The 144179-nt window shown below is 47.3% G+C and overlaps 3 protein-coding genes and 1 non-coding gene across 4 annotated transcripts; all 4 read left to right on the top strand.

Moving 5' to 3' along the window:
• Positions 1-2686: 2686 nt before the first annotated feature.
• LOC142574295 (phosphate-regulating neutral endopeptidase PHEX-like) lies at positions 2687-12608 on the top strand. Its single transcript, XM_075683413.1, has 2 exons — positions 2687-3824; positions 12108-12608. Exons 1-2 carry the CDS (start codon positions 2689-2691, stop codon positions 12499-12501), a joined length of 1530 nt encoding a protein of 509 aa, XP_075539528.1. The 5' UTR covers positions 2687-2688; the 3' UTR covers positions 12502-12608.
• A 4510-nt stretch (positions 12609-17118) lies between these two features.
• Positions 17119-17310, top strand: LOC142576829 (U2 spliceosomal RNA). The gene has a single exon (XR_012826975.1). It is a non-coding gene; the product is annotated as a U2 spliceosomal RNA (small nuclear RNA).
• Positions 17311-22662: 5352 nt separating this feature from the next.
• On the top strand, positions 22663-83311 carry LOC142574877 (aminopeptidase NAALADL1-like). Its single transcript, XM_075683876.1, has 11 exons — positions 22663-22822; positions 23094-23169; positions 45878-46279; positions 49080-49239; positions 57409-57537; positions 70876-70970; positions 73167-73381; positions 74199-74289; positions 80587-80670; positions 80742-80827; positions 81508-83311. The coding sequence occupies exons 2-11, from the start codon at positions 23138-23140 to the stop codon at positions 81735-81737; spliced, it is 1524 nt and encodes a 507-aa protein (XP_075539991.1). The 5' UTR covers positions 22663-22822; positions 23094-23137; the 3' UTR covers positions 81738-83311.
• LOC142576481 (N-acetylated-alpha-linked acidic dipeptidase 2-like) lies at positions 82619-112092 on the top strand. Its single transcript, XM_075686625.1, has 8 exons — positions 82619-82642; positions 83326-83389; positions 85233-85297; positions 85392-85486; positions 96516-96606; positions 98170-98425; positions 100925-101006; positions 110538-112092. Exons 4-8 carry the CDS (start codon positions 85422-85424, stop codon positions 110827-110829), a joined length of 786 nt encoding a protein of 261 aa, XP_075542740.1. The 5' UTR covers positions 82619-82642; positions 83326-83389; positions 85233-85297; positions 85392-85421; the 3' UTR covers positions 110830-112092.
• Positions 112093-144179: the final 32087 nt, after the last annotated feature.

Raw genomic sequence — 144179 nt, forward strand, 5'->3', positions numbered from 1 at the left:
ACGCGTCCAGCTCGCTTCTGCCGCGGCTACGGACGTCTCGGTATGCACCGGCTACAAACACGCATGAGCGCAAACGACAGAGCCAACTGTGGGCATCTCGCTTGTCGGTACTTGACCATTACCCGTCTGACGCTGAGAAGGAAGCGTATTTGCCACTGTATATCAACACCAACGGAAGCATAACACTAGGCCCGCGGGGAGACAGCGCACGCGAAAGGACCACCCTTCTCGGATTGCAAATTCCAACGCGGCGCAGAAAATAAAGCGCGCCACCGGCGTATGTAGTACTCCCCAGCTGCACGGGCAGCCAAGCGCGGTCTCTAGACACAAGAAGAAGACGCCCGCTCTTACTTACTGATTGGGCATAACCGATTAATTTGTACAATCGTTCGCTCTCGTTTCAATGGAGCGATGCCGCTTCATGAATGTTGCGTCGCGATAAGCCTTGATAAAAGAAACAAGTCGGGAGCTATCGCATAGATCTGACGCGTTCTGTACCAGGGCTCCAGTTTTACAGAGTGCTTGTTCTACAGCAAGACATTCATCAGCTATTCAGTTGGCAAAAATTATCAGGCGCTAATACGGGGCAATGACCCAGTGAGGGGAGCTTCAGGGAATAGAGGCAAGCTTCAAGCAAACCATGTCGCGTATAAAAGAACGTAAAAAGTTATACACCGGAACATAAATGGGGTACATAACAGCGAAAGCAAGGTGAGCCCTTTTGGGCATGAAAAAACGCTTGGTTGCGCTATTTAAAACTAGATATTCTATGCTGTACATTTCCCTTATTAATTTTTATTCGTCATATATGCTTTATCAGCTGCTCAATAAAGTAGTCCGCGCTGTTCCTACTTGCTCTCGTGTCTTTCCGCCCTTTTCGAATCTCGCTGTGCCATTATTTGTTCATTGATGTGCGAATATGCTTGTTTATTCGTGTGCCTGATAATCTATTATCCAAGAATCCTTTATTCCTCCGCCGAGAAAGAAATTAGGCCAATTGCATAAGGCATGCTGTAATTAACCTTTGCGTTGCGGAGTCGCATTGATTTGTGCTAGTAATTGTAGTTATAAGTTGTGTTCAGAAATTCTTGTATATTGTGTAAGTTTTATAAATGAGGTAGTTTATCTGCTCATATGAACTTCCGACAGGAAAATGTTTCTTGATTACATCGATGTGTATTAACAATTTTAGAAGACGTTGCATGGCTTTTACCATTTATGTGTATTTGTGCAACCTAATACGCACAAAACACATATATATACCTCCTTACTTGAATTCACTTGTCGTTTGCCTGATCCGGGAAACTCAGGCTATGAAATTAAACTGTCTCCTTCAATGAGGTCTCGTAACTACTCAGTAAGGCTGGAACTTGAGTGACTAATTCTGCGAGGTCACCCGAACTTTCTTCAAGTGCGAACGTGATTAAAGGTTATATTATATATATATATATATATATATATATATATATATATATATATATATATATATATATATATATATATATATATACATATATATATATATATATATATATACATATATATATATATATATATATATATATATATATATCAACAAGGAGGAGCGGTGTGTCCGGAAAGCTGGTCGGGCTCCTGCTCCTACCCCCCCCCCTCCCCTGGAACAATAGAACCTTTCCGTCTATGGCTGTCACAACAGCATTAGTCAGAAATTCGTGAGCGCAGGGGAAATTCTTCCGAGTAATTGGCTCAACGTTCACAGCACACGTCACCTTGAAAAGAGACTCGACCAACGCTTAGGTTGCAAAGCACCACGCCACCCAAGGCCGTGTGGACGAATATCTAAGGCTGCAAGAACAGCGGCCGTAGCTTCGTTGATTGGTGGGGGCGCAGTGAAATTCCCTTGGCCCGATTCGCTGGACGATGAAGGTGAACAGTACATTATAGAGTTCTGAATAGCCACACCGCGACGATCACCGATCCCCACAACATAAAGCCGATTCGCAACTCCGTCACAGAGAAGATGGTGGACGCGGCCACTGTAGACAGATCACTACGCATTTTGAATAACCTTTTAAGCAAAAATCAGCTTAAATGCCTCTTTATTTTTATATTTTCTTGCAGGCTCCACGCAGCTCTCAGGTTGTCCTAACTGCAACAGGTGTGTCAATCAAGGTGCAGCACGTCACCCTTATGATCGTCCTCATGCTGATCGTGACGGCCGTGACAATCGTCATTGTGTTTCTGTTCGCACGAGGCGGCAAATCGCCACCATCGCCACCGTTCTGCAAGACTGAGGACTGCCTCGCCCACTCGTGGCGCCTCTCTAATGGACTAAACCGCCACCTCGATCCATGCCACAACTTTAGCGCCTACGTCTGCTCCGCTTGGTCGCCTCCGAAAGGCTACCTAGAGTACTCCAACTCGGCCATGGATGACGTAAGGAAATCGTGGTTTCCCCATTTCTACAGCGTACTCAGCGAAGGAACGAAAACCATTAGTGTGGGCCGCAAACCAATGGCCATGTACGAGTCCTGTATGGGCAACCGATCAGAATACGGCTCGAACTTGGACATCTTCTGGAAGTTCCTGAACGAATGTAGACTATCCTGGCCAGAGCAACCCGCACCAAGTGACACCAGCGCCCTCGACCTACTGATGACGCTAGCATTCAAGTGGCAGGTACCGTTATTCTTCCACGTGCGCGCAATGCGCTTGTCCCCACCGAATTGGCGTTTCATATTAGAGCCCAGTTCCCTCATACCAGTTTTGTACCGGCAGCATCTCACAGTCAAAAGCACTGGCGGATACGCGAAATACTGGGCCACGTTTTTCTACATCCTTAACCGAAACTACAGTAACTATCGGGTCGACACAAAGTTTATGAACAGGGCTATGGTTATGGAAGGTGACGTCTTCAGAAAACTGCTGAACGCTAGGCGTCTTCCGGTAACCGAACCAGCTCTGGTGCGAATCGCTCGAATCGGACCCCTCACTCCGCCGCTGGCCTCCAAGCTGTGGCTACGTGCCTTCAGGCAGACCGAGCTTCAGCCTGAAGTGAAACCCAATGACCAGGTTTTCATAGGCGACGTAGAGTTCTTCCGGACTATGGCTACCGTGATGTCATCGTACAGAAAAACGGAGCTGCTGTCCCTGATCGCCTGGTCTTGTGTGCAGCTGTTGGCTCCGGCAGCGGATATCCAGCTGCTTGAGAATCGGTACGACCAGGGCATCACCATATATCGGCCGTACTTCTGCGAGCGATTCGTCGAGGCCGCCTATCGTCTCCTGGTGGTTGCGCTCGGCTCCGTGTCGCGCTTCACGCCAGCACAGCGCGCTGACATCAAAGCAGGCTTCGACAGCTTGGTTTTGGCGGCTGCGGACGCGGCCAACGCAACGCAATGGCTGGACATTGAGAGCCGGAAGCTAGCGGTCGAGAAGCTGCGTTCGACTCGACTAAAGCTGTGGCCCCCCGAGCGTTACCTGGAAAACGACGTGCTCGAGCGCATGTACAGCGATTTTCCAAGCACTGAACTTTCATTTGCCGAGTACTGGGTGAAGACGAGCCGCTGCGCTGCAAAGACGCATGACCCGCACGCTGACATCGACGTCTTCAGCTTCGCGGTCAACTATGCATTGCCGTACGTGCTCTATGATGCCTCAAGCGGCGACGTCAAGGTGGCCGTGGGCGCGATTACTCCTCCCTTGTACTACCCTGACGGGACCGAGGCCATGTTCTACGGGGGTCTGGGCTTTTCCATGGCACTCAACCTGGTCGCGTCCGTAGACAGACAGGGACTGCGGTGGCACCCGAACGGTACATTCGGCCACTTCTTTTTGTCCAGGTAAGCTTTCCGTTATTGATGCGGAAATAGGTATTCTGTATTCCTTTTCTTTAATCGCGTTAGGCCTCAAGCACACCTTACAGATTTAAGTGTTGATGCGTTGAGTCATTAATTTCGTTAAAAACCCCACGGCCGCACTAGGAATATGAGAGACGCCGTTCAGAAGCGCTTCGGATCTATCTAGAGCTCCTGGGATTATTTAAATAGGAGCTGAACAGTCTGTCGAATTCAATAAGACGCTCATATACGGATGCGGGAACCTTATAAACTATGAAGTTAAAATTTTGGGGGGGGGGATTTTTCACTTAGGAGCGACGCAATCATCGGTTAAAATTGCGCTGTAGCTCCGCCCCCCGTCGAGCGCCGCGCGCTGCTGCTGACACTGACGAGTAGTAGTAGTAGTAGAAACATTTATTTCGAAGGGAAAGAAGTAGTTGTCGAAGAATTGAGCGGCGGATGGAGAACTCATTTCAGAGCCCCTGTGGCCTGTGCTGCTGCCCTTGCGTGCTGTACCAGGCTGCGCTGGGTTGTCAGGTCCGAGCTGGACAGAGAGGCCTCCCACTGCTCCTTCGTTTGAAGTGTTCGTAAGTGCATGGGTTTGTCCCCCGTGCACCCCCACGTAACATGGAAGGCGGTGGGGTGACCGTCGCACCATGGGCAGGTAGGTCTGTAGCGTTCTGGAAACAGAATGTGATATTTATACAGGTTGGGGAAAGTGTCCGTCTGGAGTTGTATCCAGTCGCGGGCTTCCTGAGCAGTAAGTTGTCTATGTGGTGGTGATAGGAACTGGCGCATGAGACGTTGGTGATGGAGCCTAATTTTATAAACTGACATTGGTTGACTATATTGGTTGAATATATTGGTTGAATATATTATTGATATTGGTTGAAGTAGTGAGTGGTCGGGGGAGATTGTGTTTTGATCCGCTCGGCTAGTGTAACCTCGAGCTAAACCGTACGCTATCTCGTTCCCTTCCAACCCAGAGTGTGCGGGGGTCAAAGTGATCTGGTGTTTAACGTGAGTGTTTGATCCTGGGCTGCTTTGAACAAGGTGGAGCAGTCTTTTATGGATTCTTCCTGCTAGGAGGAGCCGACAAGCCGCCTGCGAGTCGGTGATAATATGAAGGGATTGGATGATAGCATTCCCGTGTTGTATGGCGAGTTCTATCGCAGCCACTTCTGCTTCCAGGACGGAGCATTTTGATATGATTAGACTTGCGATTTCTTGATGATTGGATCCCACCGTAGTTGCTACCGCTGCATGTCCATTGGGAGGTCCGTACAAGGCTCCATCTACGTAGACAGCCCTGCCGCTTTTTCCCATTGTCCGTCTTATGCAGTTCACCCTTGCTGTTCTTCTGCCTTCGCAGGAGTGGGACGACATGTTCTTTGGGATGGGAGCTACGTGCAGGCGTGCTCTGTCTTCTGTTGGAATTTTAGTGGTAGATTGTGTGACGCGTAAGTCCGCTGGGTAGCCGACTCGCTGAAGTATTAGTCTACCCGTTTCCGTCTTGAGTAGGCGTTCCCGCTGAGATAGGAGAAGTGCTTCTTGGATTTCGTCGAAAGTGTTATGCGCTCCCAGAGCTTCAAGCTTGTGGTTGGCGGTATATGGTGGGAGGCCTAGTGCATTTTTAACAGCTGTCCGAACGATGCCATCAATTGTGGTTCGTTCTGCTTTAAGGAGTGGGAGATATGGAAGGCCGTAGGGCAGTCGGCTGATGATCAGCGCTTGAACCAATTTCATGGTGTCTTGTTCCTTCATGCCTTTACGGGTTCTTGCCACGCGCCGTATCATGCGCGATACTTGTGTGGCCGATATCTTGAGTGATTTGATGGCGTGTGTGGCCTTGCGGTCAGATTGTAGCCAAATGCCGAGTATGCGGATGAGTGATACTTCTTGGATGAGTTCTCCTTGAAGTTTAATGTGGATGGGGTCTTGGGTCTTGTAATTGTACCCCTTGATACGAATTACTTGGGCTTTATCCGGAGAACATTTCAAGCCACACTGTTTTGCTGTTGTTTCAACACAAGTTGCGGCTTGTTGGAGATAGTGCTCCTGCTCCGCGAAGGAGCCTGTCCTTGTCCACACCGTGATGTCGTCGGCATATAGGGTGAACCCTATGTTCGGTATGGCCTGTAATGCCCTAGCGACTCTGGTCATGGCGATGTTAAATAGGAGGGGTGATATAATGGACCCCTGCGGTGTGCCTTTGTTAGGCATAGCCTGTGGGTCAGATCGTGTTTCTCCCATGCCTATGGTGGCCGTTCAGTTTGTCAGGAACGTTCGGACGTATTCATATATGCACTCGCCGCAGTTGATGTTAGATAGCTCCTCGAGTACGGCTTGCTGCGGTACGTTATCAAAGGCACCTTTGAGGTCGAGTGCCATGATTAGATGTTCCCTGCCTCTTGGTATGTTGGTCAAGACCTCCTCTCAGATAAGTAGGAAGGCGTCTTGTGTGGATAACCCCGATCTGAAGCCGATAATGGATGGGTGAAAGAGGTTGTTGTCTTCAATGTAATTTTGGAGGCGTTTCTGTATTACTCTTTCATAGAGTTTGCCCATACATGATGTTAATGAGATGCGTCGCAGGGCATCGATTGTTGGTCGCTTCCCTGGTTTGGGTATGACTATGATCTCGGCATGTTTCCACTCTGGTGGTAAGATGTTCTTTTGCCACAGAGAGTCGTTGATATATTGGGTTAGTTTTTCGATTTGCTCCTGGCTGAGGTTGCGAATCATGGCGTTGGTAATTTTGTCAGCGCCGGCTGCGGTGTTCTTGGTGCAGGCTCGTGCGGCTGCGTATGCTTCGGATTCGGTTATGGGGGCGTCCAGCTCTTTGTTGGCGCATCCTGCGTATCGCTGTGTGCGTGGAGGAATAGTCGTCCCAGTCGCACCAATGTATTTGTCTTGTAATGCTTTTAATAAAGCTCCATCGTCGCCTGGCAAGGTGTGAGCGATGCGTTTGAGAGTTCTGTTTGCTTCGGATTTCGATTTTGCGTGATCAATTAGGTTCCTTAAGACGGTCCATGTTTTTGAGGTTCCTAATGTCCCTTTGAGAGATTCACAGAACTGGTGCCAATTTTGGTGTGCCAATTCAGTGGCGTAGTTTTGCGCCTCTTCAGTGATGTTTGCGATTCGTAGGCGTAGTTGCCTGTTTAGTTTTTGTCGTTTCCACCTTCGTATCAACCGGCGACGTTGCTGCCATAGCTGAATGAGGTGTGTGTCGACTTCTGGAGTTTCTGGAGTACGTTGTATAGTCTCCGTGGTCTCTTCATGTGCCTTACAGATACCGTCAGTCCATTCTGTGATAGATGTGATCTTTTGACACTTGTCTGTGGTGATTGCACGGAATTGGGTCCAATCAGTGATTCTTGCTATGCCAAAATTTCTTCTGATTTTTGTAGTTGAGATAGAGGTGCTTATGATCCAATGGTCGCTCCCAAGGGTCTCCCCCAGGTTGGACCACGTAGCTTCTTTGACATACTTGACTACGGTGAGGTCGGGGCATGTGTCGCGGGTGACGCTGTTTCCCTCCCTTGTTGGGTATAGCGGATTGGTGAGGAGTTGCATGTCCAGCACAGTGAGTGCAACGCTGACGATGCGAGCGGAGACCGGAAACCGCGGCTTTGTGACGTCAACACGGGCGTTCCGCTCCTTCGCAGTCTCCACGACCGTGCCTGACTGGGCTTATTTCTGCGTGCGTGCCGTCCTAATCTGCTTCGCTCGAGCCTACATTCCTTTATTTGTTTGTATATAGGAGTGGTAGTTGACGTGCGTAGCATCAATTGAACTTGTTGGCCGATCATGCCGGCGTTCTGTGCAGCCTACGCTTGCACGAACACCAGCGGCCGCGACGAGGTTTCGATGTTCCATTAGTTCCTGCAAGACAAGAAGCTTTCAGCTAAGTGGGAGGCTGCTGTGAAGGGAAACAACTTCAAGCGCTCAAGAACAACAGTGTTGTGCTCTAACCACTTCCGTGACGATTACTACCGGAGTTTATCAATAATGCGTGCTTTGGCTTCTCCTGAAAATAGAAATTGGCACGCTGAACGGAAGGTGCATGTTTATCTCCCAATCTTGACGCAGGTTTCATCGCCAAGCGCCGCGATTTCTTTATTCGCACGTGTGTTGTGAAACAGCCTGCATGCAGCTACCATAACGCAGTGCAAGCGTAAAGTTTGCATGTGTTGGTAAGCCTGCTCACGCCAGGACGTTGCGCTCCACCTTTTCTCGCACACATACAGAAACCGACCATCTGACGTAGCTGACGGAATTCGCCGGCTACAAGTAGCGTGCGGATGGCGCGCTGATGAAGGTTCTATACTACACATGCTACAACAGCCGGTAAATTTTCCCGCGTTTAAACCGTCTATGTAGGTGGCCGACAGCTTTGGGGCAGCGCACAAATGCCGAAGATCGCATCACCGCTAACGTTCAACGAGGAGGCATGCAGGAACATAACACTACAGTTGTTTGCCCGGAAGCGTACTCACTGGAACGCTGAATGCAGCTTAGAACATTTCCAACACAAGGGGATGCTAACACTTCGCCTTCGTTCACGTGGAAAGCAGTGCTTGCACCAGCATTTTTTGCTTCATGGAGAGGCCGGCTCTTCGCACTCGGCTCGTACATGTAGTATGTACAAGTATGTACGTACGTGTAGTATGTACAAGTATAAACCCCTTGCAAGTGGTCTTGCTCGCTACAGCGACAGCGCTACAAACGAGGCGATGGCTGTCGCGTTCACTCGTCGTCTGCAAGCCGAACTCCACGCGAGCGACGGCTTTTAACGAAGACTTCCCGGTATGAGGGCCGCAATATACGCTGCCGAAACTAGCGTGACGCATGCTTTATCAATTTAAGTTGATGTATTTTACTGAAGAAGGAGCATAAAACATTTCTGAAGGTCTTGCACTAGGTTCTTATTTTCGCACGTATAAAATTCAATAGTTTGCTCGTTCCGTGCGACAAACAGTAGTATTTGAGTTATGTACATCCAGTTCCGGCTTCGCACTATTGGCTAGTCGCTCATAGCATTTCCGGGCAACGAGCGACGAGTTCTAGATTTCTAGAAACGAGCGATCGAGCGACAACACCGAGCGATCTGTTCAAGCGACGGCCCGTTTTGTGGCTCGAAGCCGTCGCCCGTCACCGTCGCGCGCAAAATCGCTCTCGTGGAGTTTGGACTTAACGCCGAACTCCTCAGACAAACGCAAGCTCTCGAAATTTTCCATGACCGTCTCAGCAAAGCACCACCAAACTACTTTGAACCGTGCTTCGTGTGTAGGGGCAGCAGACGGTCCGGACGAACGCCATTGTTGACGTCACGAGGCGCGCGACCAATCATAGGCGAAAACGAGGCGCGCGAGCTGGGCGCGTCTGCTGCTGCACTTTTGGTCGAAATAAAATATGTTTGCGCTTTCTTTCGCTCAATTTCCATGCGATAATCGAATTCAAAGGGTTGAAAACCACGACGTACCGCTCTTCACTCATTTTTTCTGGGAAAGCTTTCAGCTTCCCATTAATGGGCGTGTAAATATAGAGGCTTTTATTTTAAAACGACTCCATTTTTTTAATATTTCAAACAGGCAAACAGAGCAATTGTAACCCTTAATCTGAACTACTCAATGAGGCGTTAATTACTTCTAAGAGAAATCAATACATTTGATTGAACAATTAACATAATTACGATAATTACATTTTATTTGTAATTGTCAAAACATATTGTAGCCGGCGATTTCGCAAGGCATGTGCACTTTAACGAATTCTCAGGACTAAGCCAGTTTCTACACATTCATTTTCAAGGTTTCCAACTAATGGCATTGGCGTTCCAGTTACTTCTGTGCTTCAGTGCATAAAACAGCAATGCCTTAAAAAAGTAGGGAGCAGCAACAGTGAATTCTTACCGCAAGTTTGACGGTGCATATGTCGGAACCTGTGCCACCCTCAGAATTTCTTTTATGTCAGCATGCCTTGCATATAGAGTGTGTCCCAAATAACTTGAGCCAATAATTCAAAACAGAAAGGCACGTCGGAAGCGTGTTGAAACGAACGCATGCTATTTGCAATAGCCTATAGTAACTCAGACAATTTTGTTTTTTGCCTAGAACTCGCTAGCTAATTAGTTTGATTAGCCAACTTTGTAATTATTAGCGGAGAATCCCAAGTGTGATACCTAGATTTGTAGAGCACCTTACGAAACTACCGATCGAGTTGCTTCCTCTACGATACGTCTCACGTAGTCCTTTCTTCCGGGTTGCAAAGAAAGCCCGCGAAATATGGAAAAAGCTACGTGACGGAGCGGTTGCGCAGTGGTATCGTGCTCCTCTCAAGCGTGCATTCCGTGCACAAGGTCAGCGCCCGTCGGATGAGGGCGAAAATGCATTCTGCTGGCCGAGCGCTGCCGACGATATAAAGGAACGCCCAGCCGCTTCCTCGTCGTCAGTCACGATGCACCTGACCTTGTTCACCGATCACAGGCTCGAGAGCAGCACAATACCACTGAGAAAACGCTCCGTCACGTGTTTTTATTACATTTCACGGGCTTTCTTTGCAACCCGGAAAAAAAAAAGGATTTCGTGAGACGTATCGGAAAGGACACAACTCCATCGGCGGTTTCTAAAGGTGCTCTACGAATCTGCCTATCTTACTTAGAGTACTCGGCCAATAATTAATAACTTGGCTAATTAAACTTGATCAATGAGTGATTTATGGGGAAAACAAAAAATTGTCTGAGTAACTATGGTCCATGGCGAATAGTATGCGTTCGGTGACATGCGCTTCCGACGCGCCTTTCATTTTAAATTCTTGGCTCAAGTTACGTGGGACACCCTTTATACACTCACTAGCCACAACTCGTAGATTTAAATATGTGCTGCCAAGAAATTAATCAATACGGTAATTAGCGTAATTACGCTAATTCTCCAATTAATCTTTTTAATTTCTCGTAGAAGTAATGGACCGCCTCATCTTGGGATTTAGGTCAAAGGTTATTATAAAGTCATGTTTTGGGAGGTTTTAAATACCGAAACCAGCATCTGAATATAAGGCACGCCATAGTGTGGGACTCTGCAATAATTTTGACCACCTACGGTTTACTTAAGTGCGTCCAACGCTGGGTACACGGGTATTTTGGCATTTCTGCCCCATCAATATGTGGCAGCCACGGCTGGGATTTCATCCTGATGCTTAGCAGCGTAACGCAAAAGCTGGTAAGCAACTACGGCAGGTGCTAATGATTAGAATTGTCCTGTCTGCCACAGGCAGCATTTCAAAATTGGCTGCAACTACAAGAAAAAGAACCGTGTATATGTGGCGTTCTTGCTTGTTTTTGTTTTTTGCACCATATCGTTTGTTTTTATTCACCCGTGAGAGATAGCGAAATTCTAGTCCTTGAGCTGGATTACTCCAAGCGGCACAATTTACTCGCACGAGAAATAGAAGTGCATAAAAGTTTAATTGACAGAAAATGAGTAAGTAACCTATAGAATACTTAATTTACTACAGATATTGCCAATTAGGAGGTAGTGAAAAGTAGCGAAATTCACAAATTGTAGTCGGTGGGTTTGCAAGTCATATCCACAGTGCTAGCAAATGCTCAAGATGGCGCCGTAATATGCGTCGTTAAATTTGCGACAAAATGTATTGTTGCGCTTCTATTTTTATTAAAACGACGTTTTATACATTGAAGCTTAAACGTAACTGCGACGCCAATGTATTTTATCGCCAACTTCGGGATTTAAGTACTCAGAACTCGTATCATCCTGAAAATTCAGACCAAGATAGTACGTACTGCCATTTAACCGGCTACATATTAAACGGCAAGACGTACCAACTTGGTCTGAATTTTCAGGGTGATACGAGTTTGAGTACCGGCTACAGTTCGTAAATTTCAGAAAGTGCTGTAAAACATAAGTATTTAGTGAGAAACCCGATTAGTCAAAGTTTGTTAATTAGTCGATTGTCCAATGCGATTTCTCGTGCACGCAATGCCCAGTTCTTTGAGAAATCCAACTCAATGACTGCAATTATGTTTTCTAGCCCAGGTGAATTTTAAAAAATAATTCTGCATTATCTAAAGAAAAACATATCGGGTATAAATTTGCGAGAGCATTTTTGCATTTAGTCTACATCAATATGCCGCAGCAGTGCCGATAATCATACACCTGACATCCTGCTCAGCAGCAGAACGCCATATAACCACTGCAACACATGCCATTAACGACAAAGTATTTTTTTGCTGCGCTGATGTATCGTTTCAATATCTTCAATCATTTGCAGCTTTTCCGCGAAGGCCTTCGAGGAGAGAGACGGCTGCCTAGAGGCGCTTGACAGGCACGCCGCCAGTGGCGGAGACAACACCCAGAGCATAACCGGCGCGAGGGCCAGCATCTTTCCCGAGATCCCCGCTCTCGAGGTTGCCTACGCGGCGTACCGCAGCGCAGTCAGCAACAGGGGAGACGAAGCCCTTCAGGGAATTGTGGGGGGCTTCTCGGGAGACCAAGTGTTCTTCATGACACTATGCTACATGACTTGCACGCGACCCGATGCCGTGGGTCCGCACACAGTGGACTGCAACAAGGCGGTGCGCAGTTCGGAGGCCTTCGCCCGGGCATTTCATTGCCCGCCCGAGTCCCAGATGAACCCCAAGATGAAGTGCAAATTCTTCGGGTGAGACTCGGGCACTTCCCAAGGACTGCGAGACGACGTTCACGTGGAGTCGAACGACACACCTTCATGTGGCGTGTACACATACAGTTTTGTGTGCAACATCGAAAGCGATGTCGTCGCCTGCCATGTACTACATACGCACTGTTTTATTTCGTGTCTGGACTCACGTTAAAAATCACGGGCTCTCTCTCTTTCTCTGAGGATTTAAATGTAAATACCTATGATATATTCGTTGTAAGGCTTCGTTGCGCTCTAGATTCAGTGTGAAGATTTTAATGAATTAACTTCAGACAAGACGGGTGCCACCTGACCGTAGCTTTCATTTTCTATATGCAAGTCGCGAGATGGAACGCTGACGCAGTTTTTGAATGCTTAAGATATGCATAACGCGATGTGGTTGTCATTTTTCGGAATTTACAACGTTGCCACCTCCTTTACCCTTCTTCGCCTTTGTTTTGCTTTGTAAAAGCTAGCTGTTCCTGTATCTTTTACTGTACAATATAAATCCTGATGCCACGGCTTCTCATATGGCGCAAATTAAGTAATGATGCACATGTTGCTGCTTCATAGCTAAAGCTTCCCGATGGCTGCATACCTGCCCATGCAGAAACGAACTTTCCGGTGAAAGCGTTCATAAAGGAAAGGAATAGGTGCGGAATGTGCTCTGTACTTATTATCCTCTTGGCTTAGTTATTCTATTGCTCCCACTACAGAAAATAGAACAAAGCGCTCCTTGCAAGTTACCGCAACTTGTGCATTTCGCAGAGCTTCCATTCGAGAGTTAACACATTCTGATTCACTCAATCACTGGCTACTATAACACATTTTTTTTTTACATTTACCCCATTGATTTGTGGTTGATGTGGTTTGACCAACCAAGTTAACACGGGCCCGCCGAATGGAAACGTCGAGCTATTCATGTTGCTTGACTATGGGTGTGACGCTGTTGACGCCACGTAATGGCTCCGAATTTCTCGGCGCTAAACATGAGCCCATGGTTTGTCGCTGCATTGCCACAGATATTCGAAAGTGTCTGTAAGTATCTCGTGCGGCTGCGCCACGACGTAAGCGTCCCCTACCGTAAACAATCGCGAGTGGGCAACACCCTCTACAGAACTTAAGGCCTTCTCACTGTACCCTCTCCCCATGAGTTACGTCAAGCAAAAAAAGGCCCACATTGAAGTTCCGTGCAGCGTGCTACGAAGCTACGAGCGGCGCAGCTGTGTTGAAAATGAGACGCGAAAGACCAAGTGGGCGACGACGGCCATAACAATTCGATTAGTTCCGGGAACCCTGCTGCTCCTTGGATAGCTTCGGGGTTAAAAAAGTCCTGGCATGCTGCGACATGCTTGCGAGCGCTTTTCTTTTTTTTGTGGACGTTAACCGTGCACGCATTCTCTGCGCTTGTGCTGCTATTGCGGTTGTGTGTCCTGCACGCCCTCATTGCCGCGGAATGTGGATAATGTTCATGCAAGGATATGCCTAATAAGTGTTGTGTGCCCAATTGCTGGAGCAATTAGAAATAGCGACCGAAAAATCAGGCGTTCATGTTTCTGCTAGATCATTGACAGACTATTGGGTGCCAATGCTAAGGCAATGAAGAGAAAAGCTGGAATTCAGTGGAATAAAGTAGCAGTTTCTTTGTAAATAGTTGCACGAACGCTTTATGTCTCCACTGCTAAACTCATTTGAGGTGTTAATTTGTGCACTCGAAAGCGAAATTATTCGTTTAGAGCGTAATGTAGACTAGAATAAGTACATGTGTCCCGAATGTGAAGAAGGGAACACCAGTGAAGTTGTCATGAGATATGTGTTATGGTGCAGTGCAAACATTTTGTTGAAGAACTTTTGTGGTCACATGAACGGCAAACTCTTTGACGCCGACGATAAATCAAGGCAGAGAAGCTCCCCTGAAGAAAAGGGCAGCACTGTGACTTTTCAGTATAAGCCATGCTCCCTGTCATCATTTACCCGAAATTCGTTCTCAGTCCTAAGGTTGAACCATTTCATTATTTATGGATGGGCTTTTTAATAATGCAGCGCATAAATAGTTTTGCATAAATAAAATAATATTGGAACACCCTCTGTTCTCTGCGGGCTATCTGCTCAACTATGCCTAAAGAAATAGTAACTGCGCTCTGGTTAAGGTTGCCAGTAAGAGCGCGATCCCTTCTTCAACCCGTATCCCCGTGAAAGCCGCCATGACGTCACTCTCCGAGCGCTCAGGCTTTCTCTTGTCTAGGCGTTGGAGTCAGGCGCTACCGCCGATAACCGTTGTGAATGGAAAGGGGGAGGCGCATAGGAACCAGTAGGAACGACAGAACATGTGAATGCACGCGAAATGGCGCCGGCGCTTACGTCCATCCCCAAACACTTGTCTGTTCACTGTTTTCATTGAATAACATGAAACCTGAGTTTCAACGCTAAATCTTAATTCTAAATTTTCACCTTCTTTTTCAGAGATATCAGCCAGACGGTTCATATCACTTTGCTTGTTAGCAAAGTTTCTACTATGGTGCCCGCCTGCTTGTGTGAGAGGCTAGACGGTTCATATCACTTTGCTTGTTAGCAAAGTTTCTACTATGGTGCCCGCCTGCTTGTGTGAGAGGCTAAACCCAATATCACTTCTTTCTAGCGCCCTTTCCATCAATATCATGTACACCATGAAGGGCGGCTGGGAAACTAGTCAACCCTGTCTGAGTCTCTTCGTGATATTAACTTTCTCTTCGCTTATCACCCGTACCCATTCAACGCAAACGGTACTTGACCCGCCAATGATCCGCGCCATATGCCGAGAGACACGTAACCCACGACAGAAAAAATCATGGGCACGGCAGCCTCGTTCAGACGCATTATCTGTTCTTCTACCATGGTACCGGCCGCACTTCGGCTCTTCCGCTGGCTCCATATGTCGGACATGTGGCATCGAGGAGGATTACTTGGAACACCTAGTCCTCCAGGGCGCCAGTTTTTCCCCGCGACAAACCGAGGGCACCACACTTCCGCCAGCATTTGGGTTTCGAAGCGAACACGGAGTGCGGGAACCGGGTGTGGTGGTGTCTAACGCAATGCGCGTATCGAATGCCAGGCTGGCACAGTGGTGGCGTATGACTTGGCAACGGCACACATCGGCCAACTCTGTGGGGAAGAGATGAAATTCAGTGTCTAAAAGTCAATGTCTGTGCACCAGGTCAGGCTGTGTGTACAATGGAGTGGGGGTTGGGACTCCTCCCCACTTATATTTTCCCCATTTTTTATCGCCATGTATATATTTATCCGGCAAGGGCGCTTTAAAGCAGCCCGCCCGTTATAAAGGGATCAGCCACAAATAATTTCCTTCATCATCACATCTAGCAGATAGCACTACTATCACTATGGAAACAAAAAACTCATTGCCCTTCCACTCTGTGAAAAAGAATGACGAGCGAAGCTTTGTATGTGGACCCCTTAATGGCGAACTGCATCTCCGCCACGCGTCGGGCCGGTACTGCACTATCTTCGGGATCGGCCCATGTATGGGGAGTGCGTAACGCATGCTTCACCTCTGCCGCGGGTCGGGCAGGTGCTGCACTATCTTCTGGATCGGTCCACGTATGGGGAGTGCTTAACGCCTGTATCGCCTCCGCCGCGGTAGGCCACTATTGCACTATCATCGAGATCGGCTCACGTATGGGCAGTGCTTAACGCCTGCTTCGTCTCCTCCGCGGCTCGGGCCGGTATTGCACTTTCTTCGGGATCGGTCCACCTATGGGGAGATCTTAACGCCAGCGTCAACTCCGCCTCGGGTCGGGCCAGTATTACCTTATCTTCGGGATAGGCCCATGTATGGGGAGTGCTTGACGCCTGCTTCACCTCCGCCGCGGGTCGGGCCGATATTTCACTATCTCCGTGATCGGCCCACATAAGAGGAGCTTTTTGCTTACGACACGAACATTTCCTTGGGCGGTAGAGGTAAACAGATTCGCGGTAATAAAACCATGGATATTTACAATGGGAAGAAAGAAATGAGCAGGAAAAATCTGTAAAACACAAAGGCAGTGCCTTGCTGTGTGAGCCTCGAGCTGGTTGCCTAAGGATAAAAACATACTGTAGCAAATATTCGCAAGATGAGACATGTGCCTGCTGTAGCGGCAGCATACATATGTAAAATTCCGGATACCACTGAGCATATCCCAATTGAATCCGAAGGAATTCACCGAGTGAGACCCGTAGGTAATGAACCTTTTCCAGGAGCGCTTGGACTCAAAGTGGACGGAAGTATCAAGCCGTCAGTAATCGAGATAAGTACGTTACCTGTACATTATTGGTGACAAAAAAGCAGGGATGAGATTGATACGAAGGGATCCGCTTGTGAGCCATTACACTCTGTGAAGGTGGATCACCAACGAAGCTGATTAGCACACGACACAGAGGTGACACGGAATATTGAACAAAGGTATGAATTCATTACTCTGATTTTTTGTGCACATTGGCAAGGACGACGGGACCGCCGTCCAGAGTAGCTGGAGGAAACTAGACACACGCGACGTTTCGACGGGACCGCCACTACGGGAGAGCGGAAGGAAAGTAGATACGCAAGCGCTTGGAACGCCGACAAAGAGAGGATGATGCGAACGTAGACATTGCCGACGCGTGTCACATTGTAGTATCTGTTCTTACCATATTAATATCTGATACGGGTTCTAGTGGGACCCAAGACATTTATTCGGACCCAAGAACTTATTTGTGCAACTTGGCGGAGTGCTTGAAGCTTGTTTCACATCCTCCGCTGTCGGCCAGTTATTTCACTACCTCAGGGATGGGCCCGCGTTTTTTGCCCACGCAGAACAAAACTGCACGGAAGCCTAACCATCAACAGCTTCGCTGCAAAATGCTACAATGAAAAACATGTCCAGCGTACCTCAATAATTTAAGTAGGCTAGGTGGATATTTGTCATTGGTTCGCTTCAAAGGCGAAGCCAATAAATCATTATCATCATCAGCATCACTGGGATTTCAAACAGTCACAGATGCATCAACTTATTACTGCAGCAGCCTTTTATGTTCAGAAGTGGCTCAAAAGGTCAAATTATCGATCGTTAACGAAAGTTACACTCACTCCTGTGAAACCCACCCATCGCTCTGCTTTGCAAGGGGGAGAAGCTGTTTTCACAACTCACTCGTCTAGGGAGGCGCTTGTGCGCCGCCAACTTCCGCAACATCACACTTCACATGCGTGGCAGCTTTTCTTTTCTTTTCGTCTATTCGGCTTCAGATCAGTGTTTCCCGGGCGCGTGTTCCCACGCTTGCTCGTTTGCTTTCCTCCATGCGCGTTCTGTTTGTTTATTAACTTAGTGCAAATGGCACTGGCTTGTCAAGAATGAGCTATACTTTTGATCTTCAGGCACCCATCCTAACAAAGCACTTGCACGACTAATAACATGACGATGACATTTGGTCTGACTGCTTAAAATCGGAAGACGAGCTGAAACAAGTAGAACGATCACTGGCTGTGGCCAACGTGCAATTCGCGCTTCGTTCGTCACCAAGGCAGGCGAGTGCACTAATCGGTGGAGGCGATTCATACCGCTGTCAACGGGGCACTTTAGTCCGCGGATTACATTGATCTAAATAGGAATAAGATCTGAACGAGTGCTACTAAACGGCAATTCTTGAATCGCAATTGATTTTGTCTGTCCTTAACCCAGATAGGCTATAAATGTTTGATTCGGATTAACCTCAATCGCTAATGAAAGTAGAGTAGATTGAAGGCCCTGAACACTGGTGTTTAAAGGTTGAACGTTCCAATACTTGCACATGGCTGGCTGTGCCGGTTTGTGTGGGCGGTGAAAATAATTTATGCATAGGTAGTGCTAATGATACCGCATCGAGCGGTTTAAATTTGTTCGCTTATCGCTCATAATTTTGGTGCTACAAAAGCGAAAAAATCAGATTCTTATCTAAATGAAATTAACGTGCGCTTCTCTCTTGACGGATAAGTCAACGACATAATCATTTATTTAACTTTTTGTAACGATGCAGCAGTGTGAAATTTGAAAAAATCAAATAACGGAACAGAGATAAGCCGACTCCGAAAGAACAAGAACCAGTCCTTGCATGGCTCATTGAGTACCCTTTACAACGCAAAGAATAATTATATTTGCACGCGTAATGCGAAGGTTGTAGGATCGTTCCCCACCTGTGGCAAATTGTTTTTTCATCTACTTTCATTTCCATGAATTTATCGTTTCGTTATTTCATTTATTAAGCACAAGTAATTTCCCCTATGTTGCCCTTGGTGTCAGTGTTTCTTGGCTTCTTATGATACGACTAATTTCGCAATTATAACTTACAGCTAGCATTACGCTAGCACAAACTGGATCGGTCAGTTGTCTTTTGATATACTTGCCTGCGTAAATGGCTTTAGCTTTCTTTAAATCTGCTCGCGTCAATGCGTGAGGGGTTGGGTCAGAGCAGAGTGTCACTGTTTGCCTTAGGCTGACCTAGGTTTGCATAAGCAACTGAGTACAGGTATTTAAGCCTCAAGGTCAACTGCAGAGCAGCTTTCAGCTTGTGTCAAAGAATCAGGGGCATACCTGGAAGGTTAGTGGGGGATACATTTTTCATGCAACCTGAAATGTTTGTTGTAAAGCGGGTTTGTCACGCCATCTCCTATAGCGTGTTGTCTTGCTGTATTTCTCACTTAGGATTCCTGCCTGCCTCCTTGCCCAGCCACACATCTGCAGTATGGCCAGCCATCCAAAGTCCTCCTACATCTGCTAGCCACAAGCTTCACCGTGGATCTGCACCTCAAGTTGACTGTAAGCTTTTCTTTTATGAATTCAAAGCAGATTGTCAAAACTCAACACAAGGTATTCCCACTGCTTAAAAATTACACGTTATGTTGCTGCTCATGTCTTACGATTCGTCTTTTATCATTGTTTCTACTAGGGAGTTCATCAAACGAGCTCCTTTCGACAACAAATGTGGCTGCTGTGCGCAAGAGAATCGTGGAACTAGAGAGTGAGCTGCAAAGCAGGAAACGAAGACTGTCTATTTGCCTGCGACAGAAGAATGCTGCAGTCCAACAAAAAAACCTCCTGAAGAGGTAGAGTCGCCACTTTTAGGAAATGACCTGCTGCAATGCATGGGAACTGCTACTATGCTTGGTACACCATGGTCAACTGCTACTATCGAAAAGCGGTTGAAGATCAGGCTTACGTATGGACCTAGCGGTTAAAACGTCGTTCGAGAGAATGGGACACCACTGCCATCTTAATGCTTCAGCGACACCTCGAAAACTTGAAGTTTTTGCCTGGTGTACTCCATGGAATCTTACCGTCTCTTTCTGTCAAAGTGAGTATGCTTCGTAGAGAAGGGCTTCTTTCTTTCCTTAGTAATTTAACCTGCTACAGTAGTAAGGCTCACAGCCAGTATGAAAAGTAACTTCAAGCACAGTTACTTGTTTCGAGGAATGAGGGAATATATGCAATGGTAGCTGTTTCCTCATAGGCTACTGTTTTTTTTTTTTACTGGGTACGTTTTTGTTTTAATGCTTGTATAGTATTCCTCACTTACTGACCTGGAGAGGCAAAGGAGAAGTGTTGGCCTACAAATTAATCTGCGGAAAACTAAAGTAATGTTTAACAGTCTCGGAAGAGAATCTCGTGCGCCTTGTCCAGTCGTTCATGATAAGTCTCATCGCCTACGTTGCGGCCTACCTCAACTGGCACGTCACTGACAGGACCAAGATCAACACGCTGATCAGACGGCGCTGGGCTTAATGGAGACCACGAGTACGGCTCGGCTCCTGCAACTCGGTGTCCATAGCACCCTAGAAAAAATAGCCGAGGCGCAGCTCACCGCGCAAATCGAGCGCCTCTCTACCACCAAGACGGGCCGCAGTATACTGACGTCCCTGGGTTACAACCCCCAAGCTCCCAGCCGGCAACCGTGCGAGATCACAGATGAGGCGCGGGCCCATCCCGAAGAACATGCACCCAGAGTACAACCAAGAACCGCGGCAGGTGCGGGCCAAGGCCCTCACCGAACAACACGCCCAATACCCGCACGCGCGGTACGTGGACGCAGCGGAATACAAGCGGGAAGACTTCGCGGAAGTGGTCGTTGGGGCGGCTACTGGCACCAAGACAACGGCAGCGAGCGTGCGGTGCATGAACGCCACAGACACTGAGGAGGTTGCCATCGCTCTGGCGATCACTGAGGCCGAGAGTCGCACCGTGCTCAGCGACTCGAGGAACGCCGTGCGCAACTTTGCCAAGGGGCAAATATGCGCGCCGGCGGCCTCCATCATCGGCAAGCTCCAACTTCAAGACCGCGGCAGCACCATCAGTGTCAAGTGGTTCCCGGCGCACGCCGGCGAGTGTGCATTCTCACCGAACCACAACGAGACGGCCCATTCGGTGGCGCGAGCGCTTACCTTCCGCGCCCCCGAGAGTGGCCGTTCCGTGTGGTGGTTCGAAACCAAGGACAAATTGACCAGTTATGCCGAAGTAACCAAGTGTTACTGCTTAGCTCGACGGACAATGCCGCCTCCCCACCCGGCACTCAGTCGGGAGGAGGCCGTAATCCTAAGGCGGAGACAGACCGCGTCACTCCTCGCGCCCGCAATGCTGCACGTGCTTCACCCAGAGCTCTATCCGAGTGGGCTGTGCGGTGTTTGTGCAGCGGGTCCGGCGGACCAATGGCACATCATGTGGGACTGTGCCATGTTCCCGACGGCAGCTACCTCAAAGACTTACCCGCCCGAACTTCGAGGTGCACTGCAGTCTGCAGACAAGGACACACAACTATGGGCCGTCCAGCAGGCCCGGGTTGCGCTCGAAAAGCACAAACCTGATGACCCATTACAAACGGGTTCAAGTGGGGTAGTGCAGAGTAGGCTATAACCCCGGGCCGACACTTGACCAGCGTCACGACGCGTTAAACCGTCGTTTGTCGGCACTTTATTAAAGTTATCCCTATCTTAAATGCCGCTTGAAATGAAAATAGCTCATACCTTTTCTCCAGCAATTGAAAGGTTGCATTTTGCATATATCTTACACCACTGAATGTTATTTCATTGCCTGTCACTGTTTCTCTTCTGCTTTAACTATTACGTATTTAATAATGTCCATATAATATCACCATAAATCTGACGCCATAGTGATGTTTTTACCATCGCATTAATTTAATTCGTTTGTCATGACACTCCTTGGCCAAATCTGACCCTTGTGCTTTAAAAACCCAGATATTATCTTCTTCATGCTATTGCTAAGTTTTAGCATCTCATAACGTGCACCGCTATCCAATTTCGCAGTGGCCACTTAGCTTATAAACTGGAAAGGTTTTACTTCGTTACACACAGAGTTCTGACAGCGAGGCCAAAATTCGTGCAGTATTTTCGCTATCTCGGATCCGTTGCAGACTGCAAGGCTGTAGAAGTCCGAACGTGTGACGCACCATATACGCCCTACTGTAATGTAGCTATGCGCTGTCGATTCGCCTGCATACACGCATTGAAAATACCGAAGCACATGCAACGTCGCAAGCAAGCTTATGGCAACCACGGAAGCCGTAGACGCCCGCATCAGAGTAATCGATTAAATATAGTACCCGTATTTGCTATTTCAACCAATCAGTGGTCACCATCTATTTTGGCACACCGAGCTGGATTCAAGCGAGGGACAAGAATGCTGCTCGGTCCTGGGTATGGCGCGGCAAGGTTTAAAGGCGCCGAATCGGGCCTCTAGAACCTATGCAGTGGCTACCTGCACGTCAAGATTCCGTGCCGATGAACTACTTTGTGCTCAATCCGGCTGACTGAACCACCGATTTGGTCGGCCGTGCGAAGGCGCCTTCAGAGCGTGAACAGTCGGAAAATTGATGACCTTTTCGCGACGAAGGCGTCGGTGTACCGGTTCTGCATGCAGTGCATGTTAATGTCATACGTGGATATTCGGAAGTTTTTTCTGATGTCATGCTGTTCGCTTCCTGCTTGATCTGCGTGCTATCATTGCGGCATCGCTTACGCCACCTCATTCCGGTCAAAGCTAGGGCGAAATAGCCGTCTTTTTTATCTGAACGACCCGCCGTTATCTCTCGCACGAACGTCTTTTTACAACGCCTCAATTACTGTTCGTCCAGCAGGCGACGAGAGCGCAGGTTGCCATCGGCAGGACAAACACTCCTCTCACTAAGCTCGTCGTTCCAACATCGTGATGAGAGAGAGCGCCCGGACGAACCGCTAACCGGCCTTACGTGCCGAGGAACGGCATCGAGACGGCTGTTTAAGGCGGAGCTTCGGAGTGAAATGGTCGACCCAGTGGCGGCATTTTTTCTTTCAAGTACAGGTTTCGTTACTTAGATGCTTGGCTGACGATTCGTATGTTCTCGTAATCGGTTATCGACACAATGGCCAGTTTGGCCGTCCCAAGGAGGGCCTCTAAAGAAACGGTGAAATGTACAGCTGATGTACAGTGTTTGAGCATCAGAACGTAAACGCAAGCTTGTTACCGTTATTGCTGGTCACATATGTGAGAAAATCCACGAACACGGTGTGGCCTGAAACCATTTTTCACGTCGCAATTTTTGTTGTTCGGCTCTGATTCTGTGCAGTTCCTCCCATGATCTGAACAAGTCGACAGCCGGAGCAACGAACCATGGCTGACGCTAAGAAGTCGACGACGGACAAGTAAGATCTGTGTTTCTGTTAAAAAAGAGATGCGCAGCTTTGATACACGTGTAGCAAGTAAGAAGTTTCTTACGGCACAAAGTGCAATGATCAACGTGAGCAGTTTCCAACGGCACGGCAGTGGCCTCCTCACACGCCTAATTTTATATGAATAAGCAAAGCAGTATAAAAAGCAGACAAAAAGACATAGCTCCTGTTATATAGCCGATATCGTGGTATCGTTACTACTTGTGGAATCTTCGTTGTGAGTTCTAACCATTTTAAACGCAATGGACGAACTCACATAATGTCGCATAGAAATTTGCAGACTTGTGTGGCTGATGATTGTATAAATTATGCCATTAAATCGTGCGCGGTAAGCAAAGGAATGTAGCACGGTAAATAAGAATAAGATCAGTGCTAACGACAGGGGAACATTAAAGTGCACTCTGGTAGTCTTAGGAGTTTGTAAATTCAGCTCTTCCCTCGCGCACGCAATAAAGCGCTTCGTGCTAAACTAACGAAAGAAAAAAAATTACCTGATAAAGAGCGGCCCTGTAGCATCAGCGCAAATTTTATCCCATATCCTTCATCATGTTATCGGATGATAGTTTTCAGTTTTCCGGAATTTTTTTAGGCCGCCTTGCCTATAGCAGGTGGCATTATTTGTGTCCTTCAGCTGAAGTGTTCGAACAGGCGGACATTACTAGGCCGAGAAATCAAAACACGCGTTCAACTAATTAACATAAATTCACTAATTACCTTCACAACTAATTACTTTACGGCACATCTTGCAATTTAAAAACTGTAGCCAGTGACATTCCAAGACGTATCCACTTGAAATGAATTTCCGGGATGACAGCAGTTTGGAGAGATTATTTGCGAAAATGTGGGATGGAATACATGGGCGTTCCAGTTACTTTTGTGCTTTAGTGCATTAAATACCTCGGTAAACGACTCACTAGAACAAAAGTGCATTTTCACGGCGAGTTCGATGGCGCATATCTCGAAACTGGTGTCATTCGGAAAATTAATTCACAGTGAATATCGCCTTGCAAGCTCGCCGGCTACACTTCGTAAATTGCAATGTGTGCCATAAAGTGATAAATTAAGGAGGTGATCAGTGGACGTTTGTTAATTAAGGGAACATATATCGCGATTTCTCGCACAAGTAAAGTCCGCTTGTCAGAATTAACCAGCTCAAAGACTTGAATTATGTCGTCTGCTACAGGCGATCTTTATAATTTCCGGAAAGGCTAAAAATGATCGCCACGCTTAGTTTCCACAAGACACCCACAATCACATACGAAACAAGGGAAATTCGGCAGTGGGCCAATTGGTTAAACATAACAGAGTTCTTGCGATAGAATAACGAATGGACACACTGAAGAGAGTACAAACACAGAAGACACCCAGCGCAAACTATCAAGTTTTTAGACTTCAGAAAAAAAAAAAACGATATTATGTACGTAGTCCACCTCGCATGCGTACAGATACCCTCCCAGGCCTACCGACGCCACCGATCGTCGCCAATTAGTCTAATCTTTCTTGTTTTTCTATTTTCTTTTTTGTGAGATCTGTACAAACAGGTGCACTAACACAGGAGCCATGAGGCGCCATCTTAATATTCTAATTTTCGATCATTTGTGTTTGTGTTTGGCTGCATGACGTGTATTATCGCCATCCTATCAAAAACAGATTCGCACTGCGCAAGCTGCAGTACGAACCAATTTTTCATAGGACGGTGATAATACAGGTGCTACAGAGGTGCGATATTAGGTGCAAACGCTGTCACATCTCGCCGTGCACTGCACCTAGCGCAGTGCGCGTGAATTTGCGCACGTGCATCTTGCGCGCATTTCTTTTGTCTTTCGCGGTACCGAAAAGACTACTCGGACGCCGTAGCTCACGGCAACCTTTCTAAGCCGGTGTGATGCGGTATTTACGTAAGACATGGCGACACAAGGCATGCCTTTTCTATCTTCGGCTTGTGTGTATGTACTTGCTTCAGCCCATTTGTTATTTTTGCGCAAGAACTCCAGTACATCCTAAGCTATAATAGACATCTGGGCACGCTCTGCTCTTTTGATTGTCTTGCCCTAACAAGAAAACAAACTGTACACGGAGCCCTGTACACGACTAGCCTCCAATAAGAGTTACATTGAACAATGCCTTCTTTCGCGAGTTACCACAAATTTTCGGTTTTCGTATGTCTGTTTCTATTTCTAGCTTCTTTCGTCGATCGATGCCGGACATAGTGCAAGAGAGATAGCAAACAGAGGAAAGGCCGGGAGGTCAACCATACGAGCGTCCGGTTTGCTACCCTACATTGGGGGAAGGCAAAGGGGAAACAGAAAGAGAAAAAAATTGGAGGACGCTTAAGCTTCGCCTTCAAGAGTGGAACGCGACAGCGTTCCCGTCGACCCGCCAAGGGGTGTAAGACAATGGGCTACGGCGCAGCGACTACGCGCCCCGCATCGGACGCGGTGAGCGTCGAGCAACGCAGCGTTCGGCGCGACAACGAAATGTGCGCCTGAGCAAGCGACGCACGCCTGAGCCTTAGAAACAGCTCGTATCTAAGGCAACACCGCGTTCACTAGAGGCGCTTTTGTACCGCTTTGAAGCATCGAACTCGTGGCTCAGTGGTAACGTCTCCGTCTCACCCTCCGGAGACGCTAGTTCGATTCCCACCCAGCCCATCTTGGAAGTTGCTTTTTATTTATGAAGTGCCTGCCGTGATTTATCGCTCACGGCCAACGCCGCGGACGCCGACACCGACGCCGACGACACCGGCTTTTCTGCGACACGAGCTCCTTAACGCTATCGCGTTAAAAGCAGGATAGACGGAACACTGTCTGTGCACGCAGCAAAGCGCCTGGAAATCAGTGAAGCCAAAGCAAGTGCTCCGTCGACACGTTAGGCTGCCGTCATTCTGCTGTCTGAAGCTAATCTAGGTGCTTCATAACTGGTGATGCACGTTGAAGTCACCAGTGAAGACCAAGGAGCCGGTGGGCGTCAGCAGTAGGTTGCAGTTCGTGGAAGCATACATTTAAGCTGAAGCCCAGCCGCTCTGACTTTATTCCGAATATAATGATGCGATGAGACATGATGCAGTTTAAAGAAAAGTTGGAAGGCGATCGAACGTCTATTTCAACTCCACGAAAAGCATTGTCTTCTTAGGCATGTTGGGGGCGAGAATAGATTGTAAGTTATTCTTATAGCCGTGCTGTAGCGTAAAGTTTGATCGGCATGAAATAGAAGTTGAAGCGCATTCAACATTTGAAGCCAATGTATTCAATTTCTTAGTGAATTACCTCCACTTTTCAGTGTGTTTCGAGTCCCAAACCTCCTTCGTGGGCCGACTCCGAACATAGTGTAGACTGAAAAATGTGACAGTACAGATGATGATGCCACTGACGAGCGATATAATTTATTCCCAGAGCCGTGGTGATTGTGGCTATGACGATAGTGTTGACCACGGCAGTCCATAACTCTGATGATGATGATTTTAAGATGATGACGATGATGATAACTGCCGATGAACGCCTCGAAAAGCAGTCATTTATCAACTTCCAACTAGAGCCGGAATCGACTTTCTACTTTCTTTCCCTTCTATATATTCAGAACACGCAGAGACACGAAATGCTTGCGAACAGTCGATCAGCAACAAACTATATCTTTACAGACAGCTTTGTTGTATTACGACTTCCTACCTTGCCGAACAGAATACACAGTGCATTCTTTAAGGGACAGACGCCGCTACGTTTCACTTGATAGTCACGTGTTTGCTTATGTGCTGTCCATGCCAATCAGTTGTCATTCACTTCTTTTACTCTCGTCATTGGCCACGGCAACTGAACAAACAACACGTTCAATTTTTCTGCGAGAAGGTTTTCAATGGTAGATTGTAAGGAGACACGGCGCGTTGCTCGGGGTTTGATGACCGTTGGAAATGCGTTTCGTGCCGTGCATGAGGGCAACGTTGTTGTACTGGTTGTTGTTGCCTCAAGACATCATTCGTTCCCACGAAGGGCTTTGGCCACACTGAATGGATTTAAACATACACCCAACAACATACCAATAAGGGCAAGGGTGAACATTCTAAACGGAGCATTTCGTAAATAAATAATTACGCAGATTTTGAGGGGACCTATACACAAACTTCGGAAAAAAATAAAGATAACAGTGTCCTACGGTCGGTGCCTTAGCAACGTAATCTTCCGGACGCTTCAATGAACTTGTACATATGCGTATGGAATAAGCAGACTGTACTCACATTGCTCACAATTTTTTTGTTACTTTTTCACCTAAGAACGTTCTTAAGTGAGCCGCATGCCTAAAAATCACCGTGCCCCCACACTCTCAGAAAAGTTTACACGCTTTGGGGCGTATCTTGTCCCACAACAATAATCGTCATCTGCCTTGGTTGCGTTTCCTTTCGTGAAAACTCTGCGCTCGCTACTTTCCTGTCGAGAATGCTATGCACGGAGGAAGAAAAAAGTTAGGAGAGAGCATTACGGGACGCAGCTAACATTGGCAAGCGAACGCTCCGTGAAGCCCATACATTTACTCAGCGATTGCCGAACACGCGACCTCTTACGTCAAGATCACGGAGCAAGAATCAAGATTCGCTGAGATGTTTGGTCCCCAGTAGCTATACCGGTAATTTTTATTGGGTGCACGATTGTTCTGCTGCCCTGCCGTGGCTCTGCATGCAGAGCGGGAACATTAAAACCATCCACGCCCCTTCACGTGCGATCACAAGTTGGCACAGCAAGTTTGGCTTCACTCACGTTACGCGGTGCTACGTCATAACGTTTTCCTTCCTCCATGATGCTATGCCACGGTAATAACGCGCATGCCGTTCGTGACCTGCGACTCTCACCGGGCGCGCAGCGTTGAAGGAACACTAAAGGCAAATACTGAGTGACGTGGACGGTTGAAATATCAGTCATGAAACCTGGAAACGCTTGTTTTGTGCGCCCGCTACATTACTGTCGAGAATACTCTGTCATGCTGATAACACAAATGCCGTTCGTACCTTGGAGGTACCGGGCTCGTAGCGTTAAAGGAAGGAAACACGGGCGAGACAGAAAACGATTATCATTGTGTGACAAGATACGACCCAAAGGGTGTGAGTTTGTTTAAGAGTGTACAAACTTTCTTAAGAGTGCAGTCCAGGTAATTACTGAAGTATTTTAGCGCAACAAAAAAGACACGGACGTAAGAGAAGAACACACATCAAGCCCAAACATTCAAGTAAATTTATTGTGCCACTGAATGGGTTTGTATATGTGAAGCAGTATAGATCGCGCATGCGCTTACATGAAGACAACGAACTGCGCATTCTTGTAACATAGTTATGAGTCATGTGATGCCACCTCCAAGAAACTTAATTTTTTTTTTTGTGAGAGCCAGTGAAGGGAAACTAACGCACTTATCACCCGATTTTGCTATCATCTGCGCTTCAGATATTTCACGGCTCAGCGGCGTCCTGCCACGGGACACGATCGTGCAATCGTCCTCGATAGGTTTCCAGCCATGATCGCGACAATGAATCGCCAAGAAACCACCGGTGCTATTTTTTACGTTGTTGCCGTGTTCGCGAAGCCGATCATTGAGGCAACGCCCAGTTGGCCCGATATACTGCTTCCCACGTGAAAGCGGGAGGTTGTAAACCACCCGGTGAACACACTCGACAAACTTTTTGCGGGGATTCTTAGTGCACTAATCGGACGGGACGGCATTTGGACACGTCAACTTGCAAAGCTTGCCGAACTTGTTGGGGGCAGCAAAAGACAACACTTAAATTTGTCCGAAGGACGAAGGACAAATGTAAGAGTTGCCCAATAACTGCACTAAGCATCACCGCAAAATGTTCGTCGAGTGTGTTCACCGCGAGGCTTACATACTCCCGCTTTCATGTGGGAAGCATTATATAGGGCACACTTGGCAGTGCCTCAATGATCGGCTTCGCGAACACAGAAACAACTTAAAAAGTGGCACCGGTTGGTTTTTGGCGATTCATTGTCGCGATCATGGCTGCAAACCTATCGAGGTCGAGTGCACGATTGTGTCCCGTGGCAGGACGCAGTTAGTTTCCCTTCACTGGCTCTGACAGAAAAAGAACTAAGTTTCCTGGAGGCGGCATCACATGACTCATAACTATGTTACACCAATGCGCAGTTTGTTTTCTTTATGTCACCGCATGCGCAGTCTATACTGCTTCAGATATATAGACGAGAGCACAGAAAAAAATTGAGTGGCGCCATTTTGAAGGCGCAGTGGCGCCACCTGCTGCTCCAACGGCTCCGAGCTGCCAAGCGACGCGACCGTAGGTAGACGCAGTGGTTGCGCTTTGACATTTCTTCGAAGTTCTGACGAAGGACGGGATGCTGAACTTTAGCCAAAGAATTTAGTTAGTGAACTTCAGCTTCTCGGCAAGATTGTGCTGAAAATCGGAATGGCTGTGGCAAGCCCAACGTCCGCAGACGGAGCGGATCGTTCGAATAAGTGCGCGTTACCTTTGCATGCGGAAACATTGGTTCTGCGGCTATTCCACTTTGATTTGCACGTCTGACAATACGTCATGAACTAGTAAAGGCCTTGCAGTACGCGATATGCTGCACCTCCTCGTTGTAGTGCCTATAAAAATCTCGCGACTCGCATCTTGAAAACAGGCGGCATGCCGTAGGTTCGAGTAGGCGTAGCGCATGTCCGCGGATGCCCAGATGTGTTAGTTTTTTGTCTCGGGGCGGCGGAAGAGTGAATTAACCGTGTCAACCGTGTCAACCGTGTCAGATCTACTGTGACCCCTCCCCCCCAGTGTATGCATACTTCTTTAAAAAACATCGCCGCTCTTGTCATCTGGCCAGCAGTTACGATAAGCAACACAAACCAGCTTTCACACGTAAAGGTTTCGAATAGTTGCTGAAAGCTATTGCGAAATTTCGCGGCCGCTAACGGCGATGCACGGAATTTAATCTGTTATTCATGAGTTCGACTGTCATGAGCGTGAGAGCTTTGTAACGATGCGAACACTTTCCCGGCATTTGTTTGTGAATCAAGTGGGGAGTTCCATGGAGAGAGCCGCTGAGCGAATCCCACCTCAGGGCTTTGTGTAATCGAGGCCCGTAGACAGACGAATACACGTAGAGAGACACGCACAGATACGCACATACAGAGACAAAAGGACATGCACGGCTGAATATGCCACAGCGGCAGAGCTCTCGACGTACATCGTGTTTGTCGCAAACGGTGCTCTGCCATCTGCGTTGTTTTGCACATCCATATGCGGCATATATGCCGCATCCATGCGGAATATATGCACATCCATATGTGACGCAGTGACGCCCCGATGATGTTCGGTACTTGGACGCTGCGGGCGCAGACACGTTTACACTTTGAACGACCCGCATCACAAACACGCTACATGCACGCGAACGCGTCTTGGCAGCTCACGGACCCTGGCGGCCGGTCGTTGGGTTCCGGAGTATGCGCTCAGCCCATCCGGTTCGAGACTATCGGGTTCTGTTCTATAAACCGATTCAGTGGCACAATAAATTTAGTTGAAAGTTGGCGCTTGGTGTGTGTTCTTCTCTTACGTCCGTGTCTTTTCTGTTGCGCAATAATATTTCAGTAATGGATTACCAACTTGCCCGGAATGCTGCTCTCATGCAGTCCAGCTCCCGTACTCTAAAATATATTTACACCCTTTCGGGCGTACATTGTCCACAGACGATCACCATCTGCCTTGCTTACGTTTCCTTTCGACAAAACTGTTCGCCAAGAATGGTATGTGACGATGATAACGCGCATGCCGTTCCTGGCCTGGATGTACGGGTGGGGGTGGGGGGACGCAGCCTTAAATTCACGGGCAGTAAATGTTTATGAGGAGCACGGGACCGTGCCGGTCATGCGCTGTGGCTTATGTCTATGCAGGTTCAAAACAACGTGCTCGGGAGCACGCGCCGTCATGGACAAGAAACAATCCACTAGATATAATTCGGCCGTCTACGCTCTACACTCTCAGAAAAATTTACACCCTTTGGGGCGTATCTTGTCCCACAACGATAATCGTCATCTGTCTTGCCCGCGTTTCCTTTCTTTAACGCTGCGAGCCCGGTACTTCCCAGTCACGAACGGCATGCGCGTTATCAGTGGCGCGTTATCAGTGTGACGCAGCATTCTCGACAGGAAAGTAGCGAGCGCCGAGTTTCAAGAAAGGAAACGCAAGCAAGGCAGATGACGATTATTGTTGTGGGACAAATATACACCCCAATGGGTGAAACCGTCTTAAGAGTGTAAAAAATATGCACCCTTTGGGGTGTATATCTGCCACACAACGATAATCGTTCATCTGCCTTGACGCGCTTCCGTTATTTAACGCTGCGAGCCCGGTACTTTCCAGTAACAAACGGCATGCGCGTTATCAGCATGACATAGCATTTTCGACAGGAAAGTAGTAGGCGCGGCGTTTTCAAGAAAGGAAATGCATCAAGGCAGATGACGAATATTCTTGTGTGGCAGAGATACACTCCAAAGAGTGCAAACTTTTCTTAGAGTGTACACTCTAAAAGAAATTTGCGCCCTTTGGGCTGTCAGGTGCTGCCAGGTGCACTGTCTTACACTCTTAGAAAAATTTACACCCTTTGGGGCTTATCTTGTCCCACAACAATAATCGTCATTTGTCTTACCCGCGTTTCTTTCCTTTAACGCCGCGAGCTTGGTACTTCCCAGTTACGAACTGCATGCGCGCTATCAGTGTGACGCAGCATTCTCGACAGGAAAGTAGCGAGCGCCGAATTTTCAGGAAAGGAAACGCAAGCAAGGCAGATGACGATTATTGTTGTGGGACAAATATACACCCCTAAGGGTGCAACCGTTCTAAGAGTGTAGGCAAAAAGCACACCCTTTGCGGTGTATATTTGCCACGCGACAACAACCGTCATCTGCCTTGCTTGCGTTTCCTTTCTTGAAAACGCTGCGCCCGCTGCTGTCCTGTCGGGAATGCTTGTCATGCTAATAACGCGCGTGCCGTTCGTTACTCGGAAGTACCGGGCTCGCAGCGTTAAAGAAAGGAAATACGGACAAGACAGATGACGTTAATTGTTGTGTGACAAGATACAAGCCGAAGGGTGTAATTTCGTTTTAGAGTGTAGTATAACACCATCTATTGCAATTGAAAAGCAATAACGTAATAGCGACGGGTGCATAAATGTGTGAAGAGAAAGCGGGTATATGCATTTTTTGAGGCGTTATTCTGGTTTTATTCCTTGCAACTACCTCATTTTGCACCAATATATCACGCAGAAACACTAGCAAATATTTTAGCCCTTCGGAAATTTGCTGTAAATTATTCCACAGTTGAAATAGTGGCCGATTCGTTGTCACTGTGCACAACACTCACCTCATCCTCTGACAGTACGATGTGAACGTACTATAATCATAATTCCTTCGATTTTACGACTTTTGCGCTTGATCTGAGTACCAGGTCCACAATCGCCGTTCCATCCTTTGGTGGACCAGTCTTGTCTGTTTTGCCTTTCTTCTTCTTATATCACCGCGGCTAGATTTACTAAATTTTCTCCTCTAAAGTACTCTGAAGAACAGACATGCCGAATAACAGATTTTAGCCATTTGCTTTTCCCTAGGACAATCAAAGATGTCCCACATGTAAATCAGAAATCACACTCACGAAATTGCCGATGCCGTACACCACCATTAAATATTTATTTACGCAGGCTTGATCTGGCGCTGTCCCCTTCATGTCATATCTGCAAACAACATGGATGGTCATCTATTTGCAATCCACAGAAAGAATAATTTGTAAATTCCATTTCGAAAATTAACCATTGGTGCCAACACTGAAAACATTCTGTCCATGGGGCGTTTATATTGAGTTTAAATCACATAGCCTATGCATGGCTTCTGCGAATCACTTTTTGACGCAAGGAGAATACCTGGGTAATTCTGCTATTTATTATTTAATGTGTAACAAAATTCGAATTGTAACTGTACGAAAGTTCATTGCCCTCAAGTTGTCTCTCCTTTCGAAACGCACGCATTTCCCTCTAAGGAAACAAAAGAAAAGTGGCTCCAACATTAGCTCGTTCACTTTAATTAATTTGTAGAATTTCAACCATTACATCGCGTATATTTTTCCCCTGATGTTTTCACGTCCGGCACCACCCGTTTAACCGCCCGCTGCTTGGGCAATCCGTAGTGAGTGGAACGCGCCATAATATCGGCGACAAGCAAGCAAGCAACCTCAGCTCAGCCAGTTATGCAGCGCGTGCTTGTCTGCGTACTGATACCCGCCGTGGTTGCTTAGTGGCAACTGTGTTGGGCTGCTAAGCACGAGGGGGCGGAATCGAATCCCAGCCATGGCGGTCGCATTTCGATGGGGGCTGAATGCGAAAATACCCGTGTACTTAGATTTAGGTGCACGTTAAAGAACCCCAGGTGGTGGAAATTTCCGGAGTCCCCCACTACAGCGTGCCTCATAATCAGGAAGTGGTTTTGACACGTAAAACTTCATAATATTTCTTTTTTACTGATCACATCGGCGAAGTGCTTTCATTTACTATACTGCTTGTCGCATGCATTTGCTTGTTATATTTTACATTTACTTTCACTTCTCTGGAGGCACCGTCGGTGCTTCTATTATTTTGTGCCAGCTTCACCTTGTGTCGGTTTATCTTTCTTTCAATATAAGCCCTCCATATATTAGCGTACATACTGGTATTCTTATACAGATGTAATAAAGTTTAGGTACGCTCACGTGCGCGATAATAACTTTGCAGAGGCACATTCGGTGGCGTCTGCTCATCGCGATCATCGCCTATTTGCTTCCCCAGACACCGCTGTCGATCCATTGCAACAACAACAACAAAAAAAGAAACGGCAATACTTACGAAACTATATCGTAGCGGTGCTCTGTGACAAAGCACGCTGCCCTATGAGCCGAGGATGTCGCGCTGGTCGGCGGACCATTGTTCTTATCGCTCTGCGAAGAAGGCAAACCATGAAAAGCATGCGCACGTCTGGAATGTGAAAGCTCTCTGCACCTTTTTTTCTCCAGGAAACCTTTTTCTCTAGACGTGCCAACAGCTCGACGCGGAGAGCCCTATTGCGCGTTGACCATGGCCTCCGAGACTGTGCGCGCTGCCAGGTATTGCTCCAGCCGTGCCATTAACGATGAGAGAGTGTAAGTTCAGTGGTGGGCGTGGCCAGATCCTCCTTTGCACCACGGCGCTCGAAACAGAGTGCTTTTCATCATAGAGTTAGTATGCGATTTCTAGAGGAAGAGAGAGAGAGGAAACATTCATTTATCATGAGTTTGGGCGACTTCCTCGCAGGGTGGAGCCATTAGTTCAGGACCCCATTGGCTCGCGCCACTCCGCGTGCCCGCCGGATCAGCCGTCGCTGCTCTTGCGGGTCTGAGCTGGTCAGCGCAGTGTCCCAGCAGGAAGGGGAAGGTGAAGAAATAGGGGAGTAGCCCGGAGGGTGTGGGCACTACGAGGTGCAATGATATACTGTGGGCTTTGCTCCACAATAGCGACAGTATGAGGCATATTGTGTGGGGTGGAAGAGGTGAAGATAAAAGAGGCAAGGAAATGAATCAGTTTGAAGCTGTCGCCACGCGAACGCATCTTCTCGATTAAGGGAATTATGCGGTGGAGAGAAGTGCCTCCTGGTATCTCTGTAATATTCTAGAGTTTCAGTGTAGTTCAGTGGTTCTGTCGGTGCGCCGTTTGGGTTGGACAGCTCTTCAAATGGCGCCCGGTTAGCGAGCTCTCGGGCTACCGCATTAGCGCGTTCATTACCATGGAGAGAGGCCTGTCCAGGTGTCCAGACGATACGCACCATGTGTGCTGATGTGGGGTGCAATGATGTAAGGATGCGGTGTGTATAGGGTGTCACGTTCCCTTGTTCCAAAGTCCTGCAGGCGGTCTGAGAATCAGTGACCACTGTGATAGGGCCATCCGGCTCCGGCATGGTTGAAGCGTGCACGATGGCTAGGGCAATAACAGCCTCTTCAGCCGTGCCACTGTCCACAGTGTTGAGCGAGGCCGAAGCTCTCAGAATGTCTGCATTATCTAGTACGACTAGACATAGGGCACGTTTCTGTGGGTGGCGGGCCACGTCGGTGTACATGACTGGAGTGTTTGATTTGTCATCGCCAAATAAGCGAGCCAGGGCTTGTGCTCTTGCCTTTCGTCGACCTTTATGACGGTCAGGGTGCATATTCCGGGGAACTGGGGCCACGTGAATTTTGTTGCGAATGCTAAGCGGAAGAAGTGTGCGGTTTTCCTGTTGTGGTTTTCTTGGTATTTGGTATCCTAGCCGGGATAGAATGTGGCACCCTTGAATTGTTCGTTGCAGACGTTGCAATTGGCTGTTAATATGGCCTTCAACTAGTTCGCGGGTGGTGTTGTGCACCGTACTAGGAGCTGCGTAGACGCATGTTGGGGTAGTCCCAGCGCTGCCTTTAGTGCCGTACCGAGGAGGGTGTCCATCTGGTGCATCTCAGTCTGAGTTTGATTATGATAGGGGAGGTGGTAGGTTAATCGGCCAATTATGAGGGCTTGCACGATTCGGAGTACGCCTTTTTCTTTCAGTCCTTGTCGGCGGTTTGTAATGCGCTTTATCATGTGCGTTATTTGGGTAAGTTGTTGGCGGAGCACGTGTAGGGTATGTGTGGCCTTCCCGTTGTGTCGTATGTGAAGTCCTAGTACACGTAGTCTGTCTACCCTTGGAATAACGTTGCCATTGAGATGCAATGTGATGGCTGGTGGAATATCGTCCTTCTTCCGTTTCTTTGAATACAAGCAGGAGCTCCGACTTCTCAGCTGCGCATGTGAGTCCTCCGGCTGTTGCATACTCTTGAACTTTATTTACGGCTTTCTGTATTGCGTCTTGAGTGGCGCCGTCTGACCCCGTGGTCACCCAGATTGTAATATCATCGGCGTACAGGGCGTGCTGCACGTTCGGAAGTTTGTCGAGGAGCGGTGGTAGCTTTGCCATCGCCATGTTGAACAGGGTGGGTGAGAGAACCCAACCCTGGGGAGTCGCTCTGCCGGAAAGTTTATGATATCCGACCGAATATCACCTAGGCCGATGGTGGCTGTTCGGTCAGATAAAAATGCTCGTACATAATCATAGATGCGCTTTGCGCATCGGGAGAATGCAAGGTTGTTTAGAATGAGGTCATGTGAGACGTTATCGAAGGCTCCTTTGAGGTCCAACGCCAGAAAGGCTCTTGTTTCAGCTTTACTTGGACCATCCACAACATCATCCTTAAGTTGTAGGAGTATGTCCTGCGCTGACAGACCTGGTCGATAGCCTAAAAAGGTATTGGGAAAGAATTGGTTCTCTTCGAGGTGAGGCTGGAGGCGACTTAGAACTACGTGCTGGAAGAGTTTGCCAGTACACGAAGTCAGGGAAATGGGTCTGAGATTTTGGAGGGACAGCGGTTTCCCGGGTTTCGGAATTAAGGTTATATCGGGCGTGTCACCATTCCTGTGGAAGGGTTCCGTTTTGCCAATTGTCGTTGTAGTATGCAGTGAGTTGGCGTATGGCCTGGTCGTCGAGGTTGGGTAGCAGTGCATAGTGAATGCCGTCTGCTCCGGGCGCAGTGTTTCGTCTTATGCCGTGTAGGGCTGCCCTCACTTCTGGCTCTGTAATATCGCCGTCCAGTTGGGTTGCTTCCTCGTGTGGATAGTCTTTGTACTCCGGTCGGTGGCCTGTAGCAACGTATCTTTGTTGCAGTGTTTGGAGGAGCGCGTCATCATTCATTTGTTCTTTGTGGATGATAGTGTGGACTGTGTTCGTTGTGTGCATTTTTGTGTGCGTTGGGTCGAGTAGTGCTCTGAGGAGGGAACACGTTTTGGAACTACTTAGTGTGCCATTAAGGCGGTCGCAGAGGTTGTGCCAATTGCTATTAGTGAGGCTGGTGGCGTATTCTTCAGCTTCTGCTGTGATCCGGGCGATTCTTTGTTCCAGCCTACGGTTGTGCCTCTGCCTCTTCCATCGTTTGGTCAGGCCTCTTCAAGCATCCCAGAGATGGAGCAGATGTCTGTCCACATCTAGTGTCTCCGTTGTTGCAGTAAGTTGTTTAGTGGCTGCTTTAAAATCTGCTTGTAGCTGTTGTGTCCACTCGCGTAGAGATGGCGGGTCGTATTGTTCATATTTGGTCCTGTTGCGCCGGAAAGTCTCCCAGTGCGTTATTTTATATGAACGTTCTGGGGTGCGTATGGCCACCAGTTGGATGTCTGTGGCTAGAATGCTGTTGTCACTCCCCAGATTCTCCATTAGGTTGTTCCGGGGGTATTGAGTCAACCCCTTGGCCATTGTTAGGTCAGGGCAGGTATCCCTGCATACACTGTTGCCCGTCCTGGTTGGTTTGTCAGGTTCTGTCAGCAGAGTGAATTGATGAAGTTTCATGGCGTGGGCTAGACGGCGGCCTTTTGGAGTTTCTGTTTGGTACCTCCAGGCTGGGTGGGACGCATTGAAATCTCCCAGAATAACCAATTTTTTGGCTTGTTTACTTGCGGCCGAACAAAGTTGTGCGAAGTCGTCTCGTCGCAATTTGGGTGCACTGTAGATATTAAGTAAAAACAAGCTGGTTTTATATCGATTCCTAGGTACAATTTCTAAGAGCACATGCGGAATGTTACAGCTGTCGAGTGTGCGCTCGATCACTGTGATTTGTACGGACACAACGGTGGCAGCTAGTGGTTGTTTGGTGGTGTCATGCTTGTCGGTATATGCATTGTATCCACTGAGTGTGGGAGTGCAATGTACTTCTTGAAGTGCTATAACGTCTGGTGGGTGAGGACGTGTGGCTAGGAACTGTGTGAGGGAACCCTTCTTCCTTCGGTGCCCTCTACAATTCCGTTGCCACACCTGGAAGGTGGTTGTAGTGCGCCTCTTAGGCAAAGCTGAAAGTAAAAACTGGCGAACGGTAAGGTGCCATAATGTTGCTAGGACTCATTTCTGTAGCACTAAATATTATCAAAATCTTGTGCAAGAACTTGCACTAACGCCAAGCATGTACGTGTGTACAACGCGCAATGTTCATTCCGAATGTATTTCTGACAGATGGACGGCTATTTACTGCATCTACAAGATACACGCGCCAGCACGCACTCCCTTACTAACACGGGGGACGGAAATAAACTAAGGGCCCTACCCCTTCCGGGCGCTAAGCTTAAAGATTAAATGAAGTCACGTGGTACTTTTCCGCTGTAGCGGCCATTTCGTCGGGCCACAATGGCGGTTTTCTTATGGTGGTGTTTGCTGATGCGTGTGCCATCCCGTAAATTTCGTACCGTGGTAAAGGCGCCTTGTGTGGAGCATGGCGTTAGTCTACGTTTTTGTTCCGGTGTGTTGTCTAGACCGCGCTCTCCTGGTTGTTGTTGTCGCCAGGTGGGAGTGAAAAAAGTGAAAGGCCTGAAACGAGCGCGCATGCAACCCCGTGCACCACGCACCACGCCACGAACGACTGACGATCTGGGAATATCCCGTCTTAAGTGTATCCAGGCTAACGCGTCATCGTAGACTGAAACCACTGTGCTTCAGAATGTACGATAAGCGCCTTGCAGCTCAGTGATAGCTGTGCAGAGCTCCCACTCTTGTCAGCGGACGATCTATTTGTGGCACGCAAAATAGTCATGTGGAGGGATGGCAAAGAAGCGGCTGCTGTGAGTAATTATGGGAGGAACGCTCCTTACCGCAAGTATCTGTGTGCAAGAGGGGCGCACGGAAGTGAAGGTTGGCGGACGCGGTGCAGGAGCGAACAAGCCTCGAAAGAACAACGTACGCCTGCGTGTCCATCAAACGGCTAATGGTCGCACGTACGCCCTGTCAACGCGCTAGCCGCACACATACGCTCTTACTGTTCGGCACTGCAGTACTTCGTTTGCGTGAAGCTTCGCTTACCGTGAGAACAATATGCCTCAGGTCGCAGAAGGTATATTTAAACGAGTAACGACGTACTCATCTGCTGGTCTCTTTTGTCACATCTCCGTTTGTCACGTCTCCGCGGTGCGCGGTCGCCCCAAACTCGTTCAATAAAGCGAGACGATTCCTATAAAGCCACGACCAGCACAGGTGTCTTTCTCATAAACTGCAGATAGGCTAGCCATGGGTGACGATGAGCGTAAAGTGTGCTGTCGGTCATCGCCTGTTCATTCTTGCAGTGCGGTCAGAACGCAGATTCATCTTCAGAGAAGCCGGCAAAAGTAGCGCTGGACGGGGCTTACAGTCTAACTTGCGGTCTAACTTGAGTCAAAGACTTGAGTCTAACTTACTCGCACGAAATTACTTATCACACTAAAGAGAAACCATCCCACATGGGAGTAAACGCCTCGTCACGTAGCGCATTCCCGAATGTGAGTTCAATATACTCCATTCATATCGAGTTTTAGTTAGCTCCATTTCTCACAAGAGTTTTTATAGTGTTCAAATAGGAGTAAATATTACTTCATTCCTTGTAGGAGTTTTTTAAGGGTTCCAATTGGACTGAACATTACTTCATTTCCGGAAGCGGCTTTTAGGCATCCTAATTTCAAGGAATATTACTTCATTCCTTGTAGGAGTTTTTTAAGGGTTCCAATTGGACTGAACATTCATTTCCGGAAGCGGCTTTTAGGCATCCTAATTTCAAGGAATATTACTTCATTCCTTGAAGGAGTTTTCAAGTGTTCAAATTGGAGTGAACATTACTTCCATACTTCACAGAGTTTTAGGGGTTTCATATGTAGAAAATATTACTTAATTTCTGGAAAAGTTTCTCGATATCTTGCTACCTTATTTATACTTTTTTTCTCCTGCAATGATATTACGGCTCAGCTTTTGTGCCGTGGCTTTAGGACACTTGTTAACGACCGATGAAGTACTGCAAGAGCAATGTTCTGTGCCGGTAACAAATTTAGCGTAATTTATTTTGTTTCTCTCCTTTCTAGACATGTTTGCTTATATATTTCTCGGAAATTTTTCACTTTGCCGGAGGGTAGGGGGCAGTGGCCCAGCCAGCTTTCCGAATCACGCCATTATGAGGTCTTATATGAGTAGTTACAAGATCTCATAGCAAGTGATAGTTCAATTTAACAGCCTGAAACCCCTCGCCCCACCCACTGGAGTCTCTCCGATAAGCCATACGACAAGCGACTTCAGTTTAAACACGTTAGGATGATGTATGTGTTTTGTGCATATTAATACGCACAAATACACGTCAGTGAAAAAAAAAATATTATGCAGATACGACGCACTGTGGGAATCGATATAAGCGAAGCTTTGGCTGCTGCTTGCGTTCATTGACGTTATTTGGCGGTGATATATTGATGGCATAACGACAGTCGCGACGTGATGTGAAATGCTACCTTGTCTGCTCCACTTGCGTTTGTTGTTCTTGCTCCGTTCGACCCTTTATGCGCGCCTCCGTTTCCCCGGCACAAAGTGCACGTTTCCGGTGCCATTCTGGGTTGTAAAGTTGCAACTCACAAAACTGCCATCTCTCTCTCTCTCTCTATTCCTTCTCTAACATTCACTCCACGTCCTCCCTCTATTGCCGTTGCTGCTGCGGATAAGCACGGGGACAAGCGCAGCAGCTCCTGCCCTACTTTTGTGCGTGTGTGTGTGTGGGGGGGGGGGAGGGGGGATCACGCTTAATTACGGCATAAAGAGGGCGCAAAGAGACCGCAAGGCAGCTGGCACAAGGACAGCATTGAACGTGCTCTCAGGAACGGAGGAAGCCTAAAAGCAGTGAAGAAGAAACTAGGAATTGGCAAGAATCAGATGCATGTGTGAAGAGACAGAGCCGGCAATATCATTACTAATATAGATGAGATAGTTCATGTGGCTGAGGAGTTCTATAGAGATTTATACAGTACCAGTGGCACCCACGAGGTTAATGAAAGAGAGAATAGTATAGAGGAATTTGAAATCCCACAAGTAACGCCGGAAGTAGTAAAGAAAGTATTGGGAGCTATGCAAAGGGGGAAGGCAGCTGGGGAGGATCAGGTAACAGCAGATTTGTTGAAGGATGGCGGACAGATTGCTCTAGAAAAACTGGCCACCCTGTATACGCAATGCCTCAAGACCTCGAGCGTACCGGAATCTTGGAAGAACGCTAACATAATCCTAATTCATAAGAAAGGGGACGCCAAAGACTTGAAAAATTATAGACCGATCAGCTTACTGTCCGTTGCCTACAAAGTATTTACTAAGGTAATTGCAAATAGAATCAGGGACACCTTAGACTTATGTGAACCAAAGGACCAGGCAGGATTCCGTAAAGGCTACTTAACAATAGGCCATATTCACACTATCAGTCAGATGATAGAGAAATGTGCGGAATATAACCAACCCTTATAGATAGCCTTCATTGATTACGAGAAAGCGTTTGATTCAGTCGAAACCTCAGCAGTCATGCAGGCATTATGGAATCATGGTGTAGATGAGCGGTATGTAAAAATAATGAAAGATATCTATAGCGGCTCCACAGCCACCGTAGTCCTCCATAAAAAAAGCAACAAAATCCCAATAAAGAAAGGAGTCAGACATCGTGATACGATCTCTCCAATACTATTCACAGCGTGTGTACAGGAGGTATTCAGAGACCTGGATTGGGAAGAACTGGGGATAAGGGTTAATGGAGAATATCTCAGTGACTTGCTATTCGCTGATGATATTGCCTTGCTTAGTAACTCAGGGGACCAACTGCAATTCGTGCTCACTCACCTGGAGAGGCAAAGCCCAATTGTGGGTCTAAAAATAAAACTGCAGAAAACTAATGTTTAACAGTCTCGGAAGAGAACAGCAGTTTACGATAGGTAGTCAGGCACTGGAAGTGGTAAGGGAATACATCTACTTGGGACAGGCAGTGACTGCGGATCCGGATAATGAGACTGAAATAATCAGAAGACTACGAATGGGCAGGGGTGCGTTTAGCAGGCATTCTCAGATCATGAGCAGCAGGTTGCCATTATCCCTCAAGAGAAAAGTGTATAACAGCTGTGTCGTACCAGTACTCACGTACGGGGCAGAAACCTGGACGCTTACGAAAACGGTTCTACTTAAATTGAGGACGACACAACGAGCTATGGAAAGAAGAATAATGGGTGTAACGTTAAGGGATAAGAAAAGAGCAGATTGGGTGAGGGAACAAACGCGAGTTAATGAAATCTTAGTTGAAATCAAGAAAAAAAAATGAGCATGAGCAGGACATGTAATGAGGAGGGAAGATAACCGATGGTCAATAAGGGTTACGGACTGGATTCCAACAGAACGGAAGCGTAGCTGGGGGCGGCAGAAAGTTAGGTGGGCGGATCAGATTAAGAAGTTTGCAGAGATAACATGGCCGCAATTAGTAAATGACCGGGGTAGTTGGAGAAGTATGGGAGAGGCCTTTGCCCTGCAGTAGGCGTAACCAGGCTGATGATGATGATGATGAAATAGGGCATTCTACACATGCGACGCGGCGCCAATATTGACACGAGCTTTTCGGGTCGTCTGCCCTTCGTGCCACACTCCTGTTATCTACTAACACGATAGTGTTAAGCTCCATGCGTTGCAAAAAATCCGGTGTCGGCGCCGGGCGTCACTTGGCTAATAATCGTTATGACCACAACCACGCAGGCCCTCCACGTGACTCACACATTCTCTTGCATTCTTTACACAGGTATTCCTGTGTAACGACAGCTCACAAACAAATGTCATAAAAGAAAACACCGACAGCGCAGGTCTTTAATGTTATTTGTGACATGGCCACGTCACGACGTGGTGGGCGTTAGCGGCGTCCAAGACAACAACAGCAGCAGCAGCTGGAAAGACGAAGGAAAAGGCAAAGAAAGCTTCGCATTAAAAAGCCATTTAATACCTACTCAAAGTATTCAAACGTACGTATAATCAATAAATATTTTCTTGACAAAAGGGCATTTCAGAAGATAAGACATTAGCTACATAAAAATTTCAGTATAACGATTTCTGAGCATAACTTATGACCGTAATTATTTGCACAAGGCAATCCGACTCCCGGAACCAAATATTTTAATTAGTTGTCAACGTGTGCTTTATGCCGTTAACATCATTTGTTTCCTGGAAGCGGAATAAGGGATTCTAGGGTAATAAGTTATCAGGCGCACAAGTAAACAACTATATTAAAAAATAAATAATAAGACACAGCGATATCTCGAAAGGGCGAAAGGACACAAGAGCAAATAGGAACAGCGTGGATTGCGGTATTGAGCAGCCGATGAAGCATGTGAAGAATAAACATGAATCAGGAAAATGCATAGCATAGACTACGGAGTTTTACAAATAGCACAACGAAGCGTCTTTGCATACCCAAAGGCCTCAGCCTGCTTGTGCTGTTATGTACCACGTTTTCGCTCTGCCACCTCCCTCCGCCTCGGAAAGCTTCGGAGGGTGCTAGGCCGCTGATTATCCAAGGTAGCATTGCTGAATGAAAGTGCACGAAAGAAGAAACAATTGCAGAGCTACAGAGAAGCCGAATGTGCCTAGTTTATGCGACTGCCGCACAAGCCTCTATTTTTACTCCAGTTACAAACGAGATTTCTCGTGAAAAACAAAAGGACTGATTTTAGAACATCTACGAGTGTTGAAAAAGAATTCACCTTTTTTAATATTAAATACGTTCCCGCTAGTGAAGTAAAATTTGTAGCCGCGGAGTTTAAATATGTTCTTCGTCGTCTCTCGTACCTATGCCTGCTATAGGTTGTGTTTACAGTCCGCGGAGGAAATATATTTTCACTCTTTTTCACGGCACGAGATGTTCACACAAGTAAACTTCATTTTGTAGATGGAGTGATATCTGGTCATTCCGCCTTTTTACTCCGTCACTTGGCTAAGCCGGTAGAATAATAGTTTTGAAGGTTTTTTTTGCTCCATGGTGATGCAGTAAATATTCGAGCTATGGAGTTTTACGTGCTATTCAGTCATAAAGATCCTTATTCAGGCTTATTTATGTTTAAAGCAGGGCACGGAGTGCACACCGTGATTGAATCTGTTGGTCAGATCAGTACAGCGCGCGGACGTCTGCGCAGCCCGGCGTGGTTGCGCGCCGAAGGTGAGAAATGTAAACAAGTGAGGTGAGCCTGCCCCGACAAGATGGCGGAGTAACCACAACTTCCGGCGTAATTGAGCTTCGCAAAGAGTGACGTCACGGCCTGAGTTTTTTCTTCCTCCATGCTATGATAACTTATTGGCTCCCTGATACACGTTTTGACAGACGTCGTCTCGTGCCTAGCTAATGACAGTGCTTCAAAACACAGAAGTGTCGATAAACGGACTTGTTTCATTTTTGCAGCCTTTAGTTCAACGCAAAAGTTAAAAAAGAAAGAAAGCACAAGCTCGCATGAGAGAAATGTGCCTCACTGAGTGTTGATTGTACCACGCCGCAGTTGCATAGCCAGGCGCTTGGAAATGCGAGGCAGCCCGATATCTGTCTAGAGCAGATACCTGCTCATCCCGCGCTTCGACGCCTATGATTTGTCTCGCAATGTCTGCGCATGCGTAAGCGCAAAGGCGCGAGCTTTGGCGCCCCGGCATGCGTACGTGCAGTCTCGCCCTAAGTATATGCTTTCTGTAGGTCGATGAGGCTTTCGGGCGCTCCGGTACTGTTGCTGCGGCTTGGACGAGGCGAGAAAAAAATATTTTGCGGTGTATTATGACCTATTACTAAAATGGAATTGACGGCTGAAGTTTATACGAGGGGCAATGTGAGTGTACTTGGGTTTAGGAGTGTGCTTGCGTATTTGGATTAAGTGCACGTTAGAGAACGCCACGTGGCCAAATTAATATGAAGTCCCCTACTGATGTGCCTCATAATCATACTGTGTTACTAGCACGTAGGCCCCCAGAATTTATTGTTTTACCAAAATCGCCACAGTAGCACTTCGTCGTGCTTAGTCGCCAACTGAAATTGAGTCATTTTGCAATTTGATTCTGACATTTCCCGCCCTCCTTATTATGAATGCTCTCCCTTGTGAGCTGATGCATATAAAACGTGCAACGCTGGTACGTGTAAGTAATTATAAGAGAGTACAAGAAGAAATATTCTACACTTGTCTACTAATCTATTGTTTACGTATACCAGTTCAAACGCTAATATTCAAATTAGGTTTCACTAACAGGTGCGAACGCAGAAAGGGTGTTTCAGCTAAGGCGCAGCAAGTTTAAATAAAGGCTTATTTGCGGATTAAAGTAACTTGTTAAGCTACGCTGCGCGCGCTGGCATGTCGCTGTCTCCAAGCTGGATGTAGCGAGGAAGTGTGCATAAAGCGTGCAATGATAAACTATGCAATTATTTACTTGTTTATTACTACATATAGTGGTCGCCCAAGCACGTATTTCCATAATTAGAAACAGTAATGATTAGCTTTGTAGTTACACCGAACACAATATTACTACTCGCTATTGCACGTCTATTTATGTGATGTTTATTTTGAATATATTTATTTATGCATAGTTTACAAGGCATTTAACAAGTCATTGGGTAAGGGGACAACTACAGTTAGATCAACGCAAAACAAGTGTTATTCAACAAGGCAAAATAAAGGACAGCAATGTAACAAAAGCATTATAAGCTGTCTCCTGCGCCACCAAATCATTTTGATTTTTCAGAAAACTTACTTCTCGTGCCATCTCAGGCGAACTTGAGCTGCCAGTTCCGTCACCTCGCTTGCATACACGCTGAACGCAGGCCAGTACAGGCGCACAGTGGCAGGAAAGCGTGCGCAGCGGTTACCCTGGCCGTGCTCGCGACGGGCGCAGTCTTCCTGCTGGTCGGACGCTACGTGGTGCCGTCGAACCGGCAAAGTGGCTGCACAACGCCGAGTGCGGCACCCCGCTCCAACCGGCAAAGTGGCTGCACAACGCCGAGTGCGGCACCCCGCTCCGCTGCTGCAGCACCAGCACGCGGCAACTCCGCGGACGCAGGAAGCGAGCAGCGGACGACGCCGCCCGCGACAGACGCTTCTGCCAGATGTGCGAACATTAGCCGCGGAAGCGACGGCTTTGTCGGACTTGAGAGCGCCTACCGGGAGGTCGACACCGACCTGCTTACCGAGGCCATCGTGGACGAGACGTTGGATGAACACGTGCAGTAAGCCAATCTTATCGTCCCCTTACCTGCCAGCAGACGATCGTAATATCAGGATTGACACATATCTTTCAAAGATTGGGCACCTTGTGTTTGTCGTTGTTGTTATTGAAAAATTTCAGTCTTGTAAAGTGCGCCGGAAATGCCGCCGCTATCTGAAAATACAGACCTCGCGCAATCTGCAACGCAGAATTTAGAGCGAAGCTCATCTGCACCCATTGCGGCGGCAATCGTCGGCGACGTAACCGAGTGAACGAGCACCGCGAAAGATGAAAGACGCAAGCCGCGAACGGCGGAGAGCAACGAGAGCGGCCTCTTCAGTATGGTGCGCGCGGAAAACTGGTGTCATGCGGACCTGCCCGACCGCTCGATGCGTACTCGTATCTGGTCTCAGCCGGACCGCTCCTTTCGTGCTATCGTCTGCTCGCGTCAGCTATCGCACGTGCTTGTTTGGTTGGTTTGGTTTGGTTTCGTACGCGCGTTTCGATTGTGATGGTTTGTGATTGTTTTGTAATCTGATTGTATGCGTGGCGCAAGTTGTCTTGTGCTTTCTGGAAGCTAACGCGGCACCAGTGATACACTGGAAGCTTCGACGAGTCATATATAAAAGCCGACGCGTTCGACCCGCCTATAAGATTTTCGACGATTGCCGACTCTGCTACATGTCTCTCTCAAAATATTTGCCTCAATATATTGCAAAATGAAAACACGTCTAGAGCTGCAATCAAATTTCGCATTACGGTGTACCGTAGTCGTCGGTGAATGTTTTAGAGCGCAGCTCTTTGGCGTCCGTTCCTGGGTTTCGCGTCGTCGTCGGCCTCGTAACCAGCTCCGCCCCCCTTTCATCCCCCCAGCGCTAGCAGCGACCGACTGATACCGCTGGATGCCGCTGACGCCGCTAGAGAGTCAAGATAACGTGACTGCATAGAACACCGTCGCCGCCATGCAGAAAGAGGAGGAAAGGGTCCCCCCCCCCCTGTATCGGCGTCAGCGGCATCAGTCAGTCGCTGCTATCTCTTCCCTCCTCCCTTTATCGTGTTGTCCGCTTGCTGCGCGCGCTTCTGCCCCCATCGTTTGCCGCTGGGTGTACACGCCGCCCCCCTCCCCCCTCTTCCTGCGAGTCTCCGGTTGTCAAAGCGCCGGCTCGAACTTAATTCCTTTCTTCGCTCCTCCTCCAATGCAACCCCTGTGCGGTGGCAATCAGAGAGCCAGATCGGTGGCGGCGGATCTGTATATGTGCACCGCCCGAGCCGAAATTGCCGCTGCCGTTCGCCACTGCGAAATTATCTGCCAGTTCTTTCTGAGCCATGAGCGAGACGACCGATGGAAGTCCTCCGTCTGCTGCTGCTGCTGCTAAACGAGCTGCCAGAGCAGAGGCCCAGCGCCGTCGCCGTCAGAATCCAGAGGTGCGTGCCGCCGAAGCAGAAGCTTACCGTCGCCGCCGTCGAGATGATCCAGGAGTACGGGAAATATAAAAAAAAATTCTGTGATAGCGCATACATGTGTTGCTCGATTTCTTTGCCTCAATCTATCGAAAAGTTGAAACAGCTTATTTGCTGCGCTCAAATTTCGCATTAGGAAGTAACGTAATCGTCGGTAATTTTTTTTTACAGGTTAGTCAAACGCGTCAATATTCATTGCCCGTGAAATCGCAGCAAATATTTCTCAATAAAAAATTCATTATTTCTACGATTCACTTTCAGGACACATCTGATTGAAAAAGCTTCATTTTAATCCGAACTTATTTATCATGCATACGTTTATTATATTTATTAATACTGCAGACTCACTGAAGTCCAAGCAGAAGCGAACACTCAAGAAACGCGTTGGATACCGTGTAATGAAAATAAGAGCATGAACACTGAAAGAGCTGGTGTAAACATCCTAACTCTTTCATAAACAGATCCACACTTCTATTGTCAACTACGCTCTTCGTTAATTCCATGCGTTCGTAGACCTAAGTGAAAAAAACGCATGTTGGAATGGCGGAATTTAGGCTGCTGAACTTGCAAAGCATATGAACTTGAAAACTGTTTATAAGCTAGCACCAGTTTTGAGACAAGCACGCTCGAACTTCCGGCAGATACGCCGCTTTTGCTCTGTGTCTGTGACTTTCTGCTGCTGAGCACGATGTCGTGGGTTCGATGGCCGCGGCCGCATGATGATAGCTAAATGCAAAAGCGCTCGGTGTACCTTTTTTTAGGCTTAAATTACAGGACCAAACGAGTGGTCGAAATCGCTCCTGAGCCCTCCCCAATGCTGTCTCCAGTAGCATATAGGTCTCGCTTTGCGGTGTTAAACCATATGAGCCAATTAAATTGCGGCAGTAGGCACTGTTGTTTCATTTACGCATTTCGCAAAGCGCCTTTTAAATAGCTCAAATCCACTTTAAATGGAACGCCAATTAATTTTGTCACGCAATTTGGTAACGGATACGTCACGGCCACTGTAAGCATTACAAATGGATATGACTTGGGTATACGTCGGCTCCAACTTGGTTAATGCCATCGTGTGTCCTAAAGTTTTTAATCTGCAAGTTTATTAGATGAATTATATTTGTTAGTGAAATAGCCATTTCGATTTCTCGAGCAAGTAAAGCGCGCTCATGCGGGCAATCATGCTCAAGTAGTATAACTGTGGTAGCTCACACGGGAGGGTTATAAACAATGTGTTCGAGTAAAAAAGTTCTCATATATGTATGGTCGTGGCACAGGAATAAATGGCGATATCTGTAGTGTGAGTTGACCTATGGGAAGTATAAATTTTTTCCCCATCATTTATGTATGTTGATATGCACGTGCAGGTTTCTTGCCAAGGAGCCTCACGTGGCTGGCAGTCCACGAGATGAGCAGGTACTGGCGCAATACGTTGCCGACCGGCTCATTGAATACGGGCTCGACGAAGTTACGATCCAGCCTTACCACGTGCTGCTCTCCTACCCCAACGCCACGGACCCAAACAGCGTGCGTGCACAATTTATTCAAATAAGATTGCATACAAGGGTTCGTTGCCTCTCTTTGAATGTAGATAGGTCTCACTGTAATGATTGTAGGCTTCGTGGACGCAATTGAGAGTATTTTAGCACCGAGTTCTTTCATAGTACATCGCGGCATTTTAGTGTAACGAATTACGTTGCGCACACTGTTTGTACCGCTGGCTTAAATAATAGTGTTTTCGTTTTCTGTGCGACCTGAGTCCGTGTCACACATCAGTGAAAAAGTGAAACGGCGTCTGTTTATGGTCATTGAAAACTTGACCTATTGATCTTTCGGAAAGGACAAAAAGAACGATGTGCGCAATGAATTATGGTCCTGTGACGACGAATGATGCCTTACGAGTAAAGATCTGTCCATTTTAATAATTTGTTAAAATGGGAACCTGCATATATAGGAATCAATCAGCAACGTAGTTATTGATTCACTTTAGGTTCATATTTCATTGTTATTCACGCTTCTGGATTGCGTCATGAGCCGCACGAACGCAAAACTCGTTGACGATCTTTGCAAGTCCGTATCAACGGTGACATTCTTTTCGTGGAAGCACGCGTGCGTGGAAAATTTCTGTTCTCAGCTGCGTCAAGCCGTACTTGTCTGCATACATGAATTTCGTTAGCACAAGAGCTTGAGGACGGTTTTCGAAAAGCATGTCAATTTCTTCTTACATTTTTGTTCTACGTCTTCGTACTGACAGTGCCCGCGAAGGATCGCCGAGAATCAGGGGCAGCTTGTCGCGTAGACCTAATCCGGTTGCGATTCGTCAATTCTGGGCATTTAGCAGTAGATGACAGAGATATTAAAGATTTCTCTGCATTGAACACTGCACGAAAGATTTCAGAGGGTCTATACCGCTTGAGGAAACAGTGCCGTTTAATCGGCCTCGCTTATTCTGCAAGGGCGATGATTGCTTTTAAGGAGCACTGGCTACCTTTCAGACAGTGTCAATTCGTTCTAAAAGCAATGAATCCTTTCAGTCGACAACGCGGTTAGGCAGCAGAACGTCGGGCGCGTTCATTGTGCGTTTTACGGAACCGGAATTAGAGAAGTACATTCTCGCAGATAACGTGATCTACAGAAAAGTGCCTTTATAACCGGGTGCCTGGGACGTCCAACATATTTTACATTCTGTTACACAAGGCGATTCTTTGTAAAGATCGCGCACCGTACATCTCACAATAGAGCCGGCCAGACACCTTCGACAAGATAAAGCCTTTATTCAACATGAATTCGAGTGGAATAAGTCGATATTTCATTTTGCGCACATCGTCTCTCGGTAAGTGCGACTGTAACCGTCCGCAGTGCGCCGAGGTTCAGAGCATCCTCCGCGGCCTAACGTGGGAGTGACGCCACATAAAAATGCACATCGTCGAATGCAGCTGTGGCTTTTCATGAAGTCAAAATATTTGTTTGTGTACAGGCTCTTCATGTTGCGTCGCTCTTTCTGTTGTGTTGGTTAACATTTGCGTCTTTTTCGCCCAAGAAGGCTGTGCATACGAAGTCGGTCGTCGCTTACGACAACACCATCACGTCGTGATCAACTGCGACGTATTCCTGAGCCGTCAGACCTATACTGTTTTGTTAAAACAAGCAGCGCATGAGTTTCGTTATTCGTGAAGCAGTACAGCAAATCTGTAGTACTTTCTGACATCGGCACGCTTGCGGAGAGAGTCCCTAGTGCTGCCGTGAGCGCTAGCGCAGAGCGTAGCTGAGTGGCCTCCGCGGAGGAACAGAACGTGGCGTTCGTTGTAAAGCGAGTAATCAGTTATCGGGGCTCCTCAATCCCTTCTGTTGTACAGGCACACTTGTTGTAGCGGTCTTCGCTGTACAGGCATTCACAGTACACGTGAAAGATAGGAATTCGGCCGCGACATGGTTTATACTTCGCTATAGAGGTCATGTCGTTGTTGAGGTTTCATGTACCTTGTGCGATCCTAAATGAGAGTGTCACATTATGAGGGCATTCGATATTGTCACGTGATAGTGACGGTGGTAAAGAAACAGTACGGTGGAATACAAAACTAGCTTTTATTGGGCGAACCTGTGCCCACAAAACAGGCTACACTTATAGCACAACGATAGCGGCGAACACGGTCGGCGATCGTCGGAAATCTGATCAGCGGGTCAAGCGCGTCGGCTTTTATAGAGCAGTCGTCGAATGTTCCAGACTAATCGATCGGACCCGCGTGCCTTCCACAATGTTCTACACCATTCGCGTTACGCGATGGAATCAGATAACACAAGGTTCGACGACAACAGACAGCCGGGTAGAAGCATCGATAACTTTCCAGAAACGTCGGATACATGCAGGCGCGTCCCTCGCTGTGCGATTACATTTGTTAAGCGGCGAAACGTGGTCGCCCGATAAAGATAAGTACACGTGTCAATACCCCCCTCTTAAAAAGCATCGACCCGACGCTGCAAACAAACGAAGGTAATAAACAAAAGCACTCGTAGCAAAGAAAAGAACAAAAATGGCGAAGTTTGTCAGCGTCCGTAAAAGGGTTTAAGGCGCACCACGTGGACCACTTCAGATCGTGCGCGGCGCCGCTGTGAATGCGAAATGCAGTCTGGCACGACCTCATAGTCCAGGGCGCCAGAGCGTAGGGTCCGAAATGGCGTCGGAGTAGTTTCTCACTGAGTCCTCGTCGGCGTATCGGGGTCCAGACCCAAACACGGTCGCCAGGTTGGTACTCGACGAAGCGTCGTCGGAGGTTGTAGTGTTGGCTGTCGGTCCTCTGCTGGCTCTTGATTCGCAGGCGGGCGAGCTGTCGGGCTTCTTCGGCGCGCTGGAGATACCTAGCGACGTCAACATTCTCTTCGTCAGTTACGTGCGGCAGCATGGCGTCAAGCGTCGTCGTCGGGTTCCTGCCGTAAACCAGCTTAAACTGCGTGACCTGTGTTGTTTCTTGCACCGCCGTGTTGTACGCAAAGGTTACGTACGGCAGGACCGCGTCCCACGTCTTGTGTTCGACGTCGACGTACATTGCTAGCATGTCGGCGAGGGTCTTGTTCAGGCGCTCCGTGAGACCATTCGTCTGCGGATGGTAGGCAGTTGTCCTCCTGTGGCTTGTCTGGCTGCACTGCAGAATTGCTTGGGTGAGCTCTGCTGTAAAAGCCGTTCCTCTGTCGGTGATGAGGACTTCTGGGGCACCATGTCGCAGCAGGATGTTCTCCACGAAAAATTTCGCCACTTCGGCTGCGCTGTCTTTTGGTAGAGCTTTAGTTTCAGCAAAACGGGTGAGATAGTCCGTCGCCACGACGATCCACTTATTCCCGGATGTTGATATCGGAAACGGCCCTAACAAATCCATCCCAATCTGCTGGAATGGTCGGCGAGGAGGTTCGATCGGCTGTAGTAATCGTGCTGGCCTTGTCGGTGGTGTCTTGCGTCGTTGACAGTCTCGGCATGTCTTGACGTAACTGGCGACGTCGGCGGTCAGACGCGGCCAGTAATACCTTTCCTCTATTCTCGACAGCGTCCGGGAAAACCCCAGGTGCCCAGCGGTTGGATCGTCGTGTAGGGCGTGCAGTATTTCTGGACGCAGCGCTGAGGGTACAACAAGAAGGTAGCTGGTGCGGACTAGTGAGAAGTTCTTCTTCACGAGCAGGTTGTTTTGTAGCGTGAACGAAGACAACCCGCGCTTAAATGCCCTAGGGACAACGTCGGTGTTCCCTTCCAAATACTCGACGAGGCCTTTTAGCTCCGGGTCGGCTCGTTGCTGTTTAGTGAAGTCTTCCGCGCTTATTATCCCAAGGAAGGCGTCGTCGTCCTCGTCGTCTTGCGGTGGGGGATCGATGGGCGCGCGCGATAAGCAGTCGGCGTCGGAGTGTTTTCTTCCGGGCTTGTATATTACCGTGACGTCATATTCTTGTAGTCTGAGGCTCCACCGCGCCAGCCGTCCTGAAAGGTCCTTTAAGTTAGCTAGCCAACACAGTGCGTGATGGTCACTGACGACTTTGAATGGCCTGCCATAGAGGTAAGGGCGGAATTTAGCTGTAGCCCAAATTATGGCGAGGCATTCCTTTTCAGTCGTAGAATAATTGCTTTCCGCTTGTGACAGCCACCGGCTAGCATACGATATCACCCTTTCAAGTCCTTCTTTCCTCTGGACTAGGACGGCACCGAGGCCTAGGCTACTGGCGCCAGTGTGGATTTCGGTATCGGCGTCCTCGTCGAAGTGTGCAAGTACCGGCGGCGACTGCATGCGTCGTTTGAGTTCTTGAAATGCCTTGGCCTGAGGCGTTTCCCACTTGAACGCGACATCACATTTGGTTAGATGTGTTAGCGGCTCCGCGATGCGTGAAAAGTCCTTGACAAAGCGCCTATAGTAGGCACACATGCCAAGGAATCTGCGCACGGCCTTCTTGTCGGTTGGCTGCGGGAACTTTGCGATGGCAGCTGTTGGGTCGGGGCGTACTCCTGCTTTGCTGATCACGTGGCCCAGGAACAAAAGCTCATCGTAAGCGAAACGGCACTTTTCCGGCTTCAGAGTGAGCCCTGATGACTTGATGGCTTCTAACACTGTCGCAAGCTGCCTAAAGTGATCGTCGAAATTTCCGGCGAAGACAACGACGTCATCCAGGTAAACAAGGCACGTCTGCCACTTCAGTCCGGCTAACACCGTGTCCATGACGCGCTGAAACGTTGCAGGCGCCGAGCACAGTCCGAATGGCATGACCTTGAACTCGTAGAGGCCGTCTGGCGTGATGAAGGCAGTCTTTTCGCGATCTCTCTCGTCGACTTCTATTTGCCAGTAGCCAGACTTGAGGTCCATCGACGAGAAGTATTTAGCGTTGCAGAGCCGATCCAATGCGTCGTCTATCCGTGGAAAGTGGTACACATCCTTCTTAGTGATCTTGTTCAGTCGACGATAATCGACGCAGAAGCGTAGGGTTCCGTCCTTTTTCTTCACCAGGACTACAGGAGAGGCACACGAGCTTTTAGATGGCTGGATGATGTCGTCGCGAAGCATTTCGTCGACTTGTTGCCTAATAGCTTCACGTTCTCGCGTCGAAACTCGGTAAGGGCTCTGGCGGAGTGGTCGAGCGCTCTCTTCGGTTATGCTTTGCAACTGGTGTTTGTCGAATCCTCGATGACGTCGAAAAGCAGTCTTTGTATCGTCTGAGAAGACTTCTGATCTGTTGCTGCTTACTCATAGGAAGACTTGGATTCACGTCGAAGTCTGGTTCGGGGATAATGCTCATCGGGGTAGATGCGGCTGAATCCGAGAGGACAAAGGCATTGCTGGTTTCCACAATTTCCTCGATGTATGCGATTGTCGTGCCCTTGTTGATGTGCTTGAACTCTTGGCTGAAGTTGGTTAGCATAACTTCCACTTGCCCTCCGTGGAGTCGAGCGATCCCTCTTGCGACGCAAATTTCACGGTCGAGCAGTAGATGTTGGTCGCCCTCGATGACGCCTTCTACGTCAGCGGGTGTTTCAGTGCCGACGGAAATAATAATGCTGGAACACGGCGGGATGCTCACTTGATCTTTGAGCACACTCAAGGCGTGGTGACTACGACAGCTCTCCGGCGGTATCGCTTGATCTTGTGACAGCGTTATCGATTTCGACTTCAGGTCGATGACTGCGCCATGTTGATTCAGGAAGTCCATGCCGAGAATGACGTCTCGTGAACACTGTTGGAGGATAACGAAGGTGGCAGGGTAAGTCCGGTCATGAATGGTAATTCTTGCCGTGCAGATTCCAGTCGGCGTAATGAGGTGTCCTCCAGCGGTCCGAATTTGGGGGCCCTCCCATGCAGCCTTAACCTTCTTCAACTGGGCGGCGATGTGTCCACTCATTACGGAGTAATCGGCCCCTGCGTCGACTAAGGCAGTGACTGCGTGGCCGTCGAGAAGCACGTCGAGGTCGGTGGTTTTTTGTCTGGCGTTGCAGTTAGGTCATGGCGTCGGATCACGGCTGCGTCGTGTTGAACTGAAGTTGGAACGTCGCGTCGTCAAGTCGTCGTTCGTCGGTGTAGTCTTGCCTTCCTGACTTCGTCGAGACGGCGGCGTGTCGTTGTTATCTCGTCGAGATCGTTTCTTCGTCGTCTTCGTCGGCGGCGGAGGATCTTCGTCAGTTCGACGAACAGCAACCGCACCTCCATCGGTTGCTGCGTTTAGTTTTCCGGATATGGGCTCGCTGACCGGCCCCGGGCTGGGCCAGTGTATGGTCAGCGCTGCGGCGACAGGTAGCGGCCTGGTGATGGCGAACGCGATGGTCGTCGAGTGCTCCACTGAATAGCGGCGAGGTAGTCGGTGACGTCACCAGGTCGTTCACCTTCCCTCGGGCGCTGTGCGTTGACGGCGAAGCCTCGCAATCCCAGGTCGCGGTATGGGCATCGGCGGTACACATGGCCAGCTTCGCCGCAGTGGTAGCAGAGTGCGCGGTGGTCGGGGGCGCGCCAAATGACAGTCTTCCTCGCGTAGGTGCGCTGGGCGACGGGTGGGTGTGCTGGCGGCGGCGGCGGTGGACGACGGAATTGCGTCGTTGCAGGTCCCTGGCGTGGTCGCGCAGGGGGACCTGGACGGCGTGCGACGGCGGCGTTTGTCATGGCTTCTGGCTGGGGCTGCGGTAATTGTGGTTGCAGTTCAGGAACTCCTAGCGATCGGTGCACCTCTTCTTTCACGATGTCGGCGATCGAGGCCACTTGAGGCTGCGACGATGGCAAGACCTTGCGCAGTTCTTCGCGCACAATGGCACTGATGGTCTCGCATAGATCGTACGTGGCCAGTGATTGAATTCCGGAGCAGCTTGTTGGCTTGGTGCGTCGGTCGAATTGCCGGTTCCGCAATTCCAGTGTCTTCTCGATGCTCGTCGCCTCACGAAGAAACTCGTCGACGGTCTTCGGTGGGCTTCTTACCATACCGGCGAAAAGTTCCTCTTTTGCACCACGCATCAGTAGACGTACTTTCTTCTCCTCGGACATTTCGGTGTCGGCGTGGCGGAACAGACGGCTCATTTCCTCAGCGAAGATCGCGATCGTCTCATTCAACAGCTGCGCTCTTGTCTCCAGTAGAGCTTGGGCTCGCTCTTTTCGCACGACGCTTTGAAATGTTTGCAGGAAGCCGCTTCGGAAGAGGTCCCACGTCGTCAAGGTGGCTTCTCGATTCTCGAACCACGTCTTGGCGGCGTCCTCCAATGCGAAATAGACATGTCGTAGCTTGTCGTCGCTTGCCCAGTTGTTAAACGTAGCGACCCTCTCATACGTTTCCGGCCAGGTTTCCGGGTCCTCAAATGTGGAACCGCGGAACGTCGGTGGTTCCCTGGGCTGCTGCAGCACGATGGGGGACGCTGGGGCTGCCATTGGGGTTGCCTTGGCCACAATCTTCTTGGTCTTCTCAGGTGGAAGTCCGTGCTCCGGGGGCAGCTGTTGAAGACGGCGGCTTGCTCGGTGGTCCGGGACTACGTTGGTGTTCTGTTTGCGGTCTGGGCTGGGATCACGGCTTGTCGGGGGCGTCCCGTACATGAACGAAAAGCACCTCCACCAGATGTCACGTGGTAGTGACGGTGGTAAAGAAGCAGTACGGTGCAATACAAAACTAGCTTTTTTTGGGCGAACCTGTGCCCACAAAACAGGCTACACTTATAGCACAACGATAGCGGCGAACACGGTCGGCGATCGTCGGAAATCTGATCAGCGGGTCAAGCACGTCGGCTTTTATAGAACAGTCGTCGAATGTTCCAGACTAATCGTTCGGACCCGCGTGCCTTCCACAATGTTCTACACCATTCGCGTTACGCGATGGAATCAGATAACACAAGGTTCGGCGACAACAGACAGCCGGGTAGAAGCATCGATAACTTTCCAGAAACGTCGGATACATGCAGGCGCGTCCCTCGCTGTGCGATTACATTTGTTAAGCGGCGAAACGTGGTCGTCCGATAAAGATAAGTACACGTGTCAATATGACACTTGGCGGTGATCTGCAAACGATAAAGTTTAAAGAAATTATAAAGTGACATACTTCTCCCTGTCCCAAAATGGCCATGGCCGCTGATCGGCAGTTGTATCTGCTTGGTGTTTCTGCTTGATGTAGTCGGTGCCTGAAAGGTTTTGTTTATGTATTTGTTGTTTATGGACTGAGAAGATAAAGCGTGGACATTTCACGATGCTTTATTTTATTTCACAGGTGCAGCTCCTGAACGGTACAACAGGCGAGGTTCTTCTCGACGCCGCCGCCCAAGAAAAGGCGGTTCAGGGCATCGACACAGATATCGGACCTGCATTTCTCCCATACTCACCGCCAGGAGATGTTCTGGTAGGCACGTCCCCTCGTGCTAGAAGAGAGAATAGTGTGAAAGTGTGCTGCCAGAGCAGCGGTTGCATATTGCACGGCCGTTGTTCTTCACATGGTAGCTACTTGGTAGAGTTGGGATTGCGAATGTATTGTTGACACTTGGCGCATTACAGACACTGCGACCGCAGGAGAGAAAATGCATCGAGACTAAACGCCGTGTCTTGGTTCTTGGTGTTACTTCTCTCTGATGAACACGTCCGTGCTGCGTTAAGCAGGGTGCCACACCGAAAATCTTTCGGCTTTGGCTCGAGTGCGGTGCGCTCTTCTAGATATCTTGCGGTTCAGTTCAGGTTCATTCCGGGGCAAATATATCGAGGTTTCAAACTGCTTCATGCGGGTTCTCTACGGTTCAGGATTGGGAAGAATGAAAATTTTAGGAAACGTTTTTCAGCCTCAAGCTCGAATTTACGTGACCGAAAGATAGTCTATTTCTGTGCTCACGTGTCACGGACCGATGTATCTCTGACGTCTTTTATATTCCGCAACAAATTCAATACATTGCGACCTGAGGCGTGCGCACGATAGCGTACTGTGATTTGTTTTCGAAAACGCTCATTGCCCAATGCGTCGAAAACACTTAATTTCATTTGGTTGCGCCTGAGAGCTCCTTCACACCAGCTTCCACTTCGTGCGTTAAAGTTGAATGACCACTGAGAGAGAATTAAATTTTGCCAACGACGCATGCCCATGTGACAGGTGTTTTCCTTCCACATGTAACTCTTTTGTACGGCCGGCAACCACGCTGTGACGGTGCGCCCATGCAGGTTCTGTTATTTCAACAACCTGAAACTTAGATGCTGTCAAGTTGTTAAAGCGAAGTTGTTTGCGCGACCAGGAATCCTTAGTAAACGTCATATATGCCTGTTCTCACAATTATCCGAAAGAAAGAAAAAGTTCACTCACTAAATTCATATTTCGAGAAAACGTGAGAAATGCTTGAGGCGATATGCAGATTAATATTGAAAGCTGCTGGTTATTTAGGTGCTAAGATCACCAAACTAGAACAGGTACAAATAGCCGTGCATTTTATTTATAACACACTTACGAGAACTTTAGTTACAGAGCTTTAAGATAGGGCTAATTTTCCTTTTCTAGCACAAAGAAATCGTTGTTCGCGATTGAAATTCTTATATCAACTAATAAGTTTCTTTGGGTTTAATGGCACAAATCACAAATCAAGGGGCATTACAAGACTGACATTACGGAAATCATATGCTTCTCGTCCGTATACGCTACTCGGCAGAGAGACAACTCCTTCAAGTATTCATTCTTTCCGCGCGCAATAGTGGACTGTAACCAGCTAAAAAACAACGTCGTCTCTGCTCCAACATTAATTTCTTTCTTATCCTATTTACAGTGGCAATATTTGATGGCATAATGTTTTCAGTGACAGTGCCTTACTTCTTTGATGTAACCTTGTGTGTGCCCAACCTTATGCTTTTTATCTATTGGCGGCGAGGAGTTACGGAGTCGCCATCTGTCGGAAGCGCCTCCCTTGCGTAGTATGAGGGATCACGCGGCGCGCTCCTCATAGGTTTCGCTGTCGGCGCTCAATAAAAACACCACGCGGCAGCCCTCCAGGACATTTATGTAAGTACTCTCAAAACGAGGGAAGCGTTCGACTGTCGATGTAATAATCTTGGACAAACTGAAAGCACAGAATCATTTACAGACGCTATCTCTTTAGCGAATACGTACTGTAAACGCCACTGCGCGCGGTCGCCGTGATGGAGTCTCCCGAACCGGCTCCTTGCATGAAAGGTAGGCAAGAGCTGAGAGTAAACCGTGTTAAATATGTTCATATAGTTGGTTGTCTGTATAACCAAATGGAGCATAACCGAATGAAGCCTCACTGCAGCGATCGAACGGGTCCGCAGCGACCGACTGCGCGTCTGCATGCATGTCCGCACACAATGTTTTGCTTTTGCTGTGAGCGCGTTTTCGCACCGTGCCGCGAGCTTTAGGCCACAGCATATGGGCATTTCACAGTACACTAGCAGCCATTGTTGCGTGGAAGCCATCAGGACTGTTCAAATATAATTTTGTTATAGAGACTTCGGCGCCTACGGGGACTGTGATGTGCCGTTGCAACTATTCAATCTTTGTCTTCTAAGTTCTTGGACATGCCAATATTATTTCTCAAGTTGCGTCGCACTGTATGTTTATCGGTCTTCTCAGCGTGCGATTTACCTCTGCTTGTTCGTAATCCAGTGCACTAATTCATAACAGAAACATGACCATATCCCATGCCTTTCTTTAATGTGCGTCCTACCGCTCACTTTCCATTCCAGTGAAGTTGCCAGTATCTAGCATCAAGTTCATAGACCAAACCGTCATGGCATTAACCGGGCAGCGGGCGAGCGTCTCAGTGCGCGTTTTCTACTACTCCTCGAACATCGCAGTCCCGGCCCCGTAGTAGAAATCTTCCTCACCTCTGTGCTTGCTGCATACCCGAGTTGCCGCCGATAGCTGTCTGCCGGTTCTAACTTTCGCGAATTAAGCTTCACGCAGTTCCTTGTCCTGCGGCTACGTGTGAATAAGGCTGACACCGGGCTCCGTTGCGTACTTCGGGAACTGCGGCACTGAGCAGTAGCCTACCATGCTGCACGCCTCCAAAGGCAGCCACTACATATTATAGTACTCTCAAATGTTGTCAAGCGTACACCCAAGGTGGTAAAGACTAACCACTTAATCAGAACAGCAGCGCAGCTGGGACATTAAACTTTCGTTTTCAGCTCGCTTCCGCGCCTCTGAAGCAGCCGACGCGGCCGCTGTATCCACGTGATCCCTCATGCCACGTCACGCCGACGGTGGCGCCAGCTCTTCCAGTGGTAGAGCTCGAGGCCAATACGTATAATGTTTTTTTTTCAGTAACCTGTGCATTTTTGTACGCACCAACGTATTTAAGATTTTACCACCCTACTAAATGACCGCATGGTCATTGTAGTATTTATAAAGTTAAAATAAATAAATAAATAAATGGAAATTGGTAAAACTTCGCTTGCAGCCGGTTTAAAAACGCTATATACCAGCTGTGGTGTTTGGCTGCTAAGCACGAGGGCGCGGGATCGAATCCCGGCCACAGAGGCCGGATTTCGATGGGGTCGAAATGCGAAAACACCCGTGTACTTAGATTTAGGTGTACGTTAAAGAACCCAAGTGGTCAAAATTTCCGGGGTCCCCCACTACGACGTGCCTCATGATGAGAAAGTGGTTTTGGCAAGTAAAACCCCACAATTTAATTTAAAGACGGTATATGAAGCAAGAAGTTTCCGCTTCCTTCGAAGGGCTAAGGACGGCAACAATGTGGTACTTTGACAAAATAAGGACCATGCTATGAGTGTTGTTAACAGAAATATTGAAGTGCGTTGAATAAATATGTACCTTGGGCTCAGTTATGTCTCCGCTACTTTTCAACTTAGTCATTGTGGGTCTCCCTAGTAAACTACGGGAAATAGAAGGAATCCACCACGCTATATAGGCAGATGATATAACGATTTTTGCGGACCGCGGCAGTGACGGCCAAATTGGGAACGCTCTACAAACAGCCATTCACAAAGTCGAAGCATATCTCCAAGGAACGGGCCTAAAATGCTCTCCGAGCAAGTCCGAACTACTCCTTTACCGGCCCACGCGCAGACGCATGCCACCAAAGAGCTACACGGGACCCCGGGAGTACGAGGAAATCGGCCTGTACGCTCAACACGGAAACGCAATCGCCAAAGTAAACAAGAACAAGGTCAAAATTCTCGGAATGATCATTGAGGCCAACGGAGCTAACGGCGAAATCATGAGGAAGATCGAAGGCAAAGTCACCAGCGCCACGAGACTTATGAAGAGAGTAACCAATAGACACGCGGGCATGAAGCAAGAAAACGCCATTCGACTGATCCACTCCTTCGTTGCCAGCCACATCGCCTACGTAGCCGCCTACCACAACTGGTACGTCGCGGAAAAGAAAAAGATCAACACGCTCATAAGGAAAAGGTGCAAGATAGCCCTGGGCCTCCCGGAATCGACGAGCACCGAGCTCCTGGCTCAGCTGGGTATATACAACACCCTGGAAGAAATAGCCGAAGCACAACGCATCTCACAGCCCGAACGCCTGTCGACCACCACGACGGGAACGTACATTATGAACAGGCTCGCCATAACGTACCACAACCAGCACGGCCAGAAAATGCAAATCGCCAACAAAATTAGAGACAGCGTTACGGTGGCAAACATCCCAAGAAACGTGCGCCCCCATTACAACCGAGACAGAAGAAAGGCAAGAGCCGAGGCTCTGCGCCGTGGAAGTGCAATGTTGTTATAGGAAGGATGGCAGTTGCTCCAGAGACCCTGTCGTCGAGATGGGCCGCCGCTCTGCGCAGCTCAGACCTCGGAATCCAGACGTGGGCAGTCCAGCAAATCCCTTGAGGCGGCGCTGAGGCAGGGCCTTGAAGTTCCCCCGTGGGAGACCTGAGCAGACACGTACAGGGAAGTTATATCCATCCATCCATCCATTGAAAATATTTAGCAATTGTTTTCTCACAGTTTTCATGTTTACACGAGGCGTGTAGTTCGTTTTCCCAGTATTCTCTGTGAACTATGCCAGACAAGTTGTTTAGATTTTGTTGAAGTATGAATCATGCTGCGAGTTCTTTCAGCGTACGTTTATTACAGTTTCGGCAGAAGCTAGTCTGTTCAAACGTTCCAGAGTGTTACATTGTCATTATCCATGATGTTTTCCAGAGCCTCAAGCCAATTTCGTTTGACACCGTTTGACACTGACACTGACATACTAATTAGTCCAGCAACATATTTTTGCCGCCAATTACACTTAAAATCGCTCCCTCCTCCTACATTTCCACCGGACACTGATTTCAAGTTCGGTGGAAATGTAGGAGGAGGGAGCGATTTTAAGTGTAATTGGCGGCAAAAATATGTTGCTGGACTAATTAGCATGGCAAATAATCACGGAACATTTGCTTTATTGGCATGTTCGTGGGTTATACGAGGTTCGTAGTTGATTTACTCCGTGTCCTCGGTGAAAAAAACCAGCCATCTGTTTATATTTGGTGAAATTATTGGCAACGAATGGGTACAGTCTAGGCGAAGTTCAGTATGTCTGGGTTTATAGCGGCCTTTCAAATAAATTACGTATTCGAATGATGCGCAGCGTCGATGTTTTACGATCGTCATAAAATTTAGCCTGCTGCCGGCGAAATTGCCTGTACAACTGGAATCAAACTTAGCGAAAATTGGCTACTACTATGGCAGAACAGTAGGTATGATTCTGATACAACCTTTGCAAAATATTTCTTAAGGCAGTGTTTGAAGATGTCATACGACCCTTATCAGCAATGTTTTTCAATGTCTCGAGCGAACTCTACACAAAGTTTATATTTTGTGTTGAGGGGAAGCATAATAAGCCCAGTGCGTAGGGAAATGTTAAAGTTTCTGGCTTAATTAGGAGTACTGAAAATATTTACTGAACCCTCGTTTTCTTTTCACCATTTTACTGTGTTTACACCAAGCTTGCCAGGCTAACAAACACTTGGGCAGAAGTAACCGCGCAAGCGAACTATTATTTTTCATGTTGGCATAGTCGCTTTTATAGTATTTTTAATATTTTAACTACGTAGTTCAATCTGTAAGTAGTTTCCTCCCCCTTATTCTGTCCTCTCTTTCTTGCCTCCGTCCTTGTACCCACGCCTCCCCCACGCCTCCCCCACCCCATTTACACTGCTGACAGCTGATCAAGTGTCACGAGATGTATCTACTCGGTTAGAATGCGGTCAGCAGCAATTTTCCTTCCTTTTCGTCTTTTTCCCTATTATTTAATACCAACAATCAATTACTACTACACCATGCCTGAAGTTGGTGAAAAAGGAGAAAGTTACGTATGATGTGGTAGGCAAAGTTAGAAATGTGTTGGTTAATTGCGGCTTTTGCAGTTCCTTGTGCATTCAAGCGCACCGGGCAGTGCGGTATAATTAGGTTTTACGATGGCGCAGGATTTAGCCCGCAGCCTTGGGAGATGAATGTGTGCCAGCAATATCAAATTTTTCCGAGAAGAGGCGCCATATTCCTTCCATATTCCTTCCATTCTTCCATATTTGTGTGCGAAGTTTAAATGTGTGTGGATTGAATGCAGCCTTTGTCAAATCTTCCTTTAGAAAAGGCGCAAAAGTGTTGCGCGGCATTTTTGTTTCCCAAGTATCCCGAGGGACTTCTACGTTAGACCGACTTTACATTTGGTGGAAAAACGTGTGCGTGTGTGTGAGGAGGGGGTTAATATCTTATGTCTAATGCATGGAGAAACTGTACTGTTCCTTCCTTAATTAGGAGCATCTCAAATGATTACTGAGCCCTCTTCTCTTTCCGATTTTATGCGTTATATCAGATTCGTACTAGGCGTTTTCTGCGTTATGCGGTAAACTCAATGAGGCACCTTGTCCATATTTTTGAAAATAAGTGGTAGATTATTGATGATCTGTAGGAGTTCAAACTTTCTTGGTTAATTCGGGCCTTTGCATTAATTTACTTATATTTAAGCGCTACAGAGCGCGATAAGTGTGTTTTACGAACTACGTAGAATTTAGCCTCTTGCCCCGGGAGAATTATATACGCCACAAAATCAAATTTAGTAAAAATGTGTGGACACTGATTGCCAATGCTTGCGAAGTAATGTGTGCGCGGGTCAATTACTGCTTTTGTAAAAAAAAATATTTTGTGGAACATCATGATAAGGAAGGCAATAAAAGTCGACCTGGGACTCGCCGCCATGGCCTCCACATCACGTCTCCTTAAGATGGGCATCCACAACACGTGGCAAGAGCTCGCCGAAGCGCACAAGAACAGCCAGCTGGAACGACTCAAGCTCACGCCCACAGGGCGATCAGTACTACGTCACCTAAACTACAGCGAGACGTATGTCGCAGACACGGACAAGAAATAGCGAGTACCATCGGACGTTCGAGAGTGCATTTGCATCGCACGTGTCCCGCGCAACGTGCATCCCATATATCACAAGAGTAGAAGACAGGCTTGAGCCAACGCCATCAAACGAAGTTTCAAGCATGACCCGAATGCCCGCTACACCGACGCGGCCAAGTATCACCGACGCGGCCAAGCGTCATAGACTCCCAAGGCTCCGAGCTAGCGTCGGCAACCATCAAGGCACGCAACCCGGAAATGGCTGCAGAAGCGGCAATCGCTCTCGCCACCACCACATGCACAGACGCAGCGGTTATATTCACCGGCTCTCAGGCCGCCTGCAGAAACTTCTTGAGGGGCCGCATCTCGGCCGATGCACTCAAGATACTAAAAAGACAAAGCACTCCGCTTCCGTACACCTGCGTAACGTGGGTACCCGGACACGAGGGGCTAGAGGGGAACGAATCAGCCCACGCCGCTGCCCGCGAGCATGTCAGCCGGGCTCCCCTCTCCCTGCGCGCTCTCGGACCCGTGACAGAAGAGGCGGAGGCTGTACCCACCAACTATTCGGCCATATTGCAACACTATAGGCTCGAGCGTCGAGTGTACCCTCCAACGCACCCTAAACTCGACTGAGAAGAAAGCCTGATCCTTAGACGCCTGCAAAGTAATACGTACACGCAGGGAACGATAATGCATCGCCTCTACCCGACGATCCACGGCTACCTCTGCCCACTTTGCAACGTACCCGACACTCTGGCACACTTGCTCCTGGAATGCCCGTGGCAGGAAGACAGCGAAATGCAACGAGAAACGCACGCAAAACGAGCAATAGAAGCAAACGACCTATTCGAAACGCGGGAGGCCAAGCTAACCCTCAGGGACCTGGAAGACCAACGACAACTCGTCGCCAGGGCCAAGACAGCAGTCGAAGCCAGAGGGTTCCTGGACTAAGGAGCCTTCCCACCTTAGGGTGATACCCGGTCTCGCTCGGGACACTGTTTCGTTTAATAAACGGCTCTCTCTCTCTCTCTCTCTCTCTCTCTCTCTCGCGATTTAGCAGTATAGGCGAGAGAAATACGTTAGCATTACGTCGCACGTCTTGGAGGTGCCGGATTCATTTTAAACCGCGTTCACCGATGTGCAAAGTTGTGTTCAGGTGCTCACTCAATCCACGTTCTGCCGCTTTTTGAGGAGCGAAGTGTAACTGACGCATTAAAATTTCCTTGATAACAGCACCAAAGCGTTATTTAGCGGCAATGCTTAAAAACGGGTGAGTCATATGCAGGCTACGTTTCAAAATGTGTTTTTTGATGAAAGACAACCGCGGAAGGTTCCTCATTTGACTTCTCGAAAGAAAGAGCTTCGCTGGAAATTCAGTTGTCATTCTGCAAAGTCGCACGTGCCTATGTACTGGTACTTTTCCGTTAGTGTTCGCAATAATGCGTCTATTACCGTAGTGACTTTTTGTGCCATCTCGTCGTTTGCTGCATAGCTCGTGGAAGTTAATTATTTTATGGCCATGCGGCACTGCACTCAAACAGTACCTACCGTTTCGTCTCATATCGCAGTTACATCAACCCGCACCAATCACCATATATCACTGCAAGTGTACCTGTAGAGCAAACCTAAGTAGAGCAAACCTAAGCCACAATGAAAATTAGTTGGAGCTTTAAATAAACATATTTATTATTCGCGTACATATCTTGTCTGTAGATTTAACGGATGGCTTTCCATTCCTGATTCTGTCACCTTCATTGCCACATAAAACATTTACGTCTGATGTGACGCCAAGCACGACCGAAATGGCTGGTAGGATTCTTAACGCTATACGTTTCTCTCACGAGTATGGTTGCGTTGCGATTGCAGCACGGCCAATGGGTTATGGCATTCAAACCGAATATTTTGAACGGAATCCCTCATCATCATCTTCAGCCTGGTTACGCCCACTGCATGGCAAAGGCCTCTCCCATACTTCTCCAAATACCCCTGTCATGTACTAATTGTGGCCATGTTATCCCTGCAAACTTCTTAATGTCATCCGCCCACCTAACTTTCTGCCACCCCCTGCTACGCTTCCCTTCCCTTGGAAACCAGTCCGTAACCCTTAATGACCATCGGTTATCTTCCCTCCTCATTACATGTCCTGCCCATGCCGATTTCTTTTTCTTGATTTCAACTAAGATGTCATTAACCCGTGTTTGTTCCCTCTCCCAATCTGCTGTTTTCTTATCCCTTAACGTTACAACCATCATTCTTTCCATAGCTCGCTGCGTCGTCCTCAATTTAAGTAAAACCCTTTTCGTAAGCCTCCAGGTTTCTGCCCCGTACGTGAGCACCGGTAAGACACAGCTGTTATACAGTTTACTCTTGAGGGATTATGACAGCCTACTGTTCATGATCTCAGAATGCCTGCCAAACGCGCCCCAGCCCATTCTTATTCTTCTGGTTATTTCAGTCTCATGATCCGGATCCATAGTGACTACCTGCCCTAAGTAGATGTATTCCCTTACCACTTCCAGTGCCTCCCTACCTATCGTAAACTGCTGTTCTCTTCCGAGACTGTTAAACATTACTTTAGTTTTCTGCAGATTAATTTTCAGACCCGCCCTTCTGCTTTGCCTCTCCAGATCAGTGAGCATGCATTGCAATTGGTCTCCTGAGTTACTAAGCAAGGCAATATCATCAGCGAATCGCAAGTTGCTAAGGTATTCTCCATCAACTTTTATCCCCAATTCTTCCCACTCCAGGTCTCTGAATACCTCCTGTAAACATGCTGTGAATAGCATTGGAGAGATCGTATTTCCCTGTCTGACGCCTTTCTTTATTGGCATTTTGTGGCTTTCTTTGTGGAGGACTACGATGGCGGTGGAGCCGCTATGGATATCTTTCAGTATTTTTACATATGGGTCATCTACACCCTGATTCCGTAATGCCTCCATGACTGCTGAGGTTTCGACTGAATCAAACGCTTTTTCGTAATCAATGAAAGCTATATATAAGGGTTGGTTATTTTCCGCACATTTCTCTATCACCTGATTGATAGTGTGAATATGGTCTATTGTTGAGTAGCCTTTACGGAATCCTGCCTGGTGTTTGGTTGACAGAAGCCTAAGGTGTTCCTGATTCTGTTTGCGATTACCTTAGTAAATACTTGGTAGGCAACGCACAGTAAGGTGATCGGTTTATAATTTTTCAAGTCTTTGGCGTCCGCTTTCTTATGCATTAGGATTACGTTAGCGTTCTTCCAAGATTCCGGTACGCTCGAGGTCATGAGGTACTCTGTTATAGGGTGGCCAGTCTTTCTAGAACAATGTTCCCACCATCCTTCAACAAGACTGCTGTTACCTGATCCTCCCTAGCTGCCTTCCCACTTTGCATAGTTCCCAAGGCGTTCTTTACTTCTTCCGGCGTTACTTGTGGGATTTCAAATTCCTCTAGTCTATTCTCTCTCACATTATCGTCGTGGGTGCTACTGGTACTGTATAAATCTCTACAGAACTCCGCAGCCACTTGAACTATCGCATCCATATTAGTAATGATATTGCCGGCTTTGTCTCTTAACGCATACATCTGATTCTTGCTTATTCCTAGTTTCTTCTTTACTGCTTTAAGGCTTCCTCCGTTCCTGAGAACATGTTCAATTCTATCCATATTATAGTTCCCCATGTCAGCTGCCTTGCGGTCTTTTTACGCCCTCTTTACGCCGTAATTAAGCGCGATCTCCACCCCCCCCCCCCCCACACACACACAGATAAGTAGTGCAGGAGCTGCTGCGCTTGTCTCCATGATTGTCTCCTTATGTCAGCTGTCTTATGCTTGTTGATTAACTTCGAAAATTCTGCCAGTTCTATTCTAGCAGTAGGGTTAGAGGCTTTCATACATTGGCGTTTCTTGTTCAGATCTTTCGTCTCCTGCGATAGCTTACTGGTATCCTGTCTAACGGAGTTACCACCGACTTCTATTGCACACACCGTAATGATGCCGATAAGAGTGTCGTTCATTGCTTCAACACTAAGGTCCTCTTCCTGAGTTAAAGCCGAATACCTGTTCTGTAGCTTGATCCCAAATTGCTCTAGTTTCCCCCTTACCGCTAACTCATTGATTTGCTTCTTATGTACCAGTTTCTTCCGTTCCCTCCTCAAGTCTAGGCTAATTCGAATTCTTACCATCCTACGGTCACTGCAGTGCACCTTGCCGAGCACGTCCACATCTTGTATGATGCCAGTGTTGGCGCAGAGTATGAAGTGTATTTCATTTCTGGTCTCGCTATTTGGGCTCCTCCACGTCCACTTTCGGCTATCCCGCTTGCGGAAGAAGATATTCATTATCCGCATATTATTCTGTTCTGCAAATTCTACTAATAACTCTCCCATGCTATTCATAGAGCCTATTCCTATTCCTGGAGGCTATTCCTATTCCTAGAGCCTATTCCCCCACTGACTTGTCTCCAGCCTGCTTCTTGCTTACCTTGGCATTGAAGTCGCCCATCGGTATAGTGTATTTTGTTTTGACTTTAAGCCGTCGCGAATTCCATGTCTTCATAAAAGCTTTCGACTTCCTGGTCATCATGACTGGATGTAGGGGCGTAGACCTGTACTATCTTCAATTTGTACCTCTTATTAAGTTTCACAACAAGACCTGCCACCCTCTAGTTAAAGCCATAGATTTCCTGTATGTTACCAGCTATATCCTTATTAATCAGGAATCCGACTCCTAGTTCTCGTCTCTCCGCTAAGCCCCGGTAGCACAGTAAGTGCCCGCTTTTTAGCACTGTATATGCTTCTTTTATCCTCCTAACTTCACTGAGCCCTATTATATCCCATTTACTACACTCTAATTCATCCAATAACACTGCTGGACTCGCCTCACTAGATAACGTTCTAACGTTAAACGTTGCCAGGCTGAGATTCCAGTGGCGGCCTGTCCGGAGCCAGGGATTCTTAGCACCCTGTGCTGCGGCACACATCAGACCGCCGCCGTGGTCAGTTACTTCGCGGCTGCTAGGGACTGAGGGCCGGGGTTTGAATGTTGAATTCATATAGGAGGTTGTGGCCAAGTACTGCACCAGGGTGGCCAATCCTGCTCTGCTGATAGAGTGCGTTACCGGTTCTGGTCACCGGGATCAGGCCGCACTCCAGGCCTGTTTATGCAATTTTCTCAACACACGTTTTTTTTTTCGGTGGAATCTCTATTGTCCATTAAGTTGGCTGTTTCGCCATGTTGGTTGTTGAGAGCGAATGAACGCAGTTTTCTGTGTGCAACGCGAGGATAGAGCAGAGGCGGACACACGAGCGATCGTATGTTGGCCCGCTCGTGTGTCTCAGCCTCTTCTCCGTCCTCGTCTTGTGCACAAAAAGCTCCGTCCTTATTGTTCCTTGTGGGCGAGACACGCAAAGTGCCCGCATTTTTATCCCATAAGAAGCTGCCTTGGTTGCACAAAAATTTAACACGTAATGAGTGTCAGAACTTATTTCAGGTTATCTGAAGTGATTTGAGTATTAGCAAGGGAATCTTTCGCCGCCGCAGGAGCATTTCGGCATTCGCCCAACGTTTCCCCTCTCTCGGGCCCTTCATAAGGTCAACAGGGCCTTCTGAGTCGTTTCTCAAAGCAGTTCCGGACCGGTTCCTCTAATAAGTTTCGCTTCAGATTCAGCTCCAAGACGGCGGGAAAGTAACGGTTCGATTCGTTTCCGGTTCCGGTTCAGCTGAATGTAAGGGCTCAGGTCCACTTTTCGGTTCAGTTTTAGTTCGGTTCCATAAAATGGCGTTGAGTGCCTGCTTTTCTTCGCCTTATTGATGGCTTCTGCTACTGGAAAGCTCGTGATGACCGTTTATGCCACTAATTTATTCTATAAGCTTGTCGCATTATTATTATCATTGTTATTCTTACTAATATTATGCATATATTTTTCTTTTGGAAACAGGTACACACTTGACAGGAAAGAGAGAGCGAGGAGCAGGCTGGCAACTGACACTGGAAGGGGCACATAGCCTACCTTATCTTCAGATATGAGGAAGTGACACAAACATAGAAATGTAAGATAATAAGAAGGGCAGGAAATCGGAAAGAAAGAGCAAAATAACAAATTTCAAAGAATAAGCAGAGCACGCACTGTAAAGGTCACGTACGCTTGACAAAACCGTTCAGACACAAGCCTCGCTAGTCAATCGAGGTGTCATGGCTCTTCTGCGAAAAAGGTTACTCATGTGCGGATTCTTTTACGGTTTTTTTGTTTTGCTGGAGTAGGCTAAAGTTAGGCCAAGAGCAAACATGGCCGTGGTTGTCAATAAATTTCATATTCAACTAGGGACCATTCAACGGCTGTGCTATAAGTATGCATGAAGGTTGTACAATTTTGCACCGCTGTGTTTCAGGGCTGTCTCGTGTATGTTAATAGAGCTACGCACGAGGACTTGGACCAGGTGGAAGCACTCAATGTCAGCGTCACCGGATGCGTATGCCTCGCCAGGTAATGAATGTTATGTTTGGGATTTCGCAAAACTGTTTAGGTGTCCAGTGGCTCCAAGTCACGGCAAGAGCGATGTACTGCCCATCATCATTTGCAATGCGAGAACCTTGCGTGTGACGTATGTCTAGCGGTACTGATGCCCAAACACGCTCCGTATTAGATTCCAAATAGCCCCTTGTGTCTTTAGTGTGTCCCTTGTGTGCTCCACGCTTCATCTAATTCTTTATTTTTATTGACAGTTTTAGAGGTCGCGACGTCCTACGACCCACCCTCCCTAACATGGAAAAGAATTAGTGTCGTTGCTGAACATTCGACGCACGCAAATAAGGCAGGAAACGAAGTTGAAGTCGACCTTGCATACATGTTTTTCAAGGCAGCACACGAAAGATTTAGTAACTGTAGTGGCGTAGATTAGGGCAGCCCTTGCGCGACTGGTTTTTGAAATAACAAAAATTTAGCTCTATCACTAAGGAACTTTTTGGGACCTCCGTGCAGTGAAGTTTAACAGCTTACGGTGGAGCATCCGTAGATGCATGTGGATGGCACCGGTTCTGTAGCTATGATCCGCACACTCCAAAGGGTCCTCAGAGTTCAGAGCGTCGAGGGGCCGCTCATATATGGACAGGCCCATGGCACATTTCATTCGTGACAACAGTTAGCGTGAGTACCCGGCAAGCCTTTTTCGCAGAAAGATTTGTGCGCATATACGTTACCAACGAAAGCGTAAAGCAGTGCCTATATCATCGAGACGCCAGCACCCTCGATTCCGACAGTCGATGTAACCCTCATGCATGGGATTTCGAGGATCTCGAAGTGGGCTACTTGGAACATCTGCACGCTTCTAATACCATGCAAAAAATGACACCTAAAGCGAAGGACAAGCAGGCGCCTTCCCGTCCCTCTATCTCAGTGTTGTTCTGTGCGCGCTGCTACCATAAATTGAGCTTCCACTTGCATGTGCCTCGTTTCATCACGTGATCTCCACCTGCATACGCACATCTGACCCCTGTCTTGTTTGGTGTATCGTGGGTAGAATGCTTAAGTGGGACAAAACATATAGCTTACTACTCAGAACGATAACACGATGCCTTGTTTAAGTTCATGCTTGCGCGCAAAAGCGACGAAAGGAAACTGAGAAAAACGGCTTTTTGTAGGTTTTCTGTGGTAGAGAAAGGTATTGGAATCTTTAGTTCAAAAATAAAGAAATCTATGCGCAACAAACATTACAAGCTATCTTGTAGCGTGAGTTTGGCCTCAATGACAGCGGGTTTAACGCGCACAGTTTAGAAAAAAACAACGCAGAAAATTGTTTCTCGGAACTTGCTTGAAAAAAATATATACGTGGGAGAGCTGTGCGCAAGAATATTTAGTGTGCGTCTCTCGAAAACTATTTTTGAACGCTTTTATCAAATCTGAACCCATCGTTACACGGGAAAGCACTAGCGCAACCCCACTAACGAAGTGAAAACGAAAATGACCGGTTTGTAGTGTACTTGCTCCAATCTTTGACGTTTTCTTCAAGGTGTGCTTTGCAAAGTAGCGCCAAGTAAACTTCAATATACGGGTGAATCGCAGTCTCTCTTCTAACTGCTTCTATTATGGCATCAGCGGTGCTTCTACGCGGTCAGTGCTAATTCCTTGTTCTCATGCATCCGGACATCTTTACAGTGTTCTTAATACAGCACTATGGACGAGGACAAAGAAGTACGCGAACGACAGGTACAGACACGAGTTTTCGTCCTCGTCCATAGCGCTGTTTTAAGAACACTTTCAAGATGATCCGACTCACTGAAATAAAGATATTGATGGCATTTCTATTATGGATGCATGCAAGAATTCGCATCGCGGTATATTTAGAATGCGTGATAATGGGCGCTGAATTACTATTCGCGCTTCGCTTCTGTATAGAATGCGCGAGTTCTTCGTTGTGGTACAAAGCAAGCCTAGCGTGACAGCGTCTGTTCGGCTCCGAGGTAATGCGCTCAAGGTCGCGGTGGCCTTGTCAACGCAGTTCCTCTCCGCGCAGAACTGTCTCGGAAATGCGTCACCTAAGCTCGCATGTCACCTATTTCTCTTTTGTCTTTTTTGTCTTTTTTCTCGCTCCGCAAGGAACAGGGAGACGCTTTGCGCTGAATTGTGAAGGTAGGAACTAATGCTCCGAGGTTTATCCGTGGCGGCTGTGTGGTCTTTTTCTAGACATGGAGGGACCACGTTGGCCTCTAAAGCGTACACGTGCGCTCGCAAAGGAGCCGTGGGCCTCCTCGTTTTCCCCGATTCCGGACCGTCTGATGCGACAGGCTCCACATCGACCCATCTGTTCCCATCGGGTCCCGAGATGCCAGAAACCGTGCTTCGCAGGGACAGTATGATGAACGTCGGCGACCCTCTCACCCCAGGCGTACCTGCGATACGTGAGCTGTGACCCGGGCCTCCAGGCCTTTTGTGTTTTTTTTATTATATGCGGGAAGACTGTCCCTTTGCGAGTGCAGGGTTTGACTGTTCTGAAGACATGTTAGATTCTTTTCGGCGATCAATCTATCTGTATTTCTTAACTACATATTGTGGACCGGCTGTCACAAACTCGTTGCCATCTGTTCTCTTTAAGATAACGAAATAAATTATTGAAGCATATATTGAATATTGAAATATAGAAGCAAATATTGAATACTCAATAGTAAACAAACCATAGAAAAACATTTCAATTAGAGAATAACAAAACACAAATATGGCCATTGCAAGGTTAAGCGACCAATAATAGCGGCGGAGACCACTCCATGATATACCCTCAACTTTCGTTCACATTAGAAGAACAGATCGCAGTGTGCGACGAGGTATAGCGTTTTTCTCACAATTATTGTATGCTGCTTTTTATGCTCGGAGGTACAATGACATGTATTATGATTTGGTCCCTATCTCCAGCATAAATCAGCCTTGTCCGTTGTAATAAAGGAAGAAAATTAAGTAATTGTGCGGTTATGGCTTTAAAAGAATGTTCACGATTGTTTCTATATCATAGCCGATAGAGGCGCTCGTTCGAGATGTCGTTAATTTGTGGAATTGAGGTTGCTGCACAGTCTTTCGCTTGTTATCTGACCAACCTATTTTTCTATCTCACTGACTTCGCTGTGCCACCGGCATTTTTCGGTAGGTTTGCTTTTAGCCAAAACTAGTTGACTTGTGTATCATCTGGTTCATTCAAAGACAACTTGTCTGGCATGCATCATGCAGCGTCAGCCGAGAGAATGGATCCTGCTTTCGCTGGCTTACCACCGATACCCAGCCAACCGATCAGCTATCTTGACGCCCAACTGCTGCTAAGGTTGGTATAACGCGCCGATATTTGCTAAGACCAGTAATCTTAGTCATGAGTGAAATACGCGCAGCGCGCCGGAATTTGTAGAGATGGTGAAGCAAAGGAGGGGGAGGGGTATTGTCTGTGTCTACTTAGTTTCATGGCCATATTATTTGCTGCTGAGGTTCGCATTGGCTCTGCTGGGGTACACGTCAGAAGGAGATGGGCGCCGCAGCTTATCCGCACTTCAGCAGCAGACGATATCGGCATGTCGACTAGGTGGACACTTACAGAATAGCCCCCCAGAACTTGACCGGTCGATTGCCCCCCGTCTGGCGCAGGAAAACGACGTCATTCTGGGGAGGAGTTGCATTGCACAACGCGAATTACTAAGTCATGGGAAAAACAGGGTTACTGAGCGGGATAACAGTGACGTTAAACAGAACATGTGCGAGCAAGTACATCAACGCGCACAAAAGTGTGCAAGTAAGTAAACGTGCAAGTAACCACGCGTCGTAGCACAGCGACGTTGGTATTTGGTGCTGCACGTCGACGGAATAAATACTTCCAGCATTTCTGTAAGTACGTGGTATCATGCGGGATGTTAGATGCTTTGTTCCTTCGTCGGGCGTTAGAGTTCTACGAGAAAGTTATGTAGACGGAGATATCAAGTGGGGGTAGCTACACAGTGCAGCGAAAGCGGGAGTGCTCGTGCGCAATGTTCCTCGCGCGGTCAATAATTTAGGATTTACTTCTCAAAGCGCGCGTTTGGCTTGTGCAAGCCACATTGAAACAGAAACCACCTTTTCGCTATATAATAGAGAGCTTTAGTATAGCGTAAAGCAGCAAACGCAAAGAGTTAGCGTTAGCGTTAGCATTGCCTGCACCACACTGCGCATGCGCTGTACGTAAACTCTGCTGGAGCTCTTACGTACGTACGCTATTTTCAGGATTTAGCGTTGAACGCTAACGCACGCAAGGGGAGCCTTACGTACGGCAAGATGGCGGCGCCAGTCGAAGTGAGAGCAGCCCGCTTCGGATCTATCGAGTCGTCGGCCTGCACTGTTCGGCTCCTTCGTTCCCCACTAATGCTCGTGTTTGCTTTAGATTTGTGTGATGATGCTTCGACAGTGGCGCACAGGTGACAAATGGGCGTTGTTTACGATATACGTTCTCGATTAGCGGCGCAGTAGGCTTAACTAGAGGGGTTGCTAATGTTTGCTCATGTTTGCTGTATCCGCCTCGAGATGGCGCCCAAGTGTATTTCGCTCGTTCGCTTGGTGTACAGCCGCATGTCAAGCCGATGCCTGTCACGTTTTCCGCGGCAAAACACAGTAGTGTGGTCGGTGCTGTGGTCACAATACGTGTGCGTTTTACCGACGACGACGATATGAACCTCCTGAAGGAGGTTTTCGCCTTGAACTCATTCGGACGGACGTCAAGATGGGCGTCCGTTGCAAAAAAGTGGAAAGAAGTGGGAAATCGGATTTCTGGAAGCGAAATTGCCGGCGAAACGTCCCCTCCGGAATAGCTTCGATGTTGAGTGGATCATGAGGACACGTAGAACCTGCGCGGTCGCTCTCGTTCCCGAAGCATGAGGGCGTCGATGTCATCCCAACTTAAGAATGACACGTAATATGGGTCCCACAGAACACTCGATCGCGGCATGCTAAGAATAATGGGTGCGTTTCGCGACTCTCGACAAAACAACACTCAAACCAAACACCTACATGCGTAATTAACGCATCGACTGTGGCTTTCGATAAGCTTGACTTAGGGACACACTTGCGGATTCGGCATTGGATAAGCTCGGCATTTCGTATGGATTTGGCTTTCCAGTACTTTGTGTTTTTACATCTAGATGGCGCTGTATTTGTTTGCGTTAACGTTAACGCTTTTCTCCGTTCCGCTATTCTAAACCACTACCTTGTGCCGCGCAGTGCAGTCTTTCTTTGCGTTAGCCTTGCGTCACACGCTAACGCTTACGCAAGCATTTTACGCTATACTAAAACTGTCTAATATGCCATGTCCGCTCATAGACCGTTAAGGTTCAGGTATTGTGTTTACGCCTCACTGGCCAAGGGTCTGAGCACACTGGCCTTGTCTGATGGCAAGTGTTAACAGGGCCACCCACTTAAATATATGCATCTGAGATAAGCATCGCTTGGTAGAGATTGTTTTGCGAGTGTCAGGCGACAACTCCTTTATTGTCAATTCTATGTCGAAAAAGTGTTGAGGCGCCTGTTCTATATATTTAAAAGATGATCGCGAATAAAAGACCACGCGGTTAAAGTATAGAGTCAAGAAAAGCCGATGCACAACGCTCCAGCCGGGCTCACTCATCGACCAAGGCTGGCCGGAATGTCAGGAGCTTAACGACTCTTAAGCGAGCGCCATCTTGTTACCAAGGGTGAATTAGCTCGCGAATAGAACATTACTTATTCAAATTCTGAAAGGCGCCAAACACGGCGACACCTCCATACACTCCATCATTTGGCTCCCTGCCGACGTCGGGGCGATTGGGGCGGTTCCTCTGAACCTTAACGAGTCTGCCTACGAAGCTGCGCGTGGTTTTACTGGCCGCGCTACCCTCAGATCGGGCGACTCGCTCCCCGGACACAGAGACGCTCCTATCACGCACAAAGAACTTAATAAATGCTTTTACTTAGAGAGAAGGATTTTACCGCCGCCTTAGTCCAAGCTAAGCACGCCGCAGACGATCACGCTCAGACTCTTGCAAACGAACTCCTACCCAAATCCGGCGTCCCTTAACAGCATATATCCCGAGATTTATCCGAATTGTTCTTGCGTGGCCTGTGGTGAGGTTGCTACTTTGCTTCATACGCTTTGGGAGTGCGGGTCGCCGGGCCCGAAGTTCACCAAGGAAGAGTGGCACGCGCTCCTGCGAAGTCCCGCCTTTGTGGACCAAATCCTGCCCATCCAGCGCGCCCGCGATCGGGCCGGCAGGCTAGATCTGTCAGTCCCGTCGTGGGATTAGCCGGGTGCGCGTTTTATCGCGTTTTGCTGGACCCAATAAAAGCTCACTCACTCACTCACTCACTCACTCACTCACTCACTCACTCACTCACTCACTCACTCACTCACTCACTCACTCACTCACTCACTCACTCACTCACTAAGCAGCAAATAAATTACGCCAGAGCGACAGGTGAATGTGTGCAGGATGCTGTCAACCTGCGGCGGGGAAGTTTTGCCAAAGGATAGTCGTCTAGAGCGAGTGTCGTAACCCCTACGCCCAGCTAGTGGCAAGTAAATCATCAAAAAGAATAAGGACACTTCGTCAAAAATACTGTGTATGTTCTAGGCTCCGGAAGGGTTGTGCTCTCCTCGCGCCATAAAGTAATGAAGCATTACGTACGCGTTAAATGAATTTTTAATGCGAATAGCATTCTTAGCCTACTTCAGTTAGTTTGAGCCTGCCTGCCTGCCTGCCTGCCTGCCTGCCTATCTATCTATCTATCTATCTATCTATCTATCTATCTATCTATCTATCTATCTATCTATCTATCTATCTATCTATCTATCTATTCATCTATCTATCTATCTATCTATCTATCTATCTATCTATCTATCTATCTGTCTGTCTGTCTGTCTGTCTGTCTGTCTGTCTGTCTGTCTGTCTGTCTGTCTGTCTGTCTGTCCATCCATCCACTAACGCCAACCAAACGGCCCAAGTTGTCCACCTGCTTGGGCAACTTAGTATCTGCTCCTGGTCTCAATGCCGTCGTGCTCGTACCATTGTCGTTATTTCAGCTTCATGATACTCTCCTCATACCGTCGTTATGATACCTCCTACGTCGACCCAGTGGCGTGAAGTCGTCTAATAGCTTAAGCCGCTAGGCATAGGCTTGTAGTCGTTATGTAGTCGCGGTCTTGCACTGTCGTCATTCCAGCTTTTTTATTTGGCACTCGTCATGTTATCGCCGTCGCGCTATCATCGTCATACAGTTGTCTTGCACTCGTTGTTACAACACTATAGTGATGCTGTCATGTTCGTTCAATCGTCGTCATTCTAGCTACGTGATCTGACTCTCGCCATACCGTCGTCGTTACGCCATCGTCGTCATGCTTTCGCTGTCAAACCGTCATAATGGAGGCGCCGTAGTAGTTTGAGCCGCCATTCCAACTTTGTGGTCTTAATCTCGTCATACTGTTGTCTTCACGCTTTCTACTCCGACCCAGCGGTCCAAGTTATCTAATATCGTGGGACATCACGCATGTGTTCGGTGTTGTGGTGCCGTCGTGTTCATTGTGCAGTCGTCATTCCAGTTTTATCATCCGACAGGCACCATGACGTCGTCGCCATGCTGTCGTTATATCCTTTCATCACTTCAGCAAATCATCCCATTGTGTTCATGCCGTCGTCGTCGTACCGCCCTGAATGATTCATCGACGTCAATCTTTCTTGTCCTTTCGTTGTCCAGTCATCGTCGTCACTTCGTCCTCGTCACACAGACGCTATCATGCATCCGCTGTCCTACCGTCGGTATCTCATTGTCCTCATGTCGTTGTTATAGTTATACCATCGTCATTATTAAAGAATGGACATTTCATTATCCTGATCCCGTGGTCTTTACACGGCTTTTTTTATTCCATCAACAGATTTCCTTCGTCATGCGATCTTCACTGCGTCGACATTATACAGTCATCGTCTTGCCTCAATATTCGTCGGCTGCCTTCGAAAGCGAGTGTAATAGCAAAGTTGCGCGATATCGGAATATGTGACACATAGCCGAAGCCCCGAAACTCTCAGAATTACCACTGTACTTGTTTAAAAAGACGTCACTTCAAAAATATGGTCTGTCGCTACGTTGCTCGATTGCTAATCCCATTACCGATGACAGTCATTGTTAGGTGAGTTCTGACGTAATGATTTTTCTAAACAGCGTTTTATCTCATCGTGTCGATTATGACTTCCTTGTAGGCGACTGGAAGGCCTCCGTAAGGTCAAAACGCACTTCTCATTTCTGAGTGACAGCATCAGAACGCGCACTCTTTCGAGCACGTACGAATGCGATAAAAAATCAGCGCGTTTGTATTGCCTCCATTCCATGTTTCTTGATCTCTTCCTATCCGGGCTCAAGCGGTTATTTTATTTTTAGCTCTACTTCAATCGCTTTTAGCAGCCTGTAATTCAGCCATGATCGCGGACTCACAGGAGCAGCGCATTTCTGTATTTAGTATAAGCGGCAAGACGTTTTCTCGTCTTGTGTGCGCCCAATTTTGACATTCTTCAATGAGAGAATGGGTGTGGTTGAACGGACAAAAATTGAATGCGTTTCTACTTCAGTGTGCTATAACAGCAAATCAATTGGGCTAAAATGAGTGGTGCACTTAAGTTAAATAATTATATTATTGGGTTTTACGCGCCAAAATCATTTTACGATTATGAGGCACGGCGTAGTGGAGGACCTCGGAAACTTTGACCAGCCGGGATTCTTTAACGTGCACCTAAATCTAAGTAGACAGGTGTTTTCGCCTTTATCCTCCATCGAAATGCGGCCGGCGTGGCCGCGATTCGATCCCGCGATCTCGTGCTCAGCAGCCAACATTATAGCCACTGAGCAACCACGGCGGGTCTGCACCGAAGTCACAGCACGTGGTTGGAAATGCTGCTGCGCAAAAACTCGCAATCTACGTAGAGAGGCACCTGCCCACGCAAAGCGGGCTCGTCGCATTAAATGACGTCGGCGAAACTGGAACCGAGAGGAGAAGCGGAAGCACTACAAAGCCTGACAGGCGAGCAGAATCCCGACAAAGCGCGGCAAAAGCGGTGACGATCCCGAAACATGTTGCTGTCCAGTTCATCGGCACCGGCCACTCCCGTTGCTGTTGCCGAAGCAATGTAGAACGTGTGCAGTACGTATACACTTGGATCTGGCTCTGCATGCAGTGACAGATATAGAGTGGTTTGGAAATTGAGATACGCAGCCCTTCAGCGAAGTGCAACATTGTCGCGTGCACAACAGGTAGAAATGTGCGGTAGAACGACACGCTATAGCGCGAAGACTGCAAGAGTTAAGATTTTTGACCAAACTACTATTGACGCCGTAATCTTGCGGCTTCCCCTTTGGCCAAGTGGGTCGAACGATTCCGCCTGACCCCACCTGACCACTGCAATAGTGACGTGCTGGCAAGTGCTGGGGTGACTCCATCTGGATCGCTTTGTTCCCACGACGGCGCTAAATCATCAGAAACTGTTAAGCAATCCTTAGCTGTTTTTAAGTGTTTCCGTGCCTAGCTCACCGTCTTTTGCTTCTATACTTGATTGTACTATCTCTGCCTTTATGCTGTGCTGTCTAGATCACTCGAAGGTCCTAAAGCTCCAGAACGGTTCCAGTTGACCGGAAACGTTACCTACAGGCTGGGAGACGCATCTGCTGACAGGTGCGAAGAAACTCTCCGAGTCTGCTGTCACATTCGCTGAGATTACTATCATGCTCGCTTGTGGTGCGCAGGCTGGTGCGGCTGCGAGTCAACAATGTCTTCACGCTCGCGCAGATAAATAACGTCATCGCAACACTGCATGGCTCACTCGAACCAGGTGAGACGACAGCATAAATTAAATGCGTGCAAAACATTAATGAATCGCTTCCTTCTATGCTTATAATAGTATAGGTGTGACATTTGTCACAGTTCATCTTTTCATTACACCGAAGGTTCTGGACCTTGAAACCATTAAAAAAATTCCAATCCTAAGAACGTGCTTGCTAACGTACCATACTAGCTATGAATTTTACAAACAGACCAATAAAGGCACGTAATCGCTCGGCTGTAGAACGCGTTACGTATGACGAGCACTTGAACATTTCTTAAACTGCTTGACGAGAACTTCAATTCATATAAATTCCGAAATGGTTAGTGGATCCGCACCATTTCTCTTACTAATGCGTTAGCATTAGGATTGTCGACCTGGGAAAAAATTTGTGCGTTAAATGCGGGAAGCCGGTCAAGTGGTTGAGGTAGAGAGGAAATATGAGATCTCAGAAAAAGGGTGTACTTGCTACCATGTGCTACTGGCCACCGTCAGTTGCACTTCGCTCCTCCAAGAGACAAAGTGTGTGTCGAGTGAGCCCCTGAGCAACATTTTGCAGTGTCATCAAGGCGGTTGCAATCGCTATTACGGCACCTCAAAGAAGTGCGACGCAGTGCTAACGCATTTCACTCGCATTTGCCGCCAAATCGCCACTAAATAATTCTGATCTTTTCCCTTTCTCGTTACAGACCGGTACGTAGTGGTGGGCGCCCAGCGAGATTCATTTGGCTTTGGTGCACTGCAACCGGCGCCCAACACGGCGTCGTTGCTCGCCCTAGGACATGCGCTGGGGAGCCTGAAGAAACGGGGTGTGAGGCCCCGGCGTAGTGTGCTGCTGTGCAGCTGGGCGGCCGGCGAGTACGGACAAGTGGGCTCCACAGAATGGGTCGAGGCAAGTGCGCACGTGACCCGTGTATAGTCACTTTGAGTGTGAAGATTGTGAACGGGCAGTCAGCGTGCCTGTGGGCACACATATCGCAATAGTTGCCATTAAACCCATTTCTCGCTCCGACCGTATGAAATGGTGAGGGAAAAGCATTGGCAACACAGTACCGCACGCTACATGCCTGCAGTACTGTCTAGTCATGCATTTCCTCACTCGCATTCGGGAAAGCGTTTCGTCTCACTGATTGAGGCACATATTAAGGCAATTATTCACAAGTATGTGAATAATTAGAAAGATAACAGACAGCTTGCAAACTTATACTGAAGGGAATACTTACTTCTCACGCGAAATCAGCAAGCACATAAAAAAATTTCATGAAAATTTATGCGTGCACAGGGAATCCGCTTCCTTGTGTCGCAAGAAACAAAACCTAGGTTTGTAGCAATTCCCGCGTTTATCTGCTAATATCCTCAAGTTAAGAAGCCACCGGACACTGTTTTACAGAAATTTACATAGCAGCGAGGTGCCCCACTAAGCCACAACGTTTGCACGGTGGACTTTGTCAGAGCCAGCGATACACAATTGATTCAACGTCTTTGCCGATAGAAGCAACTCGCGAAAACCAGCACAGGCACGCAAAAACGCCGTTATGTATCTAGACAAAAGGGCTTTTATCGCCGAGCCAAGAGCTGCTGCAACCGGCCGCACATTCCAGTATGGCGGCAGAGCGCCGGTCAGGCACAAGATGGCGCCATTATTCCAAGATGGCGGTGCTGAATGTAAAAAAAAGAAGTGTATAGAATTAAGGTAAAATCATCATAGTTAACTAGATACGCATTTATTGGCCGCAGGGTCTGCAGGGAGCACACAAATGCATTGACCGGAGCTTTTACTGGTCCGTCTGGCGTTGATGCTCCGGCAACGAAGTGGCCAGTCTCGTAAGTTACATCAAGAGGCGTGACCAAAGTTCCTGGAAGTTGGCGAGTGTGACAAGGGGGTCTTCTTTAGCACGCTATTAAAGCAATTATAGATAAGCGCGCAGTGACCTGGTTTTACACAGGTTTGTGTTTTGGATCGGATTGTACGCTTCACTTCCACAGCCATTTCAAGGAGTGGCGTCACTTCACAGGCAGGGTATGCCGTGGAACTCCATGGAATGAGGGAGAACGTCTTGGTCTGGTTCAAACGCTTAGGAGTTAAAAGATTACGGAGTGTTAATGTCGGTAAGCTGGCACTGCGCTAAGATGAACTTTCCGACTTCATTTGCTGCTGCAAGAGCGTTCGCTGTGAAAAGGACACTGGAGTTTTGGAGTAACGTTTTTGAAGGGGTAAGTCTTGCATATGTGGCGCGATTCGGTGTACTGTGCTGACGAATTGATACCCAGAAAATGGAGAACCGCTCTTTGCCGATGAATCAGCCGTTACACTGACTACTACTAACGTGTTGGTTGCAAGTTCGCCATGCTGTACGGCGCTGACGGATTTATGTAGCATGAGTAATGGAACAAAGCAATCTGATTTATTAAATAAATTTGCCTGCTTTATCCTGATTCAATTTGGTATTTGATGTTTGTGCGTGCGCGTTTGTGGCCTAACACGTTGTTGTTTTTTCTTCCTGCAGCAACACCTCTTCGAGCTTCACTCGCGTGCGGTCGCCTATATAGATATCAGCGAGTGTGCATCCGGTAAAGTATTAGTGTATTTGCAACAATCCTCTCTTATTGGGACATTGCCCGTTGTTTTCATGAGTTTTTGGAAGCACGATAGGGAAATTCGAGCCGCCGAAGAGCGGCATCTGTGGCTTTTGTTATGTGGCGTCAAGTGCATCAAAATCCGTTTCACAGTGGAGTCGCTTGAAACTCAATCCCAAAACTTGATGCGAATTAGACAAATGTCACCAACGCTGCCCACAAATGTTTGTGATTTGTATTCGCACTCACGTAAATCAACTAGTTATATATATATATATATATATATATATATATATATATATATATATATATATATAAGATAGGCCAACTCTCGGCGGAGGCAGCATTGATGCCAGGTTAGAACATTTCGCTCGTTCGTCACCAAAAATAACCTGATGCGTTCAGTACACGGCGGGTGTGCAAAACCTCATCGAGTGTTATTTTAGCGCAGCGTTAGAAGTACCGCCACCACACCTCCTCCTGCCGGCTTTGCTGAGGCTAGCTAACCCGCTCATGCCACTAGCGGGCAGGGCATGGACCTGTTTGTGCGGGTGCGTCAAGTTTACAGGTAGCTTGAGCTTTAACATGGGGGCGTATTAGGGTCCCACTTGCCAGCGCACTCGGGTGGTGATACCGCCTATGACGTTTTCCGTTTTGTAAAAGCATTGCCACGGAAATGCCTCATTACACAACGCTGTCCCTTCCACTTTCTTAATCCTCGTGATTGAGGGGTGTTAAGGAAAGTAAGGAACGAGACTCTCCCCTAACTTTAAAGCGAAGCATTCCCACCTGCCCACCTTCGCCCACTTTACCCTCACTGCGGCTGCTGCTCCGTTCTAGGCGAATAGCTAAAACCTAAAAGCTACTGAATTGCATACCTGATTGTAGGATCGAAGCTCGGTCCCAGAGCGAAGCAGCCCGCTTTGTCTACCCATTAGGCCATAATCGCACGTGTACTTCGATCGTGCGAACACCAGCTAGCTGGATGATCGTCGGCGTGTGCCGCGTCGCGTATCAGGCGTGCGCACGACAGTTTACGCCGCGGTCGCGTGAGTGAAATGGGCAAATTTAGAGCATTCGACTCACTGCTTCGCGAAAGCTTCGCTTCGCATAAGAAAGGAGGCAGAGGACGACGTGCGACTGACGGGTACGAAAAAAATTATGGGGTTTTTACGTGCCAAAACCACTTTCTGATTGTGAGGCACGCCGTAGTGGAGGACTCCGGAAATTTTGACCACCTGGGGTTCTTTAACCTGCACCTAAATCTAAGTACACGGGTGCTTTCGCATGTCTCCTCCATCGAAATTCGGCCGCCGTGGCCGGGATTCGATCCCGCGACCTTGTGCTCAGCAGCCTAACACCGTAGCCACTGAGCAACCACGGCGGGTTGACTGGTACGAGTCAGTCTGGACTAGAAAATATAAACTCTTCACGTAAGAGCAGAAGAGCGCTAGAATCATATGCGCGGCCCCCAGCGTCCGCATGCAAGTAGCAGAGCGCGCTTTCAGAAGCATTGTTCTTGTCCACCGAACGGCCACAGCGCCACCCGCCATAGAGTTCATTTTGAGTAACGGGGTTTGTGGTAAATTTTAATTACTTGCCGCTTACGATCAGTTTTAACGAAGCGTTCAACAAGCGCTGCTGGACTCTACAGTACAGTAGGGGGCGCCATCTTGAAAGAGGATCATAATGCCATTCAACAGTTAGTTGCAAAATGAGACAAGTTTTCTTGCAACACAGTCTTTCAGTTACATCTGAGACGCAATTTCGCGATGTTACTAGGAAAACCTACGTTCGGGACGAAAAAATTGGTTCATATTAAGATTGTTTTTCGCAGGTGGGCGGTTGGTTCCAAAGGCGTGCCCCTCATTGGAGAATCTTGCTGTAGAAGCAACCAAACGGGTGAATAACCGCTCGCATGAGAGCTTAGCAGGTCCTGCACTGTGCCCGATGCTCTGCTGTTGCGTTGACAGACAGTCTGGTGGACGCTTTCCAGGTGCGTGACCCTGCGGACGCCAACAGGACCATGTATGACGTGTGGCGAGAACAATGGAGCAAGAGTCTCAAGAACAAGGCCAGTTCATCTGTTCGGTTAGTATAACAAAATAAGGTGTCCGCAACCCCTGCAAAGAACATCATCAGCATAATGTAAAGGATCTGAAGGGAGAAATATTATCAGCAGGATCGGTAAGGTATACTTCTGGGACGTCTCATTGGCGCGTTTTCACCGATGGTCGGCAGACCGATGAATCGCAAGCTGATTTCGCCTTAATAATAATATTGCATTCCAGGGAACCAGAAACTTGATCTATATAATTTGATAACTTTCACCGCACTAAGGAGTTGTAACACGCGAGAATTCTTTGAAACGAAGACGTTCCAAAGATGTAGCATTGCCACGGTGCGTGTATCGCGAGTAAGGAAGGAAACATTTTGCTTTATTCTTCACCGCTTCATAATCAAAGGTCTCCCGTCAAATAATTGGAACAACTCTCTTTAAATATTAGTTCATTATTGCGTGATTATTAAGTGTATCTATTATTTTTATTTATGTGCACAGAATGTCGAGCCGCTTATAGACTTCATTATATTAGGCGGAGTACCAGACTAGTTTGCGCTATCGTTCCGAAACCGCATTTAGATGACTTGCGAAAGAAGCTGGGAAAATGAATAACTATCCTTTCTCTCTCTCACTGAAAAATTAACGGGGCCGCTAGATCTTGCAGCTATTTATATTTATGTCTGCCTTGTCTGCTTTATTATTTCCTTTGTCCGAAGTAGGAGCATCGTGTAAATGGCCCCATCATCGCCGTTTTATGGCACCGGTTCCCACGCCTGAATTTAAGGCCAACAGATCGCCTTTAAACCTTTAAGACCGTCATCCGAAAATTTTGGTTTAACGTCCTGGATTTTTTCATACTGTCTATGGAGCGTCGACAGCACTGCATGTCCGCGCCTTATAACGACCACGAGCAGCGAGATGGGCGATAGTACGCATATGCGCGCACAGCACAGTTCAGTACGAGCATCGTCGACTGGGCTGTTAACATTCGAAAATCACATACGTTGCCAAATACACAGACTTCTGAGGTGGAGCACGGACATGTCTGCGTCGTGCCCTGCCAGCATGGACATTTTTCAAGTGGATGCAGTGCGGGCACAGACGGAAAACCACTACAGCAAGATTCAGCAACTCTATGTACATGCTTTAAGTACAGTTTTGAAGGTTTTATTACCTTTTCTTTTCAGTCGGACAAACGCCCTCAGCTAGGCCTTGCGTGAGGCTTGCCGAAGGGTACGGCGCTCAGAGATGAAGTTGGGCCCGGCCAAAGGACACAACACGGCCCCGTCTCGCAGGAGGCAACTCATAATGCAAGTTCAAGCGATCATAAACGAAGACATAAACATGGAAAAGACAGGTATTAGCACCGCGCAGGACGCGGGATTACGCGGTAGGGCACTTGACGCGGCAAAGGCGCAGCGCGCTACCTACGGGGACACACCTCTCGGATCGAACGCGCCCAGCGTCTCGGCGTCGCTCCAAGTGAACCCTTTCCAACTGGCGCCCTCGACACTACAAAAAGAAGTTGAAAATTTGGAGGTCGCTTAAGCTCTGCCTCTAAGAGTGGAACGCGATATCATTCAAAGATTCCTGACTGCTTTTCATGCTTCCCGGCAACTGCAGCTTATGTAACCGTAACGCTGGCGGCAAATGCTATGCACGAAGCTTTCTGGTAGAAATGTAGACTCTTGCGTGAGTCCATCACCTTTGTTTCGCACTTTTAATATTTCAGTTTCAGAAGAGCTAACATAAAAAATTTTGCGCTGTCTGTTTTTTTTTCTCTCCATTACATTTGTTTGTGGGCTGCCGTTCTCAAAATTCCGAGGAATAACTTTGTAAAGAATGATAGACAAGGTATGAGAAACTTAGACGGTAAAAGAGTGGTTGGGTAAGCGCGCTTCCCAATTTGGTACGACATTCAGTTTGGTGAAGCGACGTTCGATGCTGGACGCGGGACGCCGACGCCGGATTTTCTCCGACATGGGGCAAATCCACCTAGAAAAATTGCACGGGGCCCTTAACACCATCGAGTTAAAGCGCGCCACAGCAGAGCCTTCAAGGCAAGAGGAAAAGCGCAGGAGATGGCGAACAGCAAGCGCTCGACGAGGCTCTTTCAAGGCCAACAGCAGTTCAAGAGACGTGGGCGCACTGAACGCGACTTCCGAACCAAAAAGCTGAAGCCGTATGAGAAAGACTCGTGAGACGCAAAGAGCGTCAAGCAACGACTGAAGAGGGAAGTAGAACTGAAGAAAAAGAAAGCTTGGAGCATTCAATATTGCCCAGCGCCCGACTGAACGCAGAAGCCTGGCGGAGTTACATGAGCGGGAAATGCACGCCATCGCCAGGGCTATGGCAGTCTACATGAAAGTGCGTAAGCATCAGTCTATTCGATTCAACAAATTATCTAACACTCTTACGATACCAACCTACAATACGATACCAAAGACAGGACAAGGCGCCTTTAGCGCCTTGTCCTGTCTTTGGTATCGTATCGTCTTAGTTCTTTCCTAGAGGACGGTTACAGACATTGTACATGCAGGGGGCAGAGGTTTGAGAGACCTCCTTGCGATGTGCAACAAGACTGCGCAGGCGAGGCTGTACGCCAGCAAACTGTACAGAGACCATTGGCTCTAGCATTGTGAGACGTTCAACGAAAAGGCAGGCCATGCAGCACTTTACAGAACCTACAGAATCATGACGGGTAAGAAGAACGAACGCAATCCAGTGGCTCACATCTTGCTGGCCACGGAACTTTCTGCTCAGGACTTTCAGAAGGAAACGACAGACACATTGTTTCCGCAATCTGCTTTCCGTCCACCCGAATATATCTATGAAGGTTTAACCCCATCGAAGGATCAAGGAATCAATTCGCCATCCATTCCTGCGGAGCTAACCACGGCGCTGCGGCATAGAAACGCTCGCAGTGCTCCTGGTCCTGACGAAGTTACGAGGCAAAGTTGAAGAATCTCAACGAACACGGCAAAGTGGAGCTCATACTTACCATTAATGACGTGAGAATGTCGGTTACTATTCCGCAGGATTGCAAGTACTCAATCCTGGATAAACACGGGGAAACGTTGCAGCTCAGCTACTCTTCATCTGTTAACATACGCTTCAGACATCAGTCTGAAGCGTTGGATAGAATGTTGTTTCGGGCTGAAATGTTGCCATAAGCTGAGTAGAGACACCCTGGTCTCCCATGCAAGTTTCCAAGACTTTCAAGCTTCATCCTAAAGCCAGCGACAAAGACAAGTACATCGAGAAGCATCTGTACGGCAAAATTGGCCTTGTGAAAGTCGCTGGAAGTGAAAAGAAAACGCGTTATGTTCTCCGCCAAATGGCAACGTTAATCGATTTCCCTGGTAGAATGGAGGCGGCCGGCTTGACCTTTAGGAGATCATTCCCGCTACAGAAGTCTTTTTTAAAACCTCTTAGGGAGGAACATTCTTATTCTTTTGATTATTTCCGCCTCATGATCCGGATCCAGCCTCCAGGTTGATGCCCGTACGTGAGTACTGGTAAGACACAGCTGTTATAAACTTTTCTCTTGAGGGATAATGGCACTCTGCTGTTTATGATCTGAGAATGCCTGCCAAACGCACCCCAGCCCATTCTTATTCTTCTGATTATTTCAGTGTCATGATCCGGATCCGCAGTCACTACCTGCCCTAAGTAGATGTATTCCCTTACAACTTCCAGTGCCTCGCTGCCTATTGTAAATTGCTGTTCTCTTCCGAGACTGTTAAGCATTACTTTAGTTTTCTGCAGATTAATTTTTAGACACACTCTTCTGCTTTGCCTCTCGAGGTCAGTGAGCATGCATTGCAATTGGTCCCCTGAGTTACTAAGCAAGGCAATATCATCAGCGAATCGCAAGTTACTAAGGTATTCTCCATTAACTTTTATCCCCAATTCTTCCCAATCCAGGTCTCTGAATGCCTCCTGTAAACACGCTGTGAATAGCATTGGAGATATCGTATCTCCCTGCCTGACGCCTTTCTTTATTGGGATTTTGTTGCTTGCTTTATGGAGGACTACGGTGGCTGTGGAGTCGCTATAGATATATTTCAGTATTTTTACATACGGCTCGTCTACACCCTGATTCCGCAATGCCTCCATGACTGCTGAGGTTTCGACAGAGTCAAACGCTCTCACGTAATCAATGAAAGCTATATATAAGGGTTGGTTATATTCCGCACATTTCTCTATCACCTGATTGATAATGTGAATATGATCTATTGTTGAGTAGCCTTTACGGAATCCTGCCTGGTCCTTTGCTTGACAGAAGTCTAAGGTGTTCCTGATTCTATTTGCGATTACCTTAGTAAATACTTTGTAGGCAACGGACAGTAAGCTGATCGGTCTATAATTTTTCAAGTCTTTGGCGTCCCCTTTCTTATGGATTAGGATTATGTTAGTGTTCTTCCAAGATTCCAGTACGCTCGAGGTCATGAGGCATTGCGTATACAGGGTGGCCAGTTTCTCTAGAACAATCTGACCACCATCGTTCAACAAATCCATTGTTACCTGATCCTCCCCAGCTGCCTTCCCCCTTTGCATATCTCCCAAGGCTTTCTTTACTTCTTCCGGCGTTACATTTGGGATTTCGAATTCCTTTAGACTATTTTCTCTTCCATTATCGTCGTGGGTGCCACTGGTACTGTATAAATCTCTATAGAACTCCTCAGCCACTTGAACTATCTCATCCATATTAGTAATGATATTGCCGGCTTTGTCTCTTAACGCATACATCTGATTCCTGCCAATTCCCAGTTTCTTCTTCACTGTTTTTAGGCTTCCTCCGTTCCTGAGAGCATGTTCAATTCTATCCATATTATACTTCCTTATGTCAGCTGTCTTACGCTTGTTGATTATCTTTGAAAGTTCTGCCAGTTCTATTCTAGCTGTAGGGTTAGATGCTTTCATACATTGGCGTTTCCTGATCAGATCTTTCGTCTCCTGCCATAGTTTGCTGGTATCCTGCCTAACGGAGTTACCACCGACTTCCACCGCACACTCTTTAATGATGCCCACAAGATTGTCGTTCATCCCCGAGACCAGGGCACCCCGAGACGAGGGCAGCCACCTCAAAGCGCGCAGATGGTGACTGCAACGATGTTTACTCTGACGCCGCGTGGGAAGCGGATGACATGCTAGCAGCGGCAGCCTTAAACGCCTGCGTGGGATCAGGAGGCCTCTTCAAGTGTGCGGAAGCTCCACCCACATACCGCATAAAGTTAAACGCAATTTACCTTCCTTTTCAAGCTATAGACAAAGCACTAATGGAAGAGACAGACACCAGAGGATACACAATACAATATACAGGTACTCCATAGAAGCAGTAAAAACCCTTTCGGTGCCCCCCACAAAGGGAACTTGGCCTGACGATATAAAACAAGTAGGAAGGGGACTACACCAAGAACGTGGAGTGCGGTTACGAGTAGAATGGACACCGGGGTACGCGGGTGGCTCCGGTAACGGCGCAGCTCGCGCAGCGGCAAGCGCCATGATACGCAGCTGGTAGCCCGCCTTAGGGCCACCTATCAAGCTATGACAAAGTCGACTCGGTCCATGAGGACTGAATGGGCGGCTTAGACAAGAAAATTATAGATTATCGAAGATTACGATACTGGGTAATGCGAAATTAGAGCGTTGTTCTGAAAGAGTGTGCGTTTTAGTATTTTGTATTATGATTATATAAGTACACGGTTTATATTAGGAAGAGAACACTTTGAGTAGCGTCGCTGGCGCGGACAACCTGTCTCGTGTGGCACATTGCAAACGAAGTGAAGTGTGGCGCGACTGCCTCGCTAATCGGGAGATCGTGAGAGGCAGCGCGTCGGTGACGTGTGGGTTCGGTTCACAGCCGCCGCCGCAGGCAGACCTCCGGTCATGCAAAGGGTTTGCATATATGGTATCGGTGGACGCGCGCGACGCATGCATTATCGATGTCCTGATCGGTGGACAGACGACAGCGCGCCATTCTGGCGCTATCTCGTAGCGGTAGTCGCCGCAGAGCCTGTCTTGCGCGGCACTACACTTTTCTTGTCACGCTTTCGCTATACGCTCCTCCTCCGCTTTCCAGCTCATGGTTCTGCTGCATGCTCCTCCTGGAGAGAGAGAGAGAGAATAAACATTTTTATTGGGTGAATGCAGCTTTGGAGAGGCGTCCTCATTCCAGAATGCCTTGAGCTCGGGCAGCCTCCTGGGCCCGAGTTCAAGGATCAGCCGTTGCTGATCCTCGTGGTCGGAGCTGGCGAAGGCTCTCTCCCAAAGCTCGTTAGTGGGGTAAGGGTTTGGAGGATTTAACGGTGCCGCTCTGCAACCCCCTACTATGTGTCTGAGGGACCCGGGCTCTGCGCAGAAGCGGCATTGCGGAGAGGATTGTGTAGGTGCTATGCGGTGGTTTCTGTTTGAATAGGGGAATGTATTAACCTGTAGAGCTCGGAGGAATCACTCCTGCTCTCTAGGTAGTGACTTGTGTGAGGGTGCATATGTCTTGCGGGTCAGCTTGTAGTGTTGTGTGATGTCTTGGTACGAGATTAAAGGGTACATGCGCTCGGGTTCAGATTCCTCGGCGTCGGCTCGGTGGGTCAGATCTCGAGCCATGTGGTTGGGGACCTCGTTGCCAGGAATGCATTGATAAGCTGGGGCCCAGATGATCCGGAGCGTAGTGGTATGAATTCTTCCGCTAGCAATGTTGGGGCACGCCTGTTGGGAGTCGGTCACTATGACTTCAACCTCTCTTTCGAAGAGCGCGAGGGCTATGGCCGCTTCCTTGGCTTGGAGGGGATTGTATCGTGTGAGCGAAATGCTGGTCTTATGTTCTTTGTTGACGACTACGGTGGCTGTTGTGGCTGCGCGTCTGGGGTAAGAGGCCGCGTCCGTGTAGGCTGTAGAGGGTAAAGTCCCGTATCGCTTGTGTATGGCCAGGGCGCGGGCTTCCCTTCGCTCTGCGTGGTGCACTGGGTGCATATTTCGAGGTAGAGGACGTACGGTGATGTTGCTCCGGATGACATGGGGTAAGCTCGCAGTCTGAGGCGGCAGATGGCTCAGAGGGACAGAAAGCTCCAGGCGTAAGAGAATGGACCTCCCCGCTTCCGTAACCGCCAGCCTTGTTCGCTGACTGGATAAAAATGTGCCTCTATCAGCTCCTCGGCCGTGTTGTGCACACCTAGTCGTAGTAGGCGTTCTGTGGACGTACTCATTGGCACGCCCATCGCCTGCTTATATGCCTTTCTGATCATTGTGTTGATTTTCTTGAGTTACGTCGCGTTGAGAAGTGCGTATGGAATAGCGTAAGTTATTCGAGACACGACGAAGGCTTGGACAAGCCGAAGCTTGTCCAAGCCTTCGTCGTACTGGTCGCTCACCACGTCTGCAGCTTCCTGCAAGCGGTTCACCATTTCCCCGATGGACCCTGGGGACGACCAGATGGTAATGTCATCGGCATATAGGCCATGCTGGATCCATGGGTTGTTATCGAGGAGCAGCGGTAGGCCTATTAGGGCGATATTGAAAAGGAGAGGGGATAACACTGCGCCCTGTGGTGTGCCGCGCCGCCCAGTAGGAAGGGGTTTGTGACTTTGTCCCCGACCTTTAGGATGGCTTTTCTATCTGAGAGGAAATCTCTGATGTAGGAGTACGTCCTGGCCAGACAGCCCAGCGCGTTCAGCCTCTGCAAGATTGCTGTATGCTTGACGTTATCGAACGCCCCTTTAAGATCTAAGGCGAGGATAGCCGTAGGGGAGTTGCGTGTCGCTGGTACAATCACCTCCTCTTTCAGCTGAAGTAGGATGTCTTGAGTTGAGAGGTGTGGACGGAATCCTATCATCGTTGTTGGAAGTTTCCCCGAGTCCTCCAGGAATGGTTGTAGCCGGTTGAGAACGATGTGCTCTAGGAGGTTTGCTACACACGAAGTGAGGGATATCGGTCATAGGTTCTCAATCGCTGGTGGCTTGCCTGGCTTCGGTATCAGACGAACCTCGGCCATATTCCAGTCTTCGGGAAGGTTTCCTTCCCTCCATATTTCGTTAAGATGAGCGATAAGCTCTAGTAGCGAGGGGCTGTCAAGATTTACAAGTGCCTTATTGGTAAGTTGGTCCATTCCCGGGGCTGTGTGGCGTCTCAAGCCCATTATCGCCGATGTTACTTCATGTAGATGAATGTCCTCATCTAGCTCGTTAGGGGTGCCGGTGTAGGGTGGCAGAGGCTCCGATGGCTGTGTGGGGAAGTACTGAGCTTTGAGAGTGAAAAGGAGGTCCGCCTCGTTTCCAGGAAATTGGCGAATTACTCGGGTCATATTGTGGTGGGATTCCGTTTTGCTGCTGGCCGGGTTGATTAAATAGGTCAATAACTTGCACGTATTGGAAGTACTCAGTCTTCCTCTCAAGCTTGCGCAGAGGGATCGCCAATTCTCTCGGCATAGCGTGGTAGCGTATTCCGCAGCCTCTTGTGTGAGTAGTGCTATTCGCCTCTTGACCTTGCGACTTAATCTTTGTCTTTTCCAACGCTTCAGCAGGCTACGACGGGCTTCCCACATGTGGAGCAAGCGAGTGTCGATGCTCGGAGTGGTGGTGGATGTTTCGAGCATTTTGGTGTGCGTCTTCACTTCCTGGTGAAGTTGCGTGGTCCAGTCCTTAGTTGACAGACGCTGTTGGCTCCCTTCGCAGCTCTTTCTTCTCTTATCTCCCGCAGCTTGCTCCAATCCGTGAGGCGAGCAGTGCCTATCATGGCTTTGTATTCGAGCTCATGGAGAGTGGTGGCTAGCAGCGCGTGGTCGCTGCCTAGGTACTCCTGCAGATTGGTCCAGCAAGCTTGGGGGATAGTTATGATGAGGGTTAAGTCAGGGTTCGTGTCTCTTTGAACACTTGTGCCGAGCCTCGTGCTATTCCTTGGATCGGTGACGAGTGTGAGATCCCTGTCCTCAATACCTTGTGAAGCATGTTTCCCCTGGGGTTGGTGTACGTATAATCCCAGAGGGGGTGGGCTGCATTAAAGTCGCCGACTATTAGAAGCGGATGGTTGCCTGCTGCGTGCGTGGCTTGCTCCAAAACCAGTTTGAGGACGGATGGCGCGCTTTTCGGCCGACAGTAGACGTTTAGAACAAACATTGAACCCTTCTTCTTTGTTGCCTGTGGGATGATTTCGAGCAGAATGGCAAGCGGTTCGGATTGCTGGAGATGGTGTTGAACGGCCACTAGCTTCTTACTGACCACGGTGTGAAGGCTGTCGCCTGTATTGGTGTCATACGTGACGGATCCGGGTAGGCGGACGTGTTCGTTTCTTGCAGTGCGATTATTTCAGGTGGCCTTGTTGATGTAGCAATGTATTGTATCAGTAATCCATACTTGTTCTTGTAGCCCCGGCAATTCCACTGCCACACCGTGGTTTCGCCTGTGGAGCCCCCGCGCTTACTGCATATATGATGAGGAGGAGCCATCTTGGTTACCAAGGGGTAATGATGCGTGCACAAGATGGGGTTCTGGGGAGCCCAGAGAATCTGGCAATTCTGGTAGGGTCTGATGAGCTTTCTTGGGGCGCCGGATTTGACGAGCTTCTAATGCTAGTATGCGCTCCTCTAGTCTCATGATGCGTTCCGCCAACTGAGTGTTAGAGTGTTGTTGTTGAGTTGCGAATTGTTGTTGTGCCGCTGACTGTTGTATAGCTGTGAGTTGTTGCTGCATAGGAGCTTGTAGGGATGTCTGAAGGCTCTGATTTGCCTTTGATACTACCTCTTCTACCTTCTGGAGAGTGGCATAGGACGGGTATGACTCCCTGCGGTGCTGTGGGCTGCGCGGTTGCTCGTTGCGCTGTCGGATTTGAAGTGGGCTGCTCTTCCCGTTAAGCTCCTCTATTTTATCGACTGGTTCTGCCCGCCAACGCACCTGAATGTCCAGGCTGTTATCGGCATCTTCTGGGGAGCTCGTGATAGCTGCGGATATTCAGGGCAGATAGTATCTTTTCCCACGTATGCCTGCGTGCCAGTCCTTGCAATAAAAATTTGGATCGTTCACATGCCGCCAGTGTTGTCTGCGCGGTCCTGTATAAAAGAAAAAAAAACACGCGTGAAGCTAAACGCGCCCACGAATAAGATGTGTCACCTTCGGTATGGCAATTTTCTTTCGCATTATTCGACCCAGGCTTGCGCCATTAAATTAAGACCAGAAAAAAGCTTTAATTTATCACCCCATACGAAGGATTGTCTAGGAGCAAGGCGGCTTCACAGATGGCAAAGGCAGGACATCTGCACTCCTGAACTGAGACGACGTGCCCACTGGAGAGTTATTTCTGCACTTGCTTGTGCCGATGTCGCTGTTTTTCGCCATTATAAAACACTAATATTCGGTGCGCTCGATGCTCAAGCGATGTTATAAAAGATATAGAAGGATGTACACCCGTGAGCAAAAGTGTACGGACCAGGGATTAGGCGCTAAAGCTGATTTTCTCCGCTACCTCTGAAAGTAACTTGAAATTGAAGACTGCAGTGGAAAACTTGGCATTTTCACTTTTCCAGTGTACTCGTGAAACACAGTTGATGCATGGTAATTACGAATAAATTTTAAATTACGACGTTTCTTTCAGCCACGCTGTGGTCTGTAACGTTTGCCCACTGTGTATCTTTGCCATACTATTGAAGCCAGGGTGCGAGATAAAATGAGACGTTAGAGAACACCGTCCATTGTCTGTGTTTCTGGTTTGTGTATTTTTTAAACGTTCTCCTTGTTGTGCTTCACTTGAACGCACAAAATTTTGTTTTCAGTGCGGAAACGTTTAAAGGGTCAAAGCTTTAGACACCTACTTCTCTCAAGGTCACAGTGGAGCAGTTTGCTTTCTGATATATTTCGGTTGGTTCGCGCATGATTCCGATACATTTCATCAACTTGCTGACCTCTTTATGTTATAACGTTTCTGTTCGTTTTTTCTTTGCCATTTTATTTATTTCCAGCCAAGCAGAACCGTTGGCAGGTAGTATTTTTTTATTTGTCCACAGAAATGCGAGACGTTTCAAAGTGAGATGATCTGCTGACCAAATGTTTATTTTCTTTTCGTACGCAGGCCCGCAGTAATGGACGCCACATCAGACAACGCACCTTTCAGCCTTTACGCTGGTGTACCTTCGACAAGTTTTCTTCTGAAGCCTGAGAAGGTAAGTTCTCAGAATCTCCGCTTTGTGCTGCAGGAGTAACCCTATAAGGTGAGGTAGCAGAACAGGTAGCAAAGCCTCCCACCACCACTCTAGGAGTAGCCATTTACGGCTATTGTGATTGTTAATAAGAAACAATCTGAACTCTTTGCTGAAGCACTCTTTGCAGAACGTCGACGTACCTGCAAGTGCTCGTTACTGCCCAACATAGAATGCACTCGTTTTACACAACAGAACAGCTAACCGGAGCTATTTATGCATGTTTAGATGATGGCGAAGATTAAATCGACTTTCAAAATCGCTTCTGCTAAACCAATTGATCTTGTTCTAGCAGCATCCTGTCCTTTACAAATATGAGCGCTTGTTTTTCGTAGAAGCTGTTTTTCGGTATTTAATAACATTCCGGGAGGAACGACACTCAAACATCTATACTCTCAATGAAATCTAAATTTCCGGCATAAGTGTCAAGTAGATGCTGCTTCTGACATAATAACACCGGCCAGGCCATCCATTTCCATATTTATGTTCGAGTGTAGAGGAATGGGAATGTAGATCATTTTAACTATTGTACCTTAGGCTTTAAAAAGTATTGCTGAGAAAAGATGTAGCGCTGACACTAAATGAATTAGTGTAGCTATGTTGGTTTTACGTGCCGACACGTGATTGATACATGGCATTAAATGGGTCCTTAAAGAGTCTGCGTCGTCAAAGTTAATCAGGCACCCCGGTTTAGGTAGTTGCGCGTTAGGAAGACTTTACAGGTGCTTGGTTTCTGCTAAAGCAGCAATGCGTGTATGTCTCCTTTGTTCTTCGGTCCCAGTGCCTTATACCGCTAGAACTAGTCATCTATCTTATTTCTTAAACATAGCTACCTTCAGGTCCAGTGCAGGATGACGGCTTCCACCAGCCGTTCCATCTACCCGTGCCCTTGCGTCAGCCGATGCCGCTCTACACTTGGAAATTTGCTAATTCCATCTGTCTCCCCTCAAATCCAGCTCCCTTTCCTAGACACCAAACCTGTTACTGAAATGCCCCCCTTTTGTCTATTATACAACGTACATTTTCTGCCTAACTCTTTTCCGAAAGGGCCCCTACACCACTCTGACCACGAAGATTTCTATGGTGGCAGCTGTGTGCAGCAGTGAAGGTCCGCAAAAATGTTTCCAAGTGTTGCCATCATTGCAAAGTTACAGTCGTTTTATGAACAACTCGGCAGGCGGTGTTTCTGACTCGCGTTCGCTTCTCCCCTACTCGGCATGTCCTGCCTCAGCAAACAGGCGGAGACATCAATGCTGAACGGCATCGACTATATCAGCAAGCTGCGTTTTTTCACAATCACTGCTGTATTCTTCCTGTCATTGCCTCTCATTTCTGTTCCATCTATCCACTCTGTCTCGATATTTGTTTCGCAGTTCATTTGTTACCGTACACATTTCGCCCATTTATATTTGTGCTGACTGATTACGCTAATTCTGTGGCTTTTTTCTTCTTGTTCGTGAAGATTGACTATGCCTACCGCTTAATATCTTATAAAAATTATGTTTTGCAATTGTTTGTCGTGAGCAGAGCAAGGACAGCGCCGAAGTGTCGTATCCTGCTCACCACACGGCTTACGACACTCTCCGCCTCTACAACAACTGGACCGACTCTCGCCTAGCGCCTTTGTGCGCCCGGCTTCATGGTGCAGCGCTCTGGCTCGCTGCGGACGCACCTCTCATACCAGTCAATTTCTCAGCGTTTGCACTACGTTTGGAAGAGTCCCTGGAAGAGCTTCGGAAGTCGCCCTCGGCGCTGGAGCTGGAGCTGAATGGCGTGTCTCTTGGTAGGTTAAAAAAAAAAGCCTTCAGAAATGTTGCGTTAGGAGCTTAGTTTATTCAAGCTGCTGTATTCCAACATTCCTATTCACGCACATGGGAACCTGGCACTCGCTTCCAGCGCTTGCGAAGGTCTGTAATCTGCAGAGAAAATTAGAGTGCCACTTACAAAATATCTACGTCACATAGTTGATGATTGCAGTGTTTGTCTTCAAGATGATTCAAAACAACGGAGATAAAGACGGCATGTAAAGGTTCACACTGTTACCGCGGCGCGAAACCACAGGCGGCTTTTTCTTTGAAAGTTTATAACACTGAGCAATGTCTGAAGAATTCTCTAGTTTCTGAAGCAATGTGCAAAGACCGTCGAAACGGTTGTCTTAGTTCAAGTGCGTGAATAGTACTAAGCGATAATAATACCGCTCGTAGAATAGTACGTTTAGCGGCTGAAATTGAAGACTAGCTATTTTTCTGTCAAGCGTTCTCTAAGGCGTTTTATAAAGCGTTCTCCAGCGTCAGAAATAATGTTTCATTGCGGTTATCAATAATTATGTATTTCCCACAAGTATCAGTAAATGACGCTTTTAGTTTCCAAGTACTACCTATTTCCCGGCAGGAAGTTCCGAACTTCATCGCTCATGGGTCGGCCCCCTGTTTCTTGGTCTGGGAGCCGAGCATTCGCTTCTCCGTCTTTAGCCTGGCTGCTTCCCTCAGTTGCCCTTCTGCAGATCATTAACAAAATTGATGTTTCCTCAATGACACAAATTGTGTGAGCTAAAACCAAAAGTTATATCTTGCTTGCATGTTGGGCCTGATATTTCGAACTTTTTATTCCTTAGTACTTTCGTCTTCTTCTGTCTTAAGTTTGCATATAGAGCTGACAGGCTTTGTACCCCTTCTGGTGGCAGCTGCTAACTAGGTTTGTTTTCTTTCTTATCCTTTGATCCTTTTCGCAAATAATAACAATAATAATAATAATAATAATACTTGAAAATTATTTGTACAAAAATGCGTGCACCAAACGCCGCGTGCTCCTGCAGTATTCCAAGCTTGAATCCCTAAAATTAACAAATATGGAACACAGTCATTGTACTTTTTTTTTCAAGGATAACAGGTTAGTTGCCGGTCATGATTCAGCAATGCTTGCCATGGGAGGTCCATTGCATTAATATTAGTTTCAAAATTCCTTTGCCATCATCGTGGTCCACTGCGATCGCTTGGTATAAATACAGTTACCCGTTTACTGCTTCTGTAGGCCAACCTATTGTTTGTATCGTTGTTTCCTGCTTTACAGCAAATGTGGAATCGCTAGTTCTTCCACTAAGCAAAAATAAAGGCAAGTTTAATGCCGTCCCCTCTGTTAAGCTTGGAGCCTAATGAGCATGTGCCTAATGGTGATGTCAAGCCGTTTGTTGCGTCTCCAGTCGCATTCCCTTGTAAAAATAATTGCTTTCAAAATAAGGACCAGTGCATTTCTCACTGTTGGTATCTTTCAAGCGGTGACGTGCAAATGCCATTGCGGCACTCACGCTTAGACGTGTTAAGCTTTCAATTTCGATGATGGACACGACTACGTTGCCGTACGCAAAAACTACAAATTACGGAAACTCCAACATGAGGACTGTTTACTCACCTCGATGGTCAGTCATGTCAGGACTTTGCCGCAAAGCTTCCCTTTACTTTTCCATTTTAGTCACTTGACTGTGAGGTCAATTGCGTGACGTCGTGAAACCGCTATAGCCGCTATTCACGGTAAGTAAAGGTGGTGCGGCTGCAGGCAACATCAATCTGTGGCCACTGCTACAGAGGCAACTATTAGCCACGGTCGAATCGTGCGTGTATACTTCACACCGGAACCCATGCGCGATCACTAGAGGCGCTTTTTTTCGGCTCCAAATTACAAAAGCACAGGGTGTCTCTATTTATGCAGTCGTATTTTCTGGAATGCTGAGCAATACAATTTCGTCCAATTGTGGCTAGCGCTTGTTGCTCTGCCGGTGAGCGCTGCGGAATGGATAAGGGACAAAGGGGGTAGGGGAAGGGAAATTCATTTCTGTAACGTCAAGTGCCAGAACCACGGTTTCATCATTACGAAGGCCGTAGTGGGGTATCCCTGATTAATTTTGACCACCAGTAGATTTTTACCGTGCCCCTGATGCACGGGGCACGGGCTTTACTGCATTTCGATCCCATCGAAATGCGGCCGTCGCGCTTGGGATTTGCTCCCGCGACGTCGCGCTTAGCGGCGCAACACCACAGCCGCTAAGCCACCGCAGACAAATGCAGTCACAATGCGTCGCGATGGCTCCCAGTTTCGTCTTACACTACAATGTATTAGCTGGGTCTCCCCACCGGACCCACGGTGGCGCGAAGGGTTCCTACAGGCCATGCGCTGCGAGTATCGCGTTCCAGTCGCTTATTCCTGAAACATCCCGCTTCCCGTCGCTTTTCTCGAATCTGTTGGAGTGTCAGCAGGTCTGTCACAACGTAAAATCTCTAATCTGCAGACGCTTTGCGCTTGGCGATCGAGCACTTCCGGAGGGCCGCTGACCAGTGGACCGCGCATCTGACCCAGCTGAACAAAACGAGGTGATGCCCAAGCATTGTGTATATTCAACCTTGTAGTGCTAAAAAGAATATGTAACGCTTTTCGCGGATAACTACACAGTAAGGGCATGTGCAAAAGACGTCGAATTAGGCTAGGGCTGGGGGCCTGAAGTTAAGCTACATGACTAAGGGTGTTCGACTACCGAAATTTCAAAATTGACTTGAGCGTGAATGTTAGAGGAAAACAGCTTTTTAATATCCAATTTATTACCGATATTTCGTTTTTATTTCAAGCAGAATGAGTAAAGAAAGGTTACGTAGAACTATCTCATGTAAAAGAAATGATTACGCTTTATTGTATTACATGTATCGCCGTTCAAAACTAAACATCCGATCAACTGAGGAGCTTGCTAATGAGAAACTGGAAGGTGAACATATGTGGCACACCTAGACAATGACAATAATGAAACAAAGTAACTAGGCGTCACCAGATGAACGTACACTGTTGTGTTTGTTGAAGTTTAGCGTGTTACCGGAATTCCCGCGCACCAGCCTAAAGGGGCGCAATCATTGTGAGGCATTAAAGGAATAAATTGTTCTGCCTGAATCGCGACAACGGTATTGTAAGCTATCTAAATGTGAGGCATTCCTTTTTGAATGACTGGAACCTCGTGAACAGAAGTTCTTTGAACAGGTTGTGCTTTGCTTATGAAGTGGTGCTATGCGCAGAAATGGAGGCTTTCCTAAAGCAGAATGAATCGGAACAGTCATTCTTAAAACCTATTTATGACATCAAACGGATCTGCGGCGCATAACCGTACGCGTAGCTGGGTTAGCTACGCAATTAGGTAGGGCTCTGTGTGGATTCCGGGTTGCGGGTTCGGCGACAAGTGCGTCCAGTTCGGTGTGGCTGAAGTTACATATATCGGGAGTTCAAAATTAACCTTTATGCTTTGCTCAAAATTAGGCACTGGGTGGCACGCGAAGACCACCTGTGCAAATAAGTTATGTGGTCCGGAGGACACAAATTGAGATGATAATTATCTCCGTCAGCAGCCCAGGTAACGAAAATTGAATGATTAATTTTGTGTTGACTGCAGTAAGTGGGTATGTCTGTATTGAAAAGTTAGAGGCAGCCGTGTTTCTACGCATTATTAGTTGGAAGAATTCGTCTAGTGTGCCTGTGTTCCGAGATATCCGACTCGAATTTTTAAATGTGGTTCACATGATTACGCATGCAAGAGAGTGAGGATCGGCCTAAAGCTCCTCCCTGATGCGACGCGGCTGTTGCGTGCGACGTTTATACTGACAACAGGGCGAATGCATAGCAAAGATAACTGTTCCCCTTCCCCTCTCGGCTAGCGAAATCAAGATATGACAGCGCGGTGTGCCGTGCAGCTGTTGCTCTTGGTTTCACTAAAACTTACAATACTGGACAATGAACAGTCACTTTATTTGCGCAGCCCAGGGAAAGACCATGCCTGCTCGTATAGTCACCATTACGCACGCGCACTGCCCTCCGGCTTCTCTGCGCACGCCGTTATCTCGGCAAGGCTAGTGTTCCTGTATATGCTCCCGCAGGGAGCAGAGTTGCGCATAGGTCCGGTTTATGATCCAGCTCTGCAGTGGAGCCACTCCTCTCGCGCGCAGGAGGCAAATGGCGCGCGGTGTTCCATTTGCCTTTTTGTCTGCTCGTCGCGAGCGACATGCGACAATTGTACGCAAGCGCTGAGCAAGATGACACTTTTTAATGCAGGCTAAGGTCGAAGGTTTGGCATAGCCTGAGCGGTGCCAACCCCCCGGAATTTTTAGTTTGTATATGCGCGTGTATATATGTACACACAAACACACGCACGAATGTACATAGAAAGAATAGGACCCCCCTCGATCCCTTGAAATAAAATCCTGACTACTCTCGTGGCTCGAACAGCTGAAAAGTTCGCGTGCAAACGCGCATTACCTTGCAACAAAAAGCGGTGCAATGTTTTTCAGCATGCAGATGAAGTTTTCTGGCGGAGGCGGAAGGCAAGAAATGTTTTAACGGTTGTTTCAAGAAAACTACACACACGTGTGGCAGACAATTATGTGAGCACATTTTCGCTGCCGAAACGGGACGAATAATGAATGTCGCCAACATAATTATTGTGCCTGCAATTATGACAGTGATCGTTGACTGTCATTCATCACTAAACATCGTTCACAGCTGCTGCGCTTTCTCGATACCATGCGGTGCAGACACGTAAATTTAAACGCATTGCAAATGTTCACATGCGCACATATTATGCAAAGCTAATTTTTACGGTTCGTAACCGCAAACTTAACAGCTGCTTCGTAGCAACAAATCTGCAAGTGGAAAAAGATTCAAGATTCACGAGCTTCTAGATCAAATTTATTTCGTACAAGGGAATGGATGAGCAATGGCTGGTGGCAGCAGGGGATTAGTGCTGGTTCTTGGAGCCTTGGGGGGCAGAATTCGAAACCACTGGAAAAGCAACAAGTTATTAAGAGTAACAAGAGGTAATTTTTATTGTACTAATCCTATAAGATGTCAAACTGGCAAAGTAATTAATGAAACATTGCAGACTGTAATATGACAGCACATTTCTCTTTAACCCTTGATACTACTCAGGTTAATTTACTATAACACAGCGCTAATTAAACGTATAAAAATAATTTCATGCTCCTCACGTCGACTAAGGCTGATCGAACAAGCAACATATTGCGGGCGGTAAATGCTGAAGCTATCGCAGCTGTTTCATAAGTGGTGAGCTCGTTGTGTTTTCGCTTACTACAAAACAATAAACACCAGCACATCAATCGACTTGACATGAAAAATCACAACGCCGACAAAAGAAAAGCCAGGGTGCAGCGGGCAAATTGTACCTGCTAGTATTTACGCTGTTTTGAACACACTTTTGGGGAGCCGCATAGTCAGAACAATCGTACAAGCAACAAAGCGAATTGAGCGAGTTGGTAAGTTAACATTCTTCGCGTAGATGCACAGCGCGACACAGACGTGTCGTCCTTTCTTTGTACCGCGTCTGTGTCGCGCTGCACATATACACCAAAAATTGCACAACTGAGCAACCTCTCATGCGAGGCGCACGCATTTCAGCGTGTACAGGAGTGTTACTCGAGATAAATGCCGCTTTAGTGTAAACAAGCCGAACTCACCTCTGTAAACAAGGCGAACGCACCTCGCATATCCTGGTCCCTTCCGGAGCCGGCCGGTCTCTGCCGTCCGCACTGCACCGCGTAAAAATATTTGCCACTTTCCGTGCGATTTGCGCAGATTGGTGCGCTGCAACCCGTCATACTGGAATACAAGTGTCAAAATGATCTGCTTCGTAGCACTTCACCAAAGTCATTAACTTAATATCCTCGAATACCGTACGACCAACCCAGTGCAGATTGTTGCTACGCACGCTCGACGGTCCGCTGATTGCAATTTCAATGGCACTGGCAGAAACGAATCGGCGCTGTTTCCGTAATGTTGGCTTCGGAGCGCGAGGTTGATCATTTGACGTTATTTTGCACCACGCGATTGCGCTCGGCGAATAGCGCTTCGAGCGGCGCCGGAAAAGATATGCGCAACTCTGCTCCCTAAGGGGGCACATACAGGAACACTACGCATGGCAGCTGTCGCCATTGTTAGAGGTTGTGCCGTCGCTTGTTAGGACAGCGGTTCCGGGTTCTTCGATTAATTTATTTCGCCAGCCCACAGAGGAAGGGGAACAGTTATCATCTTTGCCAATGCCTCCGCCCCGTTGTCAGACTAAAGGCCGCAAGCAACAGTCCCGTCACATCCGGGAGGAGCTTTGCACCGATCCTGACTCTCTTGCATACTTTATCATGCGGACGACAATTAAATATTTGAGTCGGCGTATTTTGGAGCATAGACAAGCTAGACGAATTATTCCAACTGATACTGTGTAGATACACGACTGCCTCTAACTTTTTATACAGACATACCCACTTACTACAGTCAACAAAAAGTTAATTATTCGAATTTAGTTAGTCGGGCTGCTGACAGCGATGACTATCATCTCACTTTGTGTCCCCTGACCACATAACTTATTTGCACGGGCGGTCTTCGCGTGCCTCCCAGCGCCTAATTAAAAGAACCATAAAGCTTCACTTGAACACCCCGTATATACTTGCCAGCTCTACCGAACTTTTCCTAATGTTTCGGATTTTGGGCTCGGTCTGCCATTTTACGAATGTTTCGTCAAATTTACGAAATAAGTTCTGTTCGCGTGAGAGTTTCATTCGTGAGACTCCGCCCATACCTCTGAATGGCTTCTGACTGTTAGAGATACCTGCTCGGAGCAACCGTAATCTGACAATTTCCATAAGCAATAAAAATTGCCAACAACGAAGTTGCTGAACTGTGTTCTAAACCCAGTGTTGCTTTGTTGGTCGTCTATCTATGCTGTTCAATATTTCCTGATGCTTTTGTGCAACGTGTAGATATGACTAACCGCTAAATATGTTCGTTTGTGCCGCGTAAGAGATGTGCTCTCCGGCGAGACTTTGAAAACACTGTGTAGTTCACCGCTCTATGATTGTCGTGTTGCGTGCGCGGGCTTTCTTTCCGATTTTTTTTTTTTGCTTACAGATTTGCAGGACGATTTTTGGGCGTTTCTGCATTTCAGTGACACCTCACCTTGAATGTTTGTCGACTGACACACCTGCGAGTTAGGTTTGACCGTTTCCTAACAAAGCCGTCACTAGATACGTACACAAGCTTAAAATTTATCTTTCTGTGCTCTCGTATGATGAATATGACATTTTTCTTGCGAGCTCATTGATGTGAATGCGCTCAACACCGGTTCCTGTCCGTAAACGGATTTCAAAATGCCATAATCATATGGGAAGGTGAGCCCAATACATTTGAGGACGACGAAGCATTACCGGGCAAGTGCGAAAAGAAAGGTATTTCTGGGGTGCACGTGTCAAAAGCAGAAGACGCTATCAGGCATGCCGTAGTTGGGTACTCCGGAATAGTTTTCACCACCTGGGATTCGCTTACGTGCACCTAAATCTAAGGGCACGAGCAATTGCGGCAGGTTCCTGCTTCATGCCCTATAAAGACGCTGAAACGCACAGACGATATAGAGCGATGACATCATGAGGCGACTCATTCTAAGCTCTGAAACCACCTCTTAAAATAATAAACGTACATATGTTTCAAACATTTTCGAGTATAATGCGTTTCCGGCACATGACCATCTATTGCAGATATATTCCACTTCTACATGCCCAAGTAAGTGTAGTGGGAGTATGTGCGCAGACAAAAAAAATTACACACACTTGAGCATAAATAGTGGCCAAGACTCTTCGTCTGAATGAACAGTGACTATCTGTGAGCTCTCAGCAGACATTTTCTGGGTAAATTATTGATGTCAATTTAACTTAATCTATCGCTCAGCTAAAATATCTTGGAGATATGTCTCGAATAATTAATTTACTGAAGCTCCTGTCACGCATATCGTAGAAAAAGCGGCGGGAGCTGATTCTTGAGATTTCAGAGGAGTCTTGTAGGATCACGCCTTGACTATAGCACCATAGTTTACTAGTCTGCTGCCCCTGGGGCTTGAAAGTAGCTGGATACTGGTCTGCCTCTGAGCATCCGCCTGGCTACAGGCGCCTTCAGGACTAGTCATGTAGTAATCCTGCATGTGGAGTCCCAATGAATGGTTCCTACGCCTCTAGTGGACATACTGATTTCCCCTACTTCCTTAGGCTAGAATAAAATCATCAATATTCATTTCACTCCATTATTTGTGACGTATCCACTGCGAATATTTATCGTAACCGCACAGCTATGCGGACCCTTTTGTCTCTGTGTTTGGAAGCATTGGCAGAAGAAACAGGTTTCTTATGTAAAGAAAGTCTTGTAATGACTCATGCTCGCTTTCCAGCCCCTTGAGAATGGCAGACAATCGAATGCGTTATCTATTTTGTTGAAATGTCAACACCTCCACCCGAAACGCATATGCGCTCTTACTTCCCTAGTGCCGCGCAAAACTTTATACCAATGTTTCCAGATCTTCTAGTGTGGCTTACGGAGCTCTCGGGGCGTCGTTTGCAAATCGGGTGCATTAAATCCGCACACGAGTACTTTCACTGCGGAAGCATACGCCGTACTCTCGACCGTTAAACAAGAAAGCAGACAAATCTCACTGACGCTATTGTATCCACGGACTCGCTGAGCGTTGCTCGGGCCCTGAAGAACCTCGAAAAACATAGGATCGCTTTTCTTAATAACTGTTTCCATTGTTGATGACGAAGGCGCTACGCCAGTAGCCTTCAGTGATTCAGACATAACTATACCCACAGCAACTACCTATTTTAAACTCTTCTTTACCAGCAGTTGAGGAAGTATTGGCAAAGCCAGTGGGATATTGAAGTATCAAATAAGACACACGCGATAAAGCCAAAACTAAGAAACTGAAAGGGAAAAACTGGCATCCATCCGAGTCGTTACGCGAAGATAAAAAGGCAACCCATTCGGGTTTCTCAGAAATACGAGGTGTGACAAAAAAACGAGACTGGTCCAATAACTTATTGTACTTACTGAATCAGTTCTCTGTGACATTATCACCTTTAAAGTAGTCCCCTTCAGCATTTACACACTTCTATATTCGGTGCTGCCATTGCTCGTAACAGTTCTGGAACGAGGTTTTTGGAAGGCCCTTCAGGAGATTCTCCGTTTTTGCCTGAACCTCTTCAACTGAGGTAAAATGACTTCCCTTTAAGCAAGATTTAACTTTAGAAAGTAAAACAAAGTCGCATGGAGCCAAATCAGTTGAATAAGGAGGATGCCCCATCACAGTAATGTCTTTGCTGGTCAGAAACTGCTTGACAGATAGGGCCGTGTGAGCGGGTACATTGTTCTGGTGCAACAGCCTTCCATCACTACACAGCTGTGACCTTTTCTTCCAAATTTTTTCTCGAAGTCTTTTTAGAACTTCAATGTAGGACTGCTGATTAACAGTCTGACCACTGGGAACCCACTCAATCATTACAATTCCATTAATGTCGAAGAACACAATTAACATTGCCTTGAATTTTGATTTTGACATGCATGTTTTCTTGTGTCTTGGGGACCCTGGAGACTTCCACTGTATTGACTGGCGCTTACTTTCTCGGTCTTAGGTAAAAATACATGTCTCATCACATGTTACAACAGATTCCAAGAAATTTGGCTCGTTTGCAATGCCTTCTAACATGTCCACACACACACATCTTTACGGCACTGTTCTTGGCCAACGGACAGAACTTTTGGAAGAACCTTCGCACAAATCTTCCTCATGTGTAATTCGTCCCGTTAAAATGCGTCGAACAGCTTCCCAATCCAAGTGAACTAACTCCACCACTGCACGAACACTTAATCTTCGGTCACCACTGATCACATCACAAACTTTGGCAATCTTTTGGTCTGTAATCGCTGACCTTGGGCGCCCAGCACGTTCACCATCTACCACACTGTCCCTTCCCCCTGCAAACCGCTTATGCCATTCAAACACACGTGCACGAGACAAAGTTATATCCCCATAAGCCTCGGTTATTATTTGAAATGTTTCCGTGGCTGATTTCTTAAGTTTCAGAAGAAACTTAATGTTGATTCGCTGTTCGGTTTTTACATGAGACATTTTTCCGGCAGAATGCAGTTGCACATGTTCACTCAATGACGCAGCGCTCCCAACTGGCGTAATCGGCTCCGTCGAATCTGGACGCATGAATAGAGTTGTTGTGTGGGATGACGTCACCAAAACAGTTGTTGCCAACTCTACTCTTTTTTCAAGCTACACACTTAGTCTCGTTTCATTTTTGTGTCACACCTCGTAAAGCCTCGCAGTTGAAGCAAAATTTGGCGTGGTGCGGGACTCGGACACGGGGCGGACGCTTTTCCGGGGCGTTGGTTCCGGGTTCGAGTCCCGCACCAGGACAAAATTTTCTTCAACTGCGAGGCATTCTTCTGCAAAAGAAACCTATATCGGTTTCCTTTGTAGCTTGGTGGTACAATTCGAGTTGATGCCAATTTCCGCTTTCATGTATTTTCATCCACCTTGCGCGCTTCCACAGAACTGATTTGCCATATTTAGTGCCTCATTGTCTCCAGTTTTCGATTAATTCGCCCTTGCTCAGCCATCGGCTAGCGTCCTGGTTAGCTCAGTTGGCAAAACGACCGCCCCGGGAAGGCGTCGGTCCAGGGTTCGAGTCTCGAACAGGACGATGTTTTTTTCGATTGCAAGGCTTTCTTTCTGAGAAACCCTTATGGCTTTCCTTTGTAGCTTCATTCTACAATTCGTGTGCATGACAATTTTTCCCCTTTATGTAGTTTCATCCAGCTTGCGGGCTTCCGCAGAACTGATTTACCAAATTCGGGAACAACATATCCGAGCGAATAGAACGATACAAGGAAGTAAGTGCTTTTTTGTACGTAGATTAGAGTAAGCGCCGTAGCTATGCCCTATTCTTGAACTGCATACTTCAAGTCATTCTCCACCATGTAGTAGGTGATGTCAGTACAGTTATCCACGCTTTTCTTAAGTCCCTTGAAATAGAATGTGAGAAAGAAATTACCTACCTTCCCTAAATCGCGGGCACATGCCTTTCCATCCAGTATTTCTTCTTCAGCAATGAACAACTTTTTGAATTTTAATATAGTGTTAAGTTTTTCGGTGGAAAGAGGCATCCTCAAAGTTATTTGGCCAGGTTATTCGTAGCACAGTCTGCCCGTGGAGGTTGTAGCTGCAAGGCAGGCATGCTTGTAGAGCACGTGCCTCTCGGCTTTTGCGTTCAAGGGCCCTGATCAGGCACGGGTACTACTGTCGCCAATACGTCGTGCTAATATTATCCCTTCGAGAAAATATTTACGATCATAGCACACGTAACTAATCCTTGTCGTTATTTTAATACACCTATATTTTAAGCACTCTACAGCGACCGAATTTAAGCCTGTTTACAGCCACGCTACATCATTATTACATGTACCATTGTCACATCACTGCACCGTGTGTTTGGCGCTCTTTGGACAGAACTCGCCGTTGCGCCAGCAAAATTTATTAGAACCTCTAGGCTGTCTATGATGTGTAATTGCAGAATGTTGTGTGTATTTCCCCAAATTTTCGCTGCAGCCAATTTGAAATTGTCGCGTTGTATTGACTGTATTGACTGTTGTATTGACAGACCTAGGGCCTGGCAAAACGCTAAGTGACTGAAAATAACACTTCCTTGGGCAAAGTTGTACCTAGAGAAGCACGTGACATTTCAGGCACAACGCTAGCAGGCGAGCAGAGTCGTCGAACGTAGCAATCTGGTCTCCATGGGTCGGGCTCATCGGCAATTTTTTATTCTTGAATCATCGCGTATTGAAGCGTAATCACTGATGCTGGAGAGGTTCTAGAATTTAGACTACTATTCGCGTCACACAGGCAATTTGATTGCAGACGAATATTATTTCGCTATAGAACTAACAAGAGCATTCGCGAAACCTCCTATACGTGATCATGCGTATTGAGCCGAGCTGGAACTTTGTAACACCTAGTTGTCGGTGATTTCCAGGACAAGTGAACTCCGCGCCATCAACGATCAAATGTCGTTGGCGGAGCACACAATGTTGAAGCCGACGGGACTGCCTGGCCGTCCTCTGACTCGGCACGTGCTGTGGGCGCCGTCGGAGTTTGACCCGTGTCGCGTCACTGGATTTCCAGTGTTTGCCGACCTCCTGTTCTACATCTCCCAGTTGCCTGCGGAAACGCGCGACCACGGCTGGAAGAACGTGCGCTTCTACCTGGCAGACGTGCTCGTGGCTCTCAGGGCATCCGCTGCGGTTCTTCGAGGGCCATCGCTGTGACACGGCTCCTCACCGTCCTTCCCTCTCCGCGGAAAAAAAAGAAACAGTCGTTTGTCTGCAAATAAACTCAGAATGCTTGGGGATAGGTGGCTGTTTGAATAGACGCTGAACTGAAAGCTAACAAACAGAATTAATTAGTTGTGTCTACTGCGGGCAAATGACAAGCTTGCAGGTGAGCCTGTCCTCAAGTGGCAGCTCGATTTGGCAACTCTTGACGCGTGTAGTCGACGGCACCTGAAAGAGCCACCAAACTGCTGTTCTATCTTGCGTAATATGGTGGCGATATATTTGGAGCTGGTTTGAGACGGTGTTCGCAGACATTCAGGGCATTTATAGCACTCAAACAATAGTTTAAATGATCACGATTTCAAGGCAAAACCCACCAAGGAGAAAACGAGAACGCGAACTACTTCCTAGGAACCGAGAGGTGCGCGTAAAGCTGTCCTTGCAACCACGCTGCACGATATTGCGTATTGGGCCCCATGGTATTGGGTACTTCGCGGGCTTGAGAAATGGAAGTGAGTCGCCGTTAAATGGAAATGTAGTCTGTGCCTTCACGTTTATGGACTACCTTAGTGGTGTCAACTTGGCGCTGGATGAGCCTGAACACCAGTATATAAAGGCTCTGCTCGCGGCTGGGCCACGATAATCAGTGCAATTTCTAATAGCCGAGACATGCGCGATGTGCAATTGCCAGTTGAAGCGGCCATTGACAAGGACGGCGAACCAAAAGGTCTGTGTCACAGGCAGGGTGTCCAACCGGAATTTTTGGGGGTTTGGTTCAGGTTCAGGTTCAAGATTTTCGGGTTCGGTTCCGGGTTCGGTTCACGAACACCATTCCATACCGGTTCGAACTGGTTCAAAGGGGTTCGGAAAACAACCAAGACTATTTTTTTACTCGTTTAGTGCTTCCTTCCCGTTTCTCTGTCACTTGGGTATCAAAGCGAGTTCATAATGTTTGTTTTTCTAAATGTTGTGACATGGCCAACTTAACTGTACAATCAACTGGAATTTGTGCTAGGGCGCTGATCTTTGAAATGTATTGCAATGACAAGTAAACTAGTCTTGAAAAATCATGGTGGAAATTGGTGGAGCGGTTCAAAAGCTGACTCTTTCGTCTAGGATTCCCCCTAAATGAACACGTCGCCTTGATAGTTTTCGTTGCTGCCTCATGCACGATTTCTTTGCGATTGTTCCTTGTTTTGCTCTTTTGAAGAACCTAATAAATTCTCTACCATCACCAGATAGAGCCGGTCAATAGTCTGCACTTTGTCTGTGTGTGTGTCTATGTTTCTGTTCACGTCCTCTCTTCCTCGCACAGTTCAAAATTTTGCTGAAGCTATGAACTGACTAGCCCAACAACATACCTTACTTCAGTGCACAGCTGGGTTTGTTGGTAAAGATACACAATGCTAGCTCAAGTGACCACCGTGTTTGTGTGCTCTCCGGCGTTCTTATGATATGGCTCAGCCTTGAGTTCATGTGTAGTTTCAATACTGGCTACTATCTTTTAATGATGATGGTTGAAGTTTATTGGCGCAAGAGCATCTAAGGCCAAAGAGTGCCAGGACATGTGTTTTGGTTTAGTAAAATTGTAAGTTTAGGGCTATGACTTAAAATAAAGGCTTTATAGGGGCCCACACGTAAGATAGATCTATAATACTAGTGCATGAAATCTGAAATAATTACTGACATATATATAAGGCCTTAAATGCGTTGGCTACAAGCACACGTGTTAAATTATTCTTGATTGCCCGAGTCCCTTGCTGCACAATTCTTGCTTACACAAGAAGTGCGAGAGCTCGGGCACACTTTTGTGCATCAGACTGCATCTCACCTGTGAGGCGCAATCTGATGGTTAGGATGGTATGAGATGATGTCTAGAAAGTGAACTTCTGCAGTATAATTAAGCACTCTTTTAAATTGAAAAATGCATCCTGTAATAAGAACATTGAGGGATGGGGGGGGGGTATATGATTTGAGTAAAGTTCCCTAAAATGAGCCACTGGCTCTCGGTGAAGTTCAGGATATTGAATGAGGACATGTAGGACGGTTAAGTTCTCACCGCAGTGTGTGCACGTCGGTGGGTCAGCTGCAGTCAAGAGGTACTTGCGTGTGCCATACGTGTGTCCTATTCTGAGTCGTGCCAGGGTGACTTCGGTGTGTCTATCAAGCTTCAGTGGGAAAGATTTGGTTAACTGCGGTTTAAGCAAGTGGAGCTTATTTTCAACTTCCTTGTCCTATTCAGCTTGCCAATGATTACGGAGCGCCTTTCGTTACACAGGTTTCATGTCGACACCAGGTATACAGCTTACCTCAACGGTATTCCGATGAGCCGCTTATCCAGCATTTTTGTCCGCCAATTCATTGCCTGCACCCAGCATAATATACAACAAGAGCAAGGTTTTGTTTATACGCTACACGAACGTGTTTGAGGAGCATGTTTGATACATGCTCCTTAAACACGTTCAGCTTGCTGTGACACAGGACAGGGCTGTGACAACGCTTAAAGAATCTGTGTACATTATAGACTTTTCCATCTTGTGCGGTACTATATACTCAACAGTTATCAGAATACCGTACGCTTCCGCTGTAAAGATGCTGCTATGGTTATGCAAGGTTTGAGTTGGAGAAGTTTGGACCATGGACTGCACATGATACCGAAGTTGCAATCGTTGAAGCATCAGCGAAAAATGCCATAGATTTGTACTTGTCTTCAAGGGCCAAGAAAAGTTGCTGGATGAGGGCATTTGGACAACTCTATTGGTTAAGTTCAGTAAAGGACAAGTCACAGGTGACTGTACATTGCTCCCAAGGTGGGATGAGTTCAACGTAGTCGCTTTCTTGCAGATCTGTGAAAACTACTACGAATTTTTCTGCAACAGATGTTACTGCTAACGGGAACGGCGGGGCGTGTGAAGGCCTGTTTAAAGTGGAGTTGAGTTGAGTTTAATGGCACATAAGCAGCTTAGGCTATCATGCGCCAAACACTTGGTATAGATTCTTTGATAAAGTTGGGACACCTCAGCGAGTGCTTGTCTGGGCAAGAGCCCGGAGAGTCCCAACAAATTAACTAAAGACCTCGGCCTTCTTCCCAGAGGTGAGAAGGTGGATGAGGTGTTCTCTATTATGTAGTTAAGCACTCTGCGAGCTTTTAAGTTTTATGAGAACTGCTGCTTATTTTAAAAAGCTAAAAGCACCTCATACATCAACAAGCGCATAGTCTCCTAAAATCAAAGCTGGGTGAAAAGGGATGCGTTTTTTGTAAAATATGGTAAAAAACTTCTTTCTCAGTGGTTCAAGTTTTGTACATGAAAATAGGTTATGGTTTACTGTTAGTTCATCTTCACATAATTCACATTTGGGGTTGTTTTGCTTTGTTAGATTGAAGTTGTGTGTTAGGTATGTGTGTGTCCTATACGAAGACGCCTCAGAATCACTTCTTTGAAACGTTCCTGGTGTGTGCAAGATTTCCATTCGTCTAACACGGGTTTTAACAGGTGTAATTTCTTGTTTACTTCATTGTTCCGAGCAGACTGGCATTTCTTCCTTAGTTCATAATGTATTAACTTCATGCAGTCGTTAGGAGGTATTTTACTTTTGTGATTACTTTGTGCCGGGCTTGTGCCGGGCTTGTGCCGCGCATGCATCTCCTCGCTCACTGCCACTAATTCCGACGTGGCTCGGAACCCAGCATAATTTAATGTTCAGTGCTTGTGTAGTGGCTTTTATTAAATTGTGTATAATGTCTCCTAATAATGGTGTGACTGCATTTGCGGCATGAAAAGCTGTGAGTGCCCTTAGGGAGTCTGTGTATATGATACTATTTGCGAGGTTCTCCTTTACTATTTTCTCTATGGCTATAGAAATGGCGTCACATTCAGCGGTGAAAATGGCTGTGCACTGCGGAAGTCTTGCTGTTTCTTCCGAATTCCCTTGGACAACTGCACTTCCAACACGGTCACTTGTTTTCGAACCATCCGTATAAAAATCTGTGAAACGGCTGTATTTTTCTTTCAGCGCCAGAAATTCCTTAATGATGTGTTGTGGCGGAGTTTGTGCTTTACGGAACTGTGTTAAAGTAAGATCGCAAGCTGTGGGAAAGATCAACCATGGAGGTAGTGGATTTTGTCTGTGGGTAATGCTAGGTAATGTGTTCAGTATACCAAGGTTCCGACACATCTCTTCAAATCGCAGGAGCAGCAGTCTTGTAGTTTGTGGTTTGTTGTTGAGAATTACTCGTGAAGGGCATTTTTTACAAGAGGATAGCAAATGCGTTTTGGTAGAGATTGTACCTTAAGAATATATGCACAGGTTAGAGCGGCTCTTCTAGTTTCTAGTGGGGGTTCATTTATTTCTACGTAAAGGCTGGTTATAGGAGACGTTCGGTATGCACCGCATGAAATACGCAAGCCTGACTTATGTACAGGGTCTAATCTTTTAGGTATGTCGGTCTTGCTGAACCATACATTATGCAGCCATAATCTAAGGAGGAACGTACTAAATGACGGTAAATGTGTAGAAGACATGTTGTATCAGAACCCCAATGTTTATATGACAGTACTTTGAGTATATTTAGTGGCTGGGAAGCTTTCTTTTTGAGGGCGGTTATGTGTGGTAGGAATGTGAACTTTTTGTCAAAAGTTATACCTAAAAAGTTTTGTTCATTCTTTACTGGAAGAACGGTTTCACCTAAGTGTAGGGTGGGGTCAACCTGTAGGCTTCTTTTGAGTGAGAAGAGGACAGCAACTACTTTTTTGGGGTGAAAATTTAAACCCATTTTTATCTACCCAGATCGCGAGGTTGTTCAGTGTGAGATGTATCTGTCTCTCGCATGTTGGTAAGCTGGATGATTTGCATGCTATTTGAAGGTCATCGACATAAAATACATAATGGATCTAGGAATGATTTTTGCTATGGAGTTGATTTTTACTATGAAGAGTGTCGTACGTAAAATACAACCCTGTGGCACTCCATTCTCCTGGACGAATTTCTTCGAAAGGGTTGCACCAATGCGTACATAAAATGAACGGTCGGACATGAAATCTTTCAGGCAGTTCAGCATCCTACCACGAATACCAAGGTCTGCTAGGTCGCGGAGAATACCAAACCTCCAGGTGGTGTCGTAAGCCTTATCAATATCGAAAATGACTGCCAAACAGTGTTGCTTGTGTACGAATGCTTCTCGGACTGTATTTTCTAGACGGACGAGATGATCAGTCGTTGAACACGTTTTTTTTTTAAATCCGCACTGGTGGATGTCAAGGAGTTCGCGTGATTCAACAGTGAACGTCAGCCTAATGCTCAGGATACTTTCAAATGATTTTGCCAGACAACTTGTGACAGCTATAGGCCTATAACTACTAGGGGTGGTTGGTGGTTTCGCAGGTTTCAGGAATGGTACAATCACGGCTCTTTTCCAAGCCTCCGGAATTTTTCCCGATACCCATATTTTATTGAATAATTGAAAAAGTGCGTTCACAGCAGCGTCTGAGAGGTGAGCGAGCATTTCATAATGTATTTCATCAGGACCGGGTGCCGTCTGTTTACCTGCGGACAGCACCTGTTGGATTTCGTGAAGTGTGTTTAATATATTATAGAACTCATTTGTACAGCCACTTGTAGGAAGTTTTTGTTTTTCCATTGTATGTTTTTGCTTCAGGAACGATTGAGTGCAGTGTGAGCAACTTGAAACATTAGAAAAATGTTCCCCTAGTACGTCTGCCTGTTCCTGTATGCTTGTTTGTGTGCCAGAAACTGTTAAAAACGGAATTGTGAAAGGGGAGAAGCTGCCACTTAATTTATGGACTTGTTCTCACATTTTTTTGGGTGTGGTTGAACTGTTGACAGATATGTAGTTCTTCCAGGAAGTTTTCTCAGCATCACGACGGATGCGGCGTGCGCTGGCTTTTGCTTTTTTAATGTTTACAAGATTATCATGGGTTGGGTATCTACGGAATATGCCCCAGGCATTGTTTACCAGATATTATGATTATGTGGAACCCCTCCTGAGGACTGAGGAATAGCTAGCCGCGCGGCATTAATAATACAGGTTGTTTATTTAGATTATTTGAAAAAACTTTTTGCAGGCGGGCCTGTTCTTGAAACAGTGCTCAGTTTGATAACTGTAGCTTCCAACGACGTGGTTTGCTTGGGATGATTTTTGTGTGGGGATGATAAGTTAATTCTTTGCAGGAAGGTGACCACTTCCGTAGGGGTTGTCAACAACATCCCATTTAAAATCTGTATAAACTGATGGAGAACTAAAAGATAAATCTAAGCAGCTCATTTTTCCTAAGCACGGAGAGCAGTATGTGTGCTTTCCTGTATTGAGCAGGCAGACATTATTTGATAAAATAAAATTTTCTAGGATACGGCCTCTAGTGTCTGTTTGGTCACTCCGTCAAAAATACGAGTATGCATGGAAATCCCCTACTACTACATATGGCTCGGTAGTTGTTTAAAAAGTGCTTCTAAATCATGAAGTGTAACATTTAGATGTCGTTCCAGATACACAGCACATATTTTAATTGTTTTAATATCAAGGACGGTCACTGCTGTAGCTTCATATTTCGTTTGAAGCCTGATTTCATGAGTATCCCTATAGGAAAATCTAGCATGGTGGGTACTGGAAATAATAATCGGTATAATGGAAATCATAAGGGGCATGATGGAAATCATGGTGAAAATAGTGGGCGATGCTGGGAGGCTGTGCCCACCATGGTGCGCAATGCTGGGAAGCAGCAAACAGTATGGTGGGCGTAGTGTAAAGGACGGTGGGTGACGTTCTACTATGTTGGGAGGCTGTGCCCACCATTGCAGGCTTGCTGGGAAGGAATGCGCAGTAGACGGGTATAGTGTGAAGGATGAGGGGCTGCAGTGTGCTATGCTGGGAAATAGCTAGAGCCAGATAGTTGGTCGGAAACAACAATGCTGCGTGTACTTTAAGGAGTGGTGGCTGTGATGGGTTGACAGTGTGTAGCAGCAAGCAACATACTGGGCATGAAAAGTGACAGTGTATCTGGGAAAATGCAACTATAATTTTTCATACACCATGTTTGACTGCCTTAAATACCAGTTTAAACACAAGTAACTGTAAAGCCTACAATAGCATTTTTATAAGCTTGAATATGAAGCTCAATTTTCATTCAGTAGTGAATAAATCAGGAAGCCATACAATTGGAATATTTAGCATAATTATGTTATCAATAAAATTGTTTTTCATTTTTTGATGGGTGTAAATAAAACTGAAACACATAGTTCAATTTTTTTTATGTAGAATGATGTTCCGGCTTTTTGGCATTCAGCAGTATTATGCGGTACATATGCTAACGTGTCCATGCATGCCTTTTGGTCTAACTCCCAACAAACACACTTCGACCCTACAACATCTTTGACTTCATCAAATGGGGTCAGCACCAACTCTGGTATAATCACAGCACGTAAGTAAGGCTGTTCAATGTAGTGTAATGAACAGCTACAATTGCAAAACTGCTACACACGAGGTGCCCGAGCAGATGCTAAAGGTCTCCCAATTAATCACAAACATTAGTGTTCTGTATCAGGACTACTGTTACAAGAGGATGAATTGCCTCGTGCTTATTAAAACTAAATTGCGCTAGAGTCAATTGTGCTCAGTCATTAAAGATACCAACAACCAAGTTTTGTCGTACCCATTTTATTCAAAGGCATTAATAGTTCAGGCTTTTCTGGTCAATGCTCTTCAATACTGCAAAGGTGACACGAACATTTAACATTCTCTAAAATTGAGGCGCCCGTTTCTTCGGATAATGCTTCCAACCGAAGGGAGAGAGGAGGTCTAGTGCCTGGGCGGTTACGGAACAGCCTGGCGGTTCACAGGTCGTGAACTAAATGGCATGGATGATGGAAATCTGATTTCACGTTCAGGGCGTAAAAGAAACTTAAATATGTCCTTTGAAGACGTAGATACCGTTCTTTGGATTGAGCGTGCAGGCTTTCTACGGGGCTAGTCCTGAACGCACCAGTAGCAAGACGGATAGCCAAGTGGTGGACGGAATCCAGAATCTTGCCAGCAAGTATGTGTACTATGCCATTAACATCACTCTTGCTTCTCCAGACATCTGTCTTTTCACCTCTTTGTGCCGCTCCGGGCTCCGGCGCCTTCTTTGCCTGAGCGTTTCAACTCGGCCGTTTCGTGCAGCGTTCTCGAGACGAAACAAGACCGATCGTAGTGTAAACAAGCGCGCTAACTATAGACACAGTAGCCACTGTGTGCCTGTATTTCATTATGTTTCCGTGTTGAGTTCGCGCTATTAACGACAAATAAATTACGAACTATCCGGTACTGAAACGCTTTGTGTCGTCCAGCCACTTTTCCTGATAGTTTCCTGACTTGCACGTCGCTAATGTGGCTTTGTTATGTTTTCTTCGATGTCTCGTGAATATCTGGCTTATGATCGTTTTGATTCTTTCACTTATTCAAATGGAATGCGTCTAACCAACTCAACTATAAAACTGGGGCAGCTTTACGTGTTGTTTTATTACCGCATCTGTGAGGAGCAGCTTCCCAGGCTCATCACTAGCATCAGTGAGTGGAGTCACAAAGCGCTGGTTAATCGGAGCAGCTGGCTGGGATGGAGGCCGAACGGGTGAAGGCACCGTGACCTCGCTTCAAGCCCACGATGAACTCACGTGCGAAACCTCTGTAATCGTGCGGGTATATATATGCCAAACAAACACGAACAAAAAACTTCAAAAAAAAATCTTTTGCCTCTCATACATGTGGAAAGAAAAGTGACAAAAAAGCGCTTGTTTTCTTGTGGCACTTCTATGCCGGCCACAACACATGCACGAAGAATGATTTGCAAGCTGTTATAAATGCCTGATGGAAATGGTACGATTATTTGTTGTATTAAAAGCAGAAGCAAAGAACGTCGGTTTTCAGCACCGGGCTGATGCAATGCCGAGCATTATCGTCATCAGGGCCGTGGCAGGGCCGCATGTGGCATGCGCTTTGCTGCGTTAGCCAAATGGAATGGCCTTACGGCTGGCCTACCGACCATGTACCTAGCACCTTGGTAGGCCCTCGTATGGAACGCCGATGGTGAAGTCGGCCACAGTGGTCGGGCCTACGTCGGTTGCCGATGATCGGTCGATGTTAGGCCAATGTCAGTCCTCAAAGCTGGCACCCCCTTCGTTGCCGAAGTCGAGCCACCGTTTTGTAGAGGGCCCCAGACGCCGGGCAGACTTTTCGCCACGGACGTTTTGTTGCTTGGGTCATCGTACCGTAGTGTTTTCGGCAAGCCGTCCCATTACCGACTGCAGAGTGTAAATAGCGACGCCTCCGAGAATCATGCAACTGAGGACTAGCATTTTGTATTTTCCTTGATCTTTACTTTGTAAGCGTGTACTTCACTGTCATTCTACGTATACTGTAAAACGAACGTTTAGAATCGAAGCGCACCCCAACAAGTGAGCATCGTTCCTTCAAGGTTCCCGCATGTGCGGCTACGCCGTCCAAAGGAGCGGAGCACTTAGCCCCATTCCCGAAGTAGTTATATACCGACAAAAAATTCAGTGGCGATTTCGCGGTAAATGCGAGAGAAATGCGTGAGCATTACGTCACACCTCTATGATATTCTGGATCCTCCATAGTGTTCATGAGCTCACTCGACACACACCCCGCTCCTTCGGGGCCACCCTCTGCAACAGGCCCGACCAACACGCTGCACGTGCCCGGAGCTGTGGGACGACCAGGGGCGTCGGTTGCCGTAATGGGAACAGACACCGCGGAGACCGCCCCACTTACGCCGAGGCTGTCGGCTGCACAACGCGAACCCCGAGAGACTGAATGGCCAACCCTTAAGGTACAGCCCGATCCGGCACTTTTTGGTCCCACAAGTTCATGACACTGCGAAAAACAGTTGACAAGCGGGTTTAATTTATGATGCATGCCTGTAAGCTGAATAAATATTCAGTCTGAGGCGTGGCACCGAAGGGCCTTCAGGTAAAACAGAAGCTAGCAATGGATACATTTGATGCAAAGGAAAGAGCAGTGGAATACTATAATACGGGAGGCCGCGCTTGGGCTCACTCGCTTATTGTCACAACATAGTGTGCGTAGAGCGTCGCAGCTTAAAAATTACGAGAAGCTGCTATGGGTCAATCAAAGCTCACAGAATTAGAAGCGCTCGAACTGGCAAAATAGGAGGGAAAGAAAAATGTCAAAAACCAAGAAAAACAAACAAAGGAACGCGAACGTGACAATGTCCCAACGGCCACCAGCAGTGATTCTGATAGTCATAATCTTGAATCCGAACCGGCCGATCGTCCTGAAACAACCAGCGAAAGAAAGTGCGAGACAATGGTCAATGTTTCAAATGTCGTTAACTCGTCGAGTAATCCGTAGTCCAGTGCACAACTAAATCTTTCGAAAGGTCCAGCTTTTTGTATGGCGCACGGAACAATGAACGTGTTTAAACTTTTCCAAGATTTGGATGATTTCGCGAGCAATTTACGCCTAAGGGAGTACTTTTACGACCGTACGACTGCAATCCTACCTATAAACTTGAGAGAAATAATGGACGTCCTCACCACTCTGCTCAAGGCAGCGAAGATAACCGATGCCACATTCAAAGCTTTGATATCGAGAAACGCTGGCCGTTTCTACTTACTACCCAAAATTCACAAAACAAACAGTCCTGGCCGGGCTGTCGTTTCCAGCAATCGAACAATAACTGAGAAAATATCCAAGTTTATTGATATTCTCAATAGGGACATTCCACCTTCATTTGCCTCGTACATTAAAGGCACAAATCACTTCCTTCGGGAGGTATCAAACCTGGCGGTACCGGCAGGGAGTTACTTGGCCACTATGGATGTCGCATCTTTGCACACCAACGTACCCCACGCAGAGGGCATAGCTTCCACAGTTTCCGCATACGTCGGCTCCAGCCAACCTCGCCAATTAGAAAAGGATACAATTGAGACCCTTCTAAATTTGGTACCGAAATATAATCACTTCGAGTTCGACAAGAAGCATTATCTGTAAATCAGCGGAACCGCGATGGGATCGAAGATAGCGCCAAATTAAGCAAATATCTTTATTGCATCGTTAGAAATCGCCTTCGCAAATTTAGCCATAAAACCAATAATCTACAAGCAATTCCTTTTCTTTGCGTGCGCCGAGAGTGAAGAAAATCTCGTGCACTTCAGTTCCAATTTCAGTTCCTGGCACCTATCAATTTTCTTTACGCAGAACTTCTAAGATAGTGTTCATTTCCTCGAGGTCGCTTTGTCACTGAGTGGCGGTCGCATTTCCTCTTCCCTATACAAAAAGCCGACAGATCGCCTGCAATATCTGTTTTTATAGTAGCCACCGCGTCACTGCAAAACAAGCATCCCCTACGTCCAGGTTCACAGACACAGAGCAGTCTGTTCCGAATCTGGACCACTTCAGAGACACGTGGAGGAACTGAAATCCGCTCTTGCACGCCAAAAATATCCTCCACAAGTTGTAGAAAATGCCATTGAGCACTCCCGCAGCTTAGATTAAGCACATATAATGGTAGAAAGGGCGAGCAATGCCAATACCCAATCAGATCCGAACTTGGTCGCCACGTACACTACTGATGCTCCATCCTCAATGCCATACTCAACCGCCATTTCAACATCATGAAACAGCATCCGACTCGCTACTATCCCAGGTCATATATCTCAGTTCTCTGTATCGCTGCCAGTTCGCTTAGTCAACTTTCCACTGGGGCACATGTGGAGAGCATTCGTCCCGTTTCCTTAATTTTAAGAGAATCGGTAACTGATCACTCCCGTATGGATTCTTATGCACTTTCCACTCAAAGTACGGCACGACTGTACTCGAAAAAATCGTGAACTGTATAGATGAGAGTGTTTCGTTTGCGACGCTGTGAAAAATTGGTTCCTTCTTATTTAGCAAACATGCTCCTGTACTTAAGAGGAAATTTTCAATCAGACGCCCTCTGGCATCACATCGAGAGCCGCCCCACAAGGTATGATGAGCATTTAGGTCTCCAACGTCAATGTAGGGTTCCGGAAGTTGTGCAATAAAGCTTTCAAATTCAGTTTGCGAGAGTTGACAGTTGGGATGAATGTATATTGAAGTAGTTGTCAGCATCTTACAAAGCGCTGTTATGACTGCAACTGCCTCACCGGGCGTTTGCAGCTCTAAATGCTGGCAGGCAACACCTTCATCAACTATTATGGCGACTGCCCGATGAGGCGACAGCGTCGTTGCGATAAATGACGTATTGTCACAGAAAATTTCGGTGTGTAGAATGAAGGTGTGCCTCTTGCACACACAACACACTTGGATTAAATTTGCATACGAGTTCATTAATATCATCCAGATGGTGGAGTATACTTCTGCCGCTCCAGTGTATAACTTGTGTAGCAATATTAGATTGTCTTGTGCTGTATGTCGAGATAGGTGGTTCAAGTTAGCTTACGAGGCCTTTCCAGGCCCCGTGATACGGGATTTTCCGTTGTTCCCAGCGCGCTCCACGGAGCTACGCCGTTCCTTCGGCGACTGGGACACCAGAGGAGTGTTGGTTGCATGCATCGCCTCTTCAGAGGCGGTAGATGATGCCCGCTCCGCGGACACACTAGGTTTGTCGGGCCTGTCTGCAAGCGCAGTCTGCACGGGCGCGCCACATAGGTGTAGGAACGACAGGACTTATCGTTGAGAGCGAGACGCTAACGTGCTCTGGAAAAGATAGGTTTAGTTTGACTTTCAGTTCTTTTATCTGTTTCTCTTTTTTCGAAGAGAGCCACGATTGCGAGTGGGCAGGGTGATCTCTTTCACAGTTTGCACAGCGCATTGCTGAAGTGCAGATGTCTGAAGTGTGTTCTGTTGAACTACACGTAGGGCACAGGTATCACGCCCTCTTCAGGTTTGCGACCCATGCCCAAAACGCTGACACTTGAAGCGTCGACGCGGATTTGGGATGTATGGTCTCACACGAAGCTTGCAGTAGCCAGTGTCTTGTTTGCGGTAGGTTGCTGGTTCCGAAAGTAATGATTATGTGTTCGTTAGGCAATTGCTTGTCATCTCGCCTTAATCTTATCCTTTCCACTTTCACAACGTTCTGGTCTAGCCATCCTTCAAGTAGTTCGCTTTCACTCAGTTCGAGAAGTTCATCTTCCGAGACGACCCCGCGCACTGTGTTCATCGACCTGTGTGGGCGCACTGCGACGGGAATTTCCCCAAAAGCTACAAGTTTCGACAGTGTCATATTGCACTTTGTCGCGAAGTTCGAGAAGATCGCCACTTCACATTTTCGTTACTTTGTAGCCTGGGCCTATTGCATCCGTGAGACATTTCGCTACAACAAATGGCGAGACCATTCCGACTGTTTTCGTATCATGCTGACTGTATACAACGTGGTACTTGGGAAAAGACTGTTTTGGTTGCATAAAAAGCGTGAATCGGTGCGCCCCCTCTTCAGGGAGCGATCAGGTAATAGCGGAAAGTCGTTTGCCATAAAGCATTGGAAAATTCGGCGGCCATGGTAGCCATCCACCACAGAGCCCGACAAGGGAACGCTACAAGATGGGAGAATACCTGCAGACGCCAGCCCACTCATCGCCGCTATAACCTAATAAAAATACCCAAGGTTCGATAATTACACCAGGTGAACCCTTGCCGCCCAGAATACGGAAGTGATAAGTAATAGGAAGTGATAAGAAAACAGGAAAGAAGAAACAGCGAGCTAGAAAGCAAAATATTCAAGAGGGTGACAGGAAAAGGCCACCGCCAATTTCCTCCAGGTGGGTCAGTCTGGAGGTGCCGTCTATGTGAAGCAGAGGCCAAAGGTGTGTGTTGCCTCCGCCGGGGGGCCTTAACGGTCCAGACACCAGAAGGTCTCAATCCCCAGGATCTCCCTTTCCCTAGACGGCTAAGCCACGCACGGCTACACGAGGGGGGGGGGGGGGGGCTAACCCTCGTGTGGTCAGGTACGTGGTGTTGCAACACACCAAATGCCTGCTGACGTAGACGCCCCTGCGGTGCTGGTATTCGCGTAGCATATATGCCGCCTACGTAGAGGAATTCACTCTCCGTGTATAACTAGAATGTTTGCTGCTTTAGAAGACGCGGTTATCTGTTTTTTTTCTTCTGAGTGATGGCAATGGAGTCACGGTTAAATGAGGGCGCCATTTACGTTATAATAAGCCTCAGATAAAAAAAAACCTAAGAAAAGCTAGGCAATGTATTCTCTTAAAGCAGAGATGATGTAAAAATTACTACCAAATCCAACGCAACACGTCGAACGAGCTAGCGCCAATTCTATAATAAATCCTATTCACATCTAGCGTCTTGATTTCATGCAAAAGGTGGCTTCTTTGCAAATTGTTTGAGCTCCTGCCTGTACAGAAAACATTACGTTCTGCGCTTATCTACTGTTATATGCACATTCTCTTCCACCTGTTATCATAAGGGCAAGCTATAATACAAAAACAAAAAAGTTCCACACCTACCAAATGACCATGATGGATGACAAAGGAAACTTCAAATAAATGGAAGTGATAATTTTATCGAAAGAACAGCAGAACACATGTTCCTTTGGGTCTGCTGTGTTCCCTCTTGCATTTTTCCATCAGAGATTTTTCATGTTTCCATTATCATTGTGAATTGCAGGAGAGTGAGTGAACGACGAGTATAAAGCCTCCCTTCCTCCTCTCCATGCCACAGTGAAAAGAATCAGGATCCGAGGAGCTAAGTTGCTTTAAAAACCAGATCGAGTGAAATATTACCTCTGTTTATTAATCATAGCGTTGAAATCGGCATGTACAAAATGTCAATTCGCCAAATTCTAATAGTATGCATAATGTGATGCCTACATTTGAAAGCACGTTCCAAACCTGCCACCATGACATGTTGGTGGCACTGGCACTCCCAGGGCTACTTCCAGTGCACGTGCATAAACGCCAAAAAAAGCAGCTATGGACAGCTGCTGCCATAGATCGGTTGTACTACCTTAGCGCTAATTTTATCTCTCCTACCAGATCAGATGTAAGTACAGCAGTAGTAAAGGAGTAGATCATTTACTTGGTTGCAGTATGCATCTGCGGTATGTACTTCAAAATGAAAACATGAGAATGATGAACCGTAAGCGTAAACCACAGGAGGCAGAATGCAGAATTGGTCTATGAAGTTATATGCAAAAGAGAGTCTTGGAGATGTGTTTTTTACCATCGCATGTATTAAGTGTTTTTCTTTGTTACAGGAAAACCTAGAAAATGTGCTGCAGACTGAGGACCAAAAAATGTCGATGGCTACGTCCGGTCGATGCAAAATGAAAAGTTCCACACAAATGATGGAAAAGTATGTCTTAGTTTCTCGTACATTTTCTGCACAACAGCAGTACATCAAATAAGCAAGCCTTCCATGCATGGCATATTGCAACCGTGTCCAGCGCTTGAAACACCATAACTGGTAAGCTTCAGGTGCTCAGTGTATCTTATAGTATCATTATACTCTCCTGCATCTCTTTCAGATTTTTCGTGAGTTCGAACTTTCTGGTGGCAAGCCACCGTGGGCAACTGACTGAGGCAGGCCCGTGTCGTACTGACAGTCTTGCAAGTGGGAAAAAAAAGTGGAACCAGTCAAACTGGAGATACTTGCAATGATGGAGAGCTCGAGTGAGGCTGACAAGAAATGTAAGGGCACAACACCCATTCGAAATTCAACTGACATTTCATAGTGTTACGCAACTTCTGTCCATTACAGTGCTGACCACTCTCGACTTCATGACTTCCTCGCAGCGTGAAAGAAATCTTCAGCATTAGTGAAGGCCATAATTAAGCTAGATTGTGGCCAATAAGCAAGCTAGCTAGCGGTGTCGCGCTGCTCAGCACCGCCTGTGGCGAGTGGCGCGACATTGGGAAGGTGGGAAGACGACAAACTTAAACTGCATGCACATGTCGCGAAGGCCGCGCGGAATGCGTGATTCGCCATTTCTTCGTGTACATGAAGGTGGAAACGTGGGCGTCGGTGATGTCGCAAATGCTTTTTCAGGGTTTAGGCATAATGAATGAATGAATAGACGAGCACTCTTATGCTGCTGCATTAGCCAGCACAGACAAGCTGTAGGCTGCTTCACATCTCTCCGCGAGAGATGTCTACAGCCTGGACTTTCACGCGAAGTGCCATTCTTAGCAGGGAAAACAACTATACGAAGTCATCCTGCACGTGAGTAACAGTGAGCACTAATACTGAACTCAGTAAGCTGGCATCCTGAAAGGTTGTGCTTCTAATAGCTTGACCGATTTCGAATCGATGCCTCATTTCGATCCGGCGCGTTGAACGCTGCGGCCTATCATTTGATCGATTGCCCGGTCATATTATTACTATAGATCGCCATGCAGGTCGATCTGGACCGGGTACAGCACGGTCAATTTGGATCGCGATTTCGCTATATCCGTGCATCAAGTTGGAGCTTCAAGTTCGCGATCGTAGGCTGTCGTCAGCACCGTCAAGCCGAGTGAGCTAAACTAACCCGATTCGGATTGTTGCACCGTGCAGCAGTGACCATGCGTCATCGAAATTGAGACATTTGACACGGATCGGGCGCGATCTTGACTGAAAGTGACTGTGTGACACCGCAATGCTCTAATGTTCTGTGAACTTAGTCGTCGTCTTTCACGGCGCCAAACGAAAGCATTTGCAGATTTGAAGCAGTTCTACGCGGTCTGTCGTGGCACACTTCTGAACACAGAACCGGGACCTACTTGCGACGTAATCGGCGCAACTACCAGTCGCTTCGCGCGGCAAGGTAGACAGACAGCCCCTTATTTATCAGGTCTTCCTATTCGTCATAGTATTCTGGTCCGGTTGCCATACTTTGTAAACGGCCGGAAAAAGCGTCGAGTTGTCATGATAATTTCAATTGTGCGTTTTTTTTCTACTGACGAAATGCTTAGAGAATATCCTGGCCGATTCGTTTGGGTGCTATTCAGAGCTATCTGTAGCGGAAGAATGTGATTTATTAACCACGCGATCTGTATTTATATGACGCGAATGTTCGTTTTTCATCATGTGGAATGATCGAGGTTGATTAGGCCCTTTCCACAAGGTCTAATTTAGCTAGCGACTTTCTTTGCCTGCATATGCGCCTTGCTCTTGCAATGAGATTTCGCAAACGTAATTTCGCGAGAAAAATCGCACCACGTGAAACGGCGCCTCTGACGCCAGCGGCCGAAACGTGTATCGTCTATGAATTAGCTCTCGCCAGCATAAAATAAGCGTCCTCGGCATAATACTGCTCATCGCACACGCCAGTGTAACCAACACGAAATGCTAACGCTACATCAAGCAGTCGTCAAATCAGCACAGTCATAGCAAATGCCTTATGAATGTTGAGCAGCTGACCCGGCAATGACCGCTGGCGTCGCACTGCAAAGGTGACCACCCTGCCTGCTCACGGCCGTGTCCCGTTGGGAAAAAGGAAATGGCAATCACAGTAAAGCCCCGGATGCATGGAGCAAACCTTCAGGGTGAACTTGCGCGGCGAACATTGCCCGGCACAAATAGACGCGACAGGACGACACCGATGAATCGCTGCCATCGCTTACATTGAGCAAAAAAAGCAGGCGGACGCCACCGCGCTCTCGCCACGTATTCGTTAGTCTTTCCAGAATCTAGGAACGTGTTCTTGGATAAGAAGAAAAAAATAGTAAATGGGCTTTTTATTGCATTATTTGTTGTTTATGACTAAAGAAACTCGGACAAAGTATCATAGAGGCGCTTACAAACGATTTCTGCATATTGCATTCAGCTGCAAGCATTTTAGTGGGCTGGCTTTGCGCCGCGTGGCTACGTTGAGCGGGGGCACCGCGGAGCGCAGGCGTTGCAGACGGTTTTGTGGTTCTCCAACAGCAACGTTAGTTTACTTGCGTAGAAACATGTTGTGGTTATTCATGCTTACTTCAGTTTCAGTTCCTGTTTTAAGCCCTTCTCCAACAACAATCTTTTAGTACTGCAGCCGGAGAATATGGAATTATCGTTATTTGGCGTGAAATGGGCCTGTCATGGGCTCTCGTTCTCGATGCCCTAGGCATTCCGTATGCCGCCTGGGCCCACACAGATACAAACAGCCAGAAGACCAGGCATGGTCGGCTTCTAACTATAATCTGTCGCCGCTCTCTTCCATCAAGGCACTCGAGCAGAAGGGACTTACGGTTGTAGTAGATAAGGGGTGATTTCTGACCGAAGAAATACAAAACCAAATTTTGCGAGTTCGCGTGCCGACAGCGAAAAGAAAATACAGCTTCACACACAAAGACTTCTGAGAATTCACGCTCCAGCAAAGAACGAAGATGCAAGAAGAACCAACGAAGCTGTGGCTTATCTATGTAGCATACGAGTGTGTGGTGTTATTAAAGCCCTTTAAGTAGCTTTGTGTTATGCCTAAGGCGTACGCCTCCACCGGGGCAGTTGCGTGGGTGATCTATGCGAGGCTATCAATAGTTGATTCCGTCTAATGCCAGGGAAAAGATAATCGGGGTTTAATGTATCTTGCCGATACTCCCCGCATGAGATAATGCATCTGAATATCTTCCCCGTTGACACAGACGCTGGCCACGCGGTCGTTGACTGAAACATGTAATTACGCATTTTCTAAGGCGGTGTATCTAACCAAAACGCTATGTCCTCGAGTGAGGAAGTAAATCTTTCCGAGGAACAAAAGCAAACGCTAGCCAAGATCAAAAGGTCACCACACAAAGGCGAAACAGCCAGAGCACGCATTCCTGGTTCTGACAGGCTACTACAGGTATTGCATAACGAATCGATCCCGAAATCAGCGTACCACTTGCGGAATCGTAATCTTTCATTTTCGCTCTTACTTTATAATTTGATAAGCCACTCACCGAGAGGGACACCGAATTTACACAGAAAACCGGACACGTTCTTTTTCACTACATTTTTTTTTAAATTGGTTATTTCACGTAGCCGTACTTCGTCTCGCATGTGAAGAGAGAGGTTTAGTTTAGGCGACGCAAGCGGCTTGCGTACGCAAGAACTAGGGGCGACGGTACTGCGCATGCGCAGGCACCTACGTCTGGGTCTGCGTATGCGCAGTACTGGCACCCCTAGTTCTTGCGTGCGCAAGCCGCTTGTGTCTCCTAAACTAAAGCTCTCTAATGTTAGGAAGGGAGCGTAAACGATTTTGATGCTAAGTAGGGGGACTGTGGGCAGCTTAAAGGGAAGCTGAAACACTTTTCGAAAGAAATGAGTTCTCTGCTGCATTCTACAGTTTTGAGTCCCCTGAACACGAATACCTGGTTTAAAAATGGCGGAAACAAGCGCAAGCGGATGTTTTTTTATGAAAACGGGCACCAGCGCCTCAGGGTACCGCGCGAACGCCGCTGTTGCCCGTGATTGGTCGGGGCCGCTGGGACGTCATTCGCGGCAGTCGCCGGTCGGCGCCGCCGTTTCAGAGCGTAGCACGCTGTTCTGTTCTGGCTTCATAGCTGAGTTGTAAGCATTATGGAACGTTCTCGCTGTCTCGCTGTCTCGGATTTTCGCCGTACATGTTCGAACCGACAGCCGATACAGAAAACGATAGCGGCAACGGCGGCAACGACGATGTTGAGTGTGTCAAAAGCGACAGCGATGTGTGCACCTTCTCGCGCGTTGGAAATCTTAGCTGGTACGCATGTTGTTGTTTTTTTCATGTAGCTGCACGTTGCAATGACGGTAGAAAAAATGCGCTAAAGTGTCACTGGGAACTTGCTGCTGGAAGAATGCCGAAGCACTAGATTCTCATTAGATTGTAAACACGGGTGGAATTCCGCGATGTCAAGCACCTTGCCGCTGCTTGTCTTAAGTCCCGTGGTTTTTTTAGTGTTGATACACGATCGCGAACATAAGTGCCGCGTTTCAAAGCGCGCACATGCACAGCTGCGAGGTACAGTCATGGAAGTTCCTTATCATACACATCCAGAGATTGCCAGAGGTAGTATATGTGCAATATTCATACTATGGTTCGGCGACTTTCCGATTGTGGCTCAATCAAGAATTGGTAAGCGTGCTCCATGCTAGTGTTGACATAATGATATTAGGCAGTTTTAGCACCGCCGTGTGGTAAACACGATAACTGCAACCGTACGTCGAATGTCCCTAGGCAAGCCTATACTTCATTTCATACCTCAAGTGCAACGCTGTGGAAGCTACGCACGAAGTCCGGTCACCAAAATTTATTACTGCGCGCGTTTCCGTCTATGCTTCGCAGCGTACCAGCGGCGTTTGCTCGCGCGAGCATGCACCTGAAGTTGCCGCGACGGGCTGCAATTAAAAAATGCCGAAAAGGAAATTGATTTAAAAGTGTTAGCAGCCGTATAAGTACACGGATTGTTTCTATGGGTAAATTCATTTTTTTTTCATTCAGAACTGAGCCTATATATGAAAAATTTTCTCAACAATCGGGTCAAGAAACACCGAACTTTTTCTAAGTGCGAACGCAGGCACTGCAAGAAGTATCTCAAGCCTCCACAGCGTTGCACCTGATCTATGAAACGGAGTATAGCAACGCTAGCAACAACGTGTTTCCGCATTTGTCGTAAGGCTATCCGGCTATCGCGGAAATGGTCCGAGCACAGCACAGTTGATTTCGTCGGCACGAACTTATCTCTCCTCACCGCACTGCGCTGCAAGCTTCTTGTCCTTAGGGAACTTGTGAAACACCACATCGTCTCGCCCGCCTGCGTTCGCGCAGCCGAATGCTACACAGAACGAGAGCATGTTGGGCGCCCTTGGCTGTAGGCACTCATGCAGCACTGAAGGAAAGAACAGTTTACAAAAATCGCAAAAGGAAACAAACGTGAGTGGCGGCGGCGGCGGCGGCGGAAATTCTCTCGTAGCGTCGTTCAGTAAAGCGTACGACGGAAAGAGGCATGCCAGCACATGCCAGCACGCCGTTCCGGCAGCTGGGTCCCCGCGAGTGACGTCACTCTCGCCGGTTCTCTCCTCTGGCAACCACATCACCCGGCGCTCCGGGAAGCGATGGGAGCGTGTCCGCGGGGGTGATTTAGGAAGCGATTTCCGCCCCTTATATTAACAAAACGAAGAAAAAAATTTCGGAACCGCAAAATATTAGGTCTGTTCTTCCCAATCCCAGTAATTCATGGAAATTGAAAACCGTTTCAGCTTCCCTTTAAGGCCAGAAGCGAAAACGACAGCTGCCTCTGTCTCGCCTAAAACGAGCCCCAAAGGAATGTGCTATACATTTATTTATTTATTTATTTATTTATTTATCATATCCTCAAGGTACGGTTTTACATTGCGGAGGGGAGGGGCAAGGTAAATACAGAGGCAAATCACACATTAGTTGATTACCGAAAAAAAAATTGTAAGTACAGACAAGCAAAAACTTTCGAAGAAAGCGTCAAAGCGAAATACCTGGAAGTCAATAATCAATAAACATAACAAGGAAAAATAAGGAAGGAAAGCAACAAAATGGCAGAAACAGCGCAAAACATGGTATAATAAGAATAATAATAAGAATGGTAAATAGAAACTTGGAAAGCGTGGCAAAAATACATGGCGCAACAAAAAAAGAAAGAAAAAAAAACCTACTATGTAAAAATACAAGCCATAACTTAAAATTATGGCATAAAAGCAGTTATTATGGAGACCAACCAAACGCAACATTAATTTAAAACATGAAACTTTGAAGTGTACTTTTAAAGTTAGTGGTGTCAGTTATGCTTGTGAGTAATGCGGGTAAGTTATTCCAATCATTGCTCGTTTGGGGAAGAAATGTACATGAAAAGCCGACGGTGTTGCAGCGCGGAATGTTTACCTTCTGGCGGTTGTCAATGCGAGATGAAATGTATGATGGCGGTGAACAAAGATAGCACGTAAATATGCGTTGTGGTAGTAGATTTTATGGAAAAGACATAGGCGAGATAGTTTTTTGCGGGTTCATAACAGCGGGAGGTGTAGGAGAGCTTTCATGTTAGTGACACTCACAGTTCTTTAGTAGTTGGTGAGAATGAAACGGGCTGAGCGATTCTGTAATGCCTCTAGAGACTGTATAAAAATGTCATGCCATTCATACTTCAATGGGCCCGAATCGGTAACGGGCCGGTTGTAGGATGATTAGCCACCAGTGGAGACGCCCTTTTTTAGAGTGAGTTTAACGGGGTTGCGGAAATGTGGCGTTCGTCTGTTTATTCGTAGTTGCTTTTGGACCGTGCTCTGGGAAACAGACAGAGCGCGCGAACTGGTTAAGTGCACATAATATTCCCACGCGCTTGGGACACTTGCTTCCAGAAGAAGAAGAAGACAAGAACGTTCTGTCAACACGAGGACGTGCATCAACAGCGAGCTGTTGGAGGACAATAAGGAGGCATTCAGAGGACTGCTGTGTGAATTCAAGGACCGCTTCGCTCGATCGTCTAAAGCCAGTGAGACGCCAATCACGCAACACAGGTTAATTACTTACGGTGATACACGTCCTATTCGCATATCGTGTTTCGGAGAAAGAACGCGAAAAATTTAACTCAAGGAGACGATTGACAATGGCGTCATCCAACCTTCGAACAGTCCTTGGTCGCCAAAGGTTGTCCTGGTAAACAAGAAGAACGGCACTCTCCACTTCTGTGTTGATGACAGAAAACTCAACAAAGTCACAAGGAATAACGTCTATCCGTTGCGGCCATATAGATGACTCTCTCGACCGGCTACCGCGAATCAAGTATATTTCCTCCCTTGGCTAGAAAAGTGGGTAGTGCCAGATAGAAGTAGACTAGAGTGGCCGGGAGAAAAAAGCCTTGGTCACTCCGAATGGACTTTACGAGTTCCGACTACTTCCGTTCAGGTTGTACTCTGCTCCGGGAAATTTCCAATGGATGATAGACACTGTGCTAGCCGACCTAAAATGGCCAACCTGTCTCGTCTACCTGGATGATGTGGTCGTATATTCAGACAGATTCTCCGGCCACCTGAAGTGACTGCGGCCGGTGCTCCAGGCAATTCGGTTGGCCAGCCTCATGTTAAAACCTCAGAACTGTCACTTTGGGTATGAAGAAATGAAGTTACTTGACATGTCGCGAGCGCGGAAGGCGTCTGTCCCGATCCCCGGAAAACTGCCGCTGTAATTGCTGTCCCGACTCCTACCGACCAGAAAAGCGTTCGACGCTTCCTGGCACTGTGAGCATAATACAGGCGCTTTATACGCAATTTTTCTAAAATTGCAGCACTTACTCGTCTCAATAGAGATGACGCGCCGTTCATCTGGAACTCTGAACAAGAAGCGGCTTTCACTGAGCGTCGATACCGCCTGGTATCGCCCCCTGTTCTTGGGAATTTCGACGAGGAAGCCGAAATGGAAATTCATACCGACGCCAGTAAGGTCGGTCTGGGTGCGGTGCTCGTGCAGCTGCAGGAAAACAGCGAAACAGTCATAGGTTACGCCAGTCGCATCGTATCACGGCCTGAGTCCAATTTCACTACCACAGAGAAAGTGTCTTGGTGTCGTTTGGGCACTTGCCAAGTTCTGACCTTATCTCTATGGCCGCCCATTCCAGGTCGTGACGGATCAGCACTCCTTATGCTGGCTGACAAACCTAAGAGACGTTTCTGGACGACTAGCATGGTGGAGCCGGCGCCTGCAGGAATACGACATCACCTTCGTGTGCAAGTGAGGCCGCACACACGACGATGCCGACACATTGTCGCGCGCGCTTGCTGAACCTGCCGATCATCAAACCAAAGATGGCAGCGCTTTTCTCGGCGCCATAAGCGAGACAGACGTATCTACACGGCAGCTAGCAGATTGTGAATTGCGACCTATCATTAATTATCTAGAAGGCCGCAACCCACATCTGCTCCCGCAAATCGCTCGCGGATTTCGTCGTTTTGTTTACGACAGGGCAACTTAGGCAAGCAGAATTCTGCTGCCAGCAACAAAACTATGAATTGGTCGTACTAGCAGAGCTTCGTGACAAAATCCTGTTCGCATGCCACGACGAGCCTGCGTCTGGCCACTTGGGTTTCCGTCGAACCCTTGCTAGGGTACGAAAATCATACTACTGGGCGAAATTTGCCACTGGTGTTAAAAGATACTTCCAAGACTGTCGTGAATGCCGGCGCCGAAAGTCGCCCAATGTGAAACCTACCGGGATTGCTGAATCCTACTGAGCCGCCTCGAGGGCCCTTCGATCAACTCGTCATGGACCTCCTGGGCACGTTTGCGTTATCCACTTTCAGAAAGTGGCGGACCATCATCGCCACAGACTATTTAACCCGCTATGCTGAAACAAAGGCTCTCCTAAAGGCACAGCTTCTGAGGTTGCAGTTTTTCGTACACAACATCGTGCTACATCATGGCACCCGAACCTGTGTCATCACAGAAAGAGGGGCGGCGTTTGCAGCAAGGCAGCTTGAAGAACTTTTTCAACTGAGTTCCACCGCGCACCGAAAGGCGACTGCCTATCATCCGCAAGCAAATGGCTTGACCAAAAGGCTTAACAGAAGGATGACCGACATATTGTCGATGTACATAGACGTGCAGCATAAGACCTGGACTAGGTACTACGGTACGTCACGTTTGCGCACTATAGCGCTACACAATAAAGAGACCACTTGCATCACGCGGTTTTCTCTTGTTTAGGGCCGTGAAGACGATGTTGAGCCATGTTACTATGCGACAATTCTGACAGTCTTGATGAAGACACCGAGCGTTTCGTGCAATGTGCCAAGGAAACACGCCAACTGGCTCGCGTGAACATCAAGAAACAACAGTGTATTGAAGCGCGACACTACAACCTCCGCCACTGAGAAGTTGACTGCCAACCGGGTGACCGAGTGGTAGTTTGGACCCCCGTCCGCCGTAAACGCATTTCAGAAAAACTTCCCGAGTCGGCACTTCGGCTCTTAGAAAACGCTTCGCCGAGTGAGTCACCTCAGTTATGAAGTTCTTCCCGATGGTACCCAGCCAACACGACGCCAACAACCTCAGTCCGAGATTATGCACGTCTAGCGGGTAAAACCATATCGCACACCATAATAGTCATGGTTTTCGGACCATTGCGTTTGTCCTGAGAAGTTTTTCTGCCTGTCAACGCTTTGTTTGCTCTTCTGGGGCGAGGAGTAATGCCACGCGCTTGGGCTACTTGCTTCCCAGAAGAAGACAAGGACGTGCTAGCTCGCGAGCTCGCGCCTTGGTCTTTTGTCGGTGTTGCGCTGCCCCTTCGATGACTCGGACTTTAACGGCCTGTTGCAGTATTCACATGTCTATTAAACATGACAATCTAGTTGAAACAATCAGGTCGCTGATGGATTCCAATTTGTCGTGAGGTTGTTCAGGAGGCGTGATCAAAGCCTCAAAACCGAGCTGCCGATCCCCGACTTGTGTTTCAGACATAGGGACGGTGGTCTCTACTTACAGCTCTGCCGATCTTAAAGGGGCCTGAACCACTTTTATCCCGGTGTAGAACGGCATTTGAAGTGAAAATAGGCTATTTCAGAAATACTTAGCCGCAGAAAGTACGTTAATGCGTTCAGCAGAACTCGAGTTATTGGCAATGACGCGCGGCCTCCGCTGTGCTCCTATTCCTTCTTCAATGTCTTGCACTGCAAAGGCTACGGCGCAGTTGGGCACAACGGAACAACGACAGAACGCTCCGCCTTCTAAATGTCACCGTGGCGTGCAGTTCAAATTTTATTTCGGATGTTAACGTAGGCGCCACGACTTCCGGCTTAGGTGCCTACGATGCGCTAAACAATCTAAACGAGGTAGCCCTCAGCGAGCCGCAGTGCGCTTAGCCATTGGACTCATGGCGGCACCCCACAGCGGCGGCAGTATCTACGCCATGTAGCCGACCACAGCTTGATGTCAGCTAGGCGTCAGACGACAAAATAAATCGCCCAGAAGAGAGTGATGACATGGCATTCTGTTGAAAAGGGAGCGCTTGAGAGAAACGTGACTTCACGCTTCGCTTGTGAGCTCCACACACCGCATACCACATCAAAACTTCGCTTAGGTATCCACAACAGTGTATGCTACCCGCGGAGTATGTTCTTTCACCGAGCCCGAGTGGTGGTTCAGGGTCCCTTTAAGTCGTCAGTTCCAATGCAAATAAATGCATGCATATATGCAGTAAAGTCTGGTTTTTCAGTTAAAATCAATCTTTGTTCCACTTAAGCTGGTTATGCCAGCTTTAAAAGCCAGATAAAGAAACACCGAAAGGAACTGCAGTTTTTAAGTGCCCTTGATAACAACCTGAGATTGGACTAGTTAGTACTTCATATTTGATGTTTGCTGCTCTGGAAAGGCGACGATATTGAAAGAGCGCGAATGACACCAGGGGGGCAGTTCTCTGTACTCATCTTTCTGTAGCGTTAAGCATATTCTGTATGTAATTAAAATACCGCCTTCAATGTGTCACTTCTTCAAATAAAATGTGAATAACTGTTCTAAAGCAGGGTCACAAATTGGGGCAGCTTTTTAATATATTATATATTGTTTTATTGCAGCATCTGTAACGTGCAGCTTCCCGTGTGCTTCCCGAGTAACTAACATGGATGGGGGTAGAAGCGAAGGAAGGCACGGTGAGCCTGCTCCAAAACCTACCCATAAATTTGAACGCATTTTTAAAGTGTGAGTGTGTATTATAGAAAAAAATTAAACGTGGATAAAAACAGTTTGCATGTCGTTTATGTAGCCGTGGAAAGGGACAAGAAAGCACACTTTTCTTGAGGTACTTATACACTGGTCACAACAGCATAACCAATAGTGTTTGTGCCCTTCTAAATGCATGACATAAATGGTGCGATAGATCGGAGAGCCAAAAGCCAGGACTGTCGTCTTTAACCATCGGGTAAAAAGCAATGCAGATCATTGCCATCAGGAGCGCGGTGGACCTCAGGTTGAACCGACCAAAAAACCGACTTTCAAGTCATACGAGTGGCATAAAAACATTTACAGTGCAGAGGTGGTCCGCTCTAGATGCTGTGACGACATCAATAACGCTTACTTGTTACTCTTAAGACCAGCCCTTCTGGAGATTCAGAGTGACAAGTGTTTTGAATCGCCGGACGCAGAGAAGCAAAGCTTCTGGACAATATCCCGCAACTATTGTTCTTACTGGTTCAGAAAGTGATGCTTCTAACTGTGCCATATAGGTAACACTACGAAAGCGGAAGCCTATTTGGATTCCAAACTGGTTCTCGTGCCGATACGAACTATTAAGTAATCAATTAGCCTCAATGGATGGCACCAGCGGCTATCGTTAGCTTGTATAAAGCATATGCCTTCATCAAATGATGCTGCAGTATTGTTTCACCTGCCTAAAACAGTTCCGTGTGATTAGTGCGCACAGCATACTTCTGAAAATCCAAACACACAGGTAGCGCTACCATCGCTTTGATGATGATGATGATGTGTTGTGTTTTGTGGCGCAAGGGCCAGGTTTGGCCAAAGAGCGCCATGACACGTGGTAATGTTGACGATATACTATGGAAGATGTGACTTGGCTGTAAAGTGGCCTATAAATATTCGCTGTAAAGTGCGTAAAATCTATGGGCTATAAAATTATGGCGATGATTAATGATGAGTACTATGAACATTAAAATCCATCGTAGAAGGATGATGCAAAATATAACATATATAAGATGGTAAAATTACTTGGAGCACTGCTGCCTCGCCAGAGCCCTTGAACCACAAGGGCCTAGAGGCATGTGCTATTCAAAAATAATTATCACAGCGCCATCCACTGAAGAGAGGAGACGCTATGAACGTATGGGGCTAGCAACATGCAACAAAACATCTTTCAGATAACTTAGGACTGCGTTGGTGTCAAATATCGGTTCTGGGCCGAGTAACATTACTGGATGAAGGGGGATCTGCTGCCGGTATGCAATGGGAAAATGTTTCTTTCTTTCAGATTCGGCTTTCCGACACTCAGGAAGGACGTGGAGGACGGTGAGCATCTCCCCGCATCTACCGCAGGTTGGAGGCTCATTTCCGGTGAGTAAAAAGTTATGTGTGCCAAATGTGTGTCCTATTCCTAGACGACAGAATAGGACCTCTGTCCGACGTGATTTTGTTACGGAAGGCCAGAATCCTAACTGTGGCTTTATCACGTGGAGCTTATTATTTGTTTCCGCGTCCCATAGGCGTTGCCACTGGTTCCGTAGTTTCCTCCGTAAGAAGGGCTTCAGGTCTGTGACAGGAACTGCAGCGGTGGTATTAGCAGAATGTGATGCAACTGACGTGGCCATCTGGTCCGCCACAACGTTACCTTCGATGCCCCTATGACCTGGCACCCAGCATATGATGACATGCTGATTACCTATATACGCTTTACACAGAGCAGAATAGAGTTCGTTAATTACCGGATTTTTGTGGTTAGAGAATGCCATCAAGGCCTTCAAAACACTAAGGGAATCCGTATATATGACTGCTTTCTGGAGTTTTGATTTCCTGATATGCTTCACAGCCGACAATAGTGCGCAGGCCTCAGCCGTAATGATACTAGTTTCCGCATGCAGTACATCGGTTTCCGAGAAGGATGGCCCGACGGCTGCGTAGGGTACCCCGTCGTGTGACTTCGATGCGCCTGTGTAGAACTCCGTGCAGGAGTGTTTGTGCTGGAGTTCCCGGAAATGCATTTGGATTTCAATCTCTGGAGCGTTTTTTGTAACTTCCATGAAAGATGTATCGCATTGTATCAACTGCCACTCCCAAGGAGGTAGCAGCTTGGCTGGATGCATTAGGCGAAGTTCGAGGAGTGGAGCATGCATTTCATGACTAAGCTCCCTCACACGCAGCGAGAAAGGCTGTCTTACGGAAGGACGATTACGAAACAGTGTAGCATATGTCATATCATTAATGGTGTTGAAACAGGGATGTTCAGGATTAGAGTGGACTTTCAAAAAATATGTTTGGCTGATGTATGTTCTCTGGATATGAAGTGACCACTCATTCGATTCTGCATATAAACTTTGTACGGGACTCGTTCTGAAAGCTCCTGTGGCTAAACGGATACCCAGATGGTGAACAGGGTCTAGCATCTTTAGCGCGCTCGGGGCGGCAGAGTTATATACCACGGCACCATAATCTAATCGTGACCGGATGAGGCTCTTATTGAGATTCATTAGGCACTTCCTGTCACTGCCCCACGTAGTCTGGGATAGAAGTTTCATTATGTTGATTGTTTTTAGACACTTTTCTTTAAGATGTTTAATGTGTGGGACGAAAGTGAGTCTATTGTCAAGTATAACACCTTGAAATTTGTGCTCTTTGTTTACAGGTATCCGTTGTCCACACATTTCCAAGCAAGGATCCGGAACCAGGCCTCTCTTCCTTGTAAACAGCACGTAAGAACTCTTTTGAGGATTGATTTGAAAACCATTTTTCTCTGCCCACCCTGACACCTTGTTCAAACCATGCTGTACCTGTCTCTCGCATACTGCGAGATTACAGGATTTGAAACCTATTTGAATGTCGTCCACATAGACGGAATATAAAATGGCCGGTGGTAAGGAAGCACGAAGTGTTGTCATCTTAACAATAAAGAGTGTGCAACTGAGCACGCCACCCTGGGGTACACCGGTTTCTTGTATAAAAGGACGTGACAGCACATTGCCTACTTTCACCCGGAAGGTACGATTGGACAAGTAGCTTTTTATTACGTTTAGCATATTACCATGAATGCCCATTTCTGACAAATCTCTCAAGATTCCGTAGCGCCAGCTCGTATCGTACGCCTTCTCCATATCGAGGAATATCGATAAGAAAAACTGTTTGTGTACAAACGCGTCACGAATATGTCCTTCAATACGTACAAGATGGTCGGTTGTGCAGCGCCCTTCTCGGAAGCCACACTGATAGGGATCAAGCATTTTGTTTTGTTCAAGGAAATCAATGAGTCGCCGATTTATCATTTTTTCAAAAACCTTACACAGGCAGCTTGTAAGAGCTATCGGACGATAGCTTGCCGCCATGGATGGGTCTTTCCCCTGCTTAAAAACAGGGACCACAATTGCTTCTTTCCATGCAGTTGGAAAGTATCCTGCAGCCCAAATAGTGTTAAAAATTGTGAGTAGTGTAACTTGGGTGTCATTGTGTAGGTTTTTGATCATTTCATACATGATTTTGTCAGAACCCGGTGCGGAGCTCTTGCATAATCTCAAGGCGGCTCTGAACTCGGCAATACTAAATGGACAGTTGTATGGTTCATTCTTTCGACATTTTCCTATTAGTGGCTTACATTCATCAATTTGTTTGTATTTGAGGAAGGATTCTGAATAATTTGTTGAACTTGGCACGCTCTGAAAGTGCTCCCCAAGTGAGTCTGCCTGGTCTTGCAGCATATCACCCTGTGTTTTTACCAGAGGGAGTGAATATGTTTGTCGCCCTCTAATTCTATTTACGCGGTTCCAGACTTTTGCCTCATCTGTAAACGAGTTAATACTTGATAAAAAGTTCTGCCAACTTTCTCTTCTGGCCTGCCTGCGGGTTCTACTGCCTTGAGATTTTACTTTCTTAAAGTTGATAAGATTCTCTGCAGTGGGGGAAGCGCGTAGCAACCCCCACGCTTTGTTCTGTTTCTTACGAGCAATCCTACATTCGTCGTTCCACCACGGGACACGCCGTCTGCATGCCAAACCACTTCCTTCATATGTGCATTTAGATGCGGCATCTATTATGAACGCTGTAACGTACTCCACAGCGGCATCAATTTCTAGAGAAGACATATCAGCCCATGAGGTGCTAGATATATTTCGAAATTTCTCCCAGTCGGCTGTATCTATCTTCCACCTAGGAGCTTGTGGGGGAAATTCATTTTCTTTAGATGTTCTTAGCAGTACGGGGAAGTGATCGCTCCCGTAAGGATTGTTTGCAACTTCCCATTTCAGTTCGGGCAGTATAGACGCGGAAACTATACTAACATCTATTGACGAAAAGGATCTGTTTGCAAGAGAGTAATATGTGGGTTCTTTCTTATTTAGAAGGCACGCTCCAGAAGAAAAAAAGAACTGTTCAACGAGACGACCTCGCGCATCTATACGAGAGTCGCCCCACAGGGAGCTGTGCGCATTGAAATTGCCAAGAACAACGTAAGGTTCTGGCCATTCATCAATAAAAGATTGGAATTCATGCTTCGTTAATTTGTAATATGGGGGTACGTAAAGCGAGCAAATGGTGACGAGTTTATTTAGAAGAACAGCTCGAACCGCCACTGCTTCAAGGGGTGTTTGTAGCTGTAAATGCTGACAGGAAATACTTTTATGAATAAAAATGGCAACACCGCCGGATGATACGACAGCATCATCGCGATCTTTGCGGAACTTAACATAAGGTCGGAGAAAGTTTGTGTGTGGTGGTTTTATGTGTGTTTCCTGTAGACACAGTACTTTTGGATTGTGTTTTTGGATAAGCTCTTGCACGTCATCAAGGTTCCTAAGAACACCTCTGACATTCCATTGAATTATTTGTGTAGCCATATTGGAAGGAAATAAGCGATGTGTGTATGGAAAGGGAGGTGTTGCCTTACGTTACAGAGCTCTTTCGAGGCCCTGTAACGGGAGTTCTGCCCTTTCTGGAGCGTTCGAGGGAGTCTCGACCAGGGTTGCCAGTTCCGCTTAATATAAGCGAATGTGGGCTTCTTTTTTCACCGAGTCGCTTATAAATTTTTACAGTCGCTTGTCGCGTTTTTTTGGGCTTACTCGCGCTTTTCCTGCAAATATTGTTATTTTAATGCCCGTCGCGCGCGTTTGTCATTAAATATACGTGATAGTAGCAGGAGTCACAAAGTACGAAACTGTCCCTATCTATTCATCAATGTTTTGACGCCTTGCCAGCACTCGTGGTCGTCTATGTCGTAGTGTGTTGGTGGTGTTCTTTGTGCAAAATGGCTTCGAAGTGGTCGAAATATGGCAAACGATATTGTAAAGAGTGGGAAAAGGAAGCGCAGCTCAAGGACTGGTTACGCCCAGTCACCGGAGACGATAAAAAAGCTGCATGCAAGTATTGCAAGTGTGAAATCCGCGCTCATCATGCCGACCTCGTTCAGCACATGGCAACAGAAAAACATGCGAAGAACTCCCGGCCACTTTCCAGTGCACGTTTGACAACCATGGGCTTCACCAAATCATCGCCTCCAACGACAACACCAGAATTGGAGCTCAAGCTGGCATGTTACTCGGCGTGTCATGCCACTATCAACTCTGTGGATCATCTCGGCGAGCTGTTACAGTCGTCCACGGCGTGCGAGGTAAAGCTGCACCGAACAAAATGTGCAGCACTAATAACAAAAGTTCTTGCCCGTTGCCTGCTTGAGGATCTCGTGAAGGATATAGGTGCCTCGCAGTACTCATTATTGATTGACGAAAGTACTGACGTTGCAAATGAAAAGCAGGTCGCTGTCGTGGTTCGATATTTCAGCACCTCACTAAAAAAAGTAGTGTCCACGTTCCTGGGACTGTTCACGCTCGAGGGTTCAAGTGCCCAACAGATTGCACAAGGCCTCTTAGACTTCTTGACCAGTGTTGGTCTGGATTTCATAAGGTGTATCGGAATTGGAACCGACGGCTGCAATGTTATGGTTGGGAGGAACAATTCTGTGTACACACACTTGCGTCGAAAAAATGAGAACCTCATGCTAGTCAAGTGCGTGTGTCACTCGATTCAACTATGTGCAAGCAAGGCAGTAGAAGTGCTGCCCCGGAGCCTAGAATTCCTGGTTGGCCGTTCGTACAGTTGGTTTTCGCATAGTTCACTGCGGCTTCAGGAATACGGCAAAATTTACAGACTGATGAACAACGGCAAAGAACCATTAAAGTTGGTTCAGCTGTCGGGAACGCGGTGGCTGTCAATCTCCGGTTGCTGTAAACGTATACTGGAACAATGGGAGGAACTCAAGCTTCACTTCACCATCTGCAAGGACAAGTACCGTTGCTATGACGCTGAGATTCTGTCCGAAATGTATCAGGATCCCGTGAACAAGCTGTACCTTGTGTTCCTGAACCCATTGCTGCAAGAATTCTCAAGAATCAATAAGCTGTTCCAACTTGAAACTGGAAATCCACTGAAACTGGTTGATTGCCTTCAGAACCTTTTCCGGTCATTGATTTGCAGAGTGCTCAACCCGTTGTACATCCCAGCTGCAGGAGAAAGACTTCTGGACGTCAACCTGGAGGACAGTGCGACCCACCTTCCACTTTCTGCTGTGGACTTTGGAGTGCTGTTCAACATCGAAGTGGCAGCATCCAAACTTAACGCTGAGCAAGAAAAAGACGTTAAATTGAGATGCCGGGATTTCATTTTTGAGGCTGCAAAGCAAGTGCAGCTTAGGCTTCCTCCCAACATTCAGCTATGGCATTC

This window comes from Dermacentor variabilis, chromosome 3 (genome assembly GCF_050947875.1).
Source record: "Dermacentor variabilis isolate Ectoservices chromosome 3, ASM5094787v1, whole genome shotgun sequence".
Lineage (NCBI taxonomy): Eukaryota > Metazoa > Arthropoda > Arachnida > Ixodida > Ixodidae > Dermacentor > Dermacentor variabilis.

Bases quoted from the DNA above. Each gene is read 5' to 3' on its own strand.
- LOC142574877 (XM_075683876.1), top strand. From the start codon at position 23,138: ATGGCTGACGCTAAGAAGTCGACGACGGACAA. The intron at 49,240-57,408 runs GTGCGTGCACAA...TTTATTTCACAG, and splicing joins ACGCCACGGACCCAAACAGC to GTGCAGCTCCTGAACGGTAC. The intron at 74,290-80,586 runs GTTGGTATAACG...TGTGCTGTCTAG, and splicing joins GACGCCCAACTGCTGCTAAG to ATCACTCGAAGGTCCTAAAG.
- LOC142574295 (XM_075683413.1), top strand. From the start codon at position 2,689: ATGCGCTTGTCCCCACCGAATTGGCGTTTCATATTAGAGCCCAGTTCC. The intron at 3,825-12,107 runs GTAAGCTTTCCG...AATCATTTGCAG, and splicing joins GGCCACTTCTTTTTGTCCAG to CTTTTCCGCGAAGGCCTTCG.
- LOC142576481 (XM_075686625.1), top strand. From the start codon at position 85,422: ATGTATGACGTGTGGCGAGAACAATGGAGCAAGAGTCTCAAGAACAAG. The intron at 85,487-96,515 runs GTTAGTATAACA...TTTCGTACGCAG, and splicing joins AAGGCCAGTTCATCTGTTCG to GCCCGCAGTAATGGACGCCA. The intron at 101,007-110,537 runs GTGATGCCCAAG...GGTGATTTCCAG, and splicing joins ACCCAGCTGAACAAAACGAG to GACAAGTGAACTCCGCGCCA.